The sequence below is a fragment of the Rattus norvegicus genome (assembly GCF_036323735.1).
Source record: "Rattus norvegicus strain BN/NHsdMcwi chromosome Y unlocalized genomic scaffold, GRCr8 chrY_unlocalized_5, whole genome shotgun sequence".
Taxonomy (NCBI): Eukaryota; Metazoa; Chordata; class Mammalia; order Rodentia; family Muridae; genus Rattus; species Rattus norvegicus.
In genome coordinates this window covers 711,968-856,146 of record NW_026947408.1, presented here as the reverse complement: position 1 = coordinate 856,146, position 144,179 = coordinate 711,968, and the positions used below count along the sequence as shown (strand labels likewise).

Sequence of the window (144,179 nt, the reverse complement as noted above, 5' to 3'; positions counted from 1 at the left end):
CAAGCTCCTGAACCTTGCTGATCCCAGCCCAGAGCTCCCTGCTCCTAAACACTGTGGGAGAGAGATGAACACCCAGGAGTGTGGGCAATACTGAGCCTAGAAGGCACAGAGACTGCCATGTCTGCCCACCCATACTCTCATCTCTGGCCCTAGAAAAAACTCCATAGTGCCTCTGGACCCAGGAATATAGGAGGAGTAAAACTGCAGGAGCAGTTCTAGACTGTGAACTGGTCAAACACCTCCCTGCTCACAAATCCTGAGGGTGGGTGAACTAGATCTTCAGAGGAGCAGATACTCCTGGGAAACCAGAGGAGACTACTTTCTGCCCAGATTCCTGACTAAAGAGGAAAACACCTTGGGCCTTCTGTGTCATCTACCCCCACAGAAGAACCTAGGAGAAGTATGGGAAGTTCTTTCTGGCTCCTGCCCACAGGGAGAGATGAAAGCCAGTACACAGGAGCAATTGGACACATGCGAGCAGAATACTCTGTTCCCATGACTGGGGAAAAAAAAAAAACAAGTAAAACAGGTCTACAGCAGTCCTGACACATGAACCTACAGGACGGTCAAGCCACTGACAGAAAAAGCAAGACAAGCAAATTCCAAAGACAACCTGATGGCTAGAGGGAAGCACAGGAAATCAAACAACATAAATCAAGACTACTTGGGTTCATCAGAGCCCAAATCTCCCACCAAAGCAAACACTGGTTATCTAAACACACCAGAAAAGCAAGATCTAGATTTAAGTTCACATTTTATCATGACGATGGAGGATTTTAAGAAGGTCATAAATAACTCCCTTAAGAGAATACAGGATAACAGAAAATACAGAAGTAAACAGGTGGAATCCCAAAAAGAAGGAACACAAATACCTTAAAGAACTACTGGAAAAAAAACAAAAAAGGAGAAGGAAATGAATAAAAGCATCCAGGAGTTAAAAATGGAAATAGAAACAATAAAGAAATCACAAAGGAAGACAACCCTGGAGTTGGAAAACCTAGGAAAGAGACCAGGAGTCATAGATGTGAGAATCACCAACAGGATAAAAGAGATAGAAGACATAATCTAGTGAGCAGAAGTTTCCATAGAAAACATTGAGACAACTGTGAAAGATAATGTAAAACAGAAAAAGCTCCTAGCCCAAAACATACAGGAAATCCAGGACACAATGAGAAGATCAAACCTAAAGATAACAGGTACAGAAGAGAGTGAAGACTGCCAACATCAATGGACAGTAATACCTCCAAAAAAATTAAGGAAGAAATCTTCCCTAATCTAAAGAAAGAAATGCCCATAAACATACACAAAGCCTACAGAACTCCAAATAGATTGGACCAGGAAATGATATCCTCCCATCCCATAATAGTCAAAACACCAAATGCACAAAACAAATAAAAATATTAAAGGCAGTAAGGGGAAGATTAAATTACATATAAAGGCAAATCTATAAGAATTACACCAGAATTCTCACCAGAGACTATGAAAGCCAGAAGATCCTGGACAGATGACATAAAGACACTAAGAGAACACAAACGACAGCCCAGGCAACTGTATCCAGCAAAACTCTCAATTAAAATAGATGAAGAAACCAAGATATTCAATGACAAAACCAAATTTACACAATATTTTTCTACATATCCAGTAATACAAAGGACACTCACTGGCATGCCCCAACACATAGAGGCAAGTAAAATCATAGATAAAGCAAGAATTAATTTTCACAACAAATCAAAGAGAACCACACAATCCTAAAGTAACCACCATTTATGTAATTAAGAGAAAGTGGCCATCACTATTCATTAATATCTCTCAACTTCAATGGACTCAATTCCCCACAGAAAAGACACAGACTGACAAACTGGATACACAATGAGGATCCAGCATTTTGAACTACAGGAAGCACACTTCAGAGACAAAGACAGACACTACCTCAGCATAAAAGGCTGGAAAAATAAATTCCAAGCAAATGGTCTGAAGAATCAAGCTTGAGTAGCCATTCTAAAATCATATAGAATCGACTTTCAACCAAAAGAGATCAAAAAGCTTAAGGAAGGACATCTCATATTCATCAAAGCAAAAATCCACCAAGATGAACTAGAAATTATAAATATCTATGCTCCAAATACATGAAAGAAACCTTACTAAACCTCAAAAAAACATATTGCACCGAAAATAATAATCCAGGAGATTTAATCTCACTACTCCCATCACTAGACAGATAACAGAAACAGAAATTAAACAGAGACATATACAGACTAACAGAAGTTATAAACCAAATGGACTTAACAGATATTTTACAATATTCTATCATAAAACAAAAGGACAACTTCTTCTCACCACTTCATGGCACTTTCTCCAAAATTGATCATATAATCAGTCATAAAGCAAGCCTCAAAGGATACAGAAAAATAGAAATAATCCAATGCACCCTATCAGACCTCCATGGGCTAAGGCTCTTCTTCAATAACAATTAGGAAAGAACTACTCACATAAACATGGAAGTTGAACAATGCTCTACTCAATGATAACTTTGTCAAGGAAGAAATGAAGAAAGAAACTAAAGATTTCATAGAATGTAATGAAAATGAAGGTACAATATACCCAAATTTTTGAGATAAAATGAAAGCTGTGCTAAAAGGAAAACTCATAGCTGTGAGTGTCTGCATAAAGAAACAGGAGAGAGCATATGTCACCAGCTTGAGAGCACACCTAAAATCTCTAGAACAAAAAGAAGCAAATACACCCAGGAATAGTAGAAGGCAGGAAATAATCAAACTTATGGCTAAAATCAACCAAGTAGAACAAAATGGACTATACAAAGAATGAACAGAACCAAAAGCTGGTTCTTTGAGAAAATCAACAGGATACATAAACCCTTAGCCAGACTAACAAGAGGGCACACAGAGTGTGTCCAAATTAACAAAAAAAGAATTGAAAAGGGAGACATAAAAACAGAATCAGAGAAAATTAAAAAAGTCATCAGATCATCCTACAAAAGCCTATAATCAACAAAACTTGAACATTTGGAGAAAAATGACAATATTCTAGAGTAATGCCAGGTACCAAAGCTAAGTCAGGAACAGAAAAAAATGTTTAAACAACCAATAACTGCTAAGGAAATACAACCAATCATTAAAAACCTCCCTAACAAAAAGAGTCAAGGATCAGATGGGTTTTGTGCAAAAATCTATCCAGAATTCATAGAAATTTTCATACCAATACTGTCCAAACTATTCCACAAAATTGAAACAGATGGAGCACTAATGAATTCCTTTTGTGAAGCCACAATTTCTCTAATTCCTAAGCCACAAAATGACCCAACAAAAAAAGAGAACTTCAGTCCATTTTCCCTTATGAATATCGATGCAAAAATACTCGATAAAAGACTTGCAAAAAAAGTCAAAGAACACATCAAAACAATCATCCCTCATGATCAATTCGGTTTTATCCCAGGCATGCAGGGATGGTTTTGTATGTGGAAATCTTCAACCTAATCCATTATATAATCACACTCAAAGATAAAAACCCAATGATCCTTTCATTAGATGCTGAGAATGCATTTGACAAAATTCAACACCCATCATGACAAAAGACCTGGAAAGTACAGGAATTTAAGGCCCATACCTAAACATATACAGCTAATCCATAGCTAACATTAAACTAAGTAGAGAGAAACTTAAAACAATCACACTGAAATCAGGGACTAGACAAGGCTGCCCACTCTCTCACAACTTATTCAATATAGTTCTAGACATTTTAGCCAGAGCAAGTAGACACTGAAGGGGGTCAAAGGGATATAGATCGGAAAAAAAGAAGTCAAAATAGTACTGTTTGTAGTTGATATGATAGTATACTTAGTGACCTCAAAAAGTCCACAAGAGAATTAATAAGCCTGATAAACAATTTCAGCAAAGTGGCTGGGTATAAAAATAACTCTGCAGAAAAGCTAAGCAAGCAGAGAAAGAAACTAGGGATATGACACCCTTCACAATACCCCCCAAATAATATAAAATATCTCAGGGTTACTTTATACAAGCAAGTAAAAGATATAAGCATATGAGCAGAACCTCAAGTCTCTGAACAAACTGAAGCATACTTCAGAAGGTGGAAAGATCTCCCATGTCCATGGACTGGCAGAAATAATACAGTAAAAATGACCATTATACCAAAAGCAACCTACAGATTCTTTCCAATCCCCATCAAAATTCCAATCCAATTCTTCATAGAGTTAGAGAGAAAAGTTAATAAATTCATCTGGAATAAGAAAAAACACAGAATAGCTAAAACTGTCCTCAAAAATAAAATTACTTCCCTGGGAACCACTATCCATGAACTCGAGCAGTATTACAGAGCAACAGTGATAAAAACTGTACGGCATTAAGACAGAGGTAGGCAAATAAACCAGTGGAATAGAATTGAAGACCCAAAAATCAACCCATACACCCATGGTCACTTATTTTGTGAGAAAGGAGCCAAAACCATCAATGGAAAAAAAAAGATAGCATGTTTATAGAGTGGTGCTGATTCAACTGGGGGTCAGCATGTAGAAGAATGCAGATCGAACCAGTGTTACTACACTGTAGAAAGCTTAAGTCCATCTGGATTAAAGACATCCATTTCATCATAGATACACTCAAACCAATAGAAGAAAATGTGGGGAAGCATCTGGAACACATGGGTACTGAATATAATTTCCTGAACAAAACACCAAAGACTCATGCTTAAGATCAAGAATCGACAAATGCGATCTCATAAAACTGCAAAGCTTCTGTAAGGCATAGGACACTGCTGTTAGGACAAAACGGCAACCAACAGATTGGAAAAAAGATCTTTACCTATCCTACAACAGATAGAGGACTTACATCCAAAATATACAAAGAAACCATGAAGTTATACTGTATGAGAAAAATAACCCTATTGAAAAATGGGGTTCAGAGCAAAACAAAGAATTCACAGCTGAAGAATACCGAATGGCAGGGAAATACCTAAAGAAATGTATAATCTTTAGTCATAAGGGAAATGCAAATCAAAACAACCCTCAGATTTCACCTCACACCACTCAGAATGGATATGATCAAAAACTCAGGTGACTGCAAATGTTGCGAGGATGTGTAAAGAGATGAACACACCTCTATTGTTGGTGGGATTGGAGACTGGAACAACAGTTCTGGAAATCAGTGTGGAGTTTCCTCAGAAAATTGGACATTGAGATATCTGAAGACCCAGCTACACCTTTCTTGGCCGTATACCCAAAAGATGCCCCAACATTTAACAAAGACACATGCTCGACTATGTTCATAGCAGCCTTATTTATAATAGCCATAAGCTGGAAAGAAATCAAATGCTCATCAAAAGAGGAATGGACACAGATATATGGTACATCCTCACAATGGAGTGTCATTAAGAGATACCAAGTTAATATCAATGGAGAAAATAAAACTTTACTGGCTCTTTATCTGACGTATGGATCATATCTTTTAGACACAAAATACCTTATGCTTCATAAATAAAGTAATGCAATTAAATACGCTATATATTTGAATAAATGCTTAAAATAATGGCACAGTAATTATCAAAAATTACATGAAAAATACTAAACCCACAAATCATTGCTGAAGTACAATTACAAATAACAGTGTTTGTATAGTGTTGCTGGAACAAAGAACCCTGGTATAAGTTTGTTGGGTCTAAAATTTAATATAGTTATTAAAGAAATTAATATAAACCTGAAAACTGAAATTATTTGTGATCCAATAGTACCACTTATGGAATATCTACCTGAAGGAATCTGTCTACCCCAGTTTTAATTCCATGAATGTCTTTACCTTCTAGCTCTTCACAATATCCATGTTACAAAATTGGAAAAATAAATTATATAGGCACTAGACCTTTATTTAACCAACAAAAGAGCAAAATTATATCATTGGCATGGATATTGATGAAAATAGATATCATTGTGCCAGTTGAAAATTCAGAAGTATGAAGACAATTATCTAAATCTTATTAAAGTGGCCAACTGCTGTTTGTTTGACTTTGAAGCCTCTTCTATAGAAGGAAAGTCAGATGTCATGTTATAATCATGGTCACATTTTTCCCATGGTTCACATGGCCATAGAGAGGATTCTACTATTCCTGTTTTCCTAAATATCCATGTTGTCAAACTGCCTTCCAATTCTTATTGTTTTTGTCCATACATTACTGCTTTTATGAGCTGTGGTCAGAGAAATGAGTAGGTGTACTGTGCAACAATTACTGTAGTTTGTGTAACTGGTATAAGTGCTAAGAAAGTGAGAAGAAGGGAGCTGAGTATAAGGCTAGGGAAACATTGCAGAAAAGGAGAAGGCAGAATTTGAGGAACGAGAAGATGAAATTGTCCCATCTAGACATGACACAGTTATTGGACCTATGGGCTCACTGCATCTACAGTCATATGACAAAGTCCTGTACATAATTAAGACAATGGATTAGGGAAGATCCAAGCTGGCAGTACTCAGTGAACCAATGGATTATAAAGAAAATAAAACAGGAAAACATAAAGAACATGAAGCTGAAAAGGGAATGTATCCAGAGAGTGTAGAACCAAGTTAAGGATCGGTGTGATCAAGGTACATTGTATACATGTGTGAGGAATAAATAAAAATTCTAAAATAAAAAAAAATTCTGAAAATATATTAATGATTTCTATATCCTATGGAAGTCATTTTTCTCAAAAATAGAATAGAGTATCCTAACTTTTTGTAAGTTGCAGAAAATTCAGTGAAAAAATTTAGTTACCTTAGTTCAGTGAATGCTGTCTGCATTATGGAAATATCAAACTGAGGCTCATTAATCTGTACAGTTAACTTATATCACCTGTTCAAATAAAATAAAATGAAACACTGCATAATGATCCACCAAAACCAAACTGCACACTAGAGATTGAAATCCAAATCGAAAAATGCCCTGTTCTAACCTCAACAATTTTACTCTTCGAAGCTCCAAATTCTTATGAATATAAAAGTTCTAACCTGATACTCAGCATATATTATGGTGTCTCTGTGACTTATGTGGTAAGACTTTTAGGGTGGCACATTGCCATCAATTATGTCATTCATTTTTAAAATCCTAGGACAACAAGATCTAAAATCCATGGGCTTTGGTTCTGACAGCCAGGGATTGCACTCTGTACATTATCACTTTATATTAATTAGCTAAACTATGAAAGGCAATTTGCTTCCTCACAAAATTATATTGATTCATTGCTATGGTTATGACAAGGGTTTCTTTTAAAAATAGAAATAAATTTCTCATGACAAATTTTACTTTCTCTTCTGGTGTTTTGTGGGGTTTTGATGAGCTTAAACCTCTCCTTCCCAACATAGCACTGACAATAGATTATTTCTCACTGTAGATCCTAGTCACACTAAAGAAAGGAAAAACACTGAATATAGTATGTGCTTTGTACTCTGTCCCAACAGATCGTTTTTGACCTCTTCTTCATCATCTTCACCACTACACCACCACCACTACCACCACCACCACCACCAACACCAACACCACCACCACCATCATCAACAGCATCAACACCATCATTATCTAATTTACATGAAATTGAATTTGGAATTTTGATACACCAAAGAATGAAATGAGAAGTATTGTGCTTGAATAAGATATATTAATGAATACTAAGTACTGTACAGTCATTTTAATGTTATAAAGATATTGCAAAAGTTGCTTCAGATGATTGAATGAAATGCTAGTGCCCTATACAACAGGGTTTGGGAGTCCCTTAGTGAGAGAATGGTACTTTACAGCAAGGCCTTCATTATCAGATTTTTGACTCAACAAATCTGACAACGAAGTGAAATTGTCACAGAAATAGGATAGTGCCTCTCTAGAAACAGCTTTTATCCACTAATATGCATTTACTTCTATTTCTTAATTGTCATGTTGATATGGGCTTAGGATACATTATGTTCTATTTATTAATGATATTTTAGTATTACTTGGTTTAATTTTGAAAATTTAAAAGGAACATACCTATGCCATGATTGTATCCCATAGAACTTTTAATTTGATCTTGAAGAGATTCATGAAAACTGAAGTATCGAAAATGTATACCTTCCCATTCAAAACTTGTAACATCCATCATGTGAAACTCCCACTGAACCTCTGTGGATTGATGTCTCTGAAAGCATTTAAAGACTCTCCTACTGCATTATTGCAACTCTACAGAAGCTTCACTCCCATATTGGCCGTTCCAGATTGGCTGTAAATAAATCATTTGCTGTGTCTTCGAAAGGGTTTTAAATATTTTCATTAACTTTTGATGTGGAGCTACTTAGGACTTTGAGAAAAGGGGACAGACAGGCCCTAGAAAGTATGTTTTTAAAATTATTTTCTTAAAATTAGACTTTCTCTTGCAATATTTTTGAATTATGATTTCCCTTCCCTCTACTACCCCATTCTTCTATGCCTCTCTAGTCATCTGTTTCTACATTCTTCTGACTCTCAGTAGAAAACAGTCATCTATGGGATAAAAATAAAATGAAAGTTAATGAACTGGAGTAGAACAAAACAAGCAGATAGAAAAGAGCCAATGCATGCTACAAGAATCAGATACAGACACAGAGACCCAGACTTCCATTCACATACTCATGAATTCCATGGAAACATAAAACCAGGAAAAAATATATACACAAAACATACAGAGAAAAAATTAATAAATAAATAAACAAATAACAAAAGGAAAAAAAAACATTCTGAAGAAAAAGTCCTAACAAGGATTTTCCAAAGATAATATTGAGTTCCCTTAGTGCTTTATATGCAGTCTACCCTTAAAATTAGTTTGGTTACCCAGTGAAATTGCCTTGGAGAAAACTAAGTTTTCATTTTCTAATGATAACCCATTGAAGATAACTTCCAGTTTAGAGAGAAGGTGAGATGCAGGGCTTGGCTTCTTTCAAGGGCTAATTAATAATTAAGGACATCTGTGAGATGCTGTCCTCTGAGCATGATACATTTGTGGCACTCAGGAACTCACAATAGTTACATCTATCTGAACAGACTCTATACAATATTGATACTGCCTATTCAAAGGAACTAAGCGCAGTGCTGGAAATAGAAAATGATGTAGCTACGGGCGTCTTACCAGGTGTTACATGTATAGCTTCATGCACATGTTCACAGAAGAGGCTCAGTTTATATCCAGGGGGTCATGAAGCAAAAAAGATAAAAGACATGCACGTTCTATGGGATTTGGTGTAAAGAGAGTATGTTGATTGGGAAAGATATTAGATTGAGAGTGTAGAGGGCTTCCATACATGTGTTGTGCAAGTGTGGAATTGTCAAAGAATAACTTGCTTTCTTAAAACTTTCAAATGTAACCACTAAGAACGGTTTGGCAGACATTCTTTCAAATCTACTCTATTTGTTTTTAAAATTGGGTCTCATAGTGTAGCTCAAATTGAACTAAAACTCCCAGTGTTCTATCTACTGCTTCCCATGCTCTTGTAGCAGGTTTACTCTACATTGACAAAATTATAGAATATGTGTAAATCTTCTGTTTATGAAGTTTGATTACATAATGCAATATTCTGTCATGTGTTTTTCTTTTACCAATATATCTTGAATACATGTGCATGGGGAATTTCTTCATGGAACATCATCCATTTAATAAATGGTAGTATACTCATTTGTTTAAATAATAACCTCATGGTGGCTTTCATATTATTTTCATTTTCATTAACTAAAGTTAGCTACAGAAAATCAGCATGGACACTGACTCAGGCACTGTGCTCAGTGGTGATTATTTACATTATATTTTGTATAAATTACAAAACACGTTGTTGGAATGATGTCAAGGCTGTTAAGTAATGTAATATTTGTATAAATACTGCCAATTTCCATCTCAGAGACTATAATAAATACATATAGTAATCAATTTTATGTGAAAGAACCCATAGTATACCATTCAAAATTAAATGAGACATATATTTTAAAAGGGTATCAGTCTCTGACTTCTGTCATATTTTGAATAGGGGAAGTATTGACGAAGTTGAAGCAGAGGGCAACCTCTATAGGAAGACCACCAGTCTCAAATAACCCGGACCTCTGAGATCTACCAGACACTGAGCCACCAACCAGGCAGCATACACAAGCTGGTCTGATGCCCTGACACATGTATAGCAGAGGACTGACTGGTCTGGCCTAATCCTTGAGAGACTTGAGGCCACAGGGATTATGGTGTCTGGCAGGATTTGGGGAAAATCCTCTTGGAGTCAGGGAAGGAAGAGGTGGAATGGGATAAAGAATTCTGGGAGGAGACAAGGAGAGTGTACAATGGAAAGAATGTAAATAAATAAAATAATTTATAAATAGATTCACTTATAAATTCAAATGCTAGATTCTTTTTAACATCTACATTGCAATTCAATCATGAAGTTTAGCGTTTTATGCTTACTGAACTGTGTAAGCTTTAATCCTAAACTTCCTCTTCATACTATTTGCGAATTTTCTTTTTTATTACATTGCATCAATTCTGTTTGCATATGTAGAAGGCTTACTCTTTATAATTTGTGCAGAAAATAGATTTATGAATCTTTTTATATTAATGATCTGTTATGTGTGAATGTCTATGTATAGATTTGTGCATATGAACACAGGTACATGGGGAGACCAGGAGCTGCTTTTGTAGATGGTCACAAGTGGCTTCATGGGTGTTGGAAACCGAACGTGTTTGCTATTAAGAACAGTAAGTACTCTTAACCACTAAGCTAATACTACAGTACTCACTCCATAATAAAATCAACCTATTTATAATTTTCTGATGTATTTCAGGGTATCATTGAACTTGAGACATCTTGCCACGTTTTAAGTGCTATGACTACATACAAGCATTATTTTTTCCCAGCTTTCTTTTCTTTATCATCTTAAGATGTGTTGGATTAAATATGTTAATATTATGCACTAAATCCTTCAAATGTTTACTTACAAAACCTTGGGTTAGTGTCTGTTTCTTTCCTCTGCAATGACTATATTAATTTTACACCTTGCAGTTCTCTCTTTACACAGTCCATCTGATGTGTTTTTGCTTTCATATAGAATGAAGTAAGAGCTTTTTAGTTGTTCTTTGAATAGTTAATGTACTAAGAAAATGTTTTGAATTTTCTATTTGAAGGGCAATACATTAATTTTTAAAATATTCCTAGAGTTTTGTTTTTTTTCTTAGTATTATTGTTCTCATTAGTCTCATTATTAATATTCTGTGTAAGCTTTTATGTGTTCTGGTCATATAGTGAATATAGAAGTCTCCCAAATATATATGAGTAGGTATCTAATTTAGGTTCTTGGCTTTTCATGCCATGAAATTTTATCTGCTAAACCACCTCACTGGAACACACTCTAACACTTTAAGGTGACATATAGCTCCAGGCTACTTTTATATATACAATGTTTTCATCATTTGGCTTTTAATAAATATTTTTGATTATTCTAATATATTTTATTTTCCATGTCCACTTGGTAACTCTAGTATGCTTATTTTAATATTTAATTATTTTAATCATAATTATGCATTTGATACCTAGTTAATGTAAAATTATCTTAGATACAATTGAATACATGCAATTAGTTACCTAAAGCATGAAGCTTGGTACATAATTTTGTTCATTATTACTATGCATTTGCATAAAACAGGATATTTCAAAGTCACAATCCTGATGCCAATTTTACACAGTATGACAGCTAATAACTATCTGTGATTTTTAATCACTTAAAAGGATTTAGGATTATATTGTTAAATGATATTTCCCCAACATCAAGTAAATAGATTTTATTTTGCTTCAATTAAGTAAATGTGCTATAGCAGGAAAATTTTAATTTCCTTTTATTAGTTAAGACTAAATTTAACTTTTACATCCTCCTGCCTATCAGAAAGTCAATATTCTATTACAGGAAGATGTGCCAGGCACTGGTCGAATTTCTAGTATAACCTGTAATTACAATCATAAGTCTTGTCAGTTTTAAGTGATTGTTCACAACATGCCTGGAGAACACAATGATCAACATGGCAGAATATCCACGATGGCAGGGCAGTGGCATAAATAGCTTGGTAATAGCAAAAAAACTCTCTAATTTTGCTTAAGTCCTGTTCAATGAACATGGATGGTACTGGTAATTTACCCATGTGTAGAAGGCTATTGAAGCTGTGGTTATGGGGTAGAATGAAAAGCCCCTTACTTACTTAAGCAAGTATCTTACCTAACAACAATCAAAGCCATGTGTCCTTATATACAGAATTAATTACAGTCTCTGCAACAAAGATCACAGGAAAAACCCCAGCCATTCAAACTGCAGGTTAGCAATTTCAAGTCCAGTCTCAATGGCTCTATCTACAAAATGTCACTTGATTCAAGGCTGAGAAACATTACAGAGGAGGGTGCGAGAAGATTGTAAAAGATTAAAGAGTACTACGAGATGGGTTCTCAAAGTAACACCAGAAATTACACTCATAATGTCTCACTAACATGACTGCCTACACAACAGCTGAGGAAGAGAGGGAATGGGGAAGAATTAAAGTTTAGTTTTCTTTCTGTTTCAACTCCTCCTCCTCCTCCTCCTCCTCCTCCTCCTCCTCCTCCTCCTCCTCCTCCTCCTCCTCCTTCTTCTTCTTCTTCTTCTTCCTCTCTCTCTCTCTCTCTCTCTCTCTCTCTCTCTCTCTCTCTCTCTCTCTCTCTCCCTTATTGGACTTAACCTTTGTACATGGTCATAAGAATGGGATATTTTTCAGTCCCCAGCTCCGAAAAAAAGAACCAAAAAAAAAAAAAAAAGAATAGGATATTTTCCCTTCTTCTACACGCTGGCTTCCAGTAGAATAAGCCCTATTTTTGAAAAATGCTATGTTTCTTCCTTTGATGATTTTATCTCCTTTACCAAAGATCAACTGATAGGTGTGTGGGTTCATTTCTGGGTCTTCAATTCTATTCCATCGTCGATCTCTCTGTCTCTGTACCAACACCGTGCACTTTTTATCACTGTTGCTCTGTAATACTTGTTGAATTCTGGGTTGAAGATTTCCCCAGAAGTTCTATTATTGTTGAAGATAGTTTTCACTTTCCTGGCTTTTTCTTAATCCAAATGAATTTTAACATTGTTTCTTCTATCTATATTAAAGAATTCAGTTGGATTTTTGATGGAGATTGCATTGAATGTGTAGTTTGCTTTTGGCACAATGGTCACCTTTACTATATTACTACTGTCAATCCATGAGCATGGAAGCTCTTTCTATCTTCTGAGACCTTCTTCAATTTCTTTCTTCAGATACTTGAACTTCTTTCATACAGATCATTTACTATCTTGGTTAAATTCACACCAAGATATTTTATATTATTTTGGACTATTGTGAAGTTTGTGAAATCACTATTTTCTTTCTCAGCCTGTCTATGGATACATTGAGGAGAGGAAGGCTCCTGGTATGTTTGAGTTAATTTTATACCCTGAAATTTTTCTGAAGTTGTTTATCAGGTTAAAAAGTTCTCTGGTGGAACTTTTGGGATCACTTAATTATACTATCATATCATGTGCCAATAGTGATATTTTGATTTCTCCCCTTTCCAATTTGTATCCCATTGTCTTCCATTTGCTGTCTAATTGCTCTGGCTATGACATGAAGAACTGTATTGAATAAGTGGGGACAGGGTGGGCAGACTTGTCTTGTCCTTTATTTTAGTGAGATTGCTTCAAGTTTCTCTCCATTTAGTTTGATCTTAGCTGGAGGATTTCTGTATATTTCTTTCACTATGTTAAGATACGGACATTCAATTCCTGATCTTTCCACGACTTTTATCCTGAATTGCTGCTGAATTTTGTCAAATGCTTTCTCAGTATCTAATGAAATGACCATATGTCTCTATCTTTGAGTTTGTTTACATGTTGGATCTCATTGATTGTTATCTGTATACATTCAAACATTGCTGCATCCCTGATCATGACGGATGAATATTTTGATGTTTTTTTTTTAGATTTGGTTTGCAAGTATTTTATTGAGTATTTTTGCATCAATATTCATAAGGGAAATTGATCTGAAGTTCTCTTTCTTTTTTTGGTCTTTGTGTGGTTTAGGTATTAGACTAATTGTGGCTACATAGAAGCAATTTGATAGTGCTCTGTTTTAATTTTGTGGATTAGTTTGGACAGTATTTTTACAAGGTCTTCTATGAAGGTTTAATAAAATCCTGTACTGAACCCAACTGGAACTGGGATGTTTTTGGTTGGGAGACCTTTAATAAATTCTTTTATTTCTTTAGGATTAATGGGGTTGTTTAGATGGTTTATTTGTTCCTAATTTAATGTTGGTACCTGGTATCAGTCTACAAAATTGTCCATTGCCTCCATATTTTCCAATTTTCTTGAATATAGGCTTTTATAGTGAAATCTCATGATTTTTGCAATTTCTTCAAATTCTGTTTTTATGTCTCCCCTTTCATTTCTGATTTTGTTAATGTGGATACAGTCTCTGTGACCACGGGTTTGTCTGGTAAGGGTTTATATATCTTGTTGTTTTTCTCATAGAAACAGATTCTGGTGTTGATTATTTGTAAAGTCCTTTTTGTTTCTACTTGATTCATTTCATCTCTGAGTTTGATTATTTCCTGCCTTCTACACCTCTTGGGTTTACTTATTTCTTTTTGTTCTAGAGCTTTAGGTGTGCGGTCAAGCTGCTGATATATGCTCTCTCCTGTTTCTTCTCCCAAGCATTCAGAGCTATAAGTTTTCCTCTTAGTACTGCTTTCATTGTGTCACATATGTTTGGGAATGTTGTATCTTCATTTTCATTAAGTTCTAAGAAGTCTTTAATTTATGTCTTTATTTCTTCCTTGAACACATTGTCATAGAGTAGAGCATGGTTCAAATTCCATGTATACATGAGCTTTCTATCATTATTGTTTTTGTTCAAGACCAGTCTTAGTGTATGGTGATCTTACAGAATGCATGGGACTATTTCTATCTTCCTGTATATATTGAGACCTGTTTAGTGACCGATTATATGGTTAATTTTTGAGAAGGTTCATTGAGGTTCTGAAAATAATGTATATATTTTTATATTTAGGATAGAATATTCTATAAATATCTGTTAAATAAATTTGGTTCATAACTTCTGTTAGTTTCTCTACATCTCTGTCCAAATTCTGTTTCCATGATCTCTCCAGTGATGAGAGTGGGGTGTTGAAATCTCCTACTATTATCTATCATGTGAAATGCAATGTATGCTATGTACTTTAGTAAGGTTTTTTTTTTTTTAATGAATGCAGGTGCCCTTTCATTTGAAGATACATAGGATGGAGAGTTCATCTTGGTGGATATATCCTATGATGACTATGAAGTCATCATCCTCTTTATCCTCCTTAGAAAGGCATTTCCTTCCTTATCTTTTTTTAAAGACTTTTGGTTGAAATTCAATTTTATTTGATATTATAATCCAACTTCAGCTTGCTTGTTCAGGCAATTTTCTTGAAATTTGTTTTCCAGGCATGTACTCTGAGGTAGTATCCGTCTTTGTCTCTGAGGTGTGTTTCCTGCCTACAGCTAAATGCTTCATACTCTTTCTGTATCCATTCTGTGAGTCTGTGCCTTTTCATTGCGGACTTGAGTCCATTGATGTGGAGAGATATTTATTGTTCTAATTAGAGGTAGAATTATGTTTGTTTGTCTCTCTTTTCATTTCATTGCAAGGAAATTATATTCTTGTTTTTGGTATGATGTATTTTCTCTCCTTGTGTTGGTGTTTTCCGTGTATTTTCTTTTGTACGCCTAGATTTGCTGAAAGACATTTCATAAATTTGGGTTTTTCATGGAATATCTTGGTTTCTCTGTCTATGTTACTTGAAATTTTTACTGGATAAAATAACCTGGTCTGGCAATTTTGCTCTCTTAGGGTCTATTTGACATCTGTCCAGGATATTCTCACTTTCATAGTCTCTGGTGAGAAGTCTGGTGTAATACTTATAGGTCTGAGTATATATGTCACTTCGACCTTTTTCCCTTACTGCTTTTAATATTCTTTCTTTGTTTTGCACATTTGGTGTTTTGATTATTATGTGATGGGAGGAATTTCTCTTCTGTTCCAATCTCTTTGGAATTCTGTGTGCTTCTTGTTTGTTTTGGGGCATCACTTTCTATAGGTCAGGGAAGTGTTCTTTTTTAATTTTGTTGAAGATATTTACTGGCCCATTAAGTTGGGAGTCATATCTTTCTTCTATATCTATTAACCTCAGGTTTAACTTTTCATTTCCGTCTGGATTTCCTTTAAGTTTTGGGCCAGGAACTTTTTGTTTTTACATTATCTTCATCAGTTGTGTCGATGTTTTCTATGGAATCTCCTGCCCCTGAGTTTCCTCTTCTATCTCTTGCATTCTGTTGGTGATTCTTGTATCTCCGGATCCTTGTCTCTTCCTTTGTTTTTCCATGTCCATCTTTGTCAACTTTTTGCTTTCTTTATTATTTCTATTTCTATTTTCAAATCGTCCACCTGTTTGGTCATGTTTCCTGTAATTGTTTCATGGATGTTTGTGTTTCCTCTCAAAGGGCTTCTACTTGTTCACTTGTGTTTTCCTGGATTTTTCTAATGCAATTCTTTAGGTATATCTCAAATTCCTCCGTCACTATCAACAAATGTGATTTGAAATCTAAATCTTGCTTTTCTGGTGAGTTTATATATTCAGTGTTTTCTTTGTGGGATAACTGGGCTCTGCTGATGCCAAGTAGTATTGGTTTTGTTTCTTAGGTTTCTACGCTTGGCCCTAGTCATTGAGTTGTCTTTGGTGTTCTGTTCTCATGTGTGTAAGCAGCTGTCACCCCTATGGGATTTGGGTACAGGGAACTGTTTGCCCATTCAGCGCAGTCCTCGCTGCAGACCAGAATCCTGTGTACCAGTGGCAGACGGTTCCTATATCACAGTGTCCAGAAGCACTGTTCAATTTCTCCTTGCATCAGGGATCTGTGCTGAGGTGCGGAGATGTGTCAATATGTCCTGCAGCCTCAGGATTTCCCACGAATCATTTTTGTTGGACAAATTTAAATGTAAATATAACATTCTAGTTCTTGAGTTGATTTTCTGAAAATTTAACTGTGAGAGGAAAGGCCACACTCTCTACTTAAAGAGATGCCTATACAAATACAGAACCTACTAATGAAAAGGAAGTTTCTTTATAAATATTTCAGATTTAAAAATGTATTCATTTTCTGTGTTTTTTACTTCTTTTTGTTTGTTTGTTTTAATTTAATATTGAGAAATATTTACAGTACATCAAAATAAGTGTGAAATGCATCACAATAGAATCCTTTGCATTCCACAATTTTTCTACAATTTCAGAGTCCACTGAGATGTCAAGTATGTACAACAGACCTCCTGCTTCATAAATGTCAGAGCTTTAAGTATGTCTCATATTCTCTACACTTAGATTTTTATGAATGGATGCAGATCTAATTAATAGATCTAATAAACTGGTATACCTGATTATGTCTCCTGCCCCCATGAGAAATTATGTATTGCTTTGGTTTTTTTGTTGTTGTTGTTTGGGGAGCTGGGTTTTTTTATTATTCCCAATAGAAAATTAATCTAGTAATGAATTAGTGAATAGAAACGAAAATTATGTACGATGATGAGAAATTCCCCAAAACAGAGTGTAAGCAAACGTAAATCTGAAATGTGTGTGGGTAGACATGCACACATGCTCATGACCCATGTAGCTGACAAACATTCAATACCAGATCAACATAAGTGATTTGGGAAATTAAGTTATTTCACATACAAGCAAACTCATTGGGAATACATTGTTTTCTCAGTCATGTCTTTAAGTGACCAAATGGTGAAATGGGATGTAAACAAATACTGTTACCCTGCATTGTTGTTTATACAAACATTTTAATACATGTACAATCTCCATGTGCTCTTTTTCTATTCTGTTTCTCTGTGTCTGTGTTTCTGCATGAATATATAGGCACACATATGTATGTGGCATACATGTGAGTATGTGTGCATGTGTGTGTGTGTGTGTGTGTGTGTGTGTCTTATATAGTATTTATAAACATAGGTAACATGTGTATTTATAATTTGGAAATACTGAAGCTCACATTTGATTTGTGGATCAACCATGCGACTGATCTACTCACATATCTTTGAAATTCCATTATATCAAGTAAACAGAGATAGAACCTAATAGGCTGGTGGTATCTCCTATTCTAACCTTGTCAGGAAAAAGTATTTTTTGGCAAGAAAACCCAATCTTCAGCAAAGACATATACACCCAACAAAACAGGAAAGGTTATATCATTTGAAGGGAAAAGTTATCAGACTGGGAGAAAAATGAGTTAGCCACCTCTCCAATACTTGAGAGACATGAGATTAAACTTCAGAAGTTATAATGGGAAGGGACAGGCAGAATCCCAAAGGAGCCAAAATAAGCTAAACACTGGAGCTTCTCATTACATGAGAGCTCATTGATTGGTAAGGATGGTAAACATAATGATAAGAACTTTGCAGTCCATACTCAGTCTCCATATAAGGCTACAATGTGAACAAGATGAAAAGTAGTCGCCAGCGCAGTGCTTAAAGCTACTTTACAAGTTACAGTGTGAAAACAGAATGTGCCTGTAGAAAGAAGAGAGGGTGGTATATGAATACAGAAAAGGCTGTGCTGGAATTGAACATCTTTCCATGTAGGTTACCAAGCAAGCACACAGCAGCTGCCATATGCAAAAGTGAGCAAAGAGGAATGAACTGTATAGATACTATGTGTACAGAAATACAGGCAATTTGGTGGAATTCTAAGATGTTGAGATGAAAGGATAGGACGAAATTTCTATCAAGCCAGGCACCATGTCTTTTTGAATACTCACATTCAAAAGACTGAGGGAGAGGAATAAGGAATCAGGTTAGCCTGGAATACATATCAAGACAACACCTCATTTTTTCTCTTTTTTAAATTAAATCAATAGTCTGATTGATAGAATAACATGAACAATATTAAGAAAACAGAAATTTAATGCCTATGCAGTGATAGTTTCACTAAGAAAACATGTTCTATAAAGAGACAGAAACTTTTAAGTTACAGATAACAGCTGCCATAGTGAAAAATCCAGCATGAAGGGCTATGGTCCTGTTTGGTTGATCCTTCTTCTCTTTCATGGCTCAGATGCACCTCAGACCATGTCAATATTGTGCAGACATCTAGATGTTCCATGGCTTTAAATTTATGTATGTAAACCTGTAAACATTTTTTATCAAATGATTATTTGATTTTACATTATTTTCAAAAATAAAGGGTCTTGTGGAAATTATACCTTTACTGTGTGGGTTTCAATATTCATAAGAGCAATCAGAGAATAATCGGGGCCCAACACACACACACACGGTGGTTGGAGAGACTATACCTGTGGCAAACGAAAGCATAGAAATGACTGGGTTGATCTGTTTTTCTGCATAACATTTATAACTAGTTAGTGATTAGAATAGGTAAAAACTTGAGATACAGTCAAGGTTCTTTCCTTAATTTGAATGATTGCTTATACAGCATGTGAATCTGAACTCAGACCCATGGTAAACCTTCTGCCTGAGCTTCATTAGTGCCAAGAATACAAGTTTGCACCATCTTTGTAAATATTTGGACACTTTGCTCAATGCTTAGCACATTTTGGAAAATCCCCTGGTATTAAGAAAGAAAGTATTAGATATGAAAATCTGTGAGAATGAATCATTTCTAAGTTTGATTTTTGTGACTACAGAGAAAGACTTTGACTCCGATGTGAGTGTCTAAAACTGTTAAAAAATCATTATCTCTCATCTGCAAGAATCCTTCTAATGGCTTACTGCTCTGTCTTCCAGGAGATGAGTGTCAATTGTGTCAATTGCTCTTTGTGGCAGGAAAAGGGATTGTTTTAAAAATGCTTTGCAATTACCAAGATCTTTGAGGTTTCTGGAGAATGCTTCCTCCTGTTAACCTTCATTCTGCTCTCATAGCATTAGCTATCTACATAAATCCATCTCTACACACCCCCATGCACTTCTTTCTGGCGAACTTATGTATCCTGGAAGTTGGTTACACTGGTTCTGTCATACCCAAGATATGGAGAGCCTTGTAAGTGAGATCTGAGGAGTCACTCAGGAGGGATGTGCCACACTTTTTCTTCACACTTTCAGGTATAACTGAGTGCTGCTTTGGCAGCCATGGCCTTTGACCACTGTATGGCCCTAATTAACTATTCAACACAAATGAGTCGAGAGGTATATTCCCATTTGGCAATTTTTCATCGGGAATAGGTTGCCTTGTAGGGTTGGGACAAAACTACTTGAGACCCACATGTAACCACCTACAAGTAGGTGATAAATTCTTGGTCATCTTCCATACCACAGTGATATCCATGCTGAACCCCATTGTCTATAGGTAATGAACCAAGAAGTCAAGGCAGACCTGAAAGAACTCTGGGTTGGAAGGAAGGTCTGATAATAAATAGGTAATTAAGGATCCCAAAGTGCTCTTTCAAAAAGGTGAAAAGTCTGTGAAAGAAAGAAAACAAAACCACTATGCTCTTTCTTGCTGTCTTCAAACAAACTTTAAGAAACATAACTTTGTTTTACAGTGTTCTCTTTATTCACCACCATGCTTAATTGCAATTAATTGTAAAGCATGCTTGCTACTAAATTACTTTAGTAGATTAGTCCAGTATTTAAACGTTTTCATCTGGGCAGATATTAAACCACAAACTAATATCTCAGGGGCCTTGAAAATTCCCTATATCCATTCTTAGCTCTTTGGAAATTTTCCAGAAATTGTTTGTAAATGATCTCAGCTCATTATGCTACAATTCCATATTCCTCGGTACATGTAAATTCATTGCATTAGACTGGAACTGCTAAGTAGTTCTCAGGAGAGTGAATTGTTAGCCTCTGCTTTGTGTACCATTTGGTCAGTCCATACTTCAGTTCTGGGCACCCAGGGCCTACGATTTTGGAACATGAGTAGTCTTTCCTCCCCTTTTTGATTTCTAATAGGGCGGTATAAAAGAATTTCAACCAGGTGATTCTCAACATCAATATCATAGTTTCAGATAAACACACACACACACACACGCACACACACACAGATGAACAAACACACACGTACAAACACACAGATACACACACACATAAACACAAAGATACACACACACTAACACACACAGACACATGAAAAATTGTTCTTACTTCAAGTTTACTTAATTACTTACACACACACACAAACACACAAGCACCTGCTTCTTACATTCAAGTTTACTTAGTTACACACACACACACACACACACACACACACACATATCTGCTTCCTACCTTCAAGTAGACTTAGTTATTTTCATAGTTATTTGTTTATATATTTACTGTACCTACTGCACACTGCCCCCCTCAGTCACAATCTTTCTCCTAGCCCTTTCTCCTCTGATCAGGAGTGGACCCCATGGGTATCTCCTCACCTTGGATATCTAGTCTCTGTTATCACATCCTCTGCTACAGAGGCCAGATACAGCAGCCTAGATGGATAGGGGTGTGGAGGTAGAAGTCATATCCAGAAAGTGGCAGAGACCTGGGGTAAGAGATGCCCATGAATCAATGAGTGTTTCCTTAGCTGAGACTCACAGCCTCACTGATATGGAACTGAAGAAGCCATCTCCTGTAGCCAGAGAGCAAACCAAATGGAGTGAGAGAGACACCAACTTTTGACACAAAATTTATTCTGACCACAAGAAATGAAAGGTCCGTGCATAGAGCAGAGAGTGTGGAATGATTGACCAATGGTTAGTGCAGATTAAGACCCACCCCGTGGATGAGCACTGATCCCTGACATTATTAATGAAACTCTGATATGCTTGGAGAAAGGAATCTAAGATGGCTTCCCTCTGAGAGACTCCACTAAACTGCTGACTCATAAAGAAGCAGACATCAACTAGCCAAACCATGGGTAGAGCTTGGGACACTGATGGAAGAATAGAATGAAAAGGATTATGGCCTCTAAGGACATAGGCACTACAGAGTCTTCATGTGGGTACCGAACAACTAGAATTGGGCTTTCCCAAAACATGTTGACCATAGATGGGACATCTGTGTCTTTTTTCTTTTTTTTTTCATTTTATTGCATATTTTTTTTATTAACTTGAGTATTTCTTATATACAGTTCGAGTGTTATTCCCTTTCCCGGTTTCCGGGCAAACATCCCCCTCCCCCCTCCCCTTCCTTATGGGTGTTCCCCTCCCAACCCTCCCCCCAATGCCGCCCTCCCCCCATAGACTAGTTCACTGGGGGTTCAGTCTTAGCAGGACCCAGGGCTTCCCCTTCCACTGGTGCTCTTACTAGGATATTCATTGCTACCTATGGGGTCAGAGTCCAGGGTCAGTCCATGTATAGTCTTTAGGTAGTGGATTAGTCCCTGGAAGCTCTGGTTGCTTGGCATTGTTGTACTTTTGGGGTCTCGAGCCCCTTCAAGCTCTTCCAGTTCTTTCTCTGATTCCTTCAATAGGGGACCTATTCTCAGTTCAGTGGTTTGCTGCTGGCATTCGCCTCTGAATTTGCTGTATTCTGGCTGTGTCTCTCAGGAGCGATCTACATCCGGCTCCTGTCGGTCTGCACTTCTTTGCTTCATCCATCTTGTCCAATTGGGTGGCTGTATATGTATGGGCCACATGTGGGGCAGGCTCTAAATGGGTGTTCCTTAAGTCTCTGTTTTAATCTTTGCCTCTCCCTTCCCTGCCAAGGGTATTCTTTTTCCTCATTTAAAGAAGGAGTGAAGCATTCACATTTTGATCATCCATCTTGAGTTTCGTTTGTTCTAGGGATCTAGGGTAATTCAAGCATTTGGGCTAATAGCCACTTATCAATGAGTGCATACCATGTATGTCTTTCTGTGAATGGGTTAGCTCACTCAGGATGATATTTTCCAGTTCCAACCATTTGCCGACGAATTTCATAAACTCGTTGTTTTTGATAGCTGAGTAATATTCCATTGTGTAGATGTACCACATTTTCTGTATCCATTCCTCTGTTGAAGGGCATCTGGGTTCTTTCCATTTTCTGGCTATTATAAATAAGGCTGCGATGAACATAGTGGAGCATGTGTCTCTTTTATATGTTGAGGCATCTTTTGGGTATATGCCCAAGAGAGGTATAGCTGGATCCTCAGGCAGTTCAATGTCCAATTTTCTGAGGAACCTCCAGACTGATTTCCAGAATGCTTTTACCAGTCTGCAATCCCACCAACAATGGAGGAGTGTTCCTCTTTCTCCACATCCTCGCCAGCATCTGCTGTCACCTGAGTTTTTGATCTTAGCCAATCGCACTGGTGTGAGGTGAAATCTCAGGGTTGTTTTGATTTGCATTTCCCTTATGACTAAAGATGTTGAACATTTCTTTAGGTGTTTCTCAGCCATTCGGCATTCCTCAGCTGTGAATTCTTTGTTTAGCTCTGACCCCATTTTTTAATAGGGTTATTTGTTTTCCTGCGGTCTAACTTCTTGAGTTCTTTGTATATTTTGGATATAAGGCCTCTATCTGTTGTAGGATTGGTAAAGATCTTTTCCCAATCTGTTGGTTGCTGTTTTGTCCTAACCACAGTGTCCCTTGCCTTACAGAAGCTTTGCAGTTTTATGAGATCCCATTTGTCGATTCTTGATCTTAGAGCATAAGCCATTGGTGTTTTGTTCAGGAAATTTTTTCCAGTGCCCATGTGTTCCAGATGTTTCCCTAGTTTTTCTTCTATTAGTATGAGTGTGTCTGGTTTGATGTGGAGGTCCTTGATCCACTTGGACTTAAGCTTTGTACAGGGTGATAAGCATGGATCGATCTGCATTCTTCTACATGTTGCCCTCCAGTTGAACCAGCACCATTTGCGGAAAATGCTATCTTTTTTCTATTGGATGGTTTTGGCTCATTTGTCAAAAATCAAGTGACCATAGGTGTGTGGGTTCATTTCTGCATTTTCAATTCTATTCCATTGGTCTATCTGTCTGTCCCTGTACCAATACCATGCAGTTTTTATCACTATTGCTCTGTAATACTGCTTGAGTTCAGGGATAGTGATTCCCCCTGAAGTCCTTTTATTGTTGAGGATAGCTTTAGCTATCCTGGGTTTTTTGTTATTCCAGATGAATTTGCAAATTTTCTGTCTAACTCTTTGAAGAATTGGATTGGTATTTTGATGGGGATTGCATTGAATCTGTAGATTGCTTTTGGTAAAATGGCCATTTTTACTATATTAATCCTGCCAATCCATGAGCATGGGAGATCTTTCCATTTTCTGAGGTCTTCTTCAATTTCTTTCCTCAGTGTCTTGAAGTTCTTATTGTACAGATCTTTTACTTGCTTGGTTAAAGTCACACCGAGGTACTTTATATTATTTGGGTCTATTATGAAGGGTGTCGTTTCCCTAATTTCTTTCTCGGCTTGTTTCTCTTTTGTATAGAGGAAGGCAACTGATTTATTTGAGTTAATTTTATACCCAGCCACTTTGCTGAAGTTGTTTATCAGCTTTAGTAGTTCTCTGGTGGAACTTTTGGGATCACTTAAATATACTATCATGTCATCTGCAAATAGTGATATTTTGACCTCTTCTTTTCCGATCTGTATCCCTTTGATCTCCTTTTGTTGTCTGATTGCTCTGGCTAGAACTTCAAGAACTATATTGAATAAGTAGGGAGAGAGTGGGCAGCCTTGTCTAGTCCCTGATTTTAGTGGGATTGCTTCAAGTTTCTCTCCATTTAGTTTAATGTTAGCAACTGCTTTGCTGTATATGGCTTTTACTATGTTTAGGTATGGGCCTTGAATTCCTATTCTTTCCAGAACTTTTATCATGAAGGGGTGTTGAATTTTGTCAAATGCTTTCTCAGCATCTAATGAAATGATCATGTGGTTCTGTTCTTTCAGTTTGTTTATATAATGGATCACGTTGATGGTTTTCCGTATATTAAACCATCCCTGCATGCCTGGGATGAAGCCTACTTGATCATGGTGGATGATTGTTTTGATGTGCTCTTGGATTCGGTTTGCCAGAATTTTATTGAGTATTTTTGCGTCGATATTCATAAGGGAAATTGGTCTGAATTTCTCTTTCTTTGTTGTGTCTTTGTGTGGTTTAGGTATAAGAGTAATTGTGGCTTCGTAGAAGGAATTCGGTAGGGCTCCATCTGTTTCAATTTTGTGGAATAGTTTGGATAATATTGGTATGAGGTCTTCTATGAAGGTCTGATAGAATTCTGCACTAAACCCGTCTGGACCTGGGCTCTTTTTGGTTGGGAGACCTTTAATGACTGCTTCTATTTCCTTAGGAGTTATGGGGTTGTTTAACTGGTTTATCTGTTCCTGATTTAACTTCGATACCTTGTATCTGTCTAGGAAATTGTCCATTTCCTGAAGATTTTCAAATTTTGTTGAATATAGGTTTTTATAGTAAGATCTGATGATTTTTTGAATTTCCTCTGAATCTGTAGTTATGTCTTCCTTTTCATTTCTGATTTTGTTAATTTGGACGCACTCTCTGTGTCCTCTCGTTAGTCTGGCTAAGGGTTTATCTATCTTGTTGATTTTCTCAAAGAACCAACTTTTGGTTCTGTTGATTCTTTCTATGGTCCTTTTTGTTTCTACTTGGTTGATTTCAGCTCTGAGTTTGATTATTTCCTGCCTTCTACTCCTCCTGGGTGTATTTGCTTCTTTTTGTTCTAGAGCTTTTAGGTGTGCTGTCAAGCTGCTGACATATGCTCTTTCCTGTTTCTTTCTGCAGGCAATCAGCGCTATGAGTTTTCCTCTTAGCACAGCTTTCATTGTGTCCCATAAGTTTGGGTATGTTGTATCTTCATTTTCATTAAATTCTAAAAAGTTTTTAATTTCTTTCTTTATTTCTTCCTTGACCAGGTTATCATTGAGTAGAGCATTGTTCAATTTCCACATATATGTGGGCATTCTTCCTTTATTGTTATTGAAGACCAGTTTTAGGCCGTGGTGGTCTGATAGCACGCATGGGATTATTTCTATCTTTCTGTACCTGTTGAGGCCCGTTTTTTGACCAATTATATGGTCAATTTTGTAGAAAGTGCCATGAGGAGCTGAGAAAAAGGTATATCCTTTTGCTTTAGGATAGAATGTTCTATAAATATCTGTTAAGTCCATTTGGCTCATGACTTCTCTTAGTCTGTCGACATCACTGTTTAATTTCTGTCCATGATCTGTCCATTGATGAGAGTGGGGTGTTGAAATCTCCCACTATTATTGTGTGAGGTGCAATGTGTGTTTTGAGCTTTAGTAAGGTTTCTTTTACGTATGTAGGTGCTCTTGTATTTGGGGCATAGATATTTAGGATTGAGAGTTCATCTTGGTGGATTTTTCCTTTGATGAATATGAAGTGTCCTTCCTTATCTTTTTTGATGACTTTTAGTTGGAAATTGATTTTATTTGATATTAGAATGGCTACTCCAGCTTGCTTCTTCTGACCATTTGCTTGGAAAGTTGTTTTCCAGCCTTTCACTCTGAGGTAGTGTCTGTCTTTGTCTCTGAGGTGTGTTTCCTGTAGGCAGCAGAATGCAGGGTCCTCGTTGCGTATCCAGTTTGTTAATCTATGTCTTTTTATTGGGGACTTGAGGCCATTGATATTGAGAGATATTAAGGAATAGTGATTATTGTTTCCCTTTATATTCATATTTGGATGTGAGGTTATGTTTTTGTGATTTCATTCTCTTTGTTTTGTTGCCAAGACGATTAGTTTCTTGCTTCTTCTAGGGTATAGCTTGCCTCCTTATGTTGGGCTTTATCATTTATTATCCTTTGTAGTGCTGGATTTGTAGAAAGATATTGTGTAAATTTGGTTTTGTCATGGAATATCTTGGTTTCTCAATCAATGTTAATTGAGAGTTTTGCTGGATACAGTAACCTGGGCTAGCATTTGTGTTCTCTTAGGGTCTGTATGACATCAGTCCAGGATCTTCTGGCCTTCATAGTTTCTGGCGAGAAGTCTGGTGTGATTCTGATAGGTCTGCCTTTATATGTTACTTGACCTTTTTCCCTTACTGCTTTTAATATTCTTTCTTTATTTTGTGCGTTTGGTGTTTTGACAATTATGTGACGGGAGGTGTTTCTTTTCTGGTCCAATCTATTTGGAGTTCTGTAGGCTTCTTGTATGTCTATGGGTATCTCTTTTTTTTAGGTTAGGGAAGTTTTCTTCTATGATTTTGTTGAAGATATTTACTGGTCCTTTGAGCTGGGAGTCTTCACTCTCTTCTATACCTGTTATCCTTAGGTTTGATCTTCTCATTGAGTCCTGGATTTCCTGTATGTTTTGGACCAGTAGCTTTTTCCGCTTTACATTATCTTTGACAGTTGAGTCAATGATTTCTATGGAATCTTCTGCTCCTGAGATTCTCTCTTCCATCTCTTGTATTCTGTTGGTGAAGCTTGTATCTACAGCTCCTTGTCTCTTCTTTTGGTTTTCTATATCCAGGGTTGTTTCCATGTGTTCTTTCTTGATTGCTTCTATTTCCATTTTTAATTCCTTCAACTGTTTGATTGTGTTTTCCTGGAATTCTTTCAGGGATTTTTGCGATTCCTCTCTGTAGGCTTCTACTTGTTTATTAATATTTTCCTGTGTTTCCCTAAGTGTGTTCATGTCTTTCTTGAAGTCCTCCAGCATCATGATCAAATATGATTTTGAAACTAGATCTTGCTTTTCTGGTGTGTTTGGATATTCCATGTTTGTTTTGGTGGGAGAATTGGGCTCCGATGATGGCATGTAGTCTTGGTTTCTGTTGCTTGGGTTCCTGCGCTTGCCTCTCGCCATCAGATTATCTCTAGTGTTACTTTGTTCTGCTATTTCTGACAGTGGCTAGACTGTCCTATAAGCCTGTGTGTCAGGAGTGCTGTAGACCTGTTTTCCTCTCTTTCAGTCAGTTATGGGGACAGAGTGTTCTGCTTTTGGGCGTGTAGTTTTTCCTCTCTACAGGTCTTCAGCTGTTCCTGTGGGCCTGTGTCTTGAGTTCACCAGGCAACTTTCTTGCAGCAGAAAATTTGGTCTTACCTGTGGTCCTGAGGCTCAGGTTCACTCGTGGGGTGCTGCCCATGGGCTCTCTGTAGCGGCAGCAAGCAGGATGACCTGTGCCGCCCCTTCCGGGAGCTTCAGTGCACCAGGGTTCTAGATGGTCTTTGACTTTTTCCTCTGGCGTCCGAGATGTGTGTGCAGGGAGCAGTCTCTTCTGGTTTCCCAGGCTTGTCTGCCTCTCTGAAGGTTTAGCTCTCCCTCCCGTGGGATTTGGGTGCAGAGAACTGTTTATCTGGTCTGTTTCTTTCCAGTTCCGGTGGTGTCTCAGGCAGGTGTCCTGCCGCTCCTGGGCCCTCCCCCACGGGAGCCCAGAGGCCTTATACAGTTTCCTCTTGGGCCAGGGATGTGGGCAGGGGTGAGCAGTGTTGTTGGTCTCTTCTGCTCTGCAGCCTCAGGAGTGCCCACCTGACCAGGCGGTTGGGTCTCTCTCTCACCGGGTCTGGGAGCAGAGAGCTGCTGCAGGCCGGGATCCGCAGGTGTGGGACTTCCAGTAAACACAGAAAGTGCCCGGTCCTAGAGAAATTCTGCTTCCGTGTGTCCCAAGCTCACCAGGCAGCTTTCTTGCAGCAGAAAATTTGGTCTTACCTGTGGTCCCGAGGCTCAGGTTTGCTCGTGGGGTGCTGCCCAGGGGCTCTCTGCAGCGGCAGCAACCAGGAAGACCTGTGCCGCCCCTTCCGGGAGCTTCAGTGCACCAGGGTTCCAGATGGTCTTTGGCTTTTTCCTCTGGCGTCCGAGATGTGTGTGCAGGGAGCAGTTTCTTCTGGTTTCCCAGGCTTGTCTGCCTCTCTGAAGGTTTAGCTCTCCATCCCACGGGATTTGGGTGACATCTGTGTCTTTAAAATTCATTTATTTATTTACGCACTTTACAACCCAATATCACAGATGTGCATTCTGATTTTTTTAAAGCAGGAATGAAATTTTTATACAGATGTTTAGATTTCTATTGTTTTAAAGATTCTTATAAGGGTACTTTTGAAGATAAATAATACAATTTACAATAATACATTTCTCTGTAAATTCAAATTGCTTACTTATGAAGTTATGTTGGCCTTGGAAGTAATTTGTTTTCTTTAGGTGTACTATGTAATATTTGTTCTAATACAGTATTGGGTATTACTTTTTTCAGCACTAAGCAAGAGAAGCACACTAGAGCATGATCACAATTGTGTAATACAATATTCAATAAATTAGTCGTCTATAGGGAATATACTGCCAGTTGGGGAAAAGAGAAATCATAGAATATTGAACTGTAAGTCACACGAATGAACCTGGGAATAAAATATTATCTAGAAGAATATCCTATACTTTATTTTCCTAAATCATTTCTACCCATGCCAAGCCCCAGACTAACATTCTCCATTCAGAGCATGTTACCACTAATGAGGACAAGAGAAGTCTCAAAGCTTAGAGAGATGGAGTACATAAAGGTTTACCCTGTGTCACAAGAGACTCTCCTGGAAAAGGCACTCTCAAAACTGGTAATGTAAGGAAAGCTGTTCAGCAGGTAGGCCTTGGCAGTTCTCAGTGACATCATCAATAGGCCCTCCCTGAAAAATCTCTTGTACCCTGGAGAGCCCTAGATCCTTCTGTAATGTCACAAGTGTTGCTGTGATAGCAACTGCCTCTCAGATATTCCTTCAGTACCTCTAGGGCTTGCTAATTGGCCTTTAATTAAGAGTAAACAGCCATTTGGGAGGGAGAACAAAGAGGATGAGGAGATCAGAGATGGGGAGAAAGAAGCTGCCCCTCGGTATTGGTATAAAAAAGGAAGAAATATGTGGTCCATTGCAGAGCTCACTTAGTCATGGGTAGGGGTTTAGTGGGTTCCCTGAAGAGACAGCCTTGATCTGAGCCTTCCACATATGGGAATCCGGAGATGGAAGCATCTCAGAAACATCTGGACTTCCCTGATCTTATGGTTCCTGAAAATCACGGAGTTTATATCATTCATTCTTTATTCCAAAACCCATGTGTTGGGAAGGGCACAGTTGTTTCCTGAGAGCCCATGGCCTTTATTCTTTTTGTCAAGAAGAAAAACATCTTAAGGAAGAAGGGATGGACACGTATTTTGATCTTAGCTTAGAGTAAACTTCTCCAGGATTATGATCCCTTTAGTGCAGTTTGTGTCTGACACTGATATGTGGGAGAGAGAAGTGCTTCTAGTTGAGTCTTCATCATCTCAGTCTTTAACTAGTATTACTCTGACTACCATTCCCTGACAGTGACTCTCTAGATTTCAGAGTCAATAGGAGTGATTAACTGGCAGTTTCTTTTTATCATTTTTGTTTACTTTTTACCAAATACTATTACTTTTGTGATTGTTATTTCTATAATAACATTTTGAATATTTTTCCTTTCTCAATTTCCTGCACAAAAGTTCCCTAACCGGTCCACCTCCCTTTCTTCTATAAACCCCTTTGCATCCCTTTGACATTCCCTTGAACAGGGTGCCAAACCAAGGGAAAACCAAGGAATTCTCTTTCCATTCGTGCCCATCAAAGCCATCCTCTGCTACATATCCAGTTTGAACCATAGTTCTCTCCTTGTACATTCTTTGAATATGAGTTTAGTACCAGAAAGCTCTGGTTCATTGGATTTGTTTTTTTTTTATGGGGTTGAAAGTCCCTCCGGCACTTGTAATCCTATCTCAAAATCTACCAACAAGAGACCCTTTCCAAGTTTACTGGTTTGCCAATAGCTTTCATTTCTGTATTTGTTATGCTCTAGCTGTATCTCTCAGGAAAGAACTATATCCAGTTCCTGGGATCAGGGATTTCTTAGCTTCATCAATCTTATCTAGTTTTGGTGGCTGATATAGATATCTGCACCAGGAATCTAGAGAAGACCTTTTAGTGCAGTTTTTGTGTTGTAAGAGGTTCATCTCAATTACAAATTTCCAACGGCCACATTCCCTTAGCATGATTTTCATATGATGCTTTGATACAGTGCTTATTATTTTCTATAGTTCTTGGCAAAAGAATAAAAATAGAAACAGTAATCTGTCAATGTACAGTAATATATTTGCATGAATCCATCATGTAGAAGAATTACAGGATAAAGAATTGGAAAACCAGATGTCTTTCCTTTTGTGGACCAAGACTTGATAAACTGGAAAATATAAAAATCTTAGACAAGTTGTCTGAAGTTTGTTCTTTCTTTCAATCATGGGTCACTAGGGAAGGATTTCAAGTATCAAGAGTCAGAAATAATTACCTTTATTCCTGACCCAACTCACCTGCTGAATAACTCATTCTCAGAAATGAAGAAACTCTGTTTCCATCCTGCAATAATGTGTATATATCTATATATCGTTCATAGAATGGATACTTTTGACTCTTAGTTTCAAAGCAAAAGTCTGGGGAGACACAGGATTAATTCTTTTACACATTAATTCTCAGGTTGATGTTTGGTCTCAAAAGTTCATTGCAGGAGTTGCTTTACAACAGTCATTCTCTGATCTGGAAGAAACACATTTTAAATGTTGTGAAATCTGTTACAAGAATATCAACTACCTTTCTCTTTTCCCATTTTTGAACTGAATTATTTTCCACAAAATGTCTGTTGTCTCAGCTGCAGTCTGTATTCCCACAGACTAGTCTGAATCTTGCTTTTAGCACTGCATTTATGATACATCAATGTGATTTCCTTTCCACGTTCACCACTAGTAGAATTTTTCAATTCTTCAATTCATCTGATGGGTCTAATCTACATTGTCACCAAGGATGACACTTGAGAGTTTAGGGATCCTTAGGTATAATGCTGTATCCACAAATAACCTACATGGATGACTGGCAGATTAGAGAATGACCATGTCTATACCATATATGTATTCCTGTAGGTTTCACAATACTTCTCTCTTTGGTTGAATTTGATCCATTTCAACTAATACAGTACAAAAGAAAAGATAAAAGTCATGCACATGTCCTGAAAACATAGCCCATGCGTTTTGAGCATTTGCTAAGCATAGAACCAAAAGGGTAACCCAATTCTATGTGAAAATCTCACACTCAACTGGCTTCAGTGGGAATTGCATGTATATGGTGCATAGCACGTAAAGCAGGCAAAACAATTGTGTAAAAAAGAAACAATAACAGTGTCCTTTGCCTTACATAAGCTTTGCAGTTTTATGAGATCCCCTTTGCCGATTCTTTATCTTAGAGCATAAGACATTTTTTTTTTCAGGAAATTTTCTCCAGTGCCCATGTGTTTGACATTCTTCCCACTTTCTTTTCTATTAGTTTGAGTGCATTTGGTTTGATGTGGAGGTCCTTAATCCCCTTGGACTTAAGCTTTGTATAGGGTGATAAGCATGGATTGATCTGCAGTCTTCTACATGCAGACCTCACTTTGAACCAGCACCATTTGATGAAAATGCTACCTTCTATTAGATGGTTTTGGCTCCTTTGTCAAATATCACGGGACCATAGGTTTGTGGTTTCATATCTGGGTCTTCAATTCTATTCAACTGGTCTGTCTCTCTGTCTCTGTAACAATACCATGCAGTTTTATCACTATTGTTCTCTAATACTACTTGAGTTCAGGGATAGTGATTCCCCAAGAAGTCATTATATTGTTGAGGTTTTTGTTATCTTGGGTTTTTCGTTATTCCAGATGAATTTGGAAATTGTCCTGTCAAACTCTCTGAAGAATTGGATTCGTGTTTTGATGGGGATTGCATTAAATCTGCAGAACGCTTTTGGTAAAATGGCCATTTTTACCATATTTATCTTGCCAATCCATGAGCATGGGAGATCTTTCGACCTTCTGAGGTCTTCTTCAATTTCTTTGTTCAGAGGCTTGAAGTTCTTACAGATCTTAAACGCAAATTTTTCTCTCCTTCTTTAATAGGGGAACAAGAATACCCTTGGCAAGGAATAGGGAGGCAAAATTTAGAACAGAGGCAGAAATATCACTCATTCAGAGTGTGCCCCATATGTGGCCCATACATATACAGCCACCCAATTAGACAAGATAGATGAAGCAAAGAAGTGCAGGCCAACAGGAACCGGAAGTAGATCTCTCCTGAGAGACACAGCCAGAATACAACAAATACAGAGGCGAATGCCAGCAGCAAACCACTGAACTGAGAATGGGACCCCCATTGAAGGAATCAGAGAAAGAACTGGAAGAGCTTGAAGAGGCTCGAGATCCCATATGTACAACAATGCCAAGCAACCAGAGCTTCCAGGGACTAAACCACTACCTAAAGACTATACATGGACTGACCCTGGGCTCCATCCTCATAGGTAGAAATGAATAGGTAGTAAGAGCACCAGTGGAAGGGGAAGCCTTTGGACCTGCCAAGACTGAACCCCCAGTGAACGTGTTTGTTGGAGTGAGGGTTTTAATGAGGGGGGATGATGGAGAGGGAAAGCCCATATTTAGGGGGAGGGGAAGGTGTTAGGGTGATGTTGGCCCAGAAAACTGGAAGAGGAATAACAATCGGGAAGGTAAATAAGAAATATTCAAGTTAGTAAAGATAAAAAAAATAAAATAAAAAACAAAAGAAATAATAGCAATAATAATGTTAGTGATAATAAACTGACACAAACAACTGTTCAAAATAGGCACCAAATATATATTCAAGGCAAAAACATAAAAACTAAGTATAAAAAAAATGTTTTTAGAAACAAGGAATTCATTACCTCTCCCAAGTGGTTCCCACTGTGACTATATTTCGTGAAACCAGAGAGAGACAGTTCTGTTTTTCCTGATTTCTATTTTTACTCCATTGGTGAAGGTTTTCATTTCCTGAGAATCATTAGATCAAAACTATTGAGTTTCTCACTAGTTCTTTTATACGATCACCCCTAGGGTATGATATTTTAGGAGAACCTAAATATTTGACTACAAGGATGCATCATGGATATCTTTTCCATCATGAAATTGGTATCCACTGTGGGCCATAGTAGCTACATCGAAAGTCCAATCAACATGTTTACCTCTGGCTTGTTGTGAACAAATTATCAATCCCAAGGCCCCTGAATGTTTCAGTGACCTATCTCCACATATGGTTTATCAGATTACAAGATGGCTACACCACACATAAAAAAAACAAGTTTCTTAAGTGTTGAAAAAAACAATTTATTCTGAAAAATATATATTAGCTTTTTTCAAAAAGTGCTAAAATGATACAATCATAATATAAATTGCATGACCTTAACCGAACTGAAAATTCACAAGAAGAACAAAAATTAAAAAAAAAAAAAGAATGAGTGACAAAACTTCCAAGCAAATCAAACAATGCTAATACCTGATGAAAACAAAACTCAAACCAAAAACAAAACACAGTAATTAAGCTAACCAGCATTCTCTTGTTGAAGATTTATCACAACAGGCGTACCCTGAGGCTGCCCTTGGAACATAGTGGGAAGGCAGTCAGTCACCAATTGTAATAGAGTTTTAAAGATGAATCTAGCTATGCCTCTTTGGGGCCTTTACAGGTCAAGGACTTCCAAGGCTAATATGAGACATGTACAGAATTTGGTTTCTAGGTTTTGAATTTCTCTTGACTGATTTCCAATAATAAACTTGAAAATCCCTCAGAACAAGAATGAATTAACCCTCTGAGACAACTCCTGAATGCCCAGCCATTTTTGATGTGCTTCAACACTTCTTTCAAACCCTCTCATGTTCATGTTCAGTGTGAAGGGAATTCCAATGTCTGAATGGAAACTCACTTCCCCTTCCTACCTGGGCTACAGCATTTACTCAGCTCAAATATTTTCACTCCCAAGGAGATCAAGATTTAAAAAATTCGTCCTCTCAAAGTATACCACTAAATTAATAGCATGAATTTTCTACCATTCAAAGTCTTCCTAATGCATATTTCCTGAAGCCCTTAGCTTTATGTATTTTAGTAACCAGTTCTGCATCAGGAAGTCCTTATTTAGATACAATGTTTCTCCTTGGCTTTGAACCAGCGGCTCAGTCTTAGGTACTGGATTTACCTAAGCACAAGTTTCTCCCTTTTGAATTCAGCTGTTGCCAGTACTGTTCCTTAGGTTTTTCAAATTGAAAAATTGTCAAAATTCTTACTGTCCCTACAGAGTTATGACTCGTAATGACCTGGTTCAATCCTACAATCCTGAGGACTGAGCATCTACAGTTCCATAAAATCCAAATGGTGTCTCTAGATATCTCTGAAATGTTGTTTTCATAGTGGGATTCAGTTGTTACTGTTTTCAAATCATTCCTCTTAAACTTTAAAATGTAAGCATTGCTCATGTACAGAATTCTTTCTCAAGAAAGGAGGAGGATTTCTGAATTCTTTCATTGACATTGGGTTTGACTTACTTGTGGATGTACACCTCATACCTTGGATCAATCCAGCATGCCCCAACAGCACAGAGCAAGTCACTTATTTGTAGGGTGTGTGTGTGTGTCTGTGCGTGCGTGCGTGCGTGCGTGCGTGTGTGTGTGTGTGTGTGTGTGTGTGTGTGTGTGTGTGTCTAGGTCAGTCCACGAGAACTCCTTCTACATGTTGGAGAAGCACACTTTTTCAAAGATACCATGGCCTCCTTTGTTTTCCATGCCTCTTTAACATATCTAATCACATCAAAATGCACCATTTACTTATACCTCTGGGTCACAGATTAAACTCATAATATCCTCCAATCTCCACAGGGAATCAGAGCTCAATAATAAATAATTTTTCGAGACTTTAGATTCAAATTTTGTCCTAAAACTCATTAAGTATTTATTGTTCTGTAAATGAAAATACAGCTGGTATTTTGGACATTTGAGTTTCATGGCCAGAAATCATCAGCTAAACGCATTCCCTCCATTCTTGGCAAGTTCATGCTATGCTTCCCGAATGTCATGTTTGCTGTGACTACCTAGTTATACAGTCTTATGATATGCAACTGAGTTCTAATATAGTTTTCTTAATACTTAGTGGTTCTGATCAGAATCTGCAAAGTGGGGAATCGATCTCTTTGTGCTAAACATAGGTTGCAAACTGCCTCTGGATATTTTTTGAATACCATCTTGTATAAATGCATGAGCTTTTTAGGTGGTTTATCATTATCTATTAACAGTCTACATACCATAGCATCAGATTATTTTAAATTTCCATGTAAAGTGATTTCTAGTCCCTCCTGGCTTAGAATTGTGTGGGGATACTTAGATCAATCTGTGTAGCCCTACGCAATTCTTCTTGATATACTTTCTTCTATGGATGGTGTAATATCTACAACCTTTGATATACTGCTTTTGATACACCTTCCTTCACCTGTGTAAATGAAAATATTTTCATCTCTGGATGGTGTAATATCTACAAACTTTGACATATGGACCTTTATGCACCTTCCTTCACCTGTGTGAAAGAAAAATATTTACAGCAGACTGATCCTGTAATGTTTTGGATACTACATGATTCCCTTAGCTAAAATATGACTATGCATTCTTATTCATGCTCAAACAGATTCATGGGGAGACGCCATTGACTAGAAATGCCTACTACTATTCAGATGTCCTCTATGAATACAGTCAGAAGAACAGTTACTTCAGTTCAGGTGTGGAACTGATGAATTATCAGACATTTTCTATATTTAAAAAAATTACTAAGACAAGGACTGAGGGAATGCTTTCATCTATGTAGAACATTAATTTCAGCCTCACATACAAATGTGTAATGTGAAGTAGTTGCAACACTGTACTGCAGAAAGAATAAAATACTATGGGGTATGGTCTTTCTGGACTAGAGTATGATGTCAATACAGTCTTATGTGACAGATTTTCAAGCACATATGAACATCTGAGAATTCCAGGAGAGTAAATCTTGCTCAAGATAATAACCTTCATATAATTTTTGATCCTCATCGGGACCAATTACTGCTAGGTATCAGAGTTCTGACTCATTTTAAGTTCTTTTTTATCTCATGCTAATTTTTGATGCTTTTTCCCCCCATGGAATACTTAGTCAATCGACCAGTGTACCAGATATCATCTGCATGACCAGAGGTTGGTAGCAATTTACCTCATTGCTCAATTCATAGATACGAAGAAGTTTTTTTTTTATGAGAAGGCCTTGATCTTATAAAATGTAGAATGTTGTTTTCTGTGGCTTTCCTTTGCTCCCTCCATTCTCACATGGTTCATATCAGTGAAGAAACAGCATAAAGAATGTGAAAAACACTTGCTGGGTCACAGGATAGACAAAATCAACAAAACTTTCCTTACATGGAATTAGAACATAGTGGATAGTAGATACATTCAGCTTAGTCAATGAAATGCTCCCCCTGTATACCTAATGGACAAATGTTTACCCACCTGGATTGACTTGTTAGCCATGCCTGCTTACCCTGCTTACCCAGTTCCCAGGAGACTTTATTCTCAGCAAGGGATAAGGTGGTGGACCAACATGTGGGTTCCTCAGTATTTACCAATTACTCCAAGATAAGCAGAATCCTCCAAAAGGTGCTCCCATTTCCATAGTCTACCTCTCTTCAGGTCTGAAGCTATGAGCCCAGTCAACAAGAAAATCTCCATAACCCACACAAAGTAAATCTTTTCTTTCTTTAGTGCTGGGGAGGATGGGCAGCTCTAATGGTGTCTTCCTTATTGTAGGATCTTCCTGAGACAGGAGAGGGGGAAGAGCATTGGAGGAGGGTACATCTTGATCCATTTAGAGTTTCAGTATAATAATAAAAATACTAATACTAATACTAATAATAATAATAATAATAATAATAACAACAATCATCATCATCACCATCATCATCATCATCAATACAATCACCATGACCATCAAAAGTATTTTAGGCTGGTAAGATGATTCAGCATTTAAGAGAACTGACTGCTTTTCCATAGGTCATGAGTTTAATTCCCAGCAAAAACATCGTGGAATACAAACATGCATAATGGCATTTGACTCCCACTTCTGTCGTGTCTGACAGTTACAGAATACTCATACAAATCAAATGAAATAAATCTTTAAAATAAATAAATAAAAGTTTATTTATCAAAGTTTAAGTTACTGTGCTTCTGTAGCTGATCAGCTTTTTGTATTTCTCTGAGGACAGAAAATGCAATCTCTGTCTATTAAAATCCATGATGAGAGCTCACACATTACCTGCCGAATCCCAAGACTTTTATTCAAAACACAGCTTCTGCTTTTCTGAGAATTATATAGTTTCTTATTAAACTCCTATCCTTTCTTCATGGCCTGCCTCTGCGTGGCACACAAGAAAATTAGTTCGTACATGAGGACATTACAGTTGCATTTTCCTGTGGTGTGAGAAAACTGAGGTTAACACAGAGGGGTCAGGACTGTCAACAAAGAAGTGGGCATAATGGCTATCTTTTGTCCAAATGCTGTTGGTTCAATGGGTCAGCTTTCCTGGGAGTTTACCAAACTCACAGGTCATCTTCTGGAGCTAAGTAATCAATTTCTCCAAATTCTTAATCTGATTTACTAGCTCACTGATGGTGGAAGGTTGGGATGACGACTTCCCAGCTGACCGTGTAGAGAAACACAAGGGAACATGCATAGTAATGGCCCAGTCACAGGAGAGAAAATGCTGAGTCCCCCAATGAAGCATGATGAAATGGGAAATCTACAGATACTTGGAAGCACTGAAAGATGAGGAAAGCTCTCTTCAAGCTGGACTTACTAGCTATTTTCTTTCTCGCAACCGTGATCGCTAAACATGTGCCTCACTGCCTTCTGCAGTCGCCCTGGCCCTTAACAACAAAATCTGGCCAAGACATGAATAAATGGAAGATATTTTCAGTTCGTATCTGATGGGATGCATGTAAGTCCTGTAGTCCATAGTGTTTAGGACCACCAAGCCTTAATCATGTATGTTCAAGACAAAGTGTAAGAGACCTTGATGCATGTGAGTGGAGTAGCCCTTGCATTAAATTCCAATGGCATGTCCAGGAATCCTGTGAAGATAAAATTCAATACTCTACCCTGAGAGTCAAAGCTTTTATCGCTGTGCCTCTTCTTGGCATTCTTCCTCATTCAGAGTGAAACTAAGGAATGCATAGTAGACAAGATACATGCTTGACAATTCCTGACCCTCTGCCAATAAATTTATCAGATATTCCTGAAACTGGGTCTCTTCTTTAGGGATCCAGAGCCTTCAGGTCATAAGTCCTACTCCTAGAAGGCCTGAGCCAAGACTACCTCCTCTAGGAAGTTCCTCAGAACCAGCCCACTGCTCTCACTCGCCTTTTTGCACCAGATAATTTATGTTTTCACTTCTTTAACAAGAAAGTATCTTAATTTCTTCCTCCTCTCTCTTTTGTCTCTCCATGCTCTCTGTTTTCTCTGTAAATAGCTTGATCATCCTGAAAAACATTTGAGTAGGTAAACAAATATGTATTAACTAATTGCCACGAGGGCAGTTTCTGTTTCCATAACACTAGTGACATCACAGAGAATACAATGGAAATTCCAGCATACATTAGAGTATCCGGAAGATAGTCCAGTTCAACAGCACATAACTTCCCTTTAACAAGATCTTCTCCAAATAAACAAACCAAGTTGCCCTTTCAAGGATCTTTGCCTGAGACACAAAGGAAGACTTTCTATCAATATCCCTTCTAACCCAGAGATATCACTGATCTATTGAATTTTTTACCACCTTCATGCATGAATAGTGAAGACTCAGTTCTCAACCACAGTCCACAAATGGTCCCCCACTCCTTTGGTAGCACACTCAAAATGACAAAGAAGAAAATAAACTGAGAACATAGTTCAGAATTCTTGTCAGTGATGTGTTGATTCGACACAGTTAATCCATCTCTGGGGACATCTTCTGTAGCTAAATGACCAATTTTTCCAAATTCTTCATCTATTCCCCCTGCTAAGTAATATTGGAGGGTTGGGATTATGTCTTCCCAGTAGGCCAGGTACATAGATAAGTACTAGTGAGCAAAGACTTGGGGAATATCCACAGACTACAACAGTATGGATAGAGGAGTAAAAAATACAGAAAACATTTAAATTCTGATAAAAAATTCCCTCAGAGCCTCAAAAATTATTTATTTTAGCCATGAGACTGATTGTGATGTGATCAGTGGCGCACAGTTCTGGATACAGGTGCATTGATTAACACAGGTGTAATTTGAGTCATCAATAGCAAACACTCAGGGAAAGCATGATGGGTCAATCTTGGAATGAGCAATGAGAAGTCAAACTGAAGTATATATAGGTATCATGTGGAAGAAACAGATGGACAGAGACAAAGACAGACAGACAGACAGAGAGACAGATACACACACACACACAAACACAACTCACTCACACACACAGAAATCAAAGGAGCAGTCATAGGAAAACGATGTAGTAGATCATTGGTAAGGAGCGCCAGCCAGGGAAGAAAAGTCAAATTCTTCATTTGGGTGCCACATATGACAACTTCTATACTCCTGAAAGGCAGTCACTACTACATTTATGTACAACATCCATTAGGAAAATACAGACAGGGAAGGTAAAGTAAGGGAAGAGACTAGGTATTACTACACGATGCATGTTTATTAAAGTCCCATGTTATCTTTCTCCTGAGGCTGTAAGTCCCTGTAAAGAGAAGACAGTCTATGGTCAGCCTGGCATGCATTTCTTGGATTTCTGAAAATTTTCCTTTCATACATGATCCTTGGCCCCTAGGCTTGTTGGGAGTTGTTGAATATTCTACATCTTCTCAGTTGTTAATTTCTTATCTAGTAGATTTGGACATCAATTCTATTTTTAATTGTTGTTCTCCAGTAGACAGCAAGTTCAGATCACACTGGTTTTTATGAGATAATCGAGTGCATAAACTGCCATGAAATATGTTATCATTAGTAAAGACCTTTGTAGGAAAGCTGAAAAATAGGACAGAGAGGCAGAAAGACAGACAAAGAGAGATGAGACAGAGAGACGGAGAAAGACACATACACAGAGAGAGTGAGTGAAAGAATACTATGCCTTGTGTATATGAAGCCAGAAAATAATTTGTGAATCTAGAAGAAAAGTATAAATGACTGCCTGTAAATCCCATTGACTAAGAAAGAAGCCTGGAGCCAGTTGTGCTATTGAGACTTCACACAGATTGGCCTATACCAATGTGAAACACTAGACTTCCATGAGCAAATCCTTAGCCTGGATAATGCAGTTATGTTGGTCTAGAAAAACAAACACTGATTTGGCCCCTCTGTCTCTCAGTACTCTGATCTGCCATGTCACAAGAGGCTGAATGGTCATCCACTTACCCTGAGATGCAGCTCACAAGGAACAGCACCTACCTTAAACAGTACTTCATCTGAGCCTACCCTTCATTGTAGATGGTACTCGGGAAGCTAACTGACAGGTTACACTTTGCCTAGCTGTGTGTCAAAGTTCAGACATGAGACTCCCACTCTGTGACTGTCAACATTTCCATGTTTCCATTGGGAGGGCAGTGTCACAATGGCCTGATACTGTCTTCTCACTCCTATCACTTTCTTCATGTGACCAAGTTGACAGTCACCTTCAGTTTATTCTCAGATCCACAGGATGCAACTTGGCCTCAGAGCCCTCATGTCTGCCCACAGAACAAAGAGAACAATCTCACAGTTCACAATGATAATGCAGACATGCCACGGTATTACCTCCAAATTTTACTTTCAAATTTAATCTCTTATTTCTGATTATACTACTCTTTAAAGAAGGTCATGTTGTGGGAGAGCATTTGGTTTCTGCCCCATCCACAGATTATAGTTTTCTTACATAGACTTTTTTCAGTGACAAGGTTTCTGTAAACTTGTATCAAATTAACCATTTAAGCACAGAAACACACACACACACACACACACACACACACACACACATACACACATACACACATACACACACACATACACACAAACACACGGAGTGTAGGGATAATAGTGATGTGCATGTTGAAGAAATTTAGGACAGTCGATTTAGCATATAAGATGTGGAGGGTTGCACTAAAATCTAAGCCCATAGGATGAAGAATGGGGAACAATTGTGAGTGGTGCTTTCCCCCCATTTGGACATATGAACCATGAAGTATGAGACAGTAGATCTGCATGGTCAAAGCCAAAGAACAGAAACATACACAGTCAATTGATTGTGAATAGCTCATCTCTCTGATCTCTAATGGAAGAGTTAAGATGTTTCCACACCTCTCCTGCATAATATTTCATTGCAGTCCAATGCTAGCACACTGAAGGATATTCAAGAACATATCTGAAAGGTGATCTTTTGACCTAGCTTCATATAGAGATAAAGCAAGAGTGTCAGAATTCCCAGAGCTCTGATGAGCAGAGGGTGTTGTTTTCCTCTCATTAACTTAGCAATGCCTCAGAAATCCAAGGAGGCAATCTCCTAAGGCCTATTCATAGCTGCACATGGTGTATTTTGGCTTCACAACACCTTAGGCTGTAGTTACAGAAACCAGGATGAAAACTGCAAATTCCATCAGCATACAGTTGCTGGGAAGATCACCAGAATCACTGATAGGTCTCTATAGAACCATGACTGTAGATAGACATGCCTTGCAGGGATAGTACATGGTTGTTTAGTTCCCCCAATTACTGTATAGGACATGTAGGGAAGTCAGGAAGGAGCCAGTCCCTGTTCTATTTCACTAACTGACATTTCTTCAATGTCATAGAAATCTGCCTGCCAAAGGACACTGTCATTAGGACAAAACAGCAACCAACAGATTAGAAAAAAAGATCTATACCAATACTTCACCTGATAGAGGGCTATAATCCAATAGATACAAAGTACTAAAGAAATTAAACTTCAGAGAGACAAATAACCCTATTCCAATTGGGTTCCAGAAATGATGAAAGAATTCTCAATTGAGGAAAATCAAATATCTGAGAAGCTTTTAAAGAAATGTTCATCTAAGTATGGTGACTAAGTATGTCATCAAGGAAAAGTAAATGAAAACAACCCTAAGATTCCACCTCACACATGTAAGAATAGCTGGAATAAAAAACTCAGGAGACAGCAGATGTTGATTAAGATGTCAAGAAAGAGGAAAGCTTCTTCTTTCTTGGTGGAATTACAAACTTGTTCAATCACTCAGAAAGTTGTAAATTGCACTACCTGAGGACCAAGATTTACCTAGCCAGGGTATATACCCAAAACATGCTCCAACATGCAATAAAGACACATGGTTGGGCTGGAGAGATGGCTCAGTTGTTAAGAGCACCCGACTACTCTTCCAGAGGTCCTGAGTTAAATTCCCAGCAACCATATTGTGGCTCACAACCATCTGTAAAGAGACCCGATGCCCTCTTCTGAACATAGCTACAGTGTACTTATACATAATAAATTAATAAATCTTTAAAAAAAGACACATGGTCAACTATGTTCATAGTGTAGGACACCCTTATGGGAGACCCCACTCCAATTGCAAGATCGTACTCCCCAAGAAACGTGAGAGATCGAGATCGGCTCTTGATATAAAGCACATGAGTCCATTTATTATCAGAGCTCTGGGATAGCTCGTATCTCACACAGGAGACATGGGAGTCGAACCCAAGACTCAAAATTTAAGGCTTTTTTTTTTGGTTCTTTTTTTTCGGAGCTGGGGACTGAACCCAGGGCCTTGCGCTTCCTAGGTAAGCGCTCTACTACTGAGCTAAATCCCCAGCCCCAATTTAAGGCTTTTTATAGGGGAAGGCAATGGGATTCAGCGTGGTTATACTTGATTGGTTGATTTATATATCAGCAAGGGAAATGGGTACAATGTCTCATCAGCATGCAGTACGTGTGGGCTGGAGTGTTCACGATGTAGGAGAGCGTCTTATCTTTATTTGAAGAACAGGGAGTTTGGTAACTATTAACTATAGAGGAACAGCCAGTTTGCCCATTCGGATGGCCCATGACTCAGCGGAGATGGTGGCTGCTAGTGCCTGGAACAATCTCTTGACCTTGTTTTTAGGCTTGGCCGGGCCTGTCTCAGGCCCGTTCTGTCTTTTCCCCTTATGTGCTGTTCTTCTGTAGTTTTTATGAGGTTTTTATTTTAACTCCTTCAATAGCAGACTTATTAATGATAGCAGGAGCTTGTAGGAAACCTAATGGCATTCATCGGTGGAATGGATACAGAGAATGTGGTACATCTGCCCAATTTTGTACTATTCAGTTACCAAAACCAATGATTTCAAGAAATTCATAGACAAATGGATTGAACTAGAAAATATAATACTGACTGAGGTAACCCAGTTACAGAAAAACATACATGGTATGAAATCACCAAAAGTGGATATTGGCACAAAAGATCAAATTACCCAAGATGCAGACCACAGACAACTGGAAGGCTAAGAAGGACACCCAAGATGTTCATGCTTTGCTACTTTTTAAAAGGGGGAACAAAAATATCTATGAATTTAGAGTAGAAACTGAAGGAATCCCATTAAGAGCATTCCATATATATATAATCAGTCAGCAATACTAGATAAGATTGCTGAAGCTAAGAAGGGCAGGCTGCCAATATCCGGATACAGATACTTCCTGAGACACACAGCTAGAGCATGTCAAATACAGAAGTGACTGCTAGTGGCAATCTGAACTGAAAATGGATCTCTTGTTGTTAGATTTTGAGAAAGGATTGCAAGATATGAAGGGGCTTTAATCCCCATAAGAATAGCAATGGGAATGAACCAGAGCTTTCTGTTACTAAGGCAGTATTCAAGGACAGTACATGGATAGACCTATGGCTCCAACTGCATATGTAGCAGAGGATGGCCTCGATGGGCATTAATGGAAGGAGAAGTTCCGGGTCCAAAGTAGGTTTGACTCCCAGTTGAAGGGAATATGAATGTGCAGTAAGAGGGGATATAGGAGAAGGGTAAGTGTACCAGGTGGCCTCTTATGGACAGAAAACTGGGAAAGGAAATAATATTTGAAATGTAAATATAGAAATACCCGTTTTTTTTATTAACTTGAGTATTTCTTATATACATTTCGAGTGTTATTCCCTTTCCCGGTTTCCGGGCAAACATCCCCCTCCCCCCTCCCCTTCCTTATGGGTGTTCCCCTCCCAACCCTCCCCCCATTGCCGCCCTCCCCCCATAGACTAGTTCACTGGGGGTTCAGTCTTAGCAGGACCCAGGGCTTCCCCTTCCACTGGTGCTCTTACTAGGATATTCATTGCTACCTATGGGGTCAGAGTCCAGGGTCAGTCCATGTATAGTCTTTAGGTAGTGGATTAGTCCCTGGAAGCTCTGGTTGCTTGGCATTGTTGTACTTTTGGGGTCTCAAGCCCCTTCAAGCTCTTCCAGTTCTTTCTCTGATTCCTTCAATAGGGGACCTATTCTCAGTTCAGTGGTTTGCTGCTGGCATTCGCCTCTATATTTGCTGTATTCTGGCTGTGTCTCTCAGGAGCGATCTACATCCGGCTCCTGTCGGTCTGCACTTCTTTGCTTCATCAATCTTGTCTAATTGGGTGGCTGTATATGTATGGGCCACATGTGGGGCAGGCTCTGAATGGGTGTTCCTTCAGTCTCTGTTTTAATCTTTGCCTCTCCCTTCCCTGCCAAGGGTATTCTTTTTCCTCATTTAAAGAAGGAGAGAAGCATTCACATTTTGATCATCCATCTTGAGTTTCGTTTGTTCTAGGGATCTAGGGTAATTCAAGCATTTGGGCTAATAGCCACTTATCAATGAGTGCATACCATGTATGTCTTTCTGTGATTGGGTTAGCTCACTCAGGATGATATTTTCCAGTTCCAACCATTTGCCTACGAATTTCATAAACTCGTTGTTTTTGATAGCTGAGTAATATTCCATTGTGTAGATGTACCACATTTTCTGTATCCATTCCTCTGTTGAAGGGCATCTGGGTTCTTTCCATTTTCTGGCTATTATAAATAAGGCTGCGATGAACATAGTGGAGCATGTGTCTCATTTATATGTTGAGGCATCTTTTGGGTGTATGCCCAATAGAGGTATAGCTGGATCCTCAGGCAGTTCAATGTCCAATTTTCTGAGGAACCTCCAGACTGATTTCCAGAATGGTTTTACCAGTCTGCAATCCCACCATCAATAGAGGAGTGTTCCTCTTTCTCCACATCCTCGCCAGCATCTGCTGTCACCTGAGTTTTTGATCTTAGCCATTCTCACTGGTGTGAGGTGAAATCTCAGGGTTGTTTTGATTTTCATTTCCCTCATGACTAAAGATGTTGAACATTTCTTTAGTTGTTTCTCAGCCATTTGGCATTCCTAAGCTGGGAATTCTTTGTTTAGCTCTGAACGCCATTTTTTAATAGGGTTATTTGTTTCCCTGCGGTCTAACTTCTTGAGTTCTTTGTATGTTTTGGATATAAGGCCTCTATCTGTTGTAGGATTGGTAAAGATCTTTTCCCAATCTGTTGGTTGCCGTTTTGTCCTAATCACAGTGTCCTTTGCCTTACAGAAGCTTTGCAGTTTTATGAGATCCCATTTGCCGATTCTTGATCTTAGAGCGTAAGCCATTGGTGTTTTGTTCAGGAAATTTTTTCCAGTACCCACGTGTTCCAGATGCTTCCCTAGTTTTTCTTCTATTAGTTTGAGTGTGTCTGGTTTGATGTGGAGGTCCTTGATCCACTTGGACTTAATCTTTGTACAGGGTGATAAGCATGGATAGATCTGCATTCTTCTACATGTTGACCTCAAGTTGACCCACCACCATTTGCTGAAAGTGCTCTCTTTTTTCCATTGGATGGTTTTGGCTCCTTTGTCAAAAATCAAGTGACCATAGGTGTGTGGATTCATTTCTGAGTCCTCAATTCTATTCCATTGGTCTATCTGTCTGTCTCTGTACCAATACCATGCAGTTTTTATCACTATTGCTCTGTAATACTGCTTGAGTTCAGGGATAGTGATTCCCACTGAAGTCCTTTTATTGTTGAGCAATCCTGGTTTTTTTTTTTGTTACTCCAGATGAATTTGCAAATTGTTCTGTCTAACTCTTTGAAGAATTGGATTGGTATTTTGATGGGGATTGCATTGAATCTGTAGATAGCTTTTGGTAAAATGGCCATTTTTACTATATTAATCCTGCCAATCCATGAGCATGGGAGATCTTTCCATCTTCTGAGGTCTTCTTAAATTTCTTTCCTCAGTGTCTTGAAATTCTTATTGTACAGATCTTTTACTTGCTTGGTTAAAGTCACACCGAGGTACTTTATATTATTTAGGTCTATTATGAAGGGTGTCGTTTTCCTAATTTCTTTCTCGGCTTGTTTCTCTTTTGTGTAGAGGAAGGCAACTGATTTATTTGAGTTAATTTTATACCCAGCCATTTTGCTGAAATTGTTTATCAGCTTTAGTAGTTCTCTGGTGGAACTTATGGGATCACTTAAAAATACAATCATATCATCTGCAAATAGTGATATTTTGACCTCTTCTTTTCTGATCTGTATCCCCTTTATCTCCTTTTGTTGTCTGATTGCTCTGGCTAGAACTTCAAGAACTATATTGAATAAGTAGGGAGAGAGTGGGCAGCCTTGTCTAGTCCCTGATTTTAGTGGGATTGCTTCAAGTTTCTCTCCATTTAGTTTAATGTTAGCAACTGGTTTGCTGTATATGGCTTTTACTATGTTTAGGTATGGGCCTTGAATTCCTATTCTTTCCAGGACTTTTATCATGAAGGGGTGTTGAATTTTGTCAAATGCTTTCTCAGCATCTAATGAAATGATCATGTGGTTTTGTTCTTCCAGTTTACTTATATAATTGATCACATTGATGGTTTTCCGTATATTAAATCATCCCTGCATGCCTGGAATGAAGCCTACTTGATCATGGTGGATGATTGTTTTGATATGCTCTTGAATTCGCTTTGCCAGAATTTTATTGAGTATTTTAGTGTCGATATTCATAAGGGAAATTGGCCTGAAGTTCTCTTTCTTTGTTGTCTTTGTGTGGTTTAGGTATAAGAGTAATTGTGGCTTCGTAGAAGGTATTCGGTAGTGATCCATCTGTTTCAATTTTGTGGAATAGTTTGATAATATTGGTATGAGGTCTTCTATGAAGGTTTGATAGAATTCTGCACTAAACCCGTCTGGACCTGGGCTCTTTTTGGTTGGGAGACCTTTAATGACTGCTTCTATTTCCTTAGGAGTTATGGGGTTGTTTAACTGGTTTATCTGTTCCTGATTTAACTTCGATACCTGGTATCTGTCTAGGAAATTGTCCATTTCCTGAAGATTTTCAAGTTTTGTTTAATATAGGTTTTTATAGTAAAATCTGATGATTTTTTTCATTTCCTCTGAATCTGTAGTTATGTCTCCCTTTCCATTTCTGATTTTGTTAATTTGGACGCACTCTCTGTGTCCTCTCGTTAGTCTGGCCAAGGCTTTATCTATCTTGTTGATTTTCTCAAAGAAACAAGTTTTGGTCCTGTTGATTCTTTCTATGGTCCTTTTTGTTTCTACTTGTTTCTACTTCAGATTTCAGCTCTGTGTTTGATTACTTCCTGCCTTCTACTCCTCCTGGGTGTATTTGCTTCTTTTTGTTCTAGAGCTTTTAGGTGTGCTGTCAAGCTGCTGACATATGCTCTTTCCTGTTTCTTTCTGCAGGCACTCAGCGCTATGAGTTTTCCTCTTAGCAAAGCTTTCATTGTGTCCCATAAGTTTGGGTATGTTGTACCTTCATTTTCATTAAATTCTAAAAAGTTTTTAATTTCTTTCTTTATTTCTTCCTTGACCAGGTTATCATTGAGTAGAGCATTGTTCAATTTCCACGTATATGTGGGCATTCTTCCCTTATTGTTATTGAAGACCAGTTTTAGGCCATGGTGGTCCAATAACACGCATGGGATTATTTCTATCTTTCTGTACGTGTTGAGGCCCATTTTTTGACCAATTATATGGTCAATTTTGGAGAAAGTACCATGAGGAGCTGAGAAGAAGGTATATCATTTTGCTTTAGGATAGAATGTTCTATAAATATCCGTTAAGTCCATTTGGCTCATGACTTCTCTTAATCTGTCTACATCTCTGTTTAATTTCTGTTTCCATGATCTGTCCATTGATGAGAGTGGGGTGTTGAAATCTCCCACTATTATTGTGTGAGGTTCAATGTGTGTTTTGAGTTTTAGTAAGGTTTCTTTTACGTATGTAGGTGCCCTTATATTTGGGGCATAGATATTTAGGAATGAGAGTTCATCTTGATGGATATTTCCTTTGATGAATATGAAGTGTCCTTCCTTATCTTTTTTGATGACTTTTAGTTGGAAATTGATTTTATTTGATATTAGAATGGCTACTCCAGCTTGCTTCTTCTGACCATTTTCTTGGAAAGTTCTTTTCCAGCCTTTCACTCTGAGGTAATGTCTGTCTTTGTCTCTGAGGTGTGTTTCCTGTAGGAAGCAGAATGCAGGGTCCTTGTTGCGTATCCAGTTTGTTAATCTGTTTCTTTTTATTGGGGAGTTGAGGACATTGATTTTGAGAGATATTAAGGAATAGTGATTATTGTTTCCCTTTATATTCATATTTAGATGTTAGGTATTGTTTGTGTGCTTTCATTCTCTTTGTTTTGTTGCCAAGACGATTAGTTTTTGCTTCTTCTAGGGTATAGCTTGCCTCCTTATGTTGGGCTTTATCATTTAATATCCTTTGTACTGCTGGATTTGTAGAAAGATATTGTGTAAATTTGGTTTTGTCATGGAATATCTTGGTTTCTCCATCTATGTTAATTGAGAGTTTTGCAGGATACAGTCCTGGGCTGGCATTTGTGTTCTCTTAGGGTCTGTATGACATCAGTCCAGGATCTTCTGGCCTTCATAGTTTCTGGCGAGAAGTCTGCTGTGATTCTGATAGGTTTGCCTTTATATGTTACTTGACATTTTTCCCTTACTGCTTTTAATATTCTTTCTTTATTTTGTGCGTTTGGTGTTTTGACAATTATGTGACGGGAGGTGTTTCTTTTCTGGTCCAATCTATTTGGAGTTCTGTAGGCTTCTTGTATGTCTATGGGTATCTCTTTTTTTAGGTTAGGGAGGTTTTCTTCTATGATTTTGTTGAAGATATTTACTGGTCCTTTGAGCTGGGAGTCTTCACTCTCTTCTATACCTATTATCCTTAGGTTTGATCTTCTCATTGAGTCCTGGATTTCCTGTATGTTTTGGACCAGTAGCTTTTTCCGCTTTACATTATCTTTGACAGTTGAGTCAATGATTTCTATGGAATCTTCTGCTCCTGAGATTCTCTCTTCCATCTCTCGTATTATGTTGGTGAAGCTTGTATCTACAGCTCCTTGTCTCTTCTTTTGGTTTTCTATATCCAGGGTTTTTTCCATGTGTTCTTTCTTGATTGCTTCTATTTCCATTTTTAATTCCTTCAACTGTTTGATTGTGTTTTCCTGGAACTCTTTCAGGGATTTTTGTGTCTCCTCCTTATGGGCTTCTACTTGTTTATTTATGTTTTCCTAGAATTCTTTCAGGGATTTTTGTGATTACTTTCTGTAGGCTTCTACTTGTTTATTAATGTTTTCCTGTGTTTCTCTAAAGAAGTTCTTCACGTCTTTCTTGAAGTCCTCCAGCATAATGATCAAATATGATTTTGATACTAGATCTTGCTTTTCTGGTGTGTTTGGATTTTCCATGTTTGTTTTAGTGGGAGAATTGGACTCCGATGATGCCATGTAGTCTTTGTTTCTGTTGCTTGGGTTCCTGCGCTTGCCTCTTGGCATCAGATTATCTCTAGTGTGACTTTGTTCTGCTATTTCTGACAGTGGCTAGACTGTCCTATAAGCCTGTGTGTCAGGAGTGCTGTAGACCTGTTTTCCTCTCTTTCAGTCAGTTACGGTGACAGAGTGTTCTGCTTTCGGGCGTGTAGTTTTTCCTCTCTACAGGTCTACAGCTGTTCCTGTGGGCCTGTGTCTTGAGTTCACCAGGCAGGTCACTTGCAGCAGAAAAGTTGGTCTTACCTGTCATCCTGAGGCTCAAGTTCGCTCACGGGGTGCTGCCCATGGGCTCTCTGTGGCGGCAGCAACCAGGAAGATCTGTGCCACTCTTTCCAGTAGCTTCAGTGCATCAGGGTTCCAGATGGCCTTTGGTTTTTTCCTCTGGCTTCAGAGATGTATGTGCAGAGAGCAGTCTCTTCTGGTTTCCCAGGCTTGTCTGCCTCTCTGAAGGTTTAGCTCTCCCTCCCACAGGTTTTGGGTGCAGAAAACTGTTTATCCAATCTGTTTCCTTCAGGTTCCAGCGGTTTCTCAGGCAGGGGTCCTGCTGCTCCTGGGCCCTCCCTCACGGGAGCCCAGAGGCCTTATACAGTTTCCTCTTGAGCCAGGGATGTGGGCAGGGGTGGGCAGTGTTGGTGGTCTCTTCTGCTCTGCAGCCTCAGGAGTGCCCACCTGACCAGGTGGTTGGGTCTCTCTCTGACGGAGTCTGGAAACAGAGTCACAATTACATTCTTATACAAACACACACACACACACACACACACACACACATGCATACATTCTCATAATTACATACTTACACAGACATCAATACTTACATATGCATATGGAGCAAAAGACCAAGGACCAGTACAGAAAGATGAACTCCAATCTTTATTACAGAGAGAAAGAAATCGCTTCTACCCTTTTAATGCTAAGTGATTTAAACCCAAGTTTGTAAAAGAAAAGGCCTGTTCCTTTTAACAGACTAATTTTGCATTGCTATTAAGAAATGACCTTTTCTGTCCCAAGATAAGGAGAAACCTGCCTGCACCTTCTGTTCTTTCCAGCTTCTTCTTTTGTCCTCTTTTCACCTGCATTCTCTAGATTGCTCTCTTATGTTACATAAGTTATTCCACTCTACATTACTTCTCAGCCAAGATCTTTTTGTCTTAGTTCTACTTCCCTTTGTTCTCCTTATCTCAAACCGGTCTTTTCAGCTCATCCCCTCTCCAGCTCTGTCCATCTGTCTCTGTCCTTCCAGTTCAGACCTTCTGTCTCACTCCTTATGTGTGTCTTCTCTTTGTCCTCAGCACCTAAAAATCTTTCAGAATACATGATCAGGTGTCACAATGTTCACCAGAAGTTCATATGAAAGATCAAAGCATAAATAGAAATACAAGTTTACAACCGAGAATGTTTACATGGATATCCATCAAGAGTAATTATCTGGCTAAACATTCAACACCAGTGTCAGCTCTACAGGTTCACTGAAGGTCTAAAACCATAGTTGTTAGTGAAGTTATTTACAGATAAACACAGTCTATATCTAATCACCTGTCCTTGCACCTGTAACAAATCGTTTATGTCACTTGATAACTGTTTTGCAACTTCTTGGAATGTGTTCTGAGTAGGAGAAAGTCTGTTTACTGTCTTAGAATAATTAACTGGTGACACCTGGGAGATTGGAGTTTTCACTGAAATTCTGACTATTACAAAGAGACTTGTTGAGTTCCACTATAAAAGAGCTTAATAACCATTCATATAATTTTAGGAATTATTGTAGGATCATTATTAAGACTAAAGAATTCATCTATTTGTATGAATAGCATCACTATGGGACAGTGCAACTTCGTAGGCCTGCAGAGATCTGCCCCAAAGGGGTGTGCTATTACTCAATGATTTTTATATATGTCTAATAATAATAACACGAATAGCATTTCAATAGCAGGAAACTTACCAAAAATGAATCTCTTACAGCCTTGCTTAATAAGGGCAAACCAGTTGTGGATTATAAAAATAATCCAAGGCTCTCCATCTGAGGATGATCACCTGTTAGTTATGAGCTTGTCCTGATATGGCTTCTGACACTTTCTTCTCAGTCCTACATGGTACCTTCTACAAAACTGATAATATGATCCATCACAAAAAAGGCCTCAAAAGATGCAAGAAGATTGAATTAATTCCATGCAAATTATAAAATCACTAAGAATGGTCTTCAATAACAACAAGAACAACCAAAGTCCCACATATACATGGTAGAATAAGAATGATTTACTTGATGAGAACTTGTTCAAGGAAGAAATAAAGAAAAAAATTAAAGACTTTCTAGAATTTAATGAAAATGAATGCATAAATTGGGAACACAAAAAAGCAATGCTAAGAGGAAAGCTCATAGCTCTGAGAGCCTCCACAAAGAAACAGGAGCTATGATACACTCGCAGTTTGTCCGAACACCTGAAATCTCAGAACCAATAAAAATCCAAATACACCAAGAGTACTAGACAGCAGGAAATAATCAAACTCCGTACTGTAATCAACCAAGTAGAAACAAAAGGAATTATGTAGAGAATCAACAAAACCAGGAGCTGGTTCTTTGAAAAATCCAGAAGATAGGTAAATCCTTAGTATTCAAATTAAAAATAACAAAATCAGAAGTGAAATAGAGATATAACCATAGAAAATGAGGAAGCTCAAAAATTATCAGATCCTACTATAAAAGCATATACTTATCAAAACTGGAAAGCAAGGATCAAATGGATAATTTTCTAGACAGATACAAGATAACAAAGTATCTTGAATCACGATCAGATAAACCATCTAAATACTCCCATTACTTGTAAAGTAGTAGAAGCAGTCATTAAATGTCTCCTAACCAAGAGATCCCAGAATGAGGAAGGTTTAGTACAGAATTCTCCCAGACCTTCATAGAACACCTAATATTAATATTCTCCAAACTCTTCCACAAACTAGAAATAGAAGGAACACTACAGTCTTATTACTTTTCTGACACCAGAGTTATGGTAGATTTTGAGAAAGAATTACAAGAGCTGACGGTGAGTTCAACCACATAAGAACAACAATGTCAATGAACCAGTATGTTCTGGATCTAAAACAATAATCAAAGACTATTCGTGGACAAACCTATGGTTCCAAATGCTTATGTTGCTTTTTGGGCACTATTGGAATGAGAAGCCTTTAGTCCTCTCTAGGTTTGACTGTTAGTTCAAGGGACAGTAAGGCAGACCAGTTAGGGATCTTATGGACAGAAAAGTGGGAAAGGAAATAACATTTGAAATGTAAATATAGAAATATCCAAATAAAAAAGCAATGTATTTTTTTAAAATATTAAAAAAAATGAAAGAAATAAAAGAAAAGAGAACTTCCAGCTAATCACATCTATGGACTCAGAAATCAAATGGGTCACTGTCAGGGAATGGCAGTCAGAGTAATACTAGTCGAAATATTGAGATGATGAAGTCTGAATTAGAAGCACTTCTCTCTCCCAGATATCAGTGTCAGACACAAACTGCACAATAGGTATCCAAAGCACGGAGGAGTTTACTCTGAGCTGAGGACACAATACTTGTCTGTCTCTTCTTCCTTAGGAGGTTTTTCTTCTGGGCAAAAAGAGTAAAAGCCAGGAGCTGTCAGGAAAACCAGTGTGCCAAGATGAAAACCTGTCTTTTGGAATAAAGAAAGTAATAATATAAAATCTCTGACTTCCAGGAACCATAAAAACCAGGGAAGTCCAGATGCTTCTGAGAGGCTACAATCTCTTTATTCCCATATGTGGAAGGCTCAGGTCTAGGCTATCTCTTCAGCGATTCCACTCAACTCCTACACAGGACTCACTGAGCTTTCCAATGGGCCACGTATTTCTTCCTTTTTTTAATAACAAGACAGAAGTCCAGGTTTTTTTCCCCATCTCTGATCTCTTCATCATCTTTGTTCTCCTTTCCAAAGGCTGTTTACTCTTAAGTAGAGGCCACTATACAAATCCTAGACGTAAGGAAAGAATATCTGAGAGGCAGGATACAAGAGATTATTCAGGGAGGGACTAATGCTGATGTCACTGAAAGCTGCCATGGCCTACCTGCTGAACAACTTTCCTGATCAGATTCAAGGGAGCCCTTTCCAGGAGTGACTCCTGGTACACAGTGGAAACCTTCATTTACTACATCTCCCTAAAGCTAGAGACTTCTCTGTGCTTTATTAGTTGTTACATGCTCGGAATGGAGAATGTTAGTCAGGGGCTTGGCATGGGTAGAAATGATTTAGGAACATGGAGTGGAGGAGATTCTTCCAGATAATATTTTTATTCCCAGTTTTATTACTGTGACATACAGTTCAAATTTCTAGGTCTTCTCTGTTTCCCAAAGGCCATTATTTTGCATACAGACCTTTAATTGGATGAATATGTATTTCACTTTTTTATTGTACAATCCTTGATTGGGGACTTTATAAATATTCCTCAATGTGTACTCAAAAATTCAGTTCTCCAATTCCATTTTCTGCAATGGTTTTGGCAACAAAGTGGGCCCAGCTCTAGAGTGAGCATAACAGTGTAAACATTGTGTACCTACTTCAAATGATAAACTCCCAAATCCTTAATTTATCCAAAGATTACTAGATACTAGACATCAATACTGCAAAGGATCACATGGACTATAGAATTCAGTTCTCTATTCCCTTTTGATATCAGTACTACAATAGCAAACTTAATGTGTTCCTGTGCAGGACTTGAGGGTTGGATGTTTTACGATGATTCTTTGTTAAGGCCAAACATAAGATAATGGAGGATGAGCAGGGAGAAGAACGGCTAGAGGACCAGTGAAACCTCATCTTCCATAGGTTCAAAGAACAGGAGGGAGTCTATTTGACATTGTCATTTGTGGATTCTACATTCTTGACCTAGTTGCTCACAATCCAAATTAAAATTCCACATGATGTCACAGCTGTAGGAACCAACAAATTATATATATATATATATATATATATATATATATATATATATATACACTAAACCAATATTCAAAGACTATACATGGGTAGACCTCGGACTCAATTGCATCTGTAGCAAAGGATGACCTGTTTGGGTCCCAATGGAAGGAGAAGCCCTTGGTCCTCCCTAGTTTTGATCCCAGTTAACGGGAATGTGAAGGCGCAGTAAGTGAGCCTATAGAAGAAGGAGAGTGGGACCGATTAGGGATCTTATGGGCAAGAAATAGGGAAATCAAATAATATTTTAAATGTAAATATATAAATATCCAATTAAAAGAGCAATATAATTTGTTAAAAAATGATAAAAAATGAAAGAAATAAAAGAAGAGAATCTGCCAGCTAATTAGAACTATTCATTCAGAAATCTAAAGTGTCATTGTCAGGGAATGGTAGAGTAATACTAGTGAAAAGACTGAGATGATGAAATCTCAGGTAGAAGCACTTGTCTCTTCCAGATATCAGTGACAGACACAAACTGCACTATAGGAATCCAAAGCATGAAAGAGTTTACTCTGAGCTCACGACACAATTCTTGTCTTTCCCTTCTTCCTAAGGAACTTTACCTCCTGGCCCAAAAGGACAAAGGCCATGAGCTCTCAGAAAAACAACTTTGCCCTTTCCAACACTTGGCTTTTGGGATATGGAAATTAATGATATAAACTATCAGACTTTCAAGAAAAATAACAACAAGGGAAGTCCAGATGCTTCTGAGAGGCTCCCTGCTCCATATTCCCATATGTGGAAGGGTCAGATAAAGGCTTTCTCTTCAGTTATCCCACTCAACGCCTACCCATGTCTCACTGAGCTATCCCATTAACCACATCTTCCTTCCTTTCTTTATACAAGACAGAAGGCCAGCTTCCTTTGCCCATCTCTTATCTCTTCATTCTCTTTGTTCTCCTTCTCAAATGGCTGTTTACTCTGAATTTGAGGCCAATTAGTAAACCGTAGAGGTACTGAAAGAATATCTGAGAGGCAGTTGCAGTCACAACAGCACTTGTGACATCACAGAAGAAGCTAGGGCTCTCCAGGTTACAAGAGATTTTTCAGGGAGGGCCTAATGATGATGTTACTGAGAACTGCCATGGCCTACCTGCTGAACAGATTTCCTTACATTGACCAGATTTGGAGATGCCCTTTCCTGGAGTGTTTCCTGTGACACAGTGGAAACCTTTACATGCTACATCTCTCTAAGCTAGGGACTTCTCTCTGCTTCATTAGTGGTTACATGCTCTGAATGGAGAAGTTCGTCAGGGGCTTGGCAAGGTTAGAAAAGTAATAGGAACAAGGAGTGAAGGAGATTCTTCTGGCGAATAATTTTATTCCCCGGTCCAATCCTGTGACATTCAGTTCTATTCCCTAGGTTTCCTCAGTTTTCCATGTGTCAGTATTTTCCCTACAGACCCTTAATTGAGTGAACATTGTTTTGCATTATCTGATTGTACATTAATTGACAGGGGACATTATATATATTCCTGCATGTGTACTCAAAATTTCATTTTCCAATTTCCCCCCCCCTTTTTTTTGCAATGAATTCGGCAACAAACTTGGCCTGGCTATTGAGTCAATATAGCAGTGGAAATATTGCGTACATAATTCTAATGATCAACTCACAAATCCTTATTTTATCCAAAAATTACCAGACATCAATAAAACAACGGACCATATTGACTATAAATTCAGTTCTCTAGTCACATTTGATATCTGTACCATACTATCTACCTTCCTGTGTTCCCATGGCCAGACTTGAAGGTTTTAGATATTTTACCATGATTCTTTCTTAAAGCCAAATATAAGAAACAGAAGGATGGGCAGGGTTAAGAAAGCTTGAGGAACAGTGAAACCTGAACTTCAAGTAAAGGAGAGAGTCTATTTAACATTGTCATTGTAAACTCTACATTCTTGACCTAGTTGCACAGAATCCATGTTAACATTCCACCTAACCAAATAGCTGTAGGCACCAAAAGTGTGTATATGTATATATATATATATATATATATATATATATATATATATATATATATATATATATATATATATATCTGTCACCAATTATAATTGATGAAGCTAAGAAGTGCATTCTGCCAGAAAACGGATATAGCTATGTTGTGAGAGACACAGCTAGAGCATGTCAAATGCAAAAGTGTATTCTATTGGCAAATCTGTGAACTGAAAATGGACCTCTTGTTGGTAGATTTTGAGAAAGGCTAACAAGAGCTGAGGGGACTTTCAACACCATAAGAACAACAATGCTAATGAATCAAAGTTTTCTGGTATGAGACTAATATTGAAAGACTAAACGTGAACAGACCTATGTCTCCAACTGCATATGTAGCAGAAAACGGCCTTGTTGGGCACCAATGGAAGAAGAACCACTTGATCCTCCCTTGGTTTGATTCACAGTTAAAGAGAATTAGAAGGGACAGTAAGGGGGTTATAGGAGAAGTGGAGAGGGACCAGTTAGTGATGTTATGGGAGGAAACTCTTAAAGGAAATAATATTATAAAGGTAAATATTGAAATATACATTAAAAAAACAAATAAAATTTGTAAAAAATAAAAAAAAAATATAAGAAATAAATGAAAAGAAAACTGCCAGCTAAACACAGCTGTTGACTGAGAAATCTAATGGGTCAATGTCAGGGAATGGTAGTCAGAGAAATAATATTGGAAATAGTGAGATGTTGAAGTCTCAATTAGAAGCACTTCTTACTCCCAGATATTGGCAACAAAGGGGGTACAGCTATAGAGTGAACAGAACAGTGAAAATATTGTGTGCCTACTTCAAATGATGAACTCTAAATGCATATTTAATCCAAAAATTATGAGACATCTGTAAAGCAAAGGACAACATGAACTTTAGAAAGCTGATCTGTAGTCCCATTAGATATAAGTTCTATAAATCTACCTTTGGTTTTCCCAGGGCCAGACTTGAGGTTTTTGGATATTTTATCATGGTTCTTTCTTCAGACAAAACATAAGATTCATTTGGATGGGCAGGGAGAGGAATGGCTTAGGGTCCAGTTAAACCTCAACTTCAATACGTTCATAAGAACAGGATGGAGTTTATTTGGCATTGTCATTTGTGGATTCTACATTCTTGAACTAGTTGCTCAGAATCCAGGCTAAAATTCTACTTAACCTCTACTTAACCATATATATATGCCACCAAAACTAGATATGATTGATGAAGCTATGAAGTACATGCTTCCAGGTACCGGATATAGATCTTTCCTGGGAGACACAGCTAAATATATCAAATACAGAAGTTAATGCTAGTGGCAAACTAGTTTACTGACAACTGATCTGTTGAGATTTTGAGAAAGGATTACAAATGCTGTGTAAGTGAGCGTTCTGAAGGTACCTGGAAGAGAATGTGGGACAAAGGACGCAAGAAGGATGCCAAGACAAGAGCCTGAAGAAGGCATCGATTTTATTTTTCTCCAAGGCTGAATTTATACCATTACAGGGGTTACAGAGGGAGGGGGGAACTAGGAAACATTTACGCAGGGCAAGAACACAGGATTCATTTGGTTATGGAACTGATGTTGAAAGGACGTCAGAAAGTTCACAGGTTTGTCGTATTATTAATCAGCAGGACAACATTATCATATTATTATTTTTCTTGACCACCAGATTTGTATTAGTCTTCTTCAGTTGGCTGGGGATTTTCCATAAACCTAGTTAATTGTTAACTAGGTTAACATGAACCTATTGTTAATTCTAACAATAATAATAACATCTACAATGGAGGGCTTCAAGAGCATCGCAATGGGTTTCTAGAGGGTCCTCTAGATTCCTTTCTCCTCCTAGAGCACCCTCTAGGGCCTATGGCCTGTGAAAACTAGCAAGTCATCCTGTCACAGCCGTAAGCCCCTAACAGGACCTATAGCGACTACCAAGTGGACTCTCAATCCTCTCCAGTGGTTACTCAAACACTCCAGCGTTAGAGGCAGACAACACAAGTCAACATAAAACAAAAACCAGACATGACACAGAGACAAAACAGAAAGTAACACAGAACACAAAACACAGATTTGCTTGAGCTTACCTCTGATCTCTTCGCCAATTGTGGTCTGGAGGGAACAGAGTTCCTTGTGATGAACCAAAATGTTGTAAGACCCCATAGTGGACCACTTCTGGAGCACAATCACGGAGCACAGATTGACAAAGTGAACACTGCAGTAACATGAGGGTATAAGGTTTTAAATCCATGTACGTGAGGTTGCACATCCATACAAGGAGTGCCAACCTTGTACCCATAAACCACACAACTTTTATTCATTACAGAGGGTAGACTTCAGTAAAAGGGTTAGCCCATCCATTAAACAATCACTAACTCTGTACTATATATTGAATCAACTGTTCCCTCCTGGGGGAACTATGGACAAATATTTTTACAAAATCTAAGATTTTTTTTTAAATTTTAACCCTATTTGTGTCCTGAGTGACTCCCTGAGACATGTCACAAAAGATGACTGTAGAATGCTTGTTCCATCACTCAGCAAAAGCTCTGGGATGGGACGGGGGTGGGAGCAAAAGCCCCAAGGGGGAGTGAAGGCTTCCACAAACAAAAAGACAGACCAGCCTATTCACAGTGACAGACGTTCTCCTAAAGAACATCTTCAAAGAGCTGCACATTCGTAGCCATTTGTAAGTGAGAGGTCTGAGGGTGCCTGGAATAGAATTGGGGACAAGGGTCGCAAAGAAGGACGTTAAGATAAGAGTCTGATCAAGGCAAAAATTTTATTTTCCTCCAAGGATGAATTTATACCATAACAGGGGTAACAGAGGGAGGGGAGAAGTATGAAACATTTACTCAGGCCAAAGATACAGTATTGGTGTGGTCAGGGAGTCAGCTGATATTGACATAATATCAGAAATGTCACAGGTTTGTCATATTATTAGTCAGCAGGACAACTTTGAAATATTATTATTTTTCTTGACCACCAGATGTGTATTAGTATTTTGCAGCTGGGTAGGGATTTTCCATGAAAATAGTCATACTTAATTCTAACCATAATAATAACATAAACATTGGAGGACGTCAAGGACATCACTCCAAAGAAATTGAAGGGGCTTTCAACTCCATACTAAAAGCAATTCCAAAGAAACAGAGATTTCTGGTACTAAACCAATATTCTGTGCATGGACAGAACTATGGCTCTAATATCATATGTTACAGAGGATGGCCCTATTGTGCACCAATGGAAGGAGAAGAACTTGGTCCTTCCCAGGTTTGACTCCCAGTTCAAAGAATGTCAAGGTGCAGTAAGGGAGGTTATAGAAGAAGGGTAGTGGGACCAGTTAGGAGTCTTATTGACAGGAAACTGTGAAAGAAAATAACATTTGAAATGTAAATATAGAAATATCCAATTAAATAAGCAATAAAATTTGCTAAAAATGAAAAAAATGGAAGAAATAAAAGAAAAGAAACTGCTAGCTTATCTCACCTATTGACTCAGAAATGTAAAAGGTCACTGTAAGGAAATGGTAGTTAGAGTCATACTAGTGAAAGACTGAGATGATGAAATCTCAACTAGAAGCACTTCTCTATCCCAGATATCAGTGTCAGACACAAATAGCACTATAGGGATCCAAAGCCTGGAAGAGTTTACTCTGAGCTGAAAATACAATACTTGTTCATCCCTTCTTTCTTAGGAACTTTATCTTCATGACAAAAAGAATAAAAGTCACGAGCTCTCAGGAAACAACTGTGCCCTTCCCAATATTGGCTTGTGGAATAAAGAAATGAATGATATAAACACTCTGACTTCCAGGAACCATAAGAACAGGGAAGTCCAGATGCTCCTGAGAGGCTCCCATCTCCCGATTCCCATATGTGGAAGACTCAATTCAAGGCTGTCACTTCAGGGAACCCACTAAAAACCTACCCAGGACTAATTTAGCTCTCCAATGGACCACGTATTTCTTCCTTTTTTAACACCAAGACAGAAGGGCATCTTCCTTCTTTCCATCTCTGATCTCTTCATCTTCCTTTTCTCCCTCAAAAATGGCTGTTCACTCTGAATTAAAGGCCAATTAGTAAGCCCTAGAGGTACTGAAGTAATATCTAAGAAGCAAGTGCTGTCACAACAACACTTATGACCTCACAGAAGGAGCTAGGGCTCTCAAGGTTACAAGAGATTTTTCAGGGAGGGCCTAATGATGGTGTCACTGAGAAGCTCCATATCCTACCTGCTGAACAGCTTTGCTTTCATTGACCAATTTTGAGAGTGCCTTTTCCACCTGAGTCTTTTGTGACGCAGTGGAAATCTTTACATACTATATCTCTCTAAATCTAGAGACTTTTCTTGTCTTCAATAGTGGTTACATACTCTGAATGGAGAAAGATGGTCAGGGGCTTGGCATGGGTAGAAATGATTTAGGAAAACAAAGTATAGGAGATTCTTCTAGATAATATTTTTATTCCGAGGTTTATTCCTGTGACATACAGTTCAATTTTCTAGGTTTTCTCTTTTTCCCGACAGGCAGTATTTTCCGTATACACCATTAATTTATTGAATATTGTATTACAGAAATGTGATCATGTTCTAGTTTTATTCTCTTCCATAAGTGCTGAAAAAATGATACCCAATACTGTATTAGAACAAATATTACATAGTACACCTAAAGAAATCAAATTCCTTCCAAGGCCAACGTAACATCATAAGTAAGCAATTTCAATTTACAGAGAAATGTTTAAATATTGTATTATTTATCTTTAACAGTACTCAAGAATCTTTAAAAAAACAGAAATCTAAATATCTGTATAAAAATGTCATATCTGCTTTAAATGATCAGAATGCACATCTGTGATTGGCAATCCTTATTAAAACCTATCAGGAACTGAGGCTAAACCTGGGACAGAAATCAGTCATCAACAGTTCAGCCTTTGTGACAGTCACACCATTAGCCTGTGCCGCCATTGTTCTTGATCCCTGACCTTAAAAGGTCCCAGCCTTTCCAAACCTCAAATTGTTACATAAATTTGTTATTACCTCAGAGTCAGTAGGGACAACATCTTAGTCAGCTTCACAAGCAATTTACTTTTCCAAATGTGTTTTAAGGTTGGCGGTCGTCGCTGACCATTCTACATTTCCTCGGGAAATGATGGAAGCACTGATCTGCCCGAGATGCAAATCCTAAAAGATCTTGACCACTGTTATTGCAAATACCAATGGCGCTGCCCTCTGAATGGTGTGAAGCTCCATGAGGATTTTCATGCACTTCTTAGATTAAGAGAGATATGAGTGCAAAAATCAAGTGACACTCTGCATGAAGTCCTTGTTGGGTTCCTGACTCTCCAAGGTCCAACGGGACTGTGTGGAAGAGTTGGCCATACCCCAGGAGTTCTAAAGCTCTGTGTCATTCCTCCTTCACAGGCCTTGGCCATACTCCATTTCAAAACCAAATTTGAACCATGATTTTAACCTGGATAGAATTTCAAATACTATACTGAGTAGGAAGTGTGGGCATCCTTACATTGTCCTTAACTTTAATGGAATTCCTTTATGTTTCTTTCCATTTAGGTTGATGTTGCGTACTGGCTTGCTGTCCATTGCTTCTATTATGTTTCTGCATAGGACTGGTATCACTGATCTCTCTGATGCTTTTAACATGAAGGGGGGTTGGAATATTTTTGCAAGCTTTTTCAGCATCTAATGAGATTATTATGTGATTTTTTTCTTTCAGTTTCATTATATAGTAGATTATATTGATGGATTTTAAGAAATTGAACCGTCCCTGCCTCCCACTAGATATTAATAATTACATAGCATAACCTACAGAAGGGATCTCATATTCTCACGCATACTCTTACAGCTCTCCAAAAAACAAAATCAAAAACATGCAAACAAAAAAAACCATGCACCTTACAGAACAGATCTAATACTCACAAAAACACTCAAACATCCCCATCGAAAAAACAAAAACCAAAAAACATGCAAGCAAAGAAAAAGCACTGCTCCTGTAACATCAAAATAGCATGAACTAAATATCACTTCTCATTAATACCTTTAAGCATTAATGGCCTCTACTCAGCAGTAAAGGGACACAGGCTAATACAGTGGATTTAAAAACAGGATCCATCCTTCTTTTGCACTCAAGAAACACAATCTAGCAACCGAGATAGACACAACCTCAGACTAAGGGATCGGCAAAGTTTTCCAAGCAAATGGACACAAGAAACGAGATGTAGCCATTCTAACATCCAGCAAATCAGACTTTCAACCAAAAGTAATCAAAAGAGATGGGGAAGGACAATTCATATGCATCAGAAGAAAAATCCACCAAGATGTCATCTCAGTTCTGGATGTCTATATGTCAAAGACAAAAGCAGCAACATTGGTGAGAGAAATATTCCTGAAGCTTAAATATCACATCGAACCTCAAATATTAATAGTGGGGAACATCAATGTCCCACTCTCACCAAGGACAGGCCATTGAGACAGAAACTAAAAAAATATAAATGATGTAACTAACACGGGGTTCAGTTAAATTGACCTCAATGATATCTACAGAATAGTTTACTCGAACACAAAAGTACACTCTTTCTTTTCAGTACCTCATGGACCCTTATCATAAACTGACCATGTTCTCCCACTCTAAAGAAGCCAGAACAGATACAGAAAGACTGTGCTAACCATTGGATCTTTTCATATCACCACGGATTAAAACTGGACTTCAACAATAAGAAAAAGTGTATGAACTCATTGAAATTAAACAGCTCGCAACTGAAAAACAACCAGTACCGAGAAGACATGAAAAACAAAAAGGGTTCCTAGAATTTAGTGAAAATGAAGGCACAGCTTCTTCAAACTTAAGGGACATAAGGAAAGCAGTGCTAAGAGGAACTTGCATATTCAGCACAGGGCACTTTCATAAAGAAACCGGAGAGACCACACACTAGCAACTTCACAGCACACCCTAAATCTCTAAAATAAAAAGAAGAAAATACATATTAAAGGAGGAGACAGCAAGAAATGATCAGACTCGGGGTGAAAGTGATACATCAGAAACAAAGAGAATACAAAGATCAAAAAAAAAAAAAACAAGAGTTGGTTCCTTGGAACATCAACCTGACAGACAAACACACAGACAGATAATCTAATAGGTGGAGAGAAATCATACAAATAACAAAAACAGAATTGAACCAGGGAGCCGTATCAATGGACACTGATGAAAGTCACAAAATCTTTAGGTCTCACTTCAAATACCTGCTGTCTCAAAAATTAGAAGCTCTGAACAAAGTGAATGATTGTGTAGACTGATTACACTGATCATAGGTAAATTCCGGTAGGATAAACTATGTAAATAGCTCTATAACACCTAAAGAGACACAAACAGTAATTAAGTTTCCCCACTGAAACAGCCCCAGGGCCAGATTGTTTGAGTACAGACTACTACCCGATTTTCAAAGAATTCTCAACCTACTCCAAAAAACAGAAACAGGAGGAAAGTAGCCAAACTGATTCCATGTCACCACTGTCACCCTGACACCTAAATCACAAACGAATCAACAAAGAAAGAATTTCAGACGAATTTCCCTTACGAACATTGGTGGAAAAAATACTAGGTAAAATGCTCCAAAATAATATCCAAGGGCATATCAAAACCGCCATTCAAGTGCCATCATGTAGGCTTCCTCTTGAGTTTGTGGGAGTTGATCAATCTAGGAAAACCCATCAAAGTGATCCACCATATAAGCAAACAAAACTGAAAAAAAATATTCTACCCTCAGGATTTCCCATTAACATGCGAGCTCACTTGGAGTTAACTTTGTGGATGTTGCATATCATGCAGTATATTTATATGTGTGTGTGTGTATATACATATATAAAATATTATGTAATAAATTAATATATTAAATTATTATATACTAACATTATAATAATATAAGTAATATTAATATACTATATTAACATATTAAATTGTTATATATCAACGTTATGATAATATATAATAAATGTTACTCTAGTATATTAATATATTGAATTATATTATTATAATAAATAATAAATAAAGATATAGTACGCTAATATATTAAATTATTAAATATTAATATTATGATTCAATATAATTAATATTTATATATTATGTTAGTATATTAAATTATTATATAGTAATAATACTATACCTCTCTTACCCTATTCTGACTCTCTACCAAACCCCATCCTCCACCCTCCATTATCAAATTTCCTCTCTGGCTCCCTGTCATAGGCTCTAGCATTTACTGAACAATTAAAATAGACAGAAAGTTCATATGCGATCTCCTTAATACATGATAGAGGTCTAGTTAGAGGCAACCTCCTTTGAGGAAGCTGATAAATATAAGGATACAAATACCGTTTGCCGGGGAAGATCAAAACTGTATAATGACATTGCATATCTATTCAGTGGATTATGAAAAAACGAGGAATATTCTTCCTATAGACCTAGCTATACTACTCCTGGCCTTATGTCTGAAAAGACATCTGCCATACCGCAAAGACACGTGCTCCATCATGTTCCTAGCTTCATTCTTCATAATGAGTAGAAAATAGAAATAACCGAGATGCCCCTCAATGAGAGAATGGCTACAGAATATGTGGTTCATTTACACTATGGAATACTACGCAGCTATGAAAAATAAGGACATTGTGAAAATGCGGTCAAGTAGATGGAATGGGAAAGTATTGTTCTGAATGAGGTAACTGAGATCCAAAATAACATGTACATGATTAAATTTAAGGGATTAAAAGAGGGTATTAGCCATAAAGTACAGAATTCACACGCTGCGATCTACAGAACCAAAGAGGCTAAACATGAAGAAAGATCCAAGAAAAATGCTTTGATTTCACTCAGAAGGAGGAATAAAATAATGAGAGGAGGCAGATGGAAGGAAAGGATTTGGTGGCTGAGGGAATGGGAAGGGATATGGGGTTTGAGAATCATTTCTTGGGAGAGGCGTGCAAAAGGGACAGAGAGCCAAGAGAATAAACTGAAATCAGTGACTGTCCAGGGTGGGCGCTATCTCTATGATTTGCCTGCAATCTGGGATGGGTGAGGCTACCCTGGCATCGATGAGGGTGACTTTAGCTGAGACTCGTAGCAATGGGGATACAGATACTGAAATGGTCACTTTCCGTAGCCACGGAGGACCTATGGTGGAAGGTTAAGGACACAAACCACCCCCAATATTTTGACCCAGAAATTGCCCCCTCTGTAAGAGACACAGGGACAGAGATGGAAGAGGAAATGAGGGAATGGTCAAAGGATAAGTGGCCGGATGTGAGACTTATCCTATGGGCAGACGGCAAACCCTGACATTATTAATGGTCCTTTCTTGTGTTTGCAGACAGGAGGGTAGCATTATTTTCCTCTGGAAGGCTCAATGGAGCAGCCGACTGAACCAGCTGCACAGACGCACGGCCAAACATTGGATGGAGCTCAGTGAGTTCCACTGGAGAGCTGAAGGAAGGGCTGGAGAAGCAGAGGAGCTTAACGGGCTTCACGTGGGGTCACTAAACCCTACGCCTCTCTGTGGATTTTGTTCTCCTACCCGGGCTGCGTTTTCAGGAGATGGTGGGACACAATGAATCTAGTTCTGCAGAGACTTGATGTGCCAGGGGAGAGGGTGAACCTAGAGGGGTCCTCTACTGTCTCAGAGAAGAAGGGGAGAGGATAGAAAGAGGGACTGTAAATGGTGGTTGCCTGGAGGAGTGTGGTGCCAGGGCAGCATTCAGAATGTTACCTGGTGAATAGATTCAAACATTCTGGCAAGGAGGGGGCTGGGGACATGACATCACGGGGACAGGGTGTGACATCATTGGGTTGAGGCATGACATCATGGGGTGGGGCATGACATCATTGGGGCAGGGATATCACAACATGGGGGCAGGGTATGACATCATTGGGTGGGGCATGACATCATGAAGCTTAAGAGAAAATAGATGAAACTAGAAAAACAAATCAGCCAGAGAGGGAACTGAGACCTAGACACACAAACATGGTGGGCATTTACCTATGCATGGTATCAGCTGTGAGACAAATCGTATTCTATCTAAAATCTACAAATGCCGAGAGGACACAGGAAAGGAGAAGGCCCGTGAGGGGGGAAAGCATCCATCTTTTTGAAAGGAAAACTGGAATAGATTTTGTGGGTGAGTGAGGGCGACTGAGGACAGGAGCAGAGGGTCGATGGGGAAGATGGAGGGATAGCACTGTGCAAAGAGAACCGGCCAGAATTAGGGGACATTGGGGTTAATGCAGAAACTCGATGCACTGGTTAATTCATGGCATCTAGAGGGCGACCTTCCTTAGGATAAAGACAAACCTATCAGAATTACACCAGACGTCTCACCAAGGACTATGAAAATTAGAACATCTTGGAAAGATGCCATACAGATCCTAAGAGAACACAAATGCCAACCCAGTTACTTTATCCTGAAAAACTCTCCATTAACATAGATGGAGAAACTAAGATATTCCATGACTAAACCAAATTTACACAGTATCGTTCCACATATCCAGTCCTACAAAGGATAATAAATGGCAAAGTCCAACACATGGTGGCAAGTAAAACCATAGATAAAGAAAGAAATTAAACTATTCGCAGCAAAACAGAGAAGAGAAGCACACAAACATAAACTAACTTCAAAATATGAAAATAACAGAAAGCAACCATCACTATTCCTAAATATCTCTAAAAATCAAAGAACACAATTGCCCCCTAAAAAGACACAGATTAGCAAACTGGATATGGAATGAGGACCCAGCATTTTGCACTACAGGGAACACAGCTCAGAGAAAAAGACAGACATTACCGAGAGTGAAAGGCTGGAAAACAACTTTCCAAGAAAATCATCTGAAGAAGCAAAGCGGAGTATTCTTTCTAACATCAAGTAAAATCGACTTGCAGCCAAAAGTCAACTAAAAAGATAAGGAAGGACACCTCATATTCATCAAAGGAAAAATTCACCAAGATGAACTCTAAATCATAAATATCTATGCTCCAAATAAAAGGGCCTCTACATACATAAAAGAAACCTTACTAAATCTCAAAGCACACATTGCAATTGACACAATAAGAGTAGGAGATTTCAACACCCCACTCTCATCAATGGACAGGACACGGAAACAGAAATTAAACAGAGACATAGACAAACTAAGAGAAGTCATGAACCAAATGGACTTAACAGATAATTATAGAAGATTCTATCCTAAAGCAAAAGGATATACATTCTTCTCACCACCTCATGGCACTTTCTCCAAAATTGACCATAATTGGTCATAAAACAGGCCTCAAAAGGTACAGAAAGATAGAAGTAATCGATGCATCCTATCAGACCACCACGAGATAAAGCTGGTCTTCAATGACAATAAGGGAAGAATGCACACATATACTTGGAAGTTAAACAACGCTGTACTCAATGATAACCTGGACGAGGAAAAAAATGAAGAAAGAAATTAAATACTTCTTACAATTCAATGAAAACGAAGGTACAACATACCCAAACTTATGAGACACATGAAAACTGTGCTAAGAGCCTACACTCCTGGGTGACCAGCTCTCTCTCCCACAGAATCTGGGAGCAGGGAGTTCTGGGACAGGATCTGTGAGGTTCAGGTGACAACTAGAAACTGTAAGTGCCCGGTCCCAATGGAAATTCTGCTTTGAGTGTCCTGAGTCAATCAGGCTCGACACTTGGAGCACAAAAGCTGGTTTCACCTCTGGTCTCAGGCCTGAAGTCACTACGTGGGCTGACCTTCAGCTCTCCATGAGGGCAGCAACTAGAAATGTCCTTCCCCTACTGCTCCTAGGTACCTAAGCACAGGAGTCCCAGATGGAGCTTGATGTTTTTTTCTTGAGTCAGGAATGTGAGCAGAGTTGTCAAGGGTTTCTGACCCTCAGATGGTCTAAGTTTTCCCCACCCCACACGAAATTTCGGTGTAAAATACTGTTTTGACCAGTTCAGATCCAGGTGCAGTTTGGACTGCAGGGATCCTGCAGCTTGACTGCTCCTATATTCATGTGTCTAGAGGCACTATGCAGTTTCCTCTTGTTCTAGGGATGTGGGCTCAGGTTGGCAGAAGTGGCAGTCTCTCCTTACCTGAAGTCTCAGTATTCCCCACTCTCCTGAGTGATCATCTCTCTGTCCCGCAGAGTTACCAAAGGAGTTTCAAATATTCATTCCCTATCCTACAGGTCTCCAATCTTTCCAATTCTCGTCCAAAGTGTGTTGGAGAAGACCCCTCTGGTCAAGGGGATGTACAACAGGCCCCATCAGACAAAGAGGACTGCATAACTTCTCTTAAATGAAATCTCAGTGATTTCTCATATTCCACAAATAGATTAAGTCATGCCCTCTCTCCATATGAGACTTTGGTAACTTTGCCAACTGGCAAAGCAGGGCAGAGAGCTATGTTCACTCACAAAGACAGACAAAGATGTCCCCCATCTCCACCATAGTAACTTATGCAAACTGCTTCGTGTAAAATGAGTTTGAAAACTGATTCTGCTGACAAAGGGGATTTCAAAACTTCCCTATTAAACCAAAAGGACCTTTAAAGTCCTCCACTATTAAAAATGGGCTTAAATCATCACTTATGGACCAAGGGGGATAAATCCCCAAGTGAACCTCATAATACAGAAAACAGTCCAAACAGAGACAAAATTTTTTGCATGTATACCATTAGTTCAAGGATCATTGCCAGCTTCAGAAGGGGCTCTTGAGAGTTCCACACCCACGCATGATGTGGTAGAAAATTCTTAGTCCACCCAAGGAACTCTTGTGCCTTCTGCACATAAAAACTGTGATCTACTACACTCACCATATCCCCCAGTGATTCCAATGTCCCTATACAACAGAGAATTATTCAGATATCACCTATCACTGAAAAGGACCCTCCTGCCTTGTCATCAGGCCCAAAAGAGTCAAGTTTATCACAACACACAGTCAATGAGCTTTGCAAACTCCATATTGATACAATGTGCAATGATGATAAAACATTCCATACCTACTTACAGGACTCTAGGACATTCTGTCCAAAAGGAGAGGCTCCAAAATTTTCACATATACATCAGAGAAGCTAGAATTTTCCAAAACTAAGCAGGATTCTCTGAGTAGTACTCTATCTCATTAAAAGACGGTGGGACAAAAAACATCTACTAAAGGCATTCTACCCACAGCCATCACTTAGAAACGGCTGGTAGATGTGCAAATATACAAAAGATTTTCTTGGACATATTCCATCTGTAGAAAACATTATGGATCAAACCGTATGTGAACCAGGAGTGGTGGAACATGAAATGCAAACACTAGTGGCTGCAGCATCCTTGATATCTGAGGAAATTGATTCCTTCTTTTTCCATTTGTGCAAAAGAATGCATATGACCTCTGCAGGTTTAACAGGGGACTATTTGAACTTCCTTATCTCCTCAAGATCAGGCCATCTTCCCCAAATTCAGAAGATGCTACGCACTCTTCCAAATATGCACAAATGGTTGCCAGTCCTTTTTTATACCCACAAGCGGGCCCAAAACATCTGCAAAGTACATCAAAGTCTTTGGATTTTACCTTATATTATGAAGGGGCCTTGGACCCTGTTTTGCCTACCAATCAGGCTTTGGAACCTCCCACTTCTACACGGAACTCTATTTCCACTTCTCCAGCAGAAGAAATTTTTTTGGAACTTCCTCAATTACACAAAAATATCTAGAAACATCCTTATCTGATCTTGAGGCTCACAGCCCTCTCACATATGTCCATGATGCTCTAGGAGAGGTCACATCTTCTGAGGTAGTTCTAATACCTACCCCCCATTCTGATATCACAGTCAGCATTTCTAAACATATACACAGTACATTAAGACCTTCCTCATCTGAGAAGGATGTCTTAGGATCTACTGCATCTGAAAAACATGCTTTACAACTATCTCCATCTACCCAAGTAGATTTATTTCACATGTCCACTCTGGGTAGAAATAGTCGACATTCTCCCTCTACCAAAATGGACCACAGGCAACCAGTTTCTAGAAACAAAGGGTTAAGATTTGACCCTTCTGATGGACTCTTGAGAAATTTCTCCTCTAAGGAAGACAGTTTCAACATTACCCCTTCTGCCAAAAGGGATCCTTTGCCATCTTCTGCTGCCAAAGAGACACCAAAGCTACAATATTCCTCACGTGAGTCCCACACGTTCTCCATCTGTCCAAAGGGTCTTGAAATTTTCCTAAAATGATGAAGGAATTGTGGAAAGCTGCCAATCCTTACAAGGGCATGCTGGATATACCATATTGTCCCAGGATGCTCAAGTACCTCCACCTTCTACCAAAAAGGCATGTTCACCAATCTGCCCTAGGGTTTCAGGAAATTTCTTCACCCCTCTCTAGGGTTCCAGAAAGTGTTCTCCTTCCTCAAAGTAATTTGTCATTGTGAAAATTAGACTCCAAAATACAATAACACTTTTTATATTTCCAAAGGTCTGATGGAATGTCCACATCGAAAAAAAAATCATTAAGACCTTGTGCCATTAGCCCAAGTATATCAGAAAAATTCCATGTCCTCTAAAGCATCAAAAAAATCAATCTGGTTCTATCACTCTTCCTGGGAAACATTTACCATCACCAACAGAATCCCCAGGACCATCAAAATCTAAAAAGGGGTATCTAGAATATTTATCATCTGCCCAAAGGTCTTTAGGATGTTCAGCAACTTCTCCATGATCTTGGTTAATCCATAGAACTAAAGAACTAAAGCCATCTTCCCAGGGTGTTTTCACAAGAACCACATAGTTTTTCTTTTCTTTTATGCCAAGACATAAGGCCAGCTTCCTTCTCCCCATCTCTATTCTCTTTACCCTCTTTCTTCTCCCTCCCAAATTGCTGTTTACTCTAAATTAGAGGCCAATTAGTAAACCCTAGAGGTACTGAAGGAATATTCGAGAGGCAGTTGCTGTCACTACAGTGCTAGAAACATCACAGAACCAGTTAGGGCTCTCCAGGATACAAGAATATTTCAGGCAGGACCCAATGATGATGTCAGTGAGAACTTCCATGGCCTACCTGCTAAACAGCTTCCTTACATTGACCAATTTCGAGGGTGTCTTTTCCATGACTGTCTCCTGTGACACAGTGGAAACCTTTACATACTACATCTCTCCAATGCTAAGTACTTCTATTGTTTCATTAAGGGGTTACATTCTCTGAATGGAGAAAGTTAGGGGCTTGGCATGGGAAGAAAAGATCTAGGAACATGGAGTGGAGGAGATTCTTCTGGATAATAATTTTATTCCCAGGTCCATTCCTGTGACATACACTTCAATTTCCTAAGTTTTCTCTGTATCTCCAAAGCAAGTATTTTCCCTACAGACCTTCAATTGAATAAATATTTTATTAACTATTTTGTCTACATTCCTTGAGAGGGGACGTTATACATATTCCTGAATGTGTACTCAAAAATTCAATTTTCCAATTCAATTATTGGCAATGACTTTGTCAACAAAGGGGGCACAGCTAGAGAGTGAGTATAAGAGTGTAAATACTGTGTACCTTCTTCAAATGATAAACTCCCAAACACTTATTTTATCCAAACATTACCAGACATCATTAAAGCAAAGGAAAGCATGGACTATAGAATTTGGTTCTCTTGTCCCATTTGATATCTGTTCTGCATTATCTACCTTACTATGTTCCCATGACAAGACTTGAAGGTTTTTGATGTTTTACCCTGATCCTTTCTTCAGGCCAAACATAAGATTCAGGAGGATGTGCAGGATGAGGAATAGAGTGTGGTCCAGTGAAACCTCAGCTTCATTAGGTTCATAAGAACAGGAGAGAGTCTATATAGAATTGTCATTTGTGGATTCTACTTTTATCTTGTATCCCAGAATCCATGTTAAAATTCCATCTAACTTCGTAGCTATAATTTACATATATATATATATATATATATATATATATATATATATATATACGCACATATATATATATATATATGTGTGTGTATACATATAAATGTGTGTATATAGATGATATAGATATATATATTTGTATTTATAGATGATATGTAGATATATAGATATATAGATAAACAGATATACAGATATAGATATATAGATATATAGTTATATAGATATATGGATATGTAGATATATAGATATATAGATATATAGATATACAGATTATAGATATGGATATAGATATAGATATTTATATAGATAGATATATTAGCCACCGAAATAGATAAGATGGATGAATCTTAGAATTGCATGATTAGAAGAAACAAATATAGGTCTTTCCTGAGAGACACAGTTAGAGCATGTCAAATACAGAAGTGAATGTTAGTGGCAAACCAGTGAACTGAAAACCCATTTGTTGTTGGTAGATTTTGTGAAGGGTTACAACAGCTGAAGGAGCTTTTAATCCTATAAGGAAAACCATGCCATCAAACCAGAGTTTTCTGGTAGTATACAAATATTCAAAGATTGTACATGGATAGAACTATGGCTCCCACTTCATATGTAGCGGAGAATGGTTTTGTTGTGCACCAATGGAAGGAGATGCCCTTGGTCTAAACTAGGTTTTATTACCAATTCAAGGGAATTTCAAAGAGCAATAAGAGGGATTATAAAAGAAGGGTAGGGGGACTGGTTAGGGATCTTATGGACAGGAAACTGGGAAAGGCAAACATATTTGAAATGTAAATATGGAAAATCAAATTAAAAAAGCAAAAAAATCTTGCTAAAAATAATAAATATTAAATAAGTTAAAGATAAGAAAACTGCCTTCTAATCATACATATTGAATGAGAAATCTAAAGGGTCAAAATCAGGCAATTGCAGTCAGAGTAATCCTAGTGGAAAGACTGATATGATGTACTATAAACATGTCTAACTCCCAAATACCAGTATCAGACACAAACTGCACCATAGGTAATCCAATAATTAAGGAGTTTACTCTGAGCTGAGGACACAATAATTTTCTTTCACTTCTTCCTTAGGACCCTTTTCTTTTGGGCAAAAATATAAAAGGCATGAGCTCTAAGGAAAAGGACAGTGCCCTACTCAACACCTGGCTTTTGTGATAAATATATTAATGATATAAACTCTCAGAGTTCAAGGAATCACTAGAAGCAGGGAAGTCCAGTTAGTTTTGACAGGTTCTGAGCTCCTGAACCCATGTGTGGAAGGATCAGATCAGTTGTATCTCTTCAACGTACCTACTCAACTCCTACCAAAGACTCAGTGAGATTTCCCAGGGTCGATATATTTCTTCTTTTTTCTTATACCAAGACAGAAGGCCATATTCTTTCTCCCCATCTCTGAGCTTTTCATCCTCTTTGTTCTCACTCCCAAAATGCTGTTTGCTCTGAACTAGAGGCCAATTACTAAATCCTATAGGTACTGAAGGAATATATGAGAGGCATTGCAGACATGACAACATGATATTACAGGAGAAACTAGGGATGTCCAGGATACAAGAGATTTTTTCATGGAGGGCCTAATGATGATGTAACTGAGAATTTCCATGGCCTACCTCTAAACAGCTTTCTTTACACTGAGCAGTTTCGAGAGTGCCGTTTCCAGGTATGTCTCCTGTGACACAGGGGAAAACTTTATTACTCCATCTCTATAAAGCTAGAGACTTCTCTTTTCTTCCATAGTGGTTACATGCTCTGAATGGAGAAAGTTAGTCAGGGTCCTGGTATTGGTAGAAATGATCTGGGAACTTGGAGAGGAGGACTTAATTCCAGGTCTATTCCTGTGATATACTGTTCAATTTTCTAGTTTTCTCTGCCTTGTATAGCCCAGTATATTCCCTACAGACCTTTAGGTGATTGAATATTGTATTTCACTTATCATTTGTACATTCCTTGATAGGGGACTTTATAAATATTCCTGAATGTGTACTCAAAAATCCTGTTTTACTATGCCATTTTCTGCAATGATTTTGGCAATGACGTGGGCCCAGCTATAGAGTGAGTATAACAGTGCAAATACTGTGTACCTATTTCAAATGATAAAGTCCCAAATCCTTATTTTATCCAAAGAGTACCAGACAACAATAAAGCAAATGTCCACATGGACTATACATTTCTGTTCTCTAGTCATATTTGATATCGGTACTACACGATCTACCTTACTGTGTTCCCATGGCCAGACTTGAAGGCTGTAGATGTGTTATCATGATTCTTTCTTAAGGCAAAATATAAGAAACAGGAGCATGGAGGAGTTTACTCTGAGCAAGAGACACAATACTTTTCCTTCCTTTATTCCTTAGGTCCTTTTTCTTCTTGTGAAAAAGAATAAAGGTCATTTGCTCTCAGGAAAACAACAGTGCCCTTCCCATCACTTGGCTTTTCCAATAAAGAAATGAATGATATAAACTCTCTGAATTCCAGGAACCATAAGAACAGAGAAGTCCGGATGCTTCTGAGAGGACCCCAGTTCCTGATTCCCATATGTGGGAGGCTCAGATCGATGCTATCTGTTAAGCAATACCACTCAAAACCTACCGTGGCATCACTGGGCTTTCCCAAGCACACATATTTCTTCCTTTTTTTTTTTGAACAAGACAGAAGGGCAGCTTTCTTCTCCCCATTTCTGATCTCTTCATCCTCTTTGTTCTAACTCCCAGATGGCTGTTTACTTTGAATTAGATGCCAATTACTAAACCCTAGAGGTACTGAAGGAATACCTGAGAGGCAGATGCAGACTTGACAACACTAGAGACATCAAAGAAGAAGATAAAGCTCTCCAGGTTACAGGAGATTTTTCAGGCAGGGCCTAATGATGATGTCTCTGAGAACTGCCATGGCCTACCTGCTAAACAGCTTTCCTTACATTGATCAGATTTGAGGGTGCCCTTTCCTGTTATGTCTCCTGAGATTCAGTGGAAATCTTTATGTACTCCATCTCTCTAAAGCTAGACACTTCTCTTTGCTTTATTAGTGGATACATGCTCTGAATGGAAAAAGTTAGTCAAGGGCTTGGAATGGGTAGAAAAGATTTTGTAACATGGAGTGGAGGAGATTCTTCTGGATATTAACTTTATTCCCAGGTACAATCTTTGAAATACAGTACAATTTTGTAGGTTTTCTCTATTTCCCAAAGGCCAGTATTTTCCCTACAGACCTTCAATTGAATGAATATTGTATTTCACTTTCTTAATGTACATTTATCGATATGGGACTTAATAAATATTGCTGAATGTGTACTCAAAAATTGTTTTCCAATTCCATTTTCTGCAAAGATTTTGGCAAGAAAGGTGGCCCAGTTATAGAATGAGTATAACAGTGTAAATATTGTGTAGCTACTTGAAATGATAAACTCCCAAGTCCTTATGTTATCCCAAAATTACCAGATATCAGTAAAGCGAAGGCCAACATGGACTATAGAATTAGGTTCTCTAGTCCCATTTGATATCTGTTCTGTATTATCTACCTCACTGTTTTCCCATGGCCAGACTAGAGGGTTGTGGATGTTTTACCATGATTTTTTCTTGAGGAATAATAAGATAGAAGAGGAAGGACTGTGAGAGGAATGGCTTGAGGTCCAGTGAAACTTCAAATTCAATAGGTTCATAAGAACAGGAGGGAATCTATTTGGCATTGTCCTTTGTGGATTCTACATTCTTGACTTAGTTACACAGAATCCATATGAAAATTCCCCCTACCCAAGCAGCAGAAGGAGCCACCTACATATATATCACCAAAACCTGATAAGATTGATGAATCTAAGAAGTGCTTTCTGCCAGGAAACAAATATAGATTTTTCCTCAGAAACACAGCTAGAGCATATTATATACGGAAGTGACTGTATTCTTGTAAAACTATAAAAATAAAAAGGAAATATTTGTTTTATCCTGCTAACTCTGGCACCGAAGTGTCTGAAATTCTCTGCTAGATATCTTGGCATAAACACCTTCCCACTCCTCAGCTACACAGTGTTTCATGCCGTCACACACTCTCCCATACTCAAACCCTCACATAAAAAACACACAGCACAATAATCTTTGATTTAGTTGATTAGATATAATTGCCCACTTAAACACACCACGTAGGGTACTACCCATCCTTTATGAATATTAAAAACGACTTGTAAATACACAGAGCAGAATCTTAAATTCACCTGCCATGGCTTCTCACTCTGTCATCTTACAATCCTCTTTTTTCCTCTAGTGTCCTCCTCTTCCTTCAAACATCTCTACTGACCATTCTTCCTTCTCCTCACAAATTAACCCTCCTTCTGTCCTGTTCCTGCCACTCACTTATACTTTACACATTCAATGGGGAGGTAGTTCTTGTGAAGTAACCTGAGTTCTGAGTACAGGACTATGCACCTGACTTTGAGGCAGTTGAATTAGCATCAAACACAGAAAACTGCAGGGAGAACCACAAAATGAACCCTAGTGGCAAACCAGTGAACTGAAAACGAACTTCTTGTTGGTAGATTTTGAGAAAGGATTAGAAGAGTTGAAGGTGCTTTCAAACCCATAAGAACAACAATGCCAATGAAACAGAGCTTTCTGGTAGTAGACCAATATTTAAAGAATGAACATGAACAATCCTATGGCTCTTACTGCATATGTTGCAGAGGATGGCCTTGTTGGGTGATAATGGAAGGAGAACCCGTTGTTCTGCCTAGCTTTGACTCCCAGTTCAAGGGAATATCCAGGGGCAGTAAGGGTGGTTATAAGAGAAGTGTAGGAGGACCGGTAAGGGATATTTCAGTCAGAAAACTGGGAATGGAAATATTTTAAATGAAAATTTAGATATATCCAATTAAAAAAGCAATAAAATTAGTTAAAAATTAAAAAAAAATGAAAGACATGAAAGAAAAGAAATCTTCCAGCTATTCACACCTATTGACTCAGAATTTTAAGGGGTCACTGTCAGGGAATGATAGTCAGAGTATTACTAGTTGAAAGACTTATATGATGAAGTCTCATCTAGAAGCACTTCTCCCTTCCAGCTATCAGTGACAGACACAAACTGCATTATTAGAATACAATGCATGGAGGAATTTACTCTGTGCAGAAGACAAAATACTTGCCTTACCTTTTCTGTTAGGACCTTTTCCTTTTTGACAAAAGGATAAAAGCTATGAGCTCTCAGGAAAAACTAGAGTGCCCTTCCCAAAACCTGGCTTTGGGGATAAAGAAATGAATTATATAAACTAACTGACTACAAAGAAAAATAACAAGCAGGGAAGTCCAGATGCTTCTGAGGGGCTCCCAGCTCCTGATTCCCAGATCAAGGCTATCTCTTCAGTGAACCTACTCAACACCTACCCAAGACTCAAGGATCTTTCCCATTGACCACGTGTTTCTTCTTTTTATACCTAGACAGATGGTCACCTTCTACACCCCATGTCTGATCACTTCATCCTCTATGTTTGCCCTCCCAAATGGCTATTTACAATGCATTAGATGCCAATTTGAAGACCCAAAGGTACTGAAGCAATATCTGATAGGCAGTTGCAGTCAGTACAACAATGGTGACATCACAGAAGAAGCGAGGTCTCTCCAGGATACAAGAGATTTTTCTGGGAGTCCTAATGATGATGTCACTGAGAACTGCCATGGCCTACCTGCTAAACAGCTTTCCTTACATTGAACAGATTTGGAGTGCAATTTCCAGGAGTTTCTCCTGTCTAACAGTGGAAACCTTTACATACTCCATCTCTTTAAAGCTAGAGATTTCTCTTTGCTTCATTAGAGGTTATATATTCTGAATGGACAAAGTTAGTCAGGGGCTTAGCATGGCTTGAAACGAATTAGGAATATAGAGTGGAGGAGATACTTCTAGATAATTTTTGTTTCCCAGGTTCATTCCTGTGATACACAGTTCATATGCCAGGATTTCTCTATTTCCCAAAGGCCAGAATTTTGCCTACAGACCTTAACTGATTGAATATTGTATTTCACTTTCTCATTGTACATTCAATGATAAGATACTTTATTAATATTCCTGTATGTGTACTCAAAACTTCTGTGTCCAATTTAATTTTCAAAAAAGCAAAGGACAAAACAACTATGGAATTCAGTTTCTAGTACTTTTTAATATCGGTACTACACGATCTACCTTTTTGTGTTCCCATTGCTAGACTTGAGGGTCATACATTTTACCATTATTTCTCTGAAGGCCAAACATAAGATACTGGAGGATGGGCAGAAAGAAGAATGGCTTGAGAGCAAGTGAAACCTCAACTTCAATTGGTTCATAAGAACAGGAGGGAGTTTATTTGGCACTGTCGTTTCTGAACTCTATATTCTTGACCTAGTTGCTCAGAATCCATGTTGCCTCCACCCAACCACATAGTTCTTGGAGCCACCTAAAAGAGGATATATGTATATGTATATATCCTCCAAAACTAGATAAGATTGATGTCGCTAAAAAGTGCAATCTGCCAGCAACTGGACATAGATATTTCCTGAGAGACACAGGTAGATCATGTCAACTACAGAAGTTAATGCTAGAGCAAACCAGTGAACTGAAACAGACTTCTTGCTGGCAGATTTTGAGAAAGGATTACAAGAGGTGAAGGAGCTTAAAATCCCGTAAGAACAACAATGTCAATGAACCAGAGCTTTCTGATACTAGACCAACATTCAGTGAATGTACACAGACAGAACTATGGATCAAACTGCATGTGGCAGAGGATGACCTTGTTCATCATTAATGGAAGCCGAAGCTATTGGTCCTCTCTAGGTTTGTCTCCAAGTTCAAGGGAATGTGAAGGCACAGTTGGGGGGGGGGGTTAGAGAAGAAAGGGGAAGGATACGGGTAGGAACCTTTGGGTAGGAAAATGGGAAATGAAATAATATTAAATGTAAATATAGAAATATCAAGTTAATAAAATCAATAAAATTGCTAAAACATAAAAAAATGAAAGAAATAAAAGAAGAAAAAACTGACAGCTAATCATACCTATTGACTCAGAAAAGTAAAGTGGTGGTCAGTGGAAATATTAGTGGGAAGACTGAGATGATGATGTGTCACCTAATAGCAATGCTGCTTCTCAGACTGCACTTTAGATATGCAAACATGGAGGTGTTTATTCTGAGCTAGAGACACTATATCTGTCTCTACCTTTTTCCTTAGGACTTTTTTCTTCTTGTCAAAAAGAGTAAAGGCCATAAGCTGTCAGGAAAACAACTGTGCCCTTCACAACACTTGGCCTATTGAATAAAGAAATTAATGATATAAACTCTCTGACTTCCAGGAACAATAAAAACAGGCAAGTCCAGATGCTTCTGAGAGGCTCCCAACTCCTGATTCCCACAGGTGGGAGGCTCAGATCAAGGCAGTCTCTTTCTCAATCCCACTAAATCCCTACCAAGTACTCACTGAGCTGTTCCAAGGACCACTTATTTCTTTTCTTTTTTTTTATACCAAGACAGAAGGCCAGCTTCCTTTTTTCTTCCCATATCAGATCTTTTCATCCTCTTTGTTCTCCCTCCCAAAAGGCTGTTTACTCTGAATTAAAGGCCAATTAGTAAACCCTAGAGGTACTGAAGGAATATCTGAGAGGCAGTTACAGACACAACAACACTTGTGACATCACAGGAGAAGATAGGGATCTCCTGGTTACAAGAGATTTTGGAGGGAGGGATTAATGATGATGTCACTGAGAACTGCCGTGGCCTACCTGCTAAACAGCTTTCCTAACAGTGACCAGTTTTGAGAGTGCCTTTTCCAGAAGTGTCTCCTATGACACAGGGGAATGTTTTATGTACTCTATCTCTTTAAAGCTACAGACTTCTTTTTCCTACATTAGTGTTTTCATGCTTTGAATGGAGAAAGTTAGTCAGGCACATGGCATGGGTAGAAATGATCTAGGAACATGGGGTGGAGGAGTTTATTCTGGATAAGAATTCTATTTCCAGGTCCATTCCTGTGACATACACTCAATTTCCTAGGATTTCTCTGTTTCCCAAAGGCCATTATTTTCCCTACAGACCTTTAATTGATTGAGCATTGTATTTTATTTTCGTATTGTACTTTCCTTTATAGGAGAATTTATATATACATACATATATATATATATATATATATATATATATATATATATACACACACACATAGTTGTAGAAGACACCATATATATATACATATATATATATATATATATATATATATATATATATTCTGAATATGTACTCAATAATTCCGTTTTGCAATTTAATTTTTTGCAATAAATTAGCAACAAAGCGTGACCAGTTATAGAGTGAATATAACTGTCAATATTGTGTTCCTACTTCAAATAATACTCCCAAATCCTTATTTTATCCAAAAACTATGAGACATCAGTAAAGCACAGGCCATCATGTACTATAGAAGGCAGATCTCTACTCCTATTAGATATCAGTTCTAAAACATGTACCTTCCTGTGTTCCCAGGGCCAGACAAAAGGGTTTAGGCGGTTTTACCACTATTCTTTCTCAGGTGAAACACAAGACTCAGAAGGATGGACAGAAAGAGGAATGGCTTGATGTCCAGAGAAACCTCAACTTCAATAGGTCCATAATAACAGGAAGGAATTTGATTGGCATTTCTACATTTTTGACCTAGTTCTACAGAATCCATCCTAAAATTCCACCAAACCACATAGCTGTAGGAGCCACCAAATATATACATATATACATATATACATATATACATATATATATGTACATACATACATATATTTTTATATATATATATATATTTAGATAGTTATATATATATATTTAGATATATAGATATATATAGATATAGATATGGATATAGATATAGATAAAGATATATAAATATAAATATAGATAAAGATATACATAAAGATATAGATATAGATAACAAGAGACAGATATAGAGGTAGATAGATAGATAGATGATAGATAGATAGATAGATAGATAGATAGATAGATAGATAGATAGATAGATGGATAGATAGATCTGCCACAAAACTACATAAGATTGATGACGCTAAGAAGTGCATGCTGCCAGGAAATGGATATAGATCTTTCCTGAGAGACCCAGGTAGACCATGCCAATTACAGATGTGAAGGTTATTGGCACACCAGTGGAATGCAAACAAACCTCTTGTTTGTAAATTTGGAGAAAGGATTACCAGGACTGAATGGGCTTTCAAGCCCATAACAACAATGCCAACGACCCATAGCTTTCTGGTACTAAACCAATATTCAAAGACTGTACATGGACAGAACTATGGCTTCAAATGTATATGTAGTAGAGGATGGCTTTGTTGGATATCAATGGAAGGAGAGGCTCTTAGGCCTACCAAAGCTGGAACCCCCAGTGTAGGGGAATGTCACGGGTGCTGGGAAAGTGAGTGGTTGGTGAGGGGAACACCTTTATTGAAGAACTGGTTGGGGAAAGGATAGGAGTCTTATGACTGGAAAACTAGAAAGGTGAATAATATTTGAAATTAAACAAAATATTCCATTTTTATAAAAGGAAAAATAAAATTTTAACCAACTGAACAGCCAAAGAGGAATCTCAATCCCACTTGAACGGGAGAAGAAATGAACCTCAGGAGGGAAGAGTGAGGGGCCTGTGTGAGAAAGGAGTCAGTAAGGGAGAGGGGAACATGTTCAAGTGTTGGTAGGGAATTTGACTGAAGTCTTGAGTGCCAGCAGAATGAATGAAAAGAGTCAACCTCATGAACTAAAAGTTTGGAGGTGGGGGTGGCTCTAGAATATTCCAGAGACCTGAGATGTAAGAGACTATCAGGACTCAGTGAAATGTCCAGGAGTAGGTAGAGGGAACTTGTAGAGGCTAACTCCATGACGAAGAGAGAGCATCAAGTGAGGGATAAGGTTGACATCCACAAATCAAAACTATGACCCATATTTGTTGCTGTCTGAAAGAATTTAAGGGACAAAACCAGAGAGGAGCCTCAGTAAAAGGAATTCCAGTGTCCCGCGATATCTGGGAACCAGATTAAGTAGAGGCCCCCAAGGCCTGACACTATTACTCATGCTTTGTCATGTTCACAAAACGGACCTGACATGACTGCATTAGCAAAGAAAAAACAAGCAGCTGAAAGAGTCAGATGCAGACATTTACACTCAGCCAATGAACAGAAGCTGCTAAGCCCTGTGGTTGAATTGGGGAAAAGCTGAGGAAGCTGAGTAGGGGAGCAACGCAGTCGGAGGACCAGCAGTGTTAACTAACCTGGACCTCAGTGATTTTTCAGACACTGAGCCATCAATGCGGCATCATGCACCAGCTAATATGAGGCCTCTAAGATTGGAGTGCTGGTTCTGGACACAACAAGAGAAGATGCACTTAACCCTCAAGACACTTGAGTTCCCAGGTAGTGGAGAGGTCTGGTAGACTGAGGGTGGAGTGGGAGACAGCTTCATTCAGTTGGGAATGTGGGGAGAAGGTATGGGATGTACAACAGAATATGGGCTTTGAGAGGAAGGAAATCTGAACTCTAAAATTTTATTAAGTAAAATTTTAAAAGAGAAAATATAAACTATAATAAACACTTTCTTCCCCAACTTGCTTTTTTTCCTCCTTGGTCATGGTATTTCATAAAAGTAATGGAAACTCTGGCTAAGACACAGTATTATGGGCAAAATTGTGCAAATGCTAGTTAGAGAAGTATGACATCTCTGTGGAGTCAAGTTAGTTTATCTGATTCAAACTTCCTTATTCAGAGATAGCAACTAACAGAGAATTTCTAAGACTAAGTTTATTATCATGCCGTAGTGAACATTTTTAACCAAACCATTATGGGATCTGTGATATCCAAAAAGAAATCAAGAGACTAGGAATACTAAAAGGAATGAATCTTGTTTAAACATTCTTGGAAGAAATGAAATTCATATCTATTAGATTACCATAAAGGGATTGACGCTTTGGATTGTGGCCTGCTACCAAACACAATCCATATTCTCTTTTATTACTTTCAAAGTAATAATAGTTTAATTAATAAGATGTGAACTTAACTCCAAAGATATTACTGTATGTATGGGTGTATTTTGTTTACTACATTTATTATAAAAATAATTTGTGTAAGAATGTCAATTGGAATTGCTTGGAAAAGTTCCTTGAGTTTACAGATATGGTTTTACTTAAATGAGATTTTCTCTAGCAGTGAATTCCATTTGTTTATATCATGGTTCCTTCTACATATACTGATGGAAATGACAATAATTAGATTATTTCAGAAAGACCTGGATAAAATTTCACTTACCTAAGGAAATGATTATTGAAGAAGTGCAGCAATTTTCTTTCTCACTACTGATGTACTTTCTTCATGTACATTGCTATTGGCTTCTGGAAAAAGAAAGCAAAATTCATTTTTTAATGTCTCAAGTTACCAAAGTACTTTAGAAAAAAGTCTATCTTATCTTATAAAGGAGATATTTATCTAATGCTAAATAAGATTAAAAAGAATAGCTTTTGGGTTCTTTTTTAACTGTCCTACAAGAAATAAAATAAAATGCTTTTAATATACCATTTTTTATAGTGCTCAGCATCTCTGGTGTGTGTCTCTCACTCCCTCTCTTATCCAGATCTCTTTTAGTTTATGGAGCTGAGATGCCATGCATAGTAAACATCTTCATTCTCTCTCCCCCCAGGCTCCAAACCTCCTGCTTATTACCAGTGTTGAAAAAAACTTTATATTCACTGATATATGCAGGACCAGAAAATACCTGTCTTTTTGCGGTTAACTTGGCATTCTCAGGGTCCTTCCATGCAGGATACTCCAAATTCTTGAGTGATATTACACCCCAAGGAGAGCCCACAGCTGATATCTCTTCAAACTAAAACTTTGTTTTTTCCAAATATCAATATTTGCTGATGCCTCTTAAAAGCTTTAACATCCTTTGTAGCCCTCCTCCCACCCAAGGTAAAAAAAAGAAGGATGGAAGCATTGGGTTTAGTGGTGGTGGCCCTGTTTAAATAGGTTCATTGGAGCAACTCCCATCTGTGTTGTCTGGATAGCAGAATTACATTACACAGTTTATCAGTGGCAGCTTGTTCCATTAGCAAACATTTCATGAATACACTAGTAGTTCAATTTTGCAGAGTTGTCATAACAAACAGGAAACAGCAGCAGTGGCAGAACCTAGTAGAACAGCCAGGCTTCTGTACGTAGCCTGGACAGAGAGAAGTTCTATGCTGTGATTCTCTCAGGGAATTGAAATCAGCAGAGACTCAAGATCCACAAACATTGTTGCTGCTTCATTTGTTTGCCATAGTCTGTGTAGCCAACTTTCCCTTGGAAAAAATAGCATATGTTTGAAATGTTTGCTGCTGCTACAAATACATTACTGTAGCTGAGTAATCCTGTACATTATTTTCTCTTCAGAGTGATTGACACTATCCAAATCCTTTACAGTTATTGCTGCTAATTTTGAAACGGGTAATCCAATATGTGATCAGTTGAGAAAATTCAAAACAGTGTACCTGCTTTGACCATGTTTCCAATATAAAAATTTAAAAACACTTACAACCTATGAGCTGTAATGGTACTGGAAACCCTTAACAACCATCTCAATAGCAGTTACATATTCTTACTCTTGTATAAAAAATAGAATTAATTGGCAAAAGGTGATAACAATTTGTTTTTGAATGGGCTAGCCTGTCGGTGATTTTGGACAAGATGATAATTATCAAAAGCATGATTTCAAGCAAGTTTATAAAATAATGTGTTTAAGATATGGAGCTCATTTGCAAATTTTCCTATCCTGTTTGGCCAAATGCACATGCCATCTAGTTGTAGGGATTAATCTGGTTTATATTGTAGAAACTCAACCTAAATATACATGTTTTTTCATGCATCTACCAGCAGGGTCACAAACCCACAGTTTTATTTCAATTGTCATCTATAAAATTCCATCCGTTACAAACAACTGTCCCATGGTTGTTGGGAATCGGTGGTAGAGTTGTTTTTTTGTTTTTTTGTTTTTTTTTTCTAGTTCTATGTTAAATGTAAAGATATGAAAGGTAATAAGTGTGTGGAAAAACAATTTGGAATTGTATCTAAATAATATATTTCCCTTGGATTTTACTTTGTTTTATGTTTTATTAAGAAAATTATTGAACTTGGTGACTCAAGACAGCAAGTATAATACATTTTTTTTTCTATTTTCTTTTTTTCGGAGCTGGGGACCGAACCAAGGGCCTTCCACTTGCTAGGCAAGTGCTCTACTACTGAGCTAAATCCCCAACCCCATATAATACATTTTTAAAAATGATTTTAAGCAATATATTATGTGAACTTGAATTTTAACTCCAGTACTCCTGATTCTCAAGGGGACTTTTTCACACTTTTCTTTCTTGAATTTGAAAAATGAAGTGTACTTATACCTAAATCGAGTTTTAGAGGAGCAAAATGATATAATTTGAAGGAAATACTTAGAGTAGATTATAGGATTAATAAATAATGATATTTGACTATATCCTCCCTAGATGGTGAAGCCCTTGAAGGAAAGCAGAAACTTCATTTTTTTATAAACCTATTTTCTAGACATGTACTGGAAACATAATAAGTAATCACTTATTTTTGGAGTAAGAGTTTGAATGAGTTAGAGTAGTACATATAATCTCCAATTACCAAAAGTCAGATTTGTAGAACCATCATCATGTTAAAAAAGAAGAAATGAATACTCAAACAGAGTCATTTGACAATAACATCATTTTTCTCTTATTTGACTAAACCATATACATTATGCCTAGGCAATTTCTTTCAAAAGCAAAGTTTTTGGTTAGTAAAGAATGTATGTATGTATATATGTATATGTGTATACATTTGTATATGTGTATGTGTACATAGGGACACACACACACACACACATATATATATAATTGTGTATGTGTACTTAAGGGCATATGTATATATGTTTATATGTATATATGTATATACGTGTAGGTGGACACATTTATATATATATATATTTGTTTGTATGTGTATATGTGTTTATATATATATTTATGTAACATAAAATGCACTCTACTTTCTAACTTTATGAAACTTTTCACAGCTATACATTAGTACTCAAGATTTTTAAAAGCTGTTTCATAAATTTTGATTCATTGTAAAGTTACAGTTCAGAAAAGAGATTCAAGGTAGCTAATTAATTTTTATAATATCAAATTTCCTCATCTATTTCATAAAACACAAAGATTTAGTTTGGTAATGTGACTGTATATGGGTTTTAGCATGAGACATATCTAATTAACTTTTCCATCATGTGATGTAATTTCAGGATACTAAAGGACCTATGTGAGTTAGAAAATATAACAAATGGACTGCTATATGTGATAGATCAGAATGATAGAAAGATACATACATACATACATATTTACATACATGAAAGATCACAGATAATAAGTAGATTAATATCACATACTCAGAATCATCAATCATGAAATAATTATTAAATGTGAAATATCTTCTTATATGAAGCACAATTTTAAATGTGAATTATGTACATATCTTAATACCTAAAGGAACTTTATCAGCCGTAATTTTAAAATAAAATGTCTATTTAACACTTCCACTCAGGTAATTAACAGAGATGAAATACTTAGATTCCTTTACATTAATCTGTCAAATTCTCCCATCATCTCGTCTTTGTTACTTAAAGGCATAACATCATACTTTGTCTCTATTTGCAAATCTTCAGCTACTTTCCACCCTGCTGTGCATTCTACCTCAAATCTTATCACTATATTTAAGTCTCTAAGAGATCCTCATGTGCTATCATGAAATTTAATCATGATCCATCATTTTTTATCTTTACTAACATTGCTCTCATACAGGTAATTATTATTTCTCTGTCACAAATGAGATCACTACCGCTTCCGTGTTTTCAGTACTATTTTCAACATCAACCATTTTATAATTGCTCTTTAAATGAGATAATAAAATGATCTATTTTCCCCCAATAAATTTCCACCAACAGTTTGTTCCATTGAATCTTTAGACAAGAAAAACAAAGTTGTTACAAAGTTCTAGTTCTACTCAGATTTAAAACAGAAAGCTGGCTATGTGACAAGAATCATAGGAAGAATACTTCTGGAAGAGAAAGCAGAGCTTGGAGAAGACCTCATGCAGAGAAGTGCTTCATGCAATTTTAAACAAAAAGTGTGAAAGACCTGAACTTGCATATTGAATATTATTTGTTGAATAATATTTACAAGTGATTCTGAGTGGACTACATAAGCATGTTTATTTATAAATCCATGGTAAATGCTAAAAAAAAATGACATCGACGTGTAATAGAGCAGAAAAGGAAATAAAGTGGAAATTTGGTACAGGTTACATTATGGATGTTATCAGTTTAAACATGCTGATTTCATGTGATGAATATCACAGATATACTAACAGTATTGCATGACTCTATAGTGAAATTACACAGAGTGAGAACACTAACAATAACCTGTGACAAAAATGGCTATATTCTTTAATATTTCTTTTTGAAAACATTCATTTCAATTAAGAAAATTCAATAAAGGAACCAAAGATAACTCTTTTCATCTTTTGCATATCCAATCTTTAAACAGACAGGAGTATACTGGATGAATTTTCTTCAAGCATTTTGCTACTCCAGTTATTATTAATTTAAAACAATATGCAGATCAGGGTGTCATACTTGTGGGTATTGGTTACTAAGACCCAGTAATCTCCTCAGAAGGACATCCATATAAAGGAATCTAAAATAATTTCCATTTAAATATTAAAAATCTTAAATATGAAGACTGCTTATCATTTTCACAATACATACACCATTTGTAATTACTTCATTTTTACGTATCAGTATCAGTCACTCTACCTCTCTTATTTTGATATATGACAAGCTTAACAAAGAGCAGACCCTATGTTTCTCAGCAGTCCTCACATTTCACCCATTTTCCACTGCATCTGGGCCATATTACAATCAATATAATTAATATTTTCAAGTAAATGATAATGGGATACAAATGCATATTTTGATATTTCCTACAGTAAAACAAGTAAAAAGATCCAATAAAAGAATAGGTACAGAATTTGTTTATATGAAAACAGTAGGTTAATAATACCTTATAATATCCACCCTAATTCATATTGAGTCAGTGCTGAAGTATATGTGTCAGTGTTTATGAAAAGATTAAATATCTTTTATGTATCTTTCTAAAAACAATTGGACATAGTCAATAAAAAAGTGTCAGGCTCAGATAAGGTTTAGAAATAATTAAAATAAGTTCCAAAAAATATTCTAAAACACAGTTATACAACATATAAGTTTAATTCTCAGGCTCCATAACTAGATAATATAGTACTGAGCAATTGTATTCTATTTGCACATACAATTTTAATTTACATAGGAAATAAATGTTTAAAATCTCAAAAGCAATATTTATTCAACAGTAAGATTTCAGAAGTGTAAGTTTATTCTTTTTTTTCATTTTCATTAAATAGGGTATTTCTCATTTGTATTTCAAATGTTTTTATCTTTCCTGGGTTCCTCTTCATCACCCCTAGTCTCTCCCACTCCCGCATTTTAGTGATTGTCTCCTCCACATGGACACTCCCTTCCTTACTGCCCCAGACAACCAAATATCCAAAGTTTTAAAATGGGTTAGAGAGCTAAACCAAGAATCCTTAACTGATGTAACTCAATATCTGAGAAACATATCAAAAAATGTTCAACATCCAGAGTTATGAGAAAAAAGGAAATCAAAATGAACCAGAGATTCTACATTACACCAATCAGAATGACTAAGATAAAAAACTGATGCAGTAGCAGAGTGGTCTAGGATGTAGACAAAGTGGAACACTCCTCCACTGCTGGTGGGATTAGTAGCTCTATAGCCACTTTGGATAACAAGGTGGAGGGTCAGAGAAAATTGCAAATAGCTTTACTGAAGACCCAGCTTTACCACTCACTTCAACACATATGCCCACACTTGATCCACATATAACAAGGACATGTGTTTGAACATGTTCAAAGCAGTCTTACTCATATTAGTCAAATGCTGGAACCAATCGTGAAATATGTCATCGCCACTGAGGAATAAATAGAGAACGTGTGCTATAATAAAACAAAGGAACACGACTCAGGTATTAAAAATGAGGACACCAAGAACACTGTACACAAAGGGAAGAAACTGGAAAATAGTGAAGTAACAGAGTACAAAAAGGTCATATCATGGAATGTACTTAGGGACAATTGGGTGTTAGCCACAAAGTTAGGAATACCCAGTATTCAAATCCTTTATCACATGGAGGGTAACATGAAAGAAATCCAATTATGGATGCTTGCAACAAACTTAGAAGGCAGAGGGATGAAGGGACCTAGGTAGAGGTAGAGAAGGATAGACAAAGTAGGGAGGGGGATAGCAACAATGAAAAGAGACAAGAGAGAAATCCAGAGGAAAAGTGGAATAAATAACAATAATCATCAATGGTGGGTGGTGACCTTGGGTATCCCCAGGAAAGTCCCAGATTTCAGGAATGCAAAAGGCTCCTATACACCTACTGGGATGATAGTAGTTTAAATACTAAGCAGCAAAGAGATAGAACAACTAGAGACTGCCTCTTGTAGCAACACATGACCCAAGTGAAGGGATGGTGCTACCCATGCAGCTCAAAATTTTTAACCTATAAATATGCAAGGCCTAAAAAAAAGTAAAAGAAAAGAGCAGAGAATGAAGAAAGCCCCTTCAGAGACTACCTCACCATAAGAATCATTTCATCCACAGACCTTAAATCCTCGAACAATTCCTGATGTCAAGATGTGCTTGCAGATAAGACCCTAATATGTCTGTCCTCTGAGGGGCTCTGCCATCATCTGACTGAGACAGATGCTGATACAGCTAAACATTTGACAGAAAACTGACAGCCACATAAGATGAGTTAGTCTAATGCCTAAAGGATCTTAAGGGGATTGGAAACAAATATGAAACACAAGAGTGTCAATTAAGTTTATCCTTCAGAGTCTCAGGAAATTTACCAACGAGAGTATACTTGGCCAGTACATGGTTACTGCTATATAGATAGCAAAGCATATGGAGAAAACAACTGTCCAATCTTTAATCTCTGGAAAGGAAGGCAATCGGTCTTGTGGAAATGTCATATCCCAGAGAAGGGGGATGTTAGATGGCTAAAGTGAAGTGGGCATGTAGATGGAGGAGCACCATCATAGAAACAAACAGCATCGGAAAGGCTTGGGGGATTCAAGAAAGAAAGAAGAGTTTGGGAAATGACTTTGAAATGTAAACAAATACATAGATTATTTTGCACTTCCAATGTTTATAATATAAGATATGTATGTTTCCAACAGAGATGTTCACATCTCTCTCCTTAATGACTATACAGTCAGTATTTGTAACATAGGTTTACTGAAAGTTGAAATCCAAAATTGTTGTGACTTACTTATTATTCGAATTTCACATAGATAAACCCATTCAATATTTTATCTTCTGCCCTTGGAACTATAGCAAATATTTAGTTACTTGATAGAAAATTTAAAAAAAAATTGTCTTTCTACTCCATTAGTTTTCCATTCAATGCCTCAAATGTCTCTCAATTTAACTGTATGTACTACATTCCCTTCATTGTTGCCCTTTTCCCTGTCTCTTCACAGTTGATATTCCTGTTCCTGACTGTGTCCTTCAGCAATACATAAGTACACTTGCACTTCTCAAAATATATACAGTCTGTTTCACTAGACTCTTACACAAAATGATCATACAGATACACAGTTTAGAGAATTAACATTCAGATTAAAGTGAATATGTAACTCATTTTTTACTTTTTGATCTGGATTAACTCATCTAGGATGGCATTCACAAGAGGAATTCTGATTTATTTTCATTGGTATTGGGTTTAAAATACTTGTGCATTATATACTTCCTACCTTGGATTAGTCCGGCATACCACACACAGAACAGAACAAATCAATTAATTGTAGGATATGTGCATGTATGTGTCTAGGTCATTCCACAGTAACTCATGCTAAATGTTTTAGAAGCAAATCTGTTCAAAGATAGAATGACCTCCCTTTTTTGCATGTTTCTTAAACATACCAAATCACCTCACATTGCACCAATTATTTATAACTCTGGGCTACAGATTAAATTCATTATATCTACCATTAATCTCTCCATAGGGATTAAGAGCTTATTGATAAATAATTTTGTAGTCTTTAGATTAGAATTTTGTCCCAAAACTCATTAAGTATTCATTGTTCTGTAAATTCAAACCTAAATGGTTTTTCGGAAATATGAGTTTCATGGTCAGACTTCGTCAGCTAAATGCACTCTGTCCATTGTTGGCAAGTTCAAGCTATGCTTCCTGAATGTCATGTTTGCTGTGACTACCTAGTTGTACAGTCATGGGATACGCAAGTGAGTTCTCATATAGTTTTCTCAATACTAAATTGATCTGATCAGAATCTGTGAAGTGACGAATCAATCTCTTTGTGCTGAATGTAGGTTGCCAAACTCCCTCTGGATAATTTTTGAATAGCATCTTGTACTTATGCATATGCTTTTTAGGTGGTTTCTCATTATCTATTAACACTCCACATAGATCTGGAGCATTATATTATTGTAAGTTTCCAAGCCAAGTGATTACCTGTCCCAGATTAGAATCGTCTGTGAGTTTCTAGATCAATGTGTGTAATCCTAAGGGATTCTTCTTGATATATTATCATCTATGGATGGTGTAATATCTACAACGTTTGATACACAGCCTTTGATACACCTTCCTTCTGCTGTGTAAAATAAAATTATTTACAGCAATGGGATCCTGTAATATTTAGGCTACTACATGAATCCTTTAGTAAAATATGTCTATGCATGCTTATTCATGCCCAAAAAGATCCATGGGGAGACCAACCTGGCTAAAAATGTCAATTGCTACTCAGATGTCCACTATGTATACAGTCTGAGGAAGAGTCAGTTCAGTTCAGGTGTGGAACTGAAGAATACTCAGCCATTTTCCAAACGAAAAAAAAAAATCAAGTGACTAAGATAAGGATTGTGGGAATGCTTTCATCTATGTAGAACATTAATTTTAGACTCACATACAAATGTGTGATGTGCAGTATTATCAACACTTTATTTCAGTAGGAATTATATACTTTTGGGTATGGTCTCTCTGGACTATTGTATGATATCAATATAGTTTGCTGTGACAGATTTTCAAGTAAATATGAAATATGAGGACTCCAGCAGAGTAACTCTTGCTCAAGTAATACCCTTCATGTTATTTGTGACCCTCACTGGGAACACTTACTGCTATGTATCAGAGTTCTGATTCAATTTTAAGTCTTTTTTTTGTTCTCATACTAACTTTTGATGTTTCCTTTCTCCAATAGAATAGTTAGTCAATGAGCCTGTATACCAGACTTCAGATGCAATATCAAGCATTGTTTGCAGCTTGCCCCTCTGCTGAATTCACAGCTATGAGGAAGTGTTTCTTATGAGAAGTAATTGATCTCTACAATGTAGATTATTGTTGTCTGTGTTTTTCTCTGACTTCCTCAGTACTCTTAAGGGTCATATGAGGGAAGAAATCACAATGAGAGTGAGAAGCGATCTTTCTGGATCCCAGGATAGACAAAATACACCAAAGTTTCCTTGCAAGATATAAGAACATAGTGGACAGGGTTTGTATTCAACTTAGTCAATGAAATGCTCTCCCTTTATACCCTGTATATGTACAAATATTTACACAATTGGATTGGTTTGTTAGCTATGCCTACTTACCCAGCCTGCCCAGTTTTCAGGCTGTGAAGAGGAGACTTTGTTCTCAGCAAGGGATCAGGTGGTGGACAAACATCTTACTCTTGCTCACTGTTTCCCTGTTCCTCCAAGTTAAGCAGCTTCTTTCAAATGGATCTCCATTGTCCATATTATCCCTGACTTCAGGTCTGAATCTATGAGCCCAGTCAACAAGAAAATCTCCATAGCTAAGAAAAAGTAAAATTTTTCATTTTTTAATGCTGAGGTCGAGGGGCAGATATTATGGTGACTTTCTTTATTCTAAGATCTTCTTCAAACAGGGAAGGGGGAAGAACATTAGAGGAGGGTAAGTTTTGATCTATCTAGGGTTGCTTAACAATAATAGTAATAATAATAATAATAATAATAATAATAATAATAATAATAATAAGTAGTAGTAGTAGTAGTAGTAGTAGTAGTAGTAGTTTAGACTAGGAAGTTTATTCAGCATTTAAGAACACTGCCTGTCTTTCCAAATGTTATGAGTTCAATTCCAAGTGTACTCATCGTGGCATCCAACCATTCATAATGACAGGTGAGTCTGGTGAGTCTGACAGGTACAGTATACTCATAAAAATCAAATAAAATAAATCTTTAAAATAAATAAAAAAACAAAAGTTTACTTATCTAAGTTTAAGTTACTGTGCTTCTGTAGCTGACCAACTTTCTGTGTTCCTCTGAGGACAGAAAATGCATCTCTCTCTATTAAAATCCAGGATGAGAGCTCACACACTGCTTGCCATATCTCATCTGTTATTCAAACACAGCTTCTGCTTTTCTGAGAAATGAAATAGCTTCCATTACACTCCTATCCTACCTTCAAGTTCTACTTTTGAGAGGCACATCAGAAAAGTGTGTTTGTGCATGAGGACGTTGGAGTTGCAGTTTCTTCTGATGTGAGAATACTGGGTTTAACACAGAGGGGTCAAGACGATCAAGGAATGACTGGGTGTAATAACTATCTTTTGTTCAAATTCTGCTGATGCCAAGGGTCAGTATTCCTGGAAGTTTACCCAACTCACAGGTTTTCTTCTTGAGCTCAATAGTCAGTTTCTCCTACTTCTTAATCTGCTGAACATGCTCACTGATGGTGAAAGGTTGGCATGATGCCTTCCCAGCAGACCCTGTAGATAAACACAAGGGAACATGCATATTAATGGCCCAGTCACAGGAGAGACCATTCTGAGTCCCCCAACAAAGCATGGAGGAAAGGGGAAATCTACAGACACTTTGAAGCACTGAGAGAGTAAGAAAGCTCTTTTCAAGTTGGACCTATTAGCTACTCTCCTGCCTCCAACGATGATTGCTAGACATATGCAGGTAAGTTCTGTAGTCCATAGTTCTTAGGACAACCAAGCCCTAATCATGTATGTTCAAGAAAAATGAGTCTGAAATCTTGATACATTTCCAGGGGAGTATCCCTCTCTCTCTCTCCTTGTCACAACATGTCAATGACTTGTACAATAATCGTCTGTAGATGAAGTCCTATACTCTACCCTGAGAGTAGAAGATTTATCTGTGTGGCTCCTATTGGATATCTTTCTCATTCAGAGTGAAATTAAGGAACTCATAGCATACTAACTGCATGCTTGTCAATTTCTGGCTGTCTGCCAAATATTCATCAGATATTCTTGACGCTTGGTCCCTTCTTTAAAAGTCCAGATGTTTCAGACCATAAGTCCTGCTCCTAGAAGGTCTGACCCAAGCACAGCTTCTCCAGGAAGTTCCCCAGTACTGGCTCAGGGCTTACTCTCTCTGCTTTACACCAGATTATTTATTTTGCATATTTATAACAAGAAAGAAGTCCTAATATCATTTTTTTCTCTCTCTCATCTCTCCATGCACTCTGTTTTTCCTGTAAATAACTCGATAATCCTAGAAAACATGTCTGTGTCTAAAACAATAAGCATTAACAAAATACCAAAGGGCAGCTTCTGTTTCCATAACACTAGTGACATCACAAAGAATACCATGGAATTCCAGGCATGCAATAGTGTACCAGAGGAGTGTCCCCTTCAACAGTACATAACTATCCATTAACCAGATATTCTCCAAATCAACAAGCCAAGTTGGCCTTTCCAGTACCTTTGCTGAGACACAAGGGAAGACTTTCCATCACTCTACCTTCTAAAAATGGAGATATGACTGATTAATTGAATTTTTTCCTACCTACATGTACAGATACTGAAGCCTAAACTTGCAAACAAAGCTCAGAAATTGTTCATCCCGACCTTACTATGCACACTGAAAATGACAATGAAGAAAGGAAGTTGAGAACTTAGGTCAGTATGATTGTCATTTATGCAACGATTCTAAACAGTTAATCACTCTAAGCAGACATCTTCTTTAGCTAAATGATCATTTTATCCAATTTCCTCATCCATTGCTCCTCCTAACTAATGCTGGAGAGTTGGGATTATGCCTTCCTTGTAGAGCTGGTACATAGATAAATACAAGTAAGCAAAGACTTTGGAAAGATCCACAGAGAAGTACAGTTTAGTTGAGGGAGTAAAAAAATTGGAATAATTATGTAAATTCAGGCAAAAACATTGTTCAGAGCCTCAAAAATAACATGTTTAGTCATGGGGTTCTTTATGATGTGAGCAGCAGTTCACAGATCAGGCTACAGGTGCATTGCTTAACATAGGTGCAATTTGAGACCTCAAAAACAGAGGAAGCATGATGAGTCAACCTTGGAATGAAATTAAGAAGTCATGCTGTACTATGGAGAGGTATCCTGCGGAGGAAAGAGACAGACAGAGACAAAGACAGACAGACAGGCAGACACAGACACAGACACAGACACAGACACACACCCACACACTCACACACACACACACACACCAAAACAAAGCATCAGTCATGGGGACAAGTATGTTGTAGATCAATCATAAGGAGCTTCACCCATAGAATAAAAGTCAAATTCTTCTGTTGGGTGCCACATGTGACAACGTCTATACTCTTGAAAGGGTGTCACTACTACATTTCTGGAAAGCATCTATTAGAAACATACAGACAGGGAATGGTAAAGTAGGGTAGAGTCTAGGTATTATTAAACTATACATGTTTATTAAAGCCCCATGTAACCTTTGTCATGATGCTGGCAGTCTCAGCAAAGAGAAGCCAACCTATGGTCAGCCTGACATGCATTTCTTGAATATCTAAAAATTTTCTTTTTATACATGTGTATTGGACTCTATGCTTGTTGGGGGTTGTTGAATATTCTGCATCTTCACAGTTGTTCTTGTCTAGTAGATTTGGATGTCAACTCTATTTCTAATTGTGGTTCTCCAGAGGACTCCAAGTTCAGATTACCCTGGGGTTTATGAGATAAGGAAGGGTATAAACTGGAAAGAAATACATTAACATTAGTAAAGACTGTTGTAGGATAGAGGAAAAAAATATGACAGAGAGGCAGAGAGAGAGACACATAGAGAGAATGAAAGAATATGCCTTAAGTACATGAAGCCAGAAAAGAATTTGTGAATCTAGAAGACAAGGTATGGTAGACTGCCTGTAAATCTCAGTAACTAAGAAAGGACCTTGGATCCAGTTTTGATATTGAGGCTTCATACAGCTTGGCCTTTGCCAATGTGAGACACACGATTTCAATGAGCAAATCCATAGACTGGAAAATGTAGTTATGGTGGTCCAGAAAAAAAAAAACAGAATTGTCCCCTCTGTCTGCTTCTCATTACTCTGGTCTCCCGTGTCACAGGATGCTGAATGGTCTTCCACATACCCTCAGATGCTGCTCACAAGGAAGAGCAAATTTCTTCAACAGTACTTCATCTGAGCCTACCCTTTGCTTGTGGATGGTACTCAGGAAGTGAACTGATAGGTTATTCTTTTCCTAGCTGGGTGTTAAAGTTCAGACTTGAGCATCCCACTCTGTGATTTTTCAACAGTTACATGTATCCATTGGGATGGCAGTGTCACAATGACTGCAACTGTCTTGTCACGCCTTTCACATGCTTCATGTGACTGAGTTGAAAGTCTGTCTTAGCTTATTTACAGATCCACGGGATGCAGCTTGGCTTCAAAGGCCACAAGTGTGACCACAGAAAACAAGAAAACAATGACACAGTACACAGTTATAATGTAGACATGTCGGGGTATTTCCTCCAAATTTTGTTTAAAAGCAGATTTTTTTTCTTTATTATCTTGAGTATTTCTTATTTACATTTCAATTGTTATTCCCTTTCCCGGTTTACTGGCCAACATTCCCCTAACCCTGCTTTCTTACCCCTAAACCCCTTTGTATATGGGTGTTTCCATCCCTATCCTCCCCCCATTACCGCACTCCCCCCAACAATCACGTTCACTGGGGTTTCAGTGTTAGCAGGACCAAGGGTTTGCCCTTCCACTGGTGCTCATACAAGGTTATTCATTGCTCCCTATGAGGTGGGAGCCCAGGATCAGTCCACGTATAGTCTTTAGGTAGTGGCTTAGTACCTGGAAGCTCTGGTTCCTTGGCATTGTTGTTCATATGGGGTCTCAAGCCCCTTCAAACCTTTCCAATCCTGTCTCTCATTCCTTCAACGGGATTCTCGTTCTCAGTTTAGTGGTTTGCTGCTGGCATTTGCCTGTGTATTTGCTGTATTTCGCCTGTGTCTCTCAGGAGAGATCTACATCAAGTTCCTGTCAGTCTGCACTTCTTTGTCAAGCATATTCTTTTACTGAAGATTATGCTACTCTTTCTAGAAGGCCACTTTATGGCAGAACATTTGGATTATGCCCCATCCACACTTTATAGATTTCTTACATAGACTTCTTTCAGTGACAAGGTTTCTGTAAATTTCATACAAACTAACCATTTAAGGACACAAACACAAACACATACACACAAAAGATACACAGGTACACAATGACACACACACACACAGTGTGCAGGAATAATAGAGATGTGCATGTTTAAAAAGTTAGGACAGTGGATCTAGAATATAAAATGTGAAGGGTTCCACTAAAATCTAAGACCATAGGATGGAGGATGGGAAAAAATTGTGAGGTGTGCTTTCCCTACAACTTGAATACATTAGCAATGAAATATGAGGCATCAGAACTGCATGGTCAAAAAAAGACCAGAAATATACACAGTCAAATGAATGCAAATACAGCTCATCTCTCTGATCTCTAATGGAAGAGTTCCGGTGTTTCCCACACATCTCCTGCATAGTATTTATTTGCAGTCCAATTCTAGAACACCAAAGGATATTCAAGAACATATAAAGAGCTGAAGCCAGAATGTCAGCATTCCCAGAGATCAGAAGAGAAGGGAGTTCTGTTTTCCTCTGCTTCCCTTAACTATGCTTCAGAAAACCAAGGAGACAGCCTGCTCAGGCATATGCACATCTGCAGAGGTTGTAGTTTGGCTTTAGAACATCTTAGCCTGTAGTTACACAAGCCAGGATGAAAACTACAAACTCCATCAGCATACAGTTGATGTGCCCAGGATCACTCCTAAGTCTCTCTAGACCTACAAGTGTAGATAAACATGCCTTATAGGAATAGAACATGGTTGTTTAGTTCCCTCAATTACTGTTCAGGACACGTACAGAAGACAGGAAGGAGCCAGTCCCTCTTCTATTTCTCTAATTGATATTTCTTCAATGTAGTATAAAACTGCCTGCCAAGGAGACTGTCTTTAGAACAAAACAGCAGGGAAAAGATTGGGAAAAGTTCTACACCAATCCTACATCTGACAGAGGGCTATTACCTAATAAAAACAAAGAACTAAAGAAATAATGATTCAGAGAGAAAATAATCCTATTAAAATTGTGCTACAGGACTAAGCAAAGATTTCTCAACTGAGGAATATCAAATATCTGAGAAGGATCTAAAGAAATGTTCATCATATTTAGTCATTAAGGAAATGTAAATGAAAACAACTCTGAGATTCCACCACATACATGTAAGTATTGCTGAAATAAAAATTCAGGAGACAGCAGAAGTTGATAAGGATCTCAAGTGAGAGGAATGCTCCTTTTTTTGGTGGCACAAAGAACTGGTTCAACCACTCCTGAAATCAGTCTGGAGATTCCTCAAAAAATTGGAAATTGCAGTGCTTGAGAAACAGATATACATCTTTTGGCATATAACCAAAAGATGCTCCAACACACAAAAAGACACATCCTCAATTATGTTCATAGCTGCCTTATTTATAATACCCAGAAGCTAGAAGAAATCCTAATGACATTCATCAGAGGAATTGTTATGGAAAATGTGGTACATTTACACAATGGTGTACTACTCGGCTATCAAAACCAATTATCTCAAGAAAGTCATAGACAAATGGAATGATCTAGAAAATATCATACTGATTGAGGTTACCCAATCACAGAATGGTATGAAATCACACATGGTATGAAATCACCGAAAGTGAATATAGGCACAAAAGCTCAAATTACCCAAGATGCGGTCCTCAGACAACTGGAAGCTCAAGAGAGGACATACAAAATGTGCATGCTCTACTCCTTTTTAAAATTGGAACAATAATATATATATAAATTTAGAGCAGAGACTGAGGGAATCCCATTCAGAGCATGCCATACATGTGGAAAAATATATACACATCAGTCACCAAAACTAGAAAAGATTGATAGAGCTAAGAAGTGCATGCTGCCAGGGACTGTATATAGATCTTCCCTGTGAGACACAGCTAGAGTATATCAAATACAGAAGTGAATTCTAGAGGCAAATATGTGAACTGAAAACGGATAGTAAGGGGAGTTATAGAAAAAGAGGAGTGGGGCCGGTTAGGGATCATATGGGCAAGTAATAGGGAAAGGAAATAACATTTGAAATGTAAATATAGAAATACCCAAATAAAAAGGAATAAAATTTGCTAAAACTAAAAAAATTAAAGAAATTAAAGAAAATAACAGTGCCAGGTATTCACAGCTATTGACTCAGAAATGTAAAGCTCATTGTCAGGGAATGATAGCAGAGTAATACTAGTGGAAAGACAGACATGATGAAGACTCAAGTAGAAACACTTCTCTCTCCCAGATATCAGTGTCAGACACAAACTGCGCTAAAGGGATCCAAAGCATGGAAGAGTATACTCTGAGTGGAGTACACAATATTGTCTTTCCCTTCTTTGTTAGGACCTTATTCTTCTTGACATAAAGAATAAAGGTTATGAGCTATCAGGAAATCAACTATGCTCTGCCCATCACTTGGTTTTGGAATACAAAAAAAAAAAAAAAAAGGATATAAACACTCTGACTCCCAGGAACGATAAGAACAGGGAAGTCCAGATGCTTTTGAGCTCCCAGCTCCTGATTCCCATATGTGTAAGGCTCACATCAAGGCAAACTCTTTAAATATCCCACTCAATTACTACTAAGGACTCTCTGAGCTATCCCAAGTATAACATACTTCTTCCTTTTTTTATACAAAGACAGAAGGCCAGCTTCCTTCTCCCCTTCACTGTTGTCATTATCCTCTTTGTTCTCCCTCCCATATGGGTGTTTACTCTGAATTACAGGTCAATTAGTAAACCCTAGAGGTACTGCAGGAATATCTGAGAGGCAGTTGCAGCCACAACAACACTTGTGACATCGCAGAAGAAGTTAGGGGAGTCCAGGTTACAAGATATACTTGAGGGAGAGCCTAATAATGATGTCACTGTGAACGGCCATGTCCTACCTGCTAAACAGATTTCCTTACATTGATCAGATTTGGCGTGCCCTCTCCAGGTATCTCTCTTGTGACTCTGTGGAAACCTTTATGTTGTCCATCTCTCTAAAGCTGTAGAAATCTCTTTGCTTCATTAGTGGTTACATGCTTTGAATGGAGAAAGTTAGCCAGGGGCTTGGCATGGGTATAAAAGATTTAGGAAGATGGAGTGGGGGAGATTCTTCTAGATAATAATTTTTCCCAGGATCATTCCTGTGACATACAGAAAAATTTTGTAGGTTTTCTGTTTCCCAAAGGCCAGTATTCTCCCTACAGACATTTAATTGAATGAATATTGTGTTTCACTTTCTTACTGTACATTCCTTGATAGGGGACTTTATAAATATTCCAGAATGTGTACTCAAAAATTCTGTTTTACGATTCCATTTTTTTGCAATGATTTTGGCAACAAAGAGGGCCCAACATTAGAGTGAATATAACAGTGTAAATATTGTGTACCTACCTCAAATGATAAACTCCCAAATCCTTATTTTATCCAAAAATTAAGAGACATCAGTAAAGGAAAGGACAACATCTACTCTAGAATGTGGTTCTGTAGTCCCAAAAGATAATCAGTTCTCTGATATCTACATTCCTTATTTCCAAGGTTCAGACTTGAGGGTTGAGAGTGTTTTGCCATGATTCTTTATTCAGGCCATACGTAATATTCAGGAGGATGGGCAGGGAGAGGAATGTCTTGAGGTCCAGGGAAAGCTTATCTTCAATAGTTTCATAAGTACAGAATGGAATCTTTTTGGCATTGTCAATTGTAGATTCTACATTCTTGACCTAGTTGTGTATAATCCATGTTAAAATTCCACCTAACCTCATAGGTGTAGGAGACACGAAAACTACATAAGATTGGTGAAGCTAAGAGGTGCATGCTGCCAAGAACTGGAGAAAGATCGTTCCAGAGAGACACAGTTAGAGCATGTTAAATACAGAAGTGAGTGCTAGTGGAAAACCAGATGTTCATGATGCTTCCCCACTTTTCTTCTATTAGTTTGAGTGTATCTGGTTTAATGTGGTGGTACTTGATCCAGTTGGACTAAAGGTTTCTACAAGGCAGTAAGAATGGATCAATTTGCCTTCTTCTACATAATGACCTCTAGTTGAACCAGCACCATATGCTGAAAATGCTATCTTTTTTTCCATTTGATGGTTTTGTCTTTTTTCTCAAAAATTAAGTGACCATGGGTGTATGGGTTCATTTCTGGTCTTTAGTTCAGTTTCACTGTTTTATTTGCCTGCCTCTGTCTCAATGCCACACAGTTTTTATCACTGTTGCTCTGTAATACTGCTTAAGTTCAGGGATAGTGATTCCCAAGGAAGTCCTTTTATTGTTGAGGAGAGTTTTAGCTATTCTGAGTTTTTCTTATTCCAGATGAATTTATGAATTGTTCTGTCTAACTCTATGAAGAATTGGATTGGAAATTTGATGGGGATAGGAATGAATCCGTAGGTTGCTTTTGGGATTATGGCCATTTTTACTGTATTAATCCTGCCAGTCCATGAGCATGGAAGATCTTTCCATCTTCTGAAATCTCCTTCAGTTTCTTCAGAGACTTGAAGTTCTGCTCATATGCTCATATCTTTTACTTGCTTGGATAAAGTCACCCAAGTTATTTTGTATTATTTAGGGGTATTGTGAAGGGCGTCGTATCCCTAGTTACTTTCTCCACTTGTTTAGCTTTTGTTCAGTGTTATATTTATACCCAGCCACTTTGCTGATATTGTTTATCAGGCTTAGTAATTCTCTGGTGGTACTTTTGAGGTCTCTAAGTATACTTTCATATCGTCTAAAACAGTGCTATTTTGAATTCCTCCTTTCCAATCCAATCTAAGCAGACTCCTTTAGTGTATGCTTGCTCTGGCTAAGATGTCTAGAACCATATTGAATAAGTTGTGAGAGAGTGGGCAGCCTGTCTACTCCATGGTTTCAGTGTGATTGTTTTAAGTTTCTCTCCACTTAGTTTAATGTTAGCTATGGATTTGCTGTATATGTTTAGGAATGGGCCTTAAATTCCTGTACTTTCCAGGACCTTTATCATGAAAGGGTGTTGAATTTTATCAAATGCCTTCTCAGCATCTAATGAAACGATCATTGGGTTTTTATCTTTGAGTGTGATTACATAATGGATTACGTTGATGGTTTCCATATACAAAATCATCCCTGCATGCCTGGGATAAAACCTACTTGATCATGATGGATGATTATTTTGATGTGTTCTTGGATTCAGTTTGCAAGACTTATATAGTATTTTTGCATCGATATTCATAAGGGAAATTGGTCTGAAGTTTTCTTTCTTTGCTGGGTCTTTGTGTGGTTTAGGTATAAGAGTAATTGTGGCTTCATGAAAGGAATTAGGTAGTGCACTGTCTCATTTTTGTGGAATAGTTTGCAAAGTACTAGTATGAAATTTTCTATGAATTTTGGATAGATTTCTTCACTAAATCCATCTGATCCTGGACTCTTTTTGATTGGGAGGCGTTTATTGATTTCTTCTATTTCTATAGAAGTTACTGGTTGTTTAAATGGTTTTTCTGTTCCTGGTTTAGCTTTGGTACCTGACATTCAACAAGAAAATTGTCCTTTTCTCCAGATTTTCAAATTTTGTTGAAATTAGGATTTTGTAGGATGATCTGATGACTTTTTTAATTTGTTCTAATTCTGCTGTTTTGTCTCCCTCTTCATTTCTTATTTTGTTAATTTGGACACACTCTGTGTGCCCTCTGATTAGTCTGGCTATGGGTTAATGTAATCAGTTGATTTTCTTAAAGATCCAGCTTTTAGATCTGTTCATTCTTTGTATGATCCCCATTTTTCTACTTGGTTGATTTCACCTCTGAGTTTGATTATTTCCTGCCTTCTACTACTCCTGCATGTATTTGGTTCTTTTTGTTCTAAAGGATTTAGGTGTACTGTCAAGCTGCTCTTGTATGCTCTCTACAGTTTCTTTCTGCAGGCATTCAGAGGTTTGAGTTTTCCTTTTAGCACAGCTTTCATTGTGTTCCAAAATTTTGGGTATATTGTACTTTCATTTTCATTAAATTCTAAGAAGTCTTTAATTTCTTTCTTCATTTCTTCCTTGACAAAGTTATCATTGAGTAGAGCATTGTTCAACTTTCATGTATATGTGGGTGTGCTCTCCTCATTGTTATTGAAGAACAGACTTAGCCCATGGTGGTCTCATAGAATGCATTGGATTATTTCTATCGTTCTGTATCATTTGAGGCCTGCTTTTTGACTGATTATATGATAAAATTTGGAGAAAATGCCATGAAGTGGTGAGAAGAAGTTATATCCTTTTGTTTTATGATAGAATTTTCTAAAGTATCTGTTAAGACCATTTGGTTTATAACTTCTGTTAGTCTGACTATGTCTCTGTTTAATTTCTCTTTCCATGATCTGTCTCGTGATGAGAGTAGGGAGTTGAAATCCCCTGCTATTATTATTTCCTGTGCCATATGTTCTTTGAGCTTTAGTAAGGTTTCTATGTAGGTGCCCTTGTATTTGGCGCATAGATATTTTAGTTTTCGAGCTCACCTTTGTGGATTTTTGCTTTGATGAATATGAAGTGTCCTTCCTTATGGTTTTTGATGACATTTCATTGAAAGTCGATTTTATATGATATTAGAATGGCTACTCCAGCTTGTTTCTTGCGAAATTTTGCTTGGAAATTATTTTTCCATCCTTTTACTCTGAGGTAGTGTCTCTTTTTGTCTCTGAAGTGTGTTTCCTGTAGTGCAAAATGCTGTGTCCGCATTACATATCCAGTGTGTCAATCTGTGTATTTTTAGTGGGGAATTGAGTCCATTGATGTTGAGAGATATTAAGGAATAGCGATGATCACTTTCTCTTATTTTCATAATTGGAGGATAGTTAATGTTTGTGTGCTTCCCTTCTCTTTATTTTGTTGTGAAAAGATTAATTCTTGCTTTATGATTTTACTTGCCTCCTTTTTGGGGATTTTCCAATTAGTGTCCTTGGAATTACTGGATATTTAGAAAGATATTGTGTAAATTTGGGTTTGTCATGGAATATCTTGGTTTCTCCATCTATGTTAATTGTGAATTTTGCTGGATAAAGTAGCCAAGGAAGGCGTTTCTGTTCTCTTAGGGTCTGTATGATATCTGTCCAGGATCTTCCAGCTTTCATAGTCTCTAGTGAAAATTCTGGCTTAATTCTGATAGGTTTGCCTTTATATGTTATTTATACATATACTTACTGCTTTTAATATTTTTATTTGTTTTGTGTATTTACTGTTTTTAATATTATGTGATGGGAGGGTTTCCTTTTCTGGTCCAGTCTATTTGTAGTTCTGTAGGCTTTGTGTATGTTTATGGGCATCTCTTTCTTCGGATTAGGGAAGTTTTATTCTATAATTTTGTTGAAGATATTACTGTCCCTTGATGTTAGCAGTCTTCACCCTCTTCTATACCTGTTATCCTTAGGTTTGATCTTCTTGCTGTATCCTTGATTTCCTGTATGTTTTGGGCTAGGAGTTTTTTTTTTTTCTTTTTTACATTATCTTTGACAGTTGTGTCAATGTTTTCTAAGGAATCTTCTGCAACTTAGATTATGTCTTCCATCTCTTTTATCCTATTGGTGACGCTCACATCTATGACTCCTGGTCTCTTTTTTAGGTTTTCCATCTCCAGGGTTGTCTTCCTTTGTGCTTACCTTATAGTTTCTTTTCCATTTTTAACTCCTGGATTTTTTGTTCATTTTCTTCTCCTGTTTTTTTTTTCATTAGTTCTTTAAGGTAATTTTGTGTTCCCTCTTTCTGGGATTCTACTTGTTTACTTCTGAATTTTCTGTTGTCCTGTATTTTCTTAAGGGAGTTAATTATGACCTCCTTAACATCCTCCATGATCATGATAAAATGTGAACTTAAATCTAGATCTTGCTTTTCTGGTGTGTTTGGATATCCAGTGTTTGCATTGTTGGGAGATTTGGACTCTGATGAGCCCAAGTAGTCTTGATTTCTGTTGTTTGAATTCCTGTTATTGCCTCTAGCCATCAGGTTGTCTCTGGAGTTAGCGTGTCTTACTCTTTCTGACAGTGGCTTGACCGTCCTGTAGGCTCATGTGTCAGGACTGCTGTAGACATGTTTTCCTATTTTGTTTTTACCCAGTTATGGGAACAGAGTATTCTTACCTCATGCATGCAGATTTTCCTGTCCACTGGTTTCAGCTGTCCCTGTGGGCTGGAACCAGAAGGAACTTCACATATTTCTCTTATATCCTTCTGTGGGGGGTAGGGAGGACAGAAGGCACAAGGTGTTTTCCTATTGAGTCAGGAATCTGGGCAGAGAGTAGTCTCCTCTGGTTTCCCAGGAATGCCCGCTCCTCTGAAGTTCTAGTTCTTCCACCTTCAGGATTTGTGTGCAGGGAGCTGTTTAATCAGTTCTGTTCAGATCCAGGCACAGTCTGGAACATGGTGCTCCTGCAGTTTTACTCCTCCTATATTCCTGGGTCCAGAGGCACTATGCTGTTTTGCCTTGGGCCAGAGATATGGGTAATGGTGGGCAGAAGTTGCGGTCTCTGTGCCTTGTATGCTCAGTATTGCCCAGACTCCTGGGTGACCAGCTCTCTCTCCCACATCGTCTAGGAGCAGGGAGCTCTGGGCCAGGATCAGCAAGGTTCAGGAGCCAGCTAGAAACTGGAAGTGCCTGGTCCCAGAGGAGTTCTGCTTTTGCATGTCCTGAATCCACTAGTCAGGTCACTTAGTGCAGAATAGTTGTATTCACCTCTGGTCTCAGACCTGAAGTTGCTTCTTGGGCAGCCATTCAGCTCTCAATGAGAGTTGCAACCAGAAATGTCTACTAGGTCACTATGAACAGGATGCCCAGATGTAGCTAGGTGTATTTTTTTTTTTTTGTTTTTTTTTGTCAGGAATGTGAGCAGAGTTCTCAGGAGTTTCTGCCTTTCTGATGGTCTAAGTGTACCCCTCCCCACAGAAGATTTGTGTGTAGGATATTGTTTGGACCAGTTCCGATCCATATGCCATTTGTACTGCAGGACTCCTACAGCTTGACTGCTCCTATATTCATGTGTCCAGCGGCACTATGCTGTTTCCTCTTGGGCTAGGGATGTGGACACAGGTGGGCAGAAGTGGCAGTCTCTCCATACCTGAAGTCTAAGTACAGCCCAGTCTTCTGGGTGATCAGCTATCTGTCCGACAGAGTTTCCAAAGGAGTTTCAAATGTTCATTCCCTATCCTATAGGTTTCCAGTCTTTTCAATTCTCCTCCAAATGTTTTGGAGAAGACATCTATTGTCAAGGCGAGGTACAACAGGCCCCATCAGACAAAGAGGGCTGCAAAATTTCTACTTTTAAAGGTAATCTCAATGATTTCTCATATTCCACAAATAGATTAAGTCCTGCCCCCTCTCCACATGTGACTTTAATACCTTCGCCAGCTGCAAAACATGGGAGAAAGCTATGTCCACACACAAACACAGACAAAGATGTCCCCCATCTCCACCAAAGTGCCTTATGCAAACTGCTTCACCAACAAAACTAGATAAAAATGATGAAGCATAGAATTGCATGATTAGAAGAAAGGGATATAAGTCTTTCCTGAGAGACACAGCTAGAGCATGTCAAATACAGAAGTGAATAGTAGTGGCAAACCAGTGAACTGAAAAACAGATCTCTTGTTGGTAGATTTTGAGAAAGAATGACAAGAGCTGAAGGAGCTTTCAATCTGATAAGAAAAACAATGCCAACAAACCAGAGTTCCCTGGTACTATACGAATATTCAAAGATTGTTCTTGGATAGACCTATGGCTACAACTGCATATGTAGCAGAGAATGGCCTTATTGGCCACCAATGGAAGGAGATTCCCTTGGTCTAAACTAGGTTTCATTACCAAATCAAGGGAATGTCAAAGGGCAGTAAGGGGGATTATACAAGAAAGGTAGGGGTACTGTTTAGGGATCTTATAGGCAGGAAACTGGGAAAGGCAAAAATATTTGAAATGTAAATATGGAAAAATCAAATTAATAAAGCAAAAAATTGCTAAAAAGAAAAAAAATAAGGTAAAGATAAGACTGCCATCTATTCACACACATTGACTGAGAAATATTAAGGGTCACTATCAGGCAAAGGGAGTCAGAGTACTACTAGTGGAAAGACTGATATGATGAAATAAAAACATGTCTCTCTCCTAAACACTGGTATCAGACACAAACTGTACGATAGGTAGCCAAATAATCAAGGAGTTTATTCTGAGCTGTGGACACAATACTTGTCATTAACTTCTTCCTTAGGACCTATTTCTTCTGGGCAAAAAAAAAAATAAAAGCCATGAGCTCTAAGGAAAGAACAGTGCCCTTCCAAACACCTGCCCTTTGGGATAAAGATATTAATGATATAAACTCTCTGACTTACAGGATCCACTAGAAGCAGGGAAGTCCAGATGCTTCTGACAGGCTCTGAGCTCCTGATTCCAGGTGTGGAAGGTTCAGATCAATTCTATCTCTTCAACTTACCTACTCGACGCCTACCAAGGACTCAATGACATTCCCCAGGGTCGCCATATTTCTTCCTTTTTTTTATACCAAGACAGAAGGCCATCTTCATTCTCAACATCTTTGAGCTTTACGTTCTCTTTGTTCTCAATCCCAAATTGATGTTTCCTCTGAACTAGAGGCCAATTAGTAAACACTATATTATACTGAATGAATATACAAGAGGCATTTGGAGACACGACAACACTTGTGACAACACAGGAGAAAATAGGGCTCTCCAGGATACAAGAGATTTTTCATGGAAGGCCTAATGATGATATCACTGAGAACCGCCATGGCCTACCTACAAACAGCTTTCTTTACACTGACCAGATGTGAGAGTGCCTTTTCCAGGTATGTCTCCTGTGACACAGGAAAAACCTTTATGTACTCTATCTCTTGAAAGCTAGAGACTTCTCTTCGCTTCAACAGTGTTTACATGCTCTGAATGGAGAAAGTTATTCAGGGTCCTGGCATGGGTAGAAATGATCTAGGAACGTGGAGAAGAGAAGATTCTTCTGGATAATATTTTTATTCCCAGGTCCAAACCTGTGACATACCGTTCAATTTTCTAGGTTTTCTCTCTCTTGTAAAGGCCAGTATTTTCCTTTCAGACCTTTAGATGAAGGAATATTGTATTTCTGTTTTATTGTACATTCTTTGATAGGTGACTTTATAAATATTCCTGAATATGTACTCAAAAATTATGTTTCGAATTCTATTTTCTGCTATGTTTTTGGCAACAAATGGGCCCCAGCTATAGAGAGAGTATAACAGTGTAAATACTGTGTACCTACTTCAAATGATAAACTCCCAAATCCTTATTTTATCCAAAGATTACCAGACATCAATAAAGCAAAGGATTACATGACTGATTATACATTTCAGTAATCTAGTCTTATTTGATATCTGTACGACACTATCTACCTTCCTGTATTCTCATGACCTGACTTAAAGATTTAGATGTGTTTCTGTGATTGTTTCTTAAGGCCAAATATAAGAAACAGGAGGATGGGCAGGGAGAAGAAAGTCTTGAGGAATGGTGAATCCTCAACTTCAATACCTTCATAAGTACAGGGGGGAATCTATTTGACATTGTCATTTCTAAATTCTACATTCTTGACCTATTTGTGCAGAATCCATGTTAAGATTCAACCTAACCACCTAAGCAAATAGTTGTAGGAGCTACCAAAATACATTTTATATATATATATATATATATATATATATATATATATATATTCATATATATATGTTCATACACACACACACACACACACACACACACACACACACATCAGCCGCCAAAACTAGATAAGTGTGATGAAGCTAAGAAGTGCATTCTGCCAGGAATCAGATATAGGTATATCCTGAGGGACACACCTAGATCATGTCAAATAAAGAAGTGTATGTTAGTGGCAATCCAGTGAACTGTAAAGGACCTCTTGTTTGTAGATTCTGAGAAAGGATAACAAGAGCAGAAGGGGCTTTTAACCTCATAAGAACAACAGTCAATGAACCAGAGCTTTCTGGTACTAAACCAATATTCAAAGACTGTACTTTGACAAACCTATGCATCCAACTGCATATATAGCAGAGGAAGGCCTTGTTGGTCATTAATGGAAGTAGAAGACCTTGGTTTGACTTCCAGTTAACGAAAATGTGAAGGGAGAGAAGAAATGGAGAGGGATCAGTTCGGGATCTTATGGGAGGAAACTCTTAAAGGAAATAATATTTTAATATGAATATAGAAATTAGTTTGTTTAATAAAACAAATAAAATTTGTAATATATATATATATATATATATATATATGAAGTAAATTAAAAAAATGCCAGCTAAAAACAGCTGTTTACTCAGTAATGTAATGTGTCACTGTCAGAAAATGGTAGTCAGAGATATAATAGTGGAAACAGTGAGATGGTGATGTCTCAACTAGAAGCACTTCTCTCTTGCAGATATCACTGTCAGACACAAACTGCACAATAGATATCTAAAGCATGGAGGAGTTTACTCTGAGCTACGGATATAATACTTGTCCTTCCTTTCTTCCTTAGGGCCTTTTTCTTCTTGTCAAAAAGAATAAAGGCCATGTGCTCTCAGGAAAACAACTGTGCCCTTCCCATTACTTGGCATTTGAAATAATGAAATGAATGGTATAAACTCTCTTACTTCCAGAAACCATAAGAACAGAGAAGTCCAGAAGCTTCTGAGAGGACCCCAGCTCCTGATTCCCATATGTGGAAGGCTCAGATCAATGCTGTCTGTTCAGCAATACCACTCAGCCCCTACCAAGGAGTCACTGAACTTTCACAAGCACAAATATTTCTTCCTTTTTTTAGACAAGGACAGAAGGGCCTCTTCCTTATCCACACTTCTGATCTCATCATCCTCTTTGTTCTCACTCCCAAATAGCTGTTTTCTCTGAATTAGATGCCAATTACTAAACACTAGAGGTACTAAAAGAATACCTGAGAGGAAATGCAGCCATGACAACACTTGTGACATCAAAGAAGAAGATAAAGCTCTCCCGGTTACAAGAGATTTTTCAGGCAGGACCTCATGATGACATTACTGAGAACTGTCATGGCCTCCCTGCTAAAGAGCTTTCCTTACATTGACCAGATTTGAGCTTGCCCTTTCCACGTATGTATCCTGTGATTCATTGGAAACCTTTATGTACTCCATCTCTCTAAATCTAGAGACTTCTCTTTGCTTTATTAGTGGTTACATGCTCTGAATGGAAAAAAAGTTAGTCAAGGGCTGAGAATGGGTAGAAAAGTTCTTGTAACATGGAGTGGAAGACATTCTTCTGGATATTAATTTTATTCCCAGGTACATTTCGTGAAATACAGTTCAATTTTGTAGGTTTTCTCTGTTTCCCAAAGGTCAGTATTTACCCTACAGATCTTCATTCGAATGAAAATTGTATTTCACTTTCTTGTTGTGCATTCCTCAATATGGGACTTTGCAAATATTGCTGAATGTGTACTCAAAAATTCTGTTTTCCAATTCCATTTTCTGCAATGATTTTGGCAACAAATGTGCCCAGCTATAGAATGAGTATAACAATGTAAATATGGTGTACCTACTTGAAATGATAAACACCCAGATCCTTACTTCATCCCAAAATTACCAGACATCAGCAATGCAAAGGACAACATGGACTATGGAATTCACTGGTTCTCTAATCCCATTTGATATCAGTTTGGATTATCTACCTTATTGTGTTCCAGTAAAGAGACTTGAGGGTTTTGGATGTTTTACCATGATTCTTTCTTCAGGCCAAACATAAGATTCAGAGGATGTGGAGGATGAGGAATAGCTTGAGGTCCAGTGAAACCTCAGCTTCATTAGGTTCATAAGAACTGGAGAGAGTCTATTTGGCACTGTCATTTGTGGATTCTACTTTCTTGACCTTGTTTCCCAGAACCCATGTTAAAATTCCATATAAGCTCATAGCTATAGAATATATATATATATATATATATATATATATATATATATATATAAATAGATAGATATAGATATACAGATATACATATACATATACATATACATATACATACACATACAAATACACATACACATACACATACACATATACATATACATATACATATACATATACATCATATACATATACATATACATCATATACATATACATATACATAGATATATTAGCCACCAAAACTAGATAAGATTGAGGAATCTTAGAAGTGCATGATTAGAAGAAACATATATAGGTGTTTCCTGAGAGACACAGCCAGAGCATGTCAAACACGGGAGTGAATGATCGTGGCAAAGCAGTGAACTGAAAACAGATCTCTTGTTGGTAGATTTTGGGGAAGGATAACAAGAGCTGAAGGGGCTTTTAATCTGATAAGAAAAACAATGCCAAAAAAACAGTTTTCTGGTACTAAATGAATATTGAAAGATTGTACATGGATCGCCTATGGCTCCAACTGCATCTGTAGCAGAGAATGGCCTTGTTGGGCACCAATGGAACGAGATGTCCTTGGTCTGTACTAGGTTTTAGTACCAATTCAAGGGAATGTCCAAGGGAAGTAACGGGGATTATACAGAAGAGTAGGGGAACCGGTTAGGGATCTTATGGACAGGAAACTGGGAAAGGCAAAAATATTTGTAATGTAAATATGCAAAAATCAAATAAAAATTGCTAAAAAATAAAACAAATAAGTTATAGATAAGAAAAGTGCCATATAATCAAACCTATTGACTGAGAAATCTAAAGGGTCACAATCAGGCAATGGGATTCAGCAATACTATCGGAAAGACTGATATGATGAACTAGAAACACGTCTCTCTCCTAAATAACAGTATCAGACACAAACTGCACTATAGGTATCCAAATAATCAAGGAGTTTACCCTGAGATGAGTACAGAATACTTATCTTTCACTTCTTCCTTAGGACCTTTTTCTTCTGAGCAAAAAAAAAATAAAAGTCATGAGTTCTAAGGAAAAGAACAGTGCCCTTCCCAACACCTGGCTTTTGGAATTAAGATATTAATGATATAAACTCTCTGCCTTACAGGAACCACTAGAAGCAGTGGGGTCCAGATGCTTCTGACAGTCTCTGAGCTCCTTATTCCATGTGTGGAAGGCTCAGATTAATTTTATTTCTTCTAAGTACCTACTCAACTCCTACCAAGGACTCAATGAGATTTCTTGGTGTTCACATATTTTTTTCCTTTTTTTTATAACAAGACATGGCTGAGTTTTACATCCCCTTCATTCTCACTCCCAAATGGCTGTTTGCTGTGAACTAGAGGCCAATTAGTAAACCCTGTAGGTACTGAAGGAATATCTGAGAGTTATTTGCTGATAGGACAACACTTGTGACATCACAGGAGAAGCTAGGGACCTCCAGGATACAAGAGATTTTTCATGGAAGGCCTAATGATGATGTCTGTGAGAACTGCAATGGCCTACCTGCAAACAGCTTTCCTTATATTGACCAGTATCTAGAGTGCTTTTTCCAGGTATGTTTCCTGTGACACAGGGGAAATCTTTATGTACTCCTTCTCTTTAAAGCTAGAGACTTCTCTTTACTTCACTTGTGGTTACATGCTCTGAATGGAGAAAGTTCGTCAGGTTCCTGGCATGGGTAGAAATGATCTAGGAACTTGAAGTGGAGGAGATTCTTCTGTATAATATTTTTATTCCCAGGTTCATTCCCATGACATACATTTCAATTTTCTAGGTTTTCTCTGATTTGTAAAGGCCAGAATTTTCCGACCTGTCCTTTTTGTAAATGAATATGGTATTCCACTTTCTTATTGTATATTCCTTGATAGAAGACTTTGTAAATATTCCTGAATGTGTACTCAAAAATTCTGTTTTCCAATTCCACTTCCTGCTATGATTTTGGCATCAAAGGGGGCCAACCAATAGAATGAGTATAAAAGTGTAAATACTGTGTACCTATTTCAAATGATAAACTCAGTAATCCTTATTTTATCCAAAGATTACCAGACCTCAATAAAGCAAAGGACCACATGGACTATACATTTCTGTTCTCTAGTCACATTTGATATCTCTACTACACTATCTACCTTTCTGTGTTCCCATGGCCAGACTTGAAGACTTTAGATGTGTGACCATGATTCTTTCTTAAGACAAATATAAGAAGCAGGAAGTTGGGCAGAGAGATAAAAGGCTTGAAGAGTGAATCCTCAACTTCAATACCTTCATAAGTACAGGAGGGAGTCTATTTGACATTGTTATTTGTAAATTTTACATTTCTGACCTAGATGCGCTGAATCCATGTTAACATTCCACCTAACCAAACCAAATAGCTCTAGGAGGCACCAAAAGTATATATATGCACATACTTATGTGTGTATGTACACACAAACACACACACACACAAACACACACACACACACATATATATATACATATGTATATATATATATATGTGTATATATATATATATATATATATATATATATATATATATATATATATATCAGCCACCAAAACTAGATAAGAGTGATGAAGCTAAGAAGTGCAGAATTTCTCTGTTTCCCAAAGGCCAATATTTCCCCTACAGACCTTTAATTGATTGAATATTGTACTTCATTTTTGTATTGTACTTTTCTTTATAGGAGACATTATATTTATATATTCCTGAATACGTACTCAAAAATTCTGTTTTGCAATTCCATTTTTTGCAATGAATTAGCAATAAAGCCTGCCCAGCTATAGAGGGAATATAACAGTATAAATATTGTGTACATAATTCAAATGATAATTCCCAAATCCTTATTTTATCCAGATATTATGAGACATCAGTAAACAAAGGACATCATGGACTATATAATGCAGATATCTAGTCCCATTAGATATCAGTTTTATAATATCTACCTTCCTGTGTTCTCAGCACCAGACTTAAGGGTTTTGGAGTTTTTACCAGGATTCTTTCTTCATGCCAAACACAAGAATCAGGAGGATGGGCAGGAAGAGGAATGGCTTGATGGCCAGAGAATCCTCAACTTCAATAGGTTCATAATAACAGGAGGGAGTCTGTCTGGAATTGACATTTCCTGATTCCACTTTTTTTTTACCTAGTTTCACAGAATCCATCCTAAAATTCAACCTAACCACATAGCTGTAGGAACCACCAAATACATACAAATATATATATATATATATATATATATATATATATATATATGTATATATATATATATATATATATATATATAGAGAGAGAGAGAGAGAGAGAGAGAGAGATAAATAGACAGATTGATAGATTAAGATAGAAAGATGGGGATAGAGATACATAGATAGATAGATAGATAGATAGATAGATAGATAGATAGATAGGTAGATAGATAGAAAGAACAATCTGCCACAAAACTACATAACACTGATGACGCTAAGAAGTGCATGCTACCAGGAAATGGATCTAGATCTTTTTTGAGAGACCCAGGTAGAGCATGCCAATTACAGAAGTGAAGGTTATTGGCAAACCAGTGGAATGCAAACGAACCTCTTGTTAGTAAATTTGGATAAAGGATTACCAGGACTGAATGGGCTTCAAGCACATAAGAACAACAATGCCAATGACCTATAATTTTCGGTTGCTAAACCACTAATCAAAGAATGTATATGGACACAACTACTGGGCCAACTGCATATGTAGCAGAGAATGGCCTGGTTATACGTCAATGGGAGGAGAAGCTCTGAGGCCTACCAAAGCTGGAACCCCAGGGGAGGGGAATGTCAGGGGGTGATGGAAAGAGATGGTTATGAGGGGGAACACCTTTATAGAAGAACTGGTGGGGAAAGGAATAGGTTTCTTATGACTGGAAAACTGGGAAAGTGAATAATATTTGAAATGTAAACAAACATATCTAATTTTTATAAAAGGAAAAATAAAAGTTTTACAAGCTGAACAGCAAAAGTGAGGAATGTCAATCCCACTTTAGAGGGAGAAGAAATGAACCTCAGAAGGGAAGAGTGAGGGACCTGGGTGAGAAAGGAGACAGTAATGGAAAGAGGGGAACATGGTCAGTTATTGGTGGAGAGTAGGATTGAAACCCTGAGTGTCAGCAGAATGAATGGAAACAGGCAACCTCAGGAGCTCAGGTGTTGGAGGTAGGTGGTGGCTCTAGAATATTCTAGAGACCTGAGAGGTAAGAGACTATCAGGACTCAGTGAAATGTCCGGGAGTGGGTAGAGGGAACTTGAAGAGTCTACCTCCATGAGGAAAAGAGATCATCAAGTGAGGGATAAGGTGGCCATCCACAAATCAATTTTCTGACACATATTTGTTCCTGTCCGAAAGAGCTTCAGGGACAAAACCAGAGAAAAGCCTGAGTAAAAGGAATCCCAGTGACCAGCCATATATGGGAAACAAATTAAGTAGATTCCCCTAAGGTCTGACACTATTACTCATGCTTTGCCATGTTCACAAAATGGAACTGACATGACTACCTTCTGAAATACCTAACAAGCAGCTGAAAGAGTCAGATGCAGACAATTACACTCAGTCAATGAACACAAGCTGCCAAGCCCTGTGGTCAAACTAGGGAAAAGCTCGAGGAAGCTGAGGAGGGGAGCAACCCTGTAGGAAGACCAGCAGTGTTAACTAACCTGGACCACAGTGTTTTTTTTTTTTTTCAGACACTGTGCCATCAATGAGGCATCATGCACCAGCTAATATGAGGCCTCTAAGAAAGGAGTTCTGTTTCTGGACACAACAAGAGAAGATGCACATAACAGTCAAGAGACTTGAGTTCCCAGGGAGTGTAGAGGGCTGGTAGACTAGGGGTGGAGTGGGAGACATCTTCATTCAGATGGGCTTGTGGGTAGTAGGTATGGGATGTAGAACAGTCAGAATATGGGCTGGGAGAGGGATGAGATCTGGATTGTAAAATTCTATTAAATAAATTTTAAAAAAGAAAAGGTAAACTAAAATAAACACTTTCTTTCCCAACTTTTTTTTTCCTTTTGGTCATGGTATTTCATAACAGCAATAGAAACTCTGGCTAAGACATAGTATTTTGGACAAAAGTGTGCAAATGCTAACTAGAGAAGAATGACATCTCTGTGGCATCAAGTTGCATGATCTGATTAAAACATCCTTATTCAGAGGTAGCAACTAACAGGGAATTTCTAAGGCTAAGTTTCCTATGATGACAGTGAATCCTTTTTAATCCAACCATTATGGGATCCGTGATATCTGGAAACAAATCAAAAGACTGGGAATATTAAAAGGGAAGTATCTTGGTGAAACATTCATGGAAGATTACCACAAACTGGTTGATACTTATAAGTTCTTGTTATATGAGATAATAAAATGATCTTTTTTTTTTCGGAACTGTGGACCAAACCCAGGGCCTTGCACTTGCTAGGCAAGCACTCTACCAATGAGCTAAATTCCCACACCCAAAATTATCTATTTTTGCCCTAATAAATTGTGTGCCAACAGTTTGTTCCTATGAAACTTTAGACAAGAAAAACAAAGTTGTTACAAAGTGCTAGTTCTACTCAGATCTAAAATTGAAAGCTGTCTATGTGACAGAAAGCATAGGAGGAAAACTTGTGAAAAAGAAAGGAGAGTTTGTAGAAGACCTCATGCAGGGAAGTGCTTCATGCATTTGTAAAAAAAAAGTGTAAAAGTCCTGAACTTTCATATTGAGTGAAAGTTGTTGAAGAATATTTACAAGTGACTCTGAGTGGATTACATAAGCAGGTTTATTTAAAAATCCATGGTAAATACTAGAAAAAATGGCACCAAAGTGTAATAGAGAAGAAAAGAAAATAAAGTTGAATTTTGGTACAGGTTACAATATGGATATTTTTAACTTGAACATTCTGAAGGTTATTGGATGATTTAATGTGATGAATGACTCTGATAAACTAACAATATTGCTTGACTCTTTAATGAAATTGGTCTATACTGAGAACAAAACAATTATCTGTGACAAAAATCTATTCAATTATGGTTATATTTTTTAATATTTCTTTTTGAAAACATTCATTTAATTAAATAAAATTCAATAAGGAAGCAAAGATAACCCTTTTCATCTCTGACATATCCAATCTCTAAACAGGGGTATAGTGCATGAAACTTCATACAGCATTTGCCTACTCCAGGTATCATTAATTTAAAATAATAAGCATAGCAGTGTATCATATTTGTAGTCATTTGTTACTAAGATCTAATAATCTCCTCAGAAAGACCTCCAATAAAACAATCTAAAATAACTTGCCCATGTAAATATTAAAAATCTTAAATATGAAGCTTGCTTATCTTTTTCACAACATATAAACCATTTGTTATTATTTCATTTTTACATATGACTTTTAGTCACTCTACCCTTCTGATTTTGATATATGCCAAGCTTCACAAGGAGGAGACTGAACGCTTCTCAGCAGTCCTCATTTTTCCTCCCATTTTCCACTGCATCTGGGCCATATTACAATCAATGAAATTAATATTTTAAATAAATGATAATGGGATGCAAATGTAGATTTTGATATTTCATACAATGAAACAAATAAAAAGAGGCAATAAACAACCAGGTGCAGATTTTGCTTTTATATGAAATCAATAAGTTAATAATACCTTATAATATCAACCCTAATTCATATTGAGTCAATGCTGAAATATATGTGACAATTTTTGTGAAAAGATTAAGTAACTTTTCTGTATCTTTGTAAAAACAATTGGACATATTCAACAAAGAAGTGTAGGCTCAGTTATTTTGTAGAAATAATTAAAAAAAACACTCCTCAAAATATTCTAATAGGTAGATCTAGAACACAAGTTTAATTCTCAGGCTCCAAATAACCAGCTCACATAGTGCTGAGCACTAGCCTTCCCTGTGCATATACAATTTTAATTTCCATAGGAAATAATTTTTTTAAAATCTCAAAAGCTATATTTACTTAACAGTAAGATTGTAGAAGAGGAAGATTACTTTTTCCATTTTTATTAAATTGGGTATTTATTTGCATATCAATTGTTTTTATCTTTCCTGTCCACACACCTAACCTCTTCCCCTCACCTTTTATTGTGGTTGTCCCCTACATATTGTTATCCCCTTCCTTACTGTCCCAGACAACCAAATATCCAAACTTTTATAATTGGGTAGAGAGCCAAATCAAGAATTCTCAACTGAGGTATCTCAATAGCTGAGAAAGACATCAAGAAATGTTCAGCATCCATAGTTCTCAGAAAAAGGCAAATCAAAATGAGCCAGAGATTCTATATTACACAAATCAGAATGACTAAGATAAAAAAAAAAAACTGATGCAGTAGCACAGTAGGCTACGATGTAGACAGAGTGGAACACTACTCCACTTGGATATAAATGTGGAGGTTCAGAGAAAATTGCATATAGCTTTACCTGAAAACCCAGCTTTACCACTCACTTCAACACATATACACAAACTTGATCCACATACAACAAGGACATGTGGTTGAACAGGTACACAACAGCCTTACTTAAAATAGTCGAATGCTGGAAACAAGCGTGATTTACCTCAACTCCACTGAGGAATAAATAGAGAAAACAAATGTGCTTTTTTTAAACAAAGGAACACTACTCAGGTATTAAACATGAGGACACCAACTACTTTGTAGGCAAAGGGATGTAGCTGGAAGTTAGTGAAGTAACAGAGATCGAAAAGGAAATAACATGGGATGAACTTAGTGACAAGTCGATTTTAACCCCATATCTCAGAAGGCCTACTATACAGAGCATTTATCATATGAAGGGTAACATGTTAGAAGGTCAAATTGTGGATGCTTTCAACCAACTTAGAAGGGAGAACAAAATAATCATGAAAGGCAGAGGGATGGCGGGTAGAGAATGATGAACAAAGTTAGGTTAGTTGCAACAATGAAAAGAGAAACGAGAGGATTCCAGAGGAAAAGTGGAATAAATGACAATAAGCATCAGTGGTGGGTGGTGAACTTGGGTATCCCCAGGAAAGTCCCAGGTGCCAGAAATGCAAGAGGTTCCCATAAACCTAATGGGATAATGGTAGTTGAAATACCAAGCAGCAAAGAGGTAGAATCACTAGAGACTGCCTCCTATAGCTAGACATGCACACCTGTGAAGGAATGGTGTTGCACACACAGTTCAAAATCTTTATCCTATAAATATCCAAGGCCTACAAAAATGCAAATACAAAAACAGAGCAAAGACTGAAGGGAAGAGCCTTAGGAGACCTCCCCATCATAAGAACCATTTAATCCACAGACTCTAAAACCTGGCCTTATTACTGATTTCAAGATGTGCTTGCAGATAATACCCTAATATGTATGTCCTCGGAGGGGCTCCACCATCACCTGACCGTGACAGATGTAGATACAGCTAACCTTTTGAAAGAACCTGATAGCCAGAAATGAAGAGTAAGGGGAATGTCTGAAGGATCTGAAGGGGATTGAGCCTAAAATGAATAACAACAGGATCATTAAGTTTACACTTTCGGGGCTCAGGAAATTTATTACCAAATAGAATATACTTGGGTCAGTCAAAGGGTTCTGCTACATAGGTCGTAGAGCATATAGAGAAGACAACTGCCTCATTTGCCATATCTGGGAAGGGAGTCAATTGGTCCTGTGGAGACATCATATCCCAGAGAAGGGGGATGTTGGAGGGCTAAAATGAAGTGGCAAGGAGATGGGGGAGCACCATATTAGAAATGCAAAGGATCAGAATGGGGATTCAAGAAAAATACCAGTTTGAGCAATGACATTCAAAATATAAAAAAACGAAGAGATTATTTTACACACATACTGTTTATAATATAAGATATTTATGTTTACAATAGAGATGTTCACATCTGTTCTCCTTAAGGATTATATATTCATTATCTGTACTGTTTCAGGTTTAGTGAAAGTTGAAATCCATAATTTTCATAAATTACTTAGTATTGACATTTCACAAAGATAAACAAAATTAAAGTTTTATCTTTTGTCCTTATAGCTATAAATCTTTAGTTACCACGATGTTAAATTAAAAAAAAAACAAACAAACATATTTTGTATTTCTGTCCCATTAGGTTTCCATTCCATGCCTCAAATGTCTCTCAGTCTTTGCTGTACTTCTCTATATTCCCTCCATTGTCGCCCTCTGTTTCTTCACATTTGACATTCCTGTTCCTGACTGTGTCCCTCAGCAATCCATAAGTACATTTGTACTTCCCAAAATGGAGACAGTCTGGACCATGTCCCTTGACACTTACACTAAACTGTTCATACACATACACAGTTTGGAGAATTAACATTCAGATTATAGCGAATTTGTATCCCATTTTTCTTTTTGATCTGGATTACCTCATCTATGATGACTTTTACAAGATCCATTCCTGTCCTGAAAATTCCATGCTTTCTTTTTTCTGATCTGTAAAAGCATCCGTTATCTTTATGTCTTCATTTGTTAAGGAAGAACTTGAATATTTTCACATTATGAAGGGTCTATATACTAGGATGAATCAACATTTGCATTTATACCCTCGAGTTATATCATTAGGCGTATCCATTTCCATATTCCTGAAGAAACATCATATTGATTTCAAAAGTTGTTATAGAATTTTGCCTTCCCACCAGGATAATAGGAATGCTCCCCTCTCTCCATAATACAGTAAAGATCACTTGGCTCATGTGTTATTAACCAAGGTTTTCTGAAGGGGATGAAAAAATCTCAGAATAATTTTGATTTGCATTTCCATAATGTATAAGGATTATACATATTTGCCATTAGATTCTTATTGATTTGAGTTCTTCAATTGTGAATTTTTTGTTTAGATATGTAGCCCAATTTAATTATTTTTCCTTGATATATAGTTCTTTAGTTTTTTATTTTGGTTTATAGAAGCTCATTGCTCAACGTGTACATGTAAACAATGCTTAGTATTTTTGAAAATAGACACTTTAGTTTAAATTTGCTAAGGTCAAATCATATAATGTGCTCCCATTAAACTCACAGAATTGGCAGATCTGTTGTAGCTTAGAAAATTCATTAAGGTCACTTTATGAAACATTCCTATATCATAAAACATACTCTATGTACATATAATTGTAGAATATGCTTTAATTGTTTAAATTTTTGAGAATTTCCACCAAAGTATTTTGAGGACAATTTACCCATTTATTTTGTCAACATCACTCTATTTCTTTGAATCCTACTTTTCTGTAACTTCTACATTAAAATACTGTTTAATAATCCCATGATAATCCCTTACAAAAAATTTTTCAATCCTCCAACAAAAGCCACTAACTGTCCACAGTGTGTCAGTTAGGAGTAACAGCTTTCAGGCATTTATACTGCATTCTGGACTGTTGACTGGCTTGAAGATGTGCAGGAAACCACAGCTGCTATGTGAAATGAGAGTATCACTTCTTGTATCCAGACGACGCTCTTTATGTCTGATCCCACCCACAATTTGGGCACCTACAGTCTCTTAGCACCTTGTTTCAGGATGGCTTTTTAGTCTTGGGGTATAACATGCATATCCAACTCATTATGGCTGAAATCAATAAAATGTAGACAACTATATAATGAATGAAAGGAAGAGGTCACTCCTGGAAAGTATTAACAAGATTGTCATAACCTCTGGCCATGTTAGGTAATGAAAGGTTTGAATTAATAAAATGAAAGACAATATAGGAAACATGAAGAAAACACAGATTATTTAGATTATAGTCCGAAATCTAGAATATATTTTAAAGCATTAGTGATTAACTGTGGGGAGTGGGTGTAGTGGCAATCCCAAGATGGAGCCCGGGACTGCTGCCCAGTCAAGACTAGCACCTGTAATTAAGCCACGCCCAATCGTGAGAGCTGCCCAGGCTCACGATGAGGATAGATCAGGCCATGTGACGTGGACCTATGAATGGAGGTTACGCAGACTGGACGGTTGAGGTGGTTGAGGGAGGATATAAGGGACTGGGCTCGGGGCTGGATGGAGGCATGGTTCATGTTGCAGACAAAAGGGTTCCTGAATAAACTGCTTTGAGAAGAATGTGGGGTGTCAGTCCTTTCCTGCTGGTCGGGGTTGGAAGTGACAATAAATACTAGATGTATTAGATTTATCAATATTAAATCAGCTCATTTTTTATAATTTAAACAGCTCTATACTAAACAATTACATAGATTAGGTATTTAATTTCTCCCACCTCAAATATCATAGGACTACATGTATTCAGTTGAAAAGAAATGAATATACATTTAAATAGCATTTAAAGTGTCTAAGACTATTTCATAAAGTAGAGAAAAGGATTGAATACATTAAAATTATATTTTTGAATCTGGTTTTATCTAACAATGACAAAGAATATAAGGAGAGAGAGTGAGACAGGGGGACAATGAGGCAAAAGGGAAGGTAATGAAGAGGGAGAAAAAGTTACAGACGACTGACACAAAGAGAGGAAGAGAGAGTATTACACACTAATTTACACCTATACACACATATTCTCAATAAAATACTTGTGAACAGATTCAAGTCAACATTAAAAATAATCTTCAACCAGATAAGCTTTCTTCAAATCCCAGACATACAAGTTTGATTAGTCCTGGGGAAGTTGTAGGTATGGAGGATATAGTTCAACATAATAAAGGCAAGGTACAAGAAGCCAACCAAAATCATCTTGCTAAAGAGAGAAAAATCAAATGCAGTTCCACTACAAGCAGGAGAAGACAAGAATATACACTGGTTTCATACCTATGTATTAAAGTATTTGTAATTTTAGTTAGAACAATATTACAACTGAAGAAGATCCAGGGAATACAAATGAAAAACGAAGGAATCAAAATGTTCAAATTTGCAGATGTTGTGATACCATTTTAAACACTCTAAAAATGTATCAGTCTCTTAAGACTGAGAAATAGGTCATAAAAGCAGAACATCATACGAACACACAAAATTCCTTAGCTTTACTTTTTGCCAATACAAACCATACTGTGAGAAAATATGGGTAAAATTCTCCTCACAATAATCTGAAAATATAAAATTAAATATTGTGGATAAAAATATTTAAAATGCAAAGACCACTATGAATTAGATAGAAGTGATCCTGAATAGAGACAATTGTTCTCTAAAAGATTAAGTTTCTTAAAGTTGAAAATACATTCATAAATAGTAGAATTCAAAGTGATTACTCAGAACACATTATCTTTCCTATTTTCCAATTTCAAGCAATGGGAGAAAAATCAGGGAAATATTCCACTTGAAACACTCTTAAAATATATAACAAAATACCCTGGATTAGCAAAGTTATAAAGCATACTATTAGTTAGAAGACATATGAAGTAATGATGATCCATCCAGAATATATATGGAAATGTTCCAGCTGATGATCTAAAGGACCTTAAAGACTTGAATAAATCAAAGCTTTTATAGTTTTAAGTATAAGTAGATAATATAATAATGTCAATTGTTAATTAATTAATAAAGCTAATGCAATAAATATTTATTAGAAAATTTTACTACAATAAATCACCCACTTATATGAAACTCAAGAATTTGACTATAATTATTCTACTATGGGACAGAGGAGAACTTTAAAGTGCTAAGTGCTAGCATGATTAGGGAGATAATTTTAAAGAGAAACAAAGAGGGAGGAAAAATATCATGAGATTAAAAAAATGTAAGGGTTACATACACAGTGTGATGTTGTTGTCAGAGTGAATATTTCAAAGGATTGGAGCGTCCAGGATTTATTTATTGATTTAAAAGGTGAGGTTACATAGCAACAGGAGTCTAGACTATCAGATCAGATCTCCAGAAAATGCCAAATGTTTCTGATAGTACTACTAATTTATAGTAATCATAAAAATGCCAAGGTGGGAAATTGAAGGTTTTTTTTCACCTCACAAGTTACAGTTCATAATGGAATACAAGAAAAGGACACACGGAAGCAGCATGAAAATTAAGAGGAACTCTGCTTACTAATCTGCTCAGCTACCTTTTCTCTATAACCTCCTCAGCTTACTAATGTTGGTACCATCCACAGTGGGCAATGTATCCATACATCATCTAGCCATCAAGAAAATGCAAAATACTGATGCCTACAAGCCATTCTGATGGAGTCAGTTGCTCAATAATGCATGATTTAGACAGCCACAATAAGCAATCACAGCAAGCCATAAAAGGAAAATAGAAAACTTAGCCAACAAAAGAGTACCCCTTCATGAATGGAATTTGAGATCAAAAGTGAAGTTCTATATGAGGAAAAATTAGACGAATTATGCCAGAAATCACACTTTATTTAAAATAAAAAATGACAACAAGACAAAGCCACAAATAAAATATTGTGAAGTTTGACATTTTGAAACCTCTTCTGGAGATTGCAGGGTAGACTCAGGACATGGTTTTTGGTTGGCAACAACATTGACGATCCAGTGTTTTGGTGGAGGATTTTCCATCAGATGCCTTAGCTTTACTACAAATGCTAGGTCCAAATTACAAATCATAGTCAGTCAAGTTTTTGCCACATCTTGTGCTCCAAAGAAAAGGAGCAGTTCATTTAGTGATGATTTTGTGATGACTCTAACTCATATCAGAGTCATAGATATTGCCAGCATATAGAAAACCACAAGACCCGTTGTCAAACACATATTCTCCGCATTGCCCACAGTCACCATAGTAATATGAGTGGTGAGCTGTACAGTATGATTTGTTTCTGTTTTCTGTTTTTGCATCGTATAAACCTTGTTTCTTTGAACGACAGAGAAGTTTCAAATAAAATAATGAATAATTTTTGCATTGAAAGATATTGGTGGCTTGTAGTTGTAGTTGAAAATGAGAACCTCAAACAATCTTCACTCGATCCTCTTTTTTTAGAAATGGGGTTGATTTGCTTTTGCTTTTGCTTTTTGTTACATTTTGTTGATTTTTTATTTTATTTTGTTTTCTTTTTCTTCTTTTCTACATGCAGAGATCAATAATTGGTCGAAAGAATTTCAAGTACAAATTCAGATGGCCGGAAAAAGCCCAGCCTTTCTGACAGGTCCACATTGTTGGCTGTAGTATGTTTTTTGTTTGTTTGTTTTTGTTTTTGTTTTGTCTTTTGCCTTTAATGTTACCCATTTACACTTTCTTGGATCCTTTTTTCCTGGCATAATTAATACTACATATATATTATAATTATTTGAATTTCAACTCTGAAATTTTAACTGCTCTATGTCCCTTCCAAAACCGGAGACATGTATTGAGTCTTGTATGGTCTTGTTTTGATTCTTAGATCAGGAATCATCCTGCAAACACTGAAGGTCCTGTTTCCAAATTGTTTCTGTATAGTTCAATAAAGATGCTCTTGGCCAAGCAGTTGTGTGTCTACTAACCTGCCTGCACAAGGGTGGAAAAGGATTTAGTACTTCAGATGGAGTAAGAGCTACCAGTCATGTGAGACCTAGTATGGAGTGGCAATTGATGTAGCAGGCAGGATGTTAGAAACACAGTAAGATTAGAGCATACTTGGGGTGGTGAGCAATGACTAATGTCAACTGAGCAACTGAGCTAGGGCAGATTTAGAGGTGTTGAGTAGGGAGTAAAAAGGGTAGCCTGCTGTTTGGTAGAGGCTTAAAAAAAAACTGAAAATAGAGCTAAAGCACATCAAAAGTTCCTCAGCGTATGTGGCTTTCAAGTGCATTCTAAGGGAACTTGATCAGCTCTGGTGGCTTGGTCTTCCTGGACCTTAAAATGAGGCAGTAGGAACAACCTTCTGCAGAGTCTTATGAGAGCAATCCATGACCATAATGAGCGTGTCCAAAGTCACCTAGACCATGAGAGTTAGAGCTGAACCACATGTATCTTTTGATTATAACCATTTCTTCTTTGTGATCTTTTAGTGTTCCATTTGCTCAAAACTATTAGTGAAGAGGATAAAATGATTCTAAAGGCTATTCTTGGTTGTCAACTATTCATCTGAGATTAATTAAACTTCAACTACAAAGGGAATATGTGTCGAATTTCTGCATAAGGGCAAGGTCAAATGTACTTCTTATATGGATCTTTGGAGTAGGATGTTGCATCTTTAACCTAGAACTTTATCAAGATCTAATTGTTATATATATTTTTTCAGGCATCTGCAGATACATTCATTTGAGGAATGAATCCTTCTCACTGGAGACCATAGAGGGGACCTGCATATCAATAATAAACGTCACTTCAAGATATCAAAGCAAATTATCAAAGTGAGAATGGAATAAATTTATTAGGACAGTGTTTTGCAAACAACTTCTTTCACAAACAGCCTTGGAAGGAGAGTTCTGAAATTTTAAATTTCATATTTGGCTTTGCTGGTACTCTGACAGAATCAACTCACAACTGTTTGGGACCTTATGGGCAATTAAACACTACAAACAGAGCTGAATGCATCATATGCTCTGCCGTCTGTGTTAATATGGGTACAGTGAAGAACAACTATAATAAATCTATTCATATGTTTTTCAAACAGCATCCTCATACAATTGTGGACTTCTGTGGGTTGTAGGATGGCTGAGAGCTGCAAATGCAGAAGTGGGATGGTACATGCTTTGGGTGTGAAAGGCCTGTGTGTAGATCATAAACAACTTCACAATATTAATTCCTTTAATAATTACTAGGAAGTGGACTTCTGTAAAATGACTTCAGCAGATCAGCATGGTAGAGAAACAGTAACTGATTCTCTGTAGATTTAAATGCATTGGATTTTGGAACATAGACTTAGAGGTAAAGACATGTCAGCACATGAAGACTGAATAATCAAACCTCTGTTGCCCCTTAAATTTCCCTACCACAATTTTTGAGGCAAACAGCAACCGATTTTTGCACTGAGTAATAGAATAAAAGCCAATTTGTTGAAAATGTCAATCATAAGAAAATGCTGACATCTTCTGTGATGCACATCAACTCTCTGCCTGGCTTCAGGATGGCTGAATGTCTCCTGTCAGCATGGGCTTTTACTGCCACTCCTTTTATAAGTGCAGAGCTCCAATCTGCTTCAGGCACATCATCAGCTCCCCATTCTGTTGCAGGTAGATTAGATCACTGTGTCTGCCTATGCATTCTTTCTCTACATATAAAGAACCAAGGAACTATTCTCACTCCAGTGAGCTTTTGTAAGTAATCTTGAATCCCATTGGTGTTGTTAGTAGATGTAATGTCTTCAAATCTCAGAAGACCATGATTGCAAAGGAGTTGATTGAGGAAGTCTTGGATATTTCTGTAAGAGGGGCAATTGGGATTGATGAACAGGACTGCCTTCCCACACAAGATCTTGCAGTTCACATACACATGAGCCAAGCTGACAAAGTGCATCTTCCCAGAAAAGAATGTTTAGTTGAAGATACTGGTCTGTTTGAAAATGGCAATCCCTATGTATTCTTAACCATGCATTCTATTTGAATCCCCATAGAAAACATGGAAGAAAGAAGCTTTTACCTTTCCTGCTTGCAGTCACATTGCTACCAAACCCTCACAGACATTAGAACCTACATACTGAAGATTTATCCATATACCAATGACCAGATGAGACATCTAGCCTATTGGACTAATAAACTAATGAAACATTCTAGGACTATACAAATAGTCAGCCATTGTTAAATTATGTGGTCCATAGTCTGTGATCATTGTGACTAGTCTGATTCCTCTGTAGAGAGATATTCATCCTTTAGTATCTGTTGGGGAACAACAACTACTACACCAGGTATCTATAGAAGACCTTCTACAACAGTTTGTCTCTAGTAAGAGTTTCAGCTCAGTTACAAATTTCCAATGGCCACATTGCCTTAGTCTGATTTTCGTATGATGCTTTGATACAGACATTCTTATTTTCTATAGTTCTTGGCAAGAGAATTAAAATAGCAATAATAACCTATCAATGAAATGCACAGTAATTTATTTGCATGAGTGCATCAGAGAGAAGGATTATAGGATAAACAAGAATTGGAAAACAAGATGTCTTTCCTTCTGAGGACCAAGACCATGAAACCTGAACTAAATAAAATCTGAGAAAAGTCTGAAGTTTGGTCTTTCCTTCAATCATGGGGCTCCTAGTGAAGGAGCTCAGGTCTCAAGTGTTGGCAAAAATTACCTTTATTGCTGAGTCAGGTCAACTGCTAAATACCTCATTCATAGACCTGAAGAAACTCGTTATCCATCCTGTTATAATGTGTATATATCTATGTATCATTCCTAGAATGGACACTTTACGGTTTGTTTGAAAGCAACAGTTTGTCCCTGGAGAGACACAGATTTCTTCTTTAACACATTATTTCCCAGGCTAATTGTGGGTCTCATAAATTCATTCCGGGAGTTGCTTTACAATAATCATTCATTTATCTGGAAGAAACACTTTTTAATGTTGTGAGATCTACTAGAACAATATCAACCATAATTTTTCCTTCCCAGTTTAGTACTGAATCATACTCCACTAAAGGTTTGTGGTCTCTGATGAAGGCAGCATCTCCCCAGAGTAGTCTGAATATTGCTCTTGGCACTGCATTTATGATACATCAATGTGATTTCCTTACCACTTTCATCATCAGGAGAGTTTTTTAATTCTTCATTTCATCTAATGGGTCTAATCTACATCGTCACCCAGGATGAGATTTGAGAGTTTTGCTAAAAAATATTTAAAAAATTAAAGAAATAAAAGAAAGGAAAACTGCAAGCTTATCTCACCAATTGACTGAGAAATCTAAAGGGTTAGTCAGTGTAAATAGTAGTGGAAAGGCTGAGATGTTGAAATCTCAACTAGAAGCACTTCTTTCTCCCAGACATTAGTATAAGAAACAAACTGCACTATTGGCATCCAAAGCATAGAGAAGTTTACACTGACCAGAGGACACAATACTTGTCTTCCCCTTCTTACTTAGGACTTTTTTATAATTGACAGAATGAATGAATGCCATGAGCTCTCAAGAAAACATCTGTTATCTTTCAAACACTTGGCTTTTGGAATAAAGAAATGAATGATATAAAATCTCTGACTTCCAGAAGCCATAAGAACTGAGAAGTCTTGATGCTTCTGAGAGGCTTGCAGCTCTTGATGTGGAAGACTCAGGTCAAGGCTATCTCTTCCGCATTCCCATTCAATCTATACCAAGGTCTCACTGAGTTTTCCCATGGACCATGTATTTCTTCCTTTTTTTTTTTAGACCAAGACAGAAGACCAACTTCCTTCTCCCCTTCTCTTATCTTTTCATGTTCTTTGTTATCCCTCTCAAATGGCTGTTTACTCTGAATTACAGGATTATTTGTAAACGCTAGAGGTCCTGAAGGAATATCTGAAAGGGAGTTTCATTCACAACAACACTTGGGACATCACAGAAAAAGCTAGGGATCTCCATGTTAAAATAGAGTATTCAAGGAGGGCGTAATGATGATATCACTGACACCATCCATAGCCTAAATGCTGAACAGCTTTCCTTACATGGACCAGATACAAGGGTGACATTTCCTGGTATGTCTCCTGTGACACATTGGAAACCTTTAGGAACTCCATCTCTCTAAAGCTGCAAACTGTTCTTTGCTTCATTATTGGTTACATGCTCTGAATGGTGAAATTTGGTCAGGGACTTGACATGGATAGAAAAGATTTAGGAACATGGGATATTAGAGATTCTCCTAGATAATATTTTGTTCCCAGGTTAATTACTATGAAATAAAGTTCAATTTCTATGATTTCTCTGTCCTCCAAAGGTCAGTATTTTCTCTACAGACCCTTAGTTGAATGAATATTGTATTTCACTTCTTATTGTATATTCCTTGATAGGTGATTTTATAAATGTTGCTGAATGTGTACTCAAAAATTCGAATTTCCACTTCCATTTTTTTGCAATGATTTCTCAACAAAGGCGCACAGCTACAGACTGAGTATAACAGTGTAAATATGGTGTACCGACATGAAATGATAAACTTTGAAATCCTATTCTATCCAAAATTTCCAGATATCAGTAAAGCAAAGGACCACATGGAGCATAGAATTCTCTTCTTTAGTTGCTTTTGATATCATCTGCAATATCTACATTCCAGTGTCTCACGGTCATATTTAAGGGTTTAGGATGTTTTACCATGATCCTTTCTTAAGACCAAACATAAGATAGAGGAGGATTGGCAGAAAGAAGAATGGCTTCTGGACCTGTGAAACCTCAACTTCAATAGGTTCATAAGAACAGGAGAGAGTCTATTTTGCAATGCCTTTGTGGATTCTACCTTCTTCACCTAGTTGTGCATAATCCATGTTAAAATTCCACCTAACTTCATACTGTAGGAGTCACCAAAAATACAATATATATATATATATATATCACCAAAACTAGGAAAGATTGATGAAGCTAAGAAGTGCATTCTACCAGAAACCGGATGTAGATACATCCTGAGAGACACAGCTAGAGCATGTCAAATACAGAAGTGAATGCTAGTTGCAAAGCAGTGAACTGAAAACCGCCCTCTTGTTGGTAGATTTTGAGAAAGGATTGCAAGCGTTGAAGGTGCTTTCAACACCATAAGAACAACTTTGCCAATGAACCAGTGCTTCCTGGTACTAGAACAATATTCAAAGACTTTACATGGACAGACCAATTGCCCTAAATGAATATGTGGCAGAGAATGGCATTAATGGGCACCAATGGAAGGAGAAGCCCTTGATCCAACCTAGGATTATCTTCTAGTTCATGGGATTTTCAAGGGACAGAAAGTGTGGTTAAAGAAGGGATAGTGAATATGTAGGGATGTTATGTGAAGGAAAATGAGAAAGAAAATATTATTTTACATGTAAATATCGAAATATCCAGTTTAAGAAACCACTAAAATTTCCCAAAAAGTAAATAAAAGAATGATATAAATGATAAGAAAACTGTCACCTAATCATGCCTATTGACTCGGAAATCTAAAGTGTTATTCAGAGTAATACTAGTGGAAAGACAGAGATGATGAAGTCTCAACTAGAAGCACTTCTCTCTCCCAAATATCAGAGTCAGATAGATACTGCACTTTTGGAATCCAAAGCATGGAGGAGTTTACTCTGACCTGAGGACACAATACTTGCCTTTCCATTCTTCTGTGGGACCTTTTTCATTTGGACAAAAAGAATGAAGGCCATGAGCTCTCAGGGAAAATCTGTGCCATTCCCAACACTTTCCCTTTGGAATAAAGAAATGAATAATATAAACACTATGCCTTCCAGGAACCATAAGAACAGAGATATCCAGATGCTTCTGAGAGGACCCCAGCTCCTGAATCCCATATGTGGAAGGCTAAGATCAATGTTTTCTGTTCAGCGATACCACTCAACCCTTACCAAGGAGTCACTGAGCTTTCCCAAGCACACATCTTTCTTCCTTTTTTTAGACAAAGACAGAAAGGCATCTTCCTTCTCCCCATTTCTGATCTCTTCATCCTCTTTGTTTTCACTCCCTAATAGCTGTTTACTCTGAATTAAATGACAATTACTAAACCTTAGAGGTTCTGAAAGAATACCTGAGAGGCAGATGCAATCATGACAAAACTTGTGACATCACAGAAGAAGATAAAGCTCTCCAGCTTGCAAGAGATTTTTCAGGCAGATCCTCATCATGATGTCACTGAGAACTGCCATGCCCTACTGGCTAATCAGCTTTCCTTACATTGACTAGATTTGAGGGTGCCCTTTCCTGGTATGTCTCCCGTGATTCAGTGGAAACCTTTATGTACTCCATCTCTCTAAAGAATATGTTATTCAAGGGCTTGGAATGGATAGAAAAGATCTTGTAACATGGAGTAGAGGAGATTCTTCTGAATAATAATTTTATTCCCAGGTACTTTTCATGAAATACAGTTCAATTTTGTAGGTTTTCTCTGTTTTCCAATGGCAAGTTTTTCCCAACAGACCTTCAACTGAATGAATACTGTATTTTACTTTCTTATTGTGCATTCCTTGGTATGGGACTTTATAAATATTCCTGAATGTGTACTCAAAATTTCTTTTTTCCAATTCCATTTTCTGCAATGATTTTGGCAACAAATGTTGTCCAGCTATAGAATGAATATAACAGTCCAAATATTATGTACCTACTTGAAATGATAAACACTTAAATCCCTATTTAATCCCAAAATTACCAGACATCAGTAAAGCAGAGGACAACATGAACTATAGAATACAGTTCTCTAACTATTTGATATCAGTTCTGCTTTATCTACAATACGGTGTTCCCGTGGCCAGACTTGAATGTTGTGGATCTTATACTATGATTCATTCTTCAGGAATAATAAGATCCTAGACGAAGACAGGGAGAGGTATGGCTTGAGCTCCAGGGAAACCTCAACATCAATATGTTCACAAGAACAGGAGGGAGTCTATTTGTTATTGTCCTTTGTGGATTCTACACTCTTGACTTAGTTGTGCAGAATCCATGTGAAAATCCACGTAGCGGTAGGATCCACCCAAAGGGTATATATATCACAAAAATTAGGTAAGTTTGATGAAGCTAAGAAGTGCATTCTGCCAGGAACCAGATATTGATATTTCCTGAGAGACACAGCTAGAGCATATTACATACAGAAGTGAATGTGTTCTTGTAAAATATAAAAATAAAAAATAAATTTTCTTTTACCCTGCTAACTCTGGCACCAAAGTGTCTCAGATTCTCTGCTAGATATCTTGGCAGAAACACCTCACTCCTCGGCTGCGCAATGTTTCATGCCACCGCACATTTTCCAATACTCAAACATTCACATAAAAAAACACACAACACAATACTCTTTGATCCAGTTGATTCGATATAATTGTCCACTTAAACATACAAACCAGGTACCATCCATTCCTTAGGAACATTAATAATGACCTGTAATTACACAGAGCACAATCTTAAATTCTCCTAACATTGCTTTTCACTCTGTCATCTTCCTTTCACTCTTTTTTTTCCTCTAGTCTCCTCCTCTCCCTTCAAACTTCTCTCTCGCTCATTCTGCCTTCTCCTCCCATGATAACCCTCCTTCTATCTGGTTCCTGACACTCACATATACTTTACAAATTCAATGGAGTCGTGGTTCTGCTGAAGTAACCTTAGTTCTGAGTACAGGACTATGCAACTGACCTTGGGGCAGTGGAATTATCATCAAACACAGATAACTTCAGGGCAAACCACAACATGAACAATAGTGTCAAACCAGTGAACTGAAAACAGACTTATTTTGGTAGATGTTGAGAAAGGATTAGAAGAGTTGAAGGTGCTTTTAACCCTGTAAGAACAACAATGCCAATGAAACAGAGCTTTCTAGTAGTAGACCAATATTCAAAGAATGTACATGAACAGACCTATGTCTCCAACTGAATATGTTGTAGAGGATGGCCTTGTTGGGTAACAATGGAAATAGAACCCTTGGTCCTGTCTAGGTTTGACTCCCAGTTCAAGTGAATGTCCAGTGGCAGAAAGAGGGGTTATAATGAAAAGGTTAAGGGGACTGGTAAGAGATATTATAGTCAGGAAACTGGGAAAGGAATTAATATTTTAAATGTAAATTTAGAAATATCCATTAAAAAAGCAATAAAATTTGTTAAAAATAAAAAAAAATTATGAAAGAAATAAAAGAAAAGAAATCTTCTGGTTAATCACAACTATTGACTCAGAATTTTAAGGGGTTACTGTCAGGTAATGGTATTTAGAGTAATACTAGTGGAAAGACTGATATGATGAGTCTCATCTAGAATCACTTGTTCCTCCCAGATATTAGTGACAGACACAAACTACATTATTAGAATTCAATGCATGGAGGTGTTTTCTCTGTGCTGAGGACACAATACTTGACTTATCTTTCTTCCTTAGGACGTTTTCCCTCAAGGTAAAATGGTAAAAGCTATGAGCTCTCAGGAAAAATTATAGTGCCCTTCCCAACACCTGGCTTTTGGGATAAAGAAATGAATTATATAAAGTATCTGACTTCCAAGAAAAATAACAAGTTATTTTTCAGATCTTCTGAGAAGCATCTCAGATGCTTCTGAGAGACTCCGAGCTCCTGATTCCATATGTGGAAATCTCAGATCAAGGCTATATCTTCAGTGAACCTACTCGACCTCTACCCAAGACTCAAGGACCTTTCCCACTGACCACGTATTTCTTCCATTTTTATACCAAGACAGAAGGCCAGCTTCATATTCCCCATGTGTGATCACTTCATCCTCTGTTTCTCCCTCCCAAATTGCTGTATACAATGCATTAAAGGACAATTAATAAACCCTAGATGTACTGAAGGGATATCTAAGAGGAAGTTGCAGTCAGGACAACACTTGTGACATCACAGAAGAAGCTCGGGCTTCCAGAATACAAGAGATTTTTCAAGGAGGGCCTAATGATGATGTCACTGAGAACTGCCGTAGACTACCTGCTGTACAGATTTCCTTACATTGACCAGATTTGAGGGTGACACTTTCAGAAGAGTCTCCTGTTTAAGAGTGGAAACCTTTACATACTAAATCTCTCTAAAGGTAGAGACTTCTCTTTGTTTCATTAGGGTTTACATGCTCTCAATGGACAAAGTTAGTTAGGGGTTTAGCATGGCTAGAAAAGATTTAGCAACATAGAGAGAAGAAGATTCTTATAGATAATATTTTATTCCCAGGTTCATTCCTGTGACATAGAGTTCAATATCCCAGGTTTCCTCTATTTCCAAAGGCCAGTATTTTGCCTACAGACCTTAATTGAATGAATATTGTATTTCACTTTCTCATTGTCCATTCCATGATAAGAGATTTTATTAATATTCCTGTATGTGTACTCAAAAATTCTGTTTCCAGTTTTATTTTCAGCAAAGCAAATGACATAATGACGATAGAATTCAGTTCTCTAGTCCTATTTGATATCAGTACTATACTATCTACTTTCCTGTGCTCCCATTGCTAGACTTGAGGGTTGGATGTTTTACAATGATTCTCACTGAAAGCCAAACATAAGATAACGGAGGATGGGCAGAAAGAAGGATGGCTTGAGGACCAGTGAAAGCTCAACTTCAATAGGTTCATAATAACTTGAGGGAGTCTATTTGGCACTGTCATTTCTGAACTCTACATTCTTGACCTACTTGCTCAGAATCCATGTCACAATTCCACCTAACCACATAGCTGTAGGAGCCACAAAAGTATATATATACATCAGCCACCAAAACTAGATAATATTGATGTAGTTAAAAGGGCCTTCTGCCAGCAACCTGATATAGATATTTCCTGAGAGACACAGGTAGATCATGTCAACTACAGAAATTAATGCTAGTGGCAAATCAGTGAACTGAAACAGACCTCTTGTTGGCAGATTTTGAGAAAGGAATTCAAGAGGTGAAGGAGCTTTCAATCCCATAAGAACAACAATGTCAATGACCCAGAGCTTTCTGGTACTAGACCAATATTCAATGAATGTAGATGGACAGAGCTATGGTTCAAACTGCATGTGGCAGAGGATGACCTTGTTCATCACAAATGGAGGCAGAAGCTATTGGCCCACTCTAGGTTTGTCTCCCAGTTCAAGGGAATGTGAATGCACAGTCAGAGGGGTTAAAGTAGAAGGGGAAGGATATGGGTAGGAATCTTATGGGCAGTTAAATGGGAAACGAAATAACATTAAATGTAAATATAGAAACATCAAGTTAAAAAAATCAATACAAATAAAGCTAAAACATAAAAAAAGAAAGGAATAAACAAAGAGAAAACTGACAGCTAATCATACCTAGTGACTCAGAGAAGTAAAATGGTAATCAGTGGAAATATTAGTGGAATGAGATGATGAAATCTCAACTAATAGCACTGCTGCTTCCCAGACTGCACTATAGATATCCAAAACATGGAGGAATTTACTCTGAGCTAGGGACACAATACCTGTCTCTCCCTTTTACCTTAGGACATGTTTCTTCTTATCAAAAAGAGTAAAGGTCATGAGCTCTCAGGAAAACAACTGTGCCCTTCCCAACACTTGACTTTTGGAATAAAGAAATTAATGATATAAACTCTGATTTCCAGGAACCATAAAAACAGGGAAGTCCAGATTCTTCTGAGAGGATCCCATCTCCTGATTCCCATAGGTGGGAGGCTCGGATAAAGGCTATCTCTTTAGCATTCCCACTAAATCACTACCAAGTACTCACTGAGCTATACCGAGGACCATGTATTCCTTCCTTTTTTGTACCAAGACAGATGGCCAGCTTCCTTCGTTCTCCCCATATCTGATCTTTTCATCCTTTTTATTCTCCCTCCCAAATGGCTGTTTACTCTGAATTAGAGGCCAATTAGTAAGTACTAGAGGTACTGAAGGAATATATGAGAGGCAATTGCAGTCACGACAACACTTGTGACAACACAGAAGAAGATAGGGATCTCCAGGTTGCAAGATATTTTTCAGGCAGGGCCTAATGATGATGTCTCTGAGAACTGCCATGGCCTACCTTCTGAACAGATTTCCTTACATTGACCAGAATTGAGAGTGCCTTTTCCAGGTATCTCTCCTGTAACACAGGGGAAACCTTTATGTATTCCATCTCCAAAGCTAGTGAGTTTTTTTCCTTCATTAATGGTTTCATGCTCTGAATGGAGAAAGTTAATCAGGCATTTGGCATGGGTAGAAAAAGTCTAGGAACATGGAGTGGAGGAGATTATTCTGGATAATAATTCTATTCCAAGGTCCATTCCTGTGACATACACTTCAATTTCCTAGGTTTTCTTTGTTTCCCAAAGGCCAGTATTTTCCCTCCAGACCTTTAATTGATTGAGTATTGTATTTCATTTTCGTATTGTACTTTCCTTATAGGAGACTTTATATATATATATTCCAGATTGTGTACACAAAAATTCTGTTTTGCAATTCCATTTCTGCAATTAATAAGCAACAAAGCATGCCAATATATAGAGTGAATATAACAGTGTAAATATTGTATACCTACTTGAAATGATGAAGTCCAAAATCCTTATTTTATTTAAAAATTAGGAGACAGCATTAAAGCAAAAGGACATCATAGATTATAGAATGTGGATGTCTAGTCCCATTAGATGTCAGTTCTATAATATCTACCTTCCTGTTCCCAGGGCCAAACTTAAGGGTTTTGGAGGTTTTACCATGATTCTTTATTCAGGCCAAACACAAGACTCAGCAGGATGGGCAGGAAGAAGAATGTCTTGATGTCCAGAGATACCTCAACTTCAATAGGTTCAAAAATAACAGGAGGGAGTCTGATTGGCATTGGCCTTTGCTAATTCTACATTTTTGAACTAGTTGCACAGAATCTATCCTAAAATTCCAACTAACCACATAGCTGTAGGAGCCACCAAATATATACATAAATACATATATATATATATATATATATATATATATATATATATATATATATGTGTGTGTGTGTATGTATATATGTATAAGTATGTATATGTATATATATATATATATATATATATATATATATATGATAGAGATAGATAGATAAATAGATAGATAGATAGATAGATAGATAGATAGATAGATAGATAGATAGATCTGCCACAAACTACATAAGATTGATGATGCTAAGAAGTGCATGCTGCCAGGAAACAGATATAGATCTTTCCTGAGAGACACAGGTAGAGCCTGCCGATTATAGAAATGAAGGTTATTGGCAGACCAGTGGAATGTAAACGAATCTCTTGTTAGTAAATTTGGAGAAAGGATTACCAGAAGTGAATGGGCTTTCAATCCCATAAAAACAACGATACCAATGACCCATAGCTTTCTGGTACTAAAACAATATTCAAAGACTGTACATAGACAGAACTATGTCTGCAGCTGCATATGTAGCCTTGTTGGACATCAATGGGGGGAGAAGCTCTTAACCTACCAAAGCTAGTACCCCAGTGTAGGGGAATGTCAGGGTGTGCTGGGAAAGGGAGTGGTTGGTGATGGGGAACACCTTTATAGAAGAACTGGTGGGGAAAGTGATAGGACTCTTATGACCGGAAAACTGTGAAAGTGAATAATATTTGAAATGTAAACAAAAATATCTAATATTTATAAAAGAAATAATAAAAGTTTAACAAGTTGAACAGCCAAAGTGAAGAGTCTCAATCCCACTAGAGAGGGAGAAGAAATGAACCTCAGGAGGGAAGAGTGAGGGACCTGGGTGAGAAAGGAGACAGTAAGGGAAAGAGGGGAACATGGTCAGTTATTGGTGGGGAGTAAGACTGAAACCCTGAGTTTCAGCAGAATTAATGGAAACAAGCAATCTCAGGAGCTAAAATGTTGGAGGTAGTTGGTGGCTCTAGAATATTCCAGAGACCTGAGAGGTATGAGACTATCAGGACTCAGTAAAATTCCGGGAGTGTGTAGAGGGACCTTGTAGAGACTACCTCCATGTGGAAGAGAGAGCATGGGTCTTCTTAGTGGGGAATTGAGTCCATTGAAGTTGAGAAATATTAAGGATTAGTGATGGTCACTTTCTCTTATTTTCATAATTGGAGGTTAGTTTATGCTTGTGTGCTTCTGTTTCTTTTGTTGTAAAGATTAATTTCTTGCTTTATCTATGATTTTACTTGCCTCCTTGTGTTGGGGCTTGCCAGTTAGTGTCCTTTTTATTAATGGATATGCAGAAAATTATTTTATATCAGAAAAATTCCATGTCTTCTAAAACATCTAAAAAATCAGTCTGACTCTCAAACTCTTCCTGGGAAACATTTACCATCAGTCATGCAATCCCCAGGACCATCGAAATCTAAAAAGGGGTATCTAGAAACTTAACCATTGGCCCAAAGGTCTTTAGGATGTTCAGCAATTTCTCCAAGAGCTTGGTGCACCTAGAGAACAAAAGAACTAAAGCCATCTTCCCAGGGTGTTTTCCCAAGAACCACATATTTCTTCTTTCCTTTTATACCAAGACAGAAGCCCAGCTTCCTTTTCCACATCTCTGATCTCTTCATCCTATTTGTTCTCCCTCCAAAATGGCTGTTTACTCTGAATTATAGGCCAATTAGCAAACCCTAGATATAAGGAAGGAATATCTGTGAGGCATTTGCTGTCAAGACGACACTTGTGACATCACAGAAGAAACTAGGGCTCTCCAGGATACAAGAGATTTTTCAGGCATGGCCTAATGATGATGTCACTTAGAACTGACATGGCTACCTTCTGAACAGCTTTCCTTATATTGACCAGATTCAAGGGTGTCCTTTCCGGGCGTGTCTCCTGTGACACAGTAGAAACTTTTATTTGCTACATCTCTTTAAAGTTACAGACTTCTCTCTGCTTCACTAGTGGTTACATGATCTGAATGGAGAAAGCTAGTCAAGGGCTTAGAAAGATCTAGGAACTCAGAGAGAAGGAGATTCTTCTGGAGATTAATTTTATTCCCAAGTCCAATCCCGTGACATAAAGTTCAATTCCCAAGGTGTTCTCTGTTTCCCAGGTGCCAGTATTTTCCCTACAGACCTTTAATTGAGTGAAAATTGTGCTACATTTTTTGATTTTACATTCATTGATAGGGGACATTACATATGTTCCTGCATGTGTACTCAAAATTTTCATTTTTCCAATTCAATTTTTTGAAATAAAAATTTTTGGCTACAAATTGGGCCGAGTTATAGAGTGAATATAACAGTGTAAATATTGTGTACCTTTTTCAAATGTTGAACTTCCAAATACTTATTTTGTCCATAAATTACCAGACATCAGTTAAGCAAAGGACAACATGGACTATAGAATGCGGTTTTGTAGTTCTTTTAGATCAATTCTCTAATATCGACCTGCCTGTGGTCCCAGGGCAAGACTTGAGGGTTTTGGTTGTATTAACACGATTCTTTCTTCAGGCCAAACATCAATTTCTGGGTGATGGTCAGCAAGAAGATTGGCTTGAGGTCCAGTGAAACCTCAACTTCCATAGGTTATAAGAACAGGAGGGAGTCTATTTGGCATTGTCATTTGTGAATCCTATATTCTTGACCTAGTTACACAGAATCTAAGTATATCTTCCATCAAAATTCTTAGTAGTAGAAGCCACCAAAAGTATATATATATATATATATATATATATATATATATATATATATATATATATATATATATATATATCTGGCACCAAAACTAGATGGATTTTTGAAGCTAAGAAGAGAATGCTGCCAGCAACTGGACATAGATTTTTATTGAGAGACACAGCTAGAGCACGTCAAATACAGAAGTGAGTGCTAGTGGAAAACCAGAGAACTGAAAATGGACCTCATGTTTGTAGATGTTTAGAAAAGATTACAAGAACTGAATGGACTTTCAACCCCATAAGAACAACAATTCAACTAAGCAGAGCTTTCTGGTACTAAACCAATATTCAAAGACTGTGTACGGACAGACCTATGCCTCCAACTGCATAGGTAGCAGAGAATGGCCTTGTTGGGCCGCAATGGAAGGAGAAGCCCTTCCTGCTCCTTAGGTTTGACTACAAGTTCAAGGGAATGTCAACGTGCAGTAACGGGGGTTATAGAAGTAGGTTAGTGGCACTGCTTAGGAATCTCATGGACAGGAACCTGGGAAATAATATTTGAAATGTAAATATAAAAATATACGATTAGAAAAAGTAATAAATATTGCTAAAAAATAAAAAAGAGAGAGAAAAAGAAAAGTTAACTGCAAGCAAATCAAACCTATTGACTCAGAAATCTAAAGGGTAACTTTCAGGGAATGGTAGTCAGAGTAATACTAGTGGAAAGACTGAGATGATGAAGTCTCAAATAGAAGCACTTCTCTCTCCCAGATATCACTGTCTAACACATACTGCACTATAGGAATCCAAAGCAAGGAGGAGTGTACTCTGAGCTGAGGACACAATACTTGTCTTTCCCTCCTTCCTTAGGATCTTTCTCTTCTCGGAAAAGTTATAAAAGCCATGAGCTCTCAGGAAACAACTGGGCCCTTTCCAATACCTGGCTTTTGGAATAAAGAAATTAATGATATAAACTCTCTGATTTCAAGGAGCAGGGAAGTCCAGATTTTTCTGGGAGACTCTCAGTTCTTAAGTCCTATATGTTGAAGGCTGAGATAGAGGATATCTCTTCAGCAAACCCACTCAACCCCTAACCAGGAAACACTGAGCTTTCCAATGGACCAAGTGTTTCTTCCTTTTTTAGACAAATACAGAAGACCAACTTCTTTCTCCCCATCACTGTTCTTTTTACCCTCTTTCTTCTCACTCCCAAATGGCTATTGACTCTGAATTAGAGACCAATTAGTAAACCGTAGAGGTACTGAAGGAATATCTGAGCGGCAGTTGCAGACACAACAACACTTGTGACATCACAGAAGAAGATAGGGATCTCCAGGATAGAAGAGATTTTTCAGGCATGGCCTAATGGTGATGTCACTGAGAGCTGCATGGACTACCTGCTAAACAGCTTTCCTTACATTGAACAGATTCGAAAGTGGCTTTTCAAGGAGTTTCTCCTGAGACACAGTGGAAAACTTTACATACTACATCTCTCTAAAGCTAGATACTTCTCTTTGCTTCATTAGTGGTTATGTTGTCTGAATGGAGAAAGTTAGTCAGGGACTTGGAATGGGAGAAAAGGTCTAGGAACATGGAGAAGAGGAGATACTTTGATTAATAATTTTATTCCCAGGTCCATTCCTGTGACATACACTTCAATTTCCCAGGTTTTCTCTGTTTTCTAAGGCAAGTATTTTCCCTACAGACCTTCAATTGATGAAATATTGTATTAATATTTTTTCTACATTCCTTGAGAGGGGAAATATATATTCCTGAATGTGTGCTCAAAAATTGTTTTCCAATTCAATTTTTTGCAATGATTTTGGCAAAAAAGGGGCATAGGTACAGAGTGAGTAAAACAGTGTAAATATTGTGTACCTACTTCAAATAGTAAACTCCCAAGTCCTTATTTATTTCAAAAATTTTCAGACATCAGAAATCAAAGGACCACATGGAGTATCAAATTTGTTTCTCTAGAACTTTTTGATATCAGTACTACAGTATCAACCTTCCAGTGTCCCAGTGACAGATTTGAGGGTTTTGGATGCTTTTCCATGATTCATTCCTCAGGCCAAACAGAAGATTCAGGAGGATGGGCAGGGAGAAGAATGACTGAAGTCCAGGGAACACTGTACTTCAGGAGGTTCATAAGGAAAGGA

At 37.6% G+C, this 144,179-nt stretch overlaps 1 long non-coding RNA gene across 1 annotated transcript; it reads right to left on the bottom strand.

Moving 5' to 3' along the window:
* Nucleotides 1-51,548: 51,548 nt before the first annotated feature.
* LOC134484768 (uncharacterized) lies at nucleotides 51,549-95,520 on the bottom strand. Its single transcript, XR_010062536.1, has 4 exons — nucleotides 95,418-95,520; nucleotides 94,381-94,583; nucleotides 84,869-84,951; nucleotides 51,549-51,997 (listed from the first exon to the last, which is right to left on the bottom strand). It is a non-coding gene; the product is annotated as an uncharacterized LOC134484768 (long non-coding RNA).
* Between the last annotated feature and the right edge of the window lie 48,659 nt (nucleotides 95,521-144,179).